Source organism: Leucopleurus acutus (assembly GCF_964270905.1).
Source record: "Leucopleurus acutus genome assembly, chromosome: 6".
Classification (NCBI taxonomy): Eukaryota; Metazoa; Chordata; class Mammalia; order Artiodactyla; family Delphinidae; genus Leucopleurus; species Leucopleurus acutus.
The window spans coordinates 7652972-7794109 of NC_139149.1; the positions used below are offsets into that span (position 1 = coordinate 7652972).

At 54.2% G+C, this 141138-nt stretch overlaps 3 protein-coding genes across 5 annotated transcripts; 1 reads left to right on the top strand and 2 right to left on the bottom strand.

The window, feature by feature from the left end:
- The first annotated feature begins 7300 nt into the window (after positions 1-7300).
- Positions 7301-43266, top strand: LIMS2 (LIM zinc finger domain containing 2). Of its 3 annotated transcripts, none has more exons than XM_082841453.1 (10): positions 7301-7427; positions 25971-26130; positions 28370-28436; positions 28600-28720; positions 38980-39129; positions 39779-39929; positions 40815-40907; positions 41488-41536; positions 41702-41777; positions 42428-43266. In XM_082841453.1, exons 1-10 carry the CDS (start codon positions 7417-7419, stop codon positions 42573-42575), a joined length of 1026 nt encoding a protein of 341 aa, XP_082697579.1. In that variant the 5' UTR covers positions 7301-7416; the 3' UTR covers positions 42576-43266. The 3 variants fall into 3 exon arrangements, with proteins under 3 accessions (XP_082697579.1, XP_082697580.1, XP_082697578.1); XM_082841454.1 differs by lacking the exon at positions 7301-7427 and adding an exon at positions 19564-20055; XM_082841452.1 differs by lacking the exon at positions 7301-7427 and adding an exon at positions 20069-20883.
- GPR17 (G protein-coupled receptor 17) lies at positions 30138-34269 on the bottom strand. The gene has a single exon (XM_082841268.1). It carries the CDS (start codon positions 33042-33044, stop codon positions 31521-31523), a length of 1524 nt encoding a protein of 507 aa, XP_082697394.1. The 5' UTR covers positions 33045-34269; the 3' UTR covers positions 30138-31520.
- A 116-nt stretch (positions 43267-43382) lies between the features above and the next one.
- MYO7B (myosin VIIB) lies at positions 43383-119216 on the bottom strand (the record flags this gene model as incomplete). The annotated part of the gene is made up of 48 exons (XM_082841077.1): positions 43383-43616; positions 44204-44293; positions 44705-44824; positions 45009-45092; positions 45310-45426; positions 45653-45838; positions 46318-46424; positions 47516-47603; positions 47831-47944; positions 48729-48834; positions 49677-49832; positions 50352-50495; positions 50651-50821; positions 51138-51268; positions 52089-52270; positions 53259-53425; positions 54494-54620; positions 54708-54825; positions 57867-58034; positions 59308-59535; positions 60123-60296; positions 60679-60798; positions 62866-62992; positions 67055-67182; positions 67331-67408; positions 70399-70566; positions 70701-70910; positions 71780-71950; positions 72783-73001; positions 74604-74688; positions 77527-77621; positions 79303-79401; positions 79978-80130; positions 81907-82044; positions 85109-85272; positions 88400-88535; positions 89163-89373; positions 93276-93418; positions 93719-93838; positions 94920-94996; positions 97438-97591; positions 100166-100279; positions 102418-102560; positions 103577-103698; positions 110024-110208; positions 112111-112263; positions 113290-113403; positions 119199-119216. The coding sequence occupies 48 exons, from the start codon at positions 119214-119216 to the stop codon at positions 43383-43385; spliced, it is 6657 nt and encodes a 2218-aa protein (XP_082697203.1).
- Positions 119217-141138: the final 21922 nt, after the last annotated feature.

The following is a 141138-nucleotide window of genomic DNA, read 5'->3' on the forward strand; positions in this document are numbered from 1 at the left end:
ACCACGATGCCACACTGCCCTTCAGAGCGTGGGTTTTTCCACTTGATACAGTGTTTCTAAGCCTCAGAGTAACCATTAGATGCCGGCCCAGCCCCTTTTTGTCCCAGGCGTCTGCACCCTTCTTGCCCAGCAGAATCCTTGGGCTCCAAGTGTCTTCATGTAGACAACTCTGGGGGTGGCCCCAGGGGAAAAGATGTACAGCTGATTTCTGCTTTGCGTTCATGCTTGGACCCCACCCTTACGGACTCGGTCCTAATCGACAGACACGCGGGTGGAATTACAGCTTCTCTGGGCGGCACCGGTCAGAGGCCTTGGGCCTCCCTGTAGCTGGTCAGTTAATGGAGTAGCATTAGTGCTGGTCAAAGTTACTGTGCCTTGGCGGGGCTGGGGGTGTTCCCAGACCGGCTTCTCCCGGGGCAAATCTCAGACTAGTGAACAGCTATGAAAGTCCGGCATATGTAAGATGACTTTGAGCATTAATTGCATTTCCAAACAGATTCCGTTTTTCAAAGAATACTTTCCATCAAGATTTCCTCGGATGATAGATTCCCTTGGGTGTAAACTCTTTCAGTTCTACAAATTCAGTTCAGGAACTGATGTGTTGAGTAAAATGATATTTGAGATGCTTTCAGCAACAGGAGTATGATATGTACTCTACAATTAGGCAGCTCATCATACGTGTATAAAACTGACCAAGAATGTTTAAAACAATGTTCATTTAACAAATATTTACTGACAGCTTCTCTGAGTAGAGAGAGCCCTGTCCTTGGTCCAGGGGGCAGAGCAGTGAACAGGGCAGGAGCCTGTTCCGGGAGAGTTTACATTCTGGTGTCTAGCGTATTTATAGCGTGACGGCAAGTCATTTTAAACAACATGTCAATACAGTATAACATCACCGGTTCCGGCAAACGGCTGAGCGCCTGCTCTAGATCTAGCTGGCCCTCTTGGGTGCTATGTTGTGTAAAAGTTCAACAGTTCCAACCCCCAGGGGTGTAACGTTTGATTGAGAAACGAAGACCAGTCATCCTCATGAAAGCTGTGCACACGCATGCCGGCCCACCCCTAGCCAGCAGCGCAAATCCAGGGAGATCCCGGAGCAGCGTTTAGGTACTACGCAGTGTGACTGATGCCCAGAGCTGGACGACTGGGGCTGCCCTGCTGAGTGCCCATCAGTGCGGCCATCTGCCGTGAAGAAACAGAGCATGGAATTGCAAACACAAAAGGAGCACAAGATAACTCTGCAAGCAGATCACCAAATAACTCTGCCCAAGTGAGACTGGAACAAAGGTGTCGTCTGCACCCATCTTGGATGGTGCGGCTCAATTTTTCTTCTTTCAACTTTCTTTCTACTTCTGGGCATTTCCCAATACAATGAAAGTTTTATAGCAGAAGATTATAACTGATTTGACATGAATCATCTTGAGACTTTCCTTCTCGGGGAAACAGTAACTGGCAGGGAGGTGTCTTAGTATGCGGTCTTGGGTTATTCCATGTGGTTGCAGGTTCTCTCTTCTTGTGCCCTTGTCGCGGGGTGGCTTTGGCCTGCGTACCTGTTCTAAGCATCAGGCTTCCCAGGGGCTCATGAAGCCAGTTTAGTGAATGCTCAGTTTAGCAGGGGCGGCTGCGCCTCTGCTGGCCCCTCTGAATTCAGAGGACAGCTGTCGCTCCATTTGTTCTGCAGCCCTGGCTCCCCGCCGGCAGGGAATAGGCTTTCAATGGCCCACCCAGCAGGCACCTCCCCAGGGAGGCCGGCCCTTCCTTCCTCGGCTTCCTCCATCTTCTCCCCAACCCAGAAGGGCCTCCTGCCCCAGCGCCAGCTCCAGCCCAGCCTCCTGTCCAGGGAGAGATGGGGCTGAAATGCCTGGGTACCCCGTGGTGACTGGACACTCCCAGGGGCTGCCCAGGCCTTCTCCACGTGGCCACGCCAGGAGGGCCAGGCAGCTGCTGTTCCCCAGAGAAGTGGCGGGCGGTGCTCGGCGATGGAAGCAGCAGGACGAGGCCGGGTGGCGACTCAGCCCTCTGAGGTAGAGACGCTGCGTGGTGCCCAGCGAGTGGTGCTTTTTGCTCTGGAGATGTGCGTGGGGCCCTGTTCCTGGTTCTCCCTGCCATTCCCTTGATGCCTTCTAAGTGGTCACGCCAATGTCGCTACGGGGGAAAGGAAGCAGCCCTGGGGGGGAATGCCCGGCTTACCTCGGCCGGATGCTGGGCCTCCTGCTGGGCAGGCCCAGGATGGACAGGCTGCGGGTGGGCGTGGGCACAGCCGATCTTTATTCTGCACACGGGATGGAGATGCTCCCATGGGGAGGTTGGCGGTTGGTCGTCCTCGTGGAAAAGGGAAGGTGAAACAGACCTCGGCGCATGGAAGAAAGGTGGTTTTAGAAGCAGGGAGAGGCTGGGGACCCTGCAGGTGAAGAACTCTGTGGTCACCGTGCACAGGTGGTTTCTTGTCGGGTGACGGAGGCCATGATGTTTGAGGTGCAAAAATGTGGCATTGCTGAATGCCTGCTGGGGGCTGTTCTCTGGCCCCTCTTGTTCCAAACTCGGGAGTCAAGTCCGTCCCAGAGCCAAGGTAAGAGTGACATGCATTTTTCTCTTCAAAGTTCAAGGCAGGCAGTCTCTGGAAAGGCCGCCGAGCCATGAGTGGTGAAGCTCCTTGGCTCAAAAACACCCCTGAGTAAACCAGACTCTGAAGAAGGGTCCTGTGTTCTCCTTACCCTGAAGAAGGGCTCTGGGTCTCTCTGTTCTACAAGTGTTACAAGAATTAGTGGGTTACGATTCCACCGGCTTATTTCATGGAGCGCTGCGTGGTCCAAGAAGAAGTAAGGACATTTTGTGCTGGTCAGACGGTGTGTTCTGAGGGCACGCTCACATTTTAAAATGGAAAAATGTATTTGTCAAAATGACAAATGTTCTGGTGTCTGTGGGTGTGCTGCCCGCTATTCATGTCTCAGCCTGGGAAGCCTGGGCTGGGGAGAGGCTCCGGCTGGAACAGTCCAGGTGCTTCCCTGGCCCTCCCCAGGGATTCTCTCAGGCCACTTCTGGAACAAACTTTACACTCGAAAGAGCTGGCTAATTTGAGTAATGTATTCCTACCCTACGAGGACCAGTGCTTGACCACCCCCAACACCCTGAGAGGGAAATGCCCAGACCAGACGCAGGGGGAGAGACCCCTGGGGCCCTCACATCACATGGGCCGTGACACCCGTCCTGCCTGCTGGGAAGGCCCATGGCAGGAGAGACCCTGAGACCTCCTTCTCCGTCCCATTGCCACATGGGGGAAGGGCCCTGGCCTAGAGAGGCCACTCGAGGCGCCTGGAGACCCCCAGTTCCCACTGGCCTCAGCCTTTGGCCCCCCTGACCCCCAGCCCCCCACCATGGGACCCCTGGGCACAGGGCTAGCTCAGGTGTGGTGCTGGGCTGGAGTGGGGAGTGAGAGGGTGGATGGGCGGGGCAGCCAGGGAAACCCCTGGGAAGGGGGTGCTCACAGATGCCCAGAAGGTGTGGAGCCTGCGCCCGGGGGGGGGGGGACCCCACGCCTCCCTTCTAGGACAGCTCCCGTGTCGCTCCACTGCTTGCTTTGTGGCTCAGCCTTGCCTGTCTCAAAGCCTCATCTGTCATGCTCTGAATCATCACATTAAGTGGGTGATTCACGCCTCACTTCTGAGTGTCATCAGGGGCTCCCTCCCTGTCAAACCCCAGCCTCCGAACTGCACCCTTTCCCCCTCCCTCCCTCCCACGTCTCTGCTCCCCTAGAGCAGGATTTCTCCAAGCAGCTATAACGTTCTCTGTCACCTCCATTCTCCCCCTAGGGTGCTGCATGCCCCACTGCAGGGGAGCACCGCCTGCATGGCCACAGTGAGGAGTGCTCCTAGGAGTGGGGCACTGCAGGGTCCCACCGCACCCCTCCAGCTGGACTCAGGTCCCCTCACACGCACGGGCCTGCTCTTGACACCAAACCCAGGTCCCTCCCTGTCCTGCAACCAGAGCAGCTTGCACATGGGAGCAGTCATACCCTCCGGGCTTCTGTGATACCTCACCCCTCTCCTCCTCACTCCCTGGTCCTCTGACCTCTCACCCTTGGAGGGCTCCTGGCTCAGCACAGACACCTTCAGTGACCTCATGAGCCCCAGGGTTGAAACTCCATCTGCACCAAACCTTCCACATCTTTGCAGAGATGGGACCTCTCTGAGCTCCAGGTTCACAGTGCCCACTCCCCCACTACCTTCCCTGGGATGTGCAACCGTGTGTTTATGGTTTCCTTTGCTGTGCAAAAACTTTTAAGTTTCATTAGGTCCCATTTGTTTATTTTTGTTTTTATTTCCATTTCTCTAGGAGGTGGGTCAAAAAGGATCTTGCTGTGATTTATGTCACAGAGTGTTCTTCCTATGTTTTCCTCTAAGAGTTTGATAGTTTCTGGCCTTACATTTAGGTCTTTAATCCATTTTGAGTTTATTTTTGTGTATGGTGTTAGGGAGTGTTCTAATTTCACTCTTTTACATGTAGCTGTCCAGTTTTCCCAGCACCACTTATTGAAGAGGCTGTCCTTTCTCCACTGTATATTCTTGCCTCCTTTATCAAAGATAAGGTGACCGTATGTGCGTGGGTTTATCTCTGGGCTTACTATCCTGTTCCATTGCTCTATGTTTCTGTTTTTGTGCCAGTAACATACTGTCTTCATTACTGTAGCTTTGTAGTATAGTCTGAAGTCAGGGAGCCTGATTCCTCCAGCTCTGTTTTTCTTTCTCAAGATTAAATGCACAAATCTTAACTGTACATTTCATGATTTTTGACAAAAGCATACACTTGTGTGACCCAAGCCCCTATTAAGATATAGAACATTATCATCACCCCCAAAAGTTTCTTCATGTCTTTTTCCAGCCAACCCTTGCCCCCCACGCACACCCTGAGGCAGCCACCATCCTGACTTTTTTCCACCACTGGCTAGTTTTTGTGCTGTAGAGCTTGATATAAATGGAGCAGGAGCTCTTCTGCGTAAGGCTTCTTTCACTCAGAGTCACGTGCGGAGATTCATCCACATTGGTGTCAGTGTTTTGTCCGTCCTTGCTTAGACTCCGCCCCTGCACTCTGGCCCTACCCTCTCCCTTATTCCCCATGCCCCGCCCTCCCGCTCTCCAGACCACCTTCTTTCTGACCTCAGGGCAGCAAAAAACAAAAGCAAAAACAAACAAAAAAACCCAGCACTTGCTGTTTTTTCCGCCAACTCTTCCTCATTCAAGCGTCACCTCCACTCGCCCGTCCACTCTAAAGCAGCCCGCACGCTGCCTTTTCTCGGCAGCACTTGTCCCTGTCTAAAATCATGTTTGTTCACAGTCTCTCCCCACCCCCAGCTAAACTCAGTGAGAGCTTGGCCCAGGTCCTCTTGTTCACAGCTGTACCCCTGGTGCTGATACACCATGAACAGTCTTGAATGAAGGGGTGATGAGTGAGTGAACATCTGAATAACCACTGCCAGGCAACTGCCTGCTCTTTCTTGCAAATCTGACCTGTAGGTGCACTGTAGGAGGCTGGCCCATGACTCCTGGAGGCTCCACGTCTCCAGTGGGGCTGAACGGTGCCACAGTCGTCACCCAGCTCTTGCTGAGTTTGCCCCTGGCACAGGGAAGAGGCACTCTGGACGATGGGTGAGCAGCAGAGGGCTCTGGTCTGGCCACAGGCAGATAGCCTCCTGCTCAGCAACAGTACAAAGGGAGGCTGGAAGGCTGGAGGGCAGGCATGGGATCCCCAAAGGTAGGGAGCAGGTCCCTTTGGTGTTTTGCCGTCTACTTTTCATCCCCTTTGGTTCCCACAGGACCCCAGTATTCGCTTAAGCATCCAGTCCATTTCTGGTGCACAGCCCCCAGCGCACTTGCTTCTCTGTGTTCGCAGTTATGGAAAGCATTTGTCTCTCAACAGGCAGACGACCCAAGAAATCATCCACGTTTTACACTTAACCATCAAATTACAGTGAATCAGCTAAGACACGTTCGCAAAAAGAACAACTGCAAACCACACTAGTTTCAAGATATCAGCTACTTAGGAACAGGTGCCTTTTCCAAGCTTATTCTGCAGATATAAGGCTGCACGGTAGTATCAATTCGTCTTTCTGAATTCCCCTGTTTATTCATAGGTTGCTATTTTGCATGGCCATTTCTAGATAGTCTTTGTTGCCAAGAAGTAATGCGCGACGTTCAGTCGGGTTAATAGACCAGGCTGCTCAGTTCTGCCCACCCCCCCCCACGCCCCCCCGACGGTGTCATTTGGGCCGTCTCCAATTATGAGCTACACTCCACAGCCCCGCTAGAAATATCTGCCTTTAGGCAGAGTGAGGTTTTTGTTTTGTTTGTTTGTTTAATACTTTTCTCAGAATAGATTCCCTAAATGGTTTTATATCGCCAGGTCACTTTAATGGCTCTTCAGCTTACCAATAGCGAGCGCTTCATCACAGGCAGGAGGAGTAGTACCTGGCCCTCCTCCCCAACTTCGGCGTTTGGTCTGTCTTTACAAAGTACCTTCTGCTGGGTTAGGGGGCTGCTCACAGACTTGGATGAGATGGTAATTTCCTGGGGAGGGCACTAGGTAATCTCCTGGCCTGGCATCTAAGTATGCAGAACCTGGCTCCTGACTCCGAGGGGCGCCTCTCGACCTTGACCTCCCTGGAGGCGAGACTGCGTGGACTGGGAGTCCCCAGTGCCCCGGGAGGGAGTCGGTGCCCAGAAACATCCGTCTGCGGAATTAAAGCGCGAAGGTGACCCCCTTTCCTGCCCGGGGCCGCAGCGGGGACTCCGGGCTTGGGGGCCAGCGGGGAGGGAGGTGGTCTCAGCACCGCCGCTCTCTCCACCGTCCTCCCACCCCCTGCGTGTGTTCGCGTTCCAGGGCGGCCTGGGACAGCGGAGGGGGAGCGCCGGGTGGGGCGCCCCGGCGGGGCGAGGGGGCTCGTTCGCGTTTATTATAACTTCCCTCCCTTTTAAAGGAAAGCTATGCCCGGAATCCGGGAGGTGGCGGGCGAAGCCGGCGGGGAGGACGTGACCCGCGCCCGCCGCAGGCCGAGCTCGCGTGTCCCCCGAGACAAGGCGGCGCGGGTGGCGCGGCGCCCCCCCTCCCAGCGCTCCAGCGTTGGGCTCCCAGCGCCTCGCCCGCCCCCGCCCACACCTCGTGGGCGGGGCGCCTCCCCCCCCCCCGCCCAGCTCTCCGGCCGCGGCCCCCACCTCCCGCTCGGGTGGCTGGGCCGGGCTGGGCCGGGCTGGGCCGGGCTGGGCCGGGCTGGGCTGGGCGGCGGGCGGAGCGGCTCCCGGCCTTTTTTGGGCGTCTCCTCGCTCCGCGCGGACCTGCGGGAGGGCGCTCGGCGGGCGGCGGCGGCGGCGGCGGCGGCGGCTCTGGGGGTCCCGAGGCGGTCCCGGTTCGGCGCGCTCGGCCACCATGACGGGAAGGTAACTGCCCCCGGGCGGAGGGCGCCGCTGGCCAGGGAGGGGGGCTGCGCGACAGGACCCCCCGCACGCCCGGAGCCCTTCCCGCACGCCGGCCTCGCGCGTCCCCTCCACCTCGGCCGCTCCCGGGCGGCAGCGCCGGTCCGGTCAGCGGCCCCTGCCCCGCGCGTCCCGCCCTCCCGCCGGCCCCTGGCAGCGACAGGTGAAGGGCCTGTTCCGTCCCCCGAACCGCCTGCCCGCACGACGGGGCCGTGAGCCCCGCCCCCTCCGGAGAACCGGGGCTCAGGGTTCAGAGGGGCGGGGACTTGCTCAAGGTCACAAGCAACTAAAGGGCAAGGCGTCAAAACCCAGGCTGTCGGCTTCTACCAGCTTCCCTGTGTGATCCTGTGAGGCCTCAGCTCTGGAGCCTTCTGTAAGCCAGGAATGGTGAAAATGGTAAAAGGTCTGTCTGGGGGCCTGGCCAGAGCTGCCCGCAAACATAGGCTGCGCGGGGATAGGCTGGGGGCAGGAAACTCCTCCAGGCCTGGCCCAGGTTCTGCTCTCATACCCCTTGTGGCCATTGCACAGATGGGGTGACTGAGGCCACAGAGCCCGAGTGACTCACCAGGCCAGTCACATGTCCACCAGTTCCCGGCCAGTGTTGGCCTCTGCGGCCCTTTCTGGAACGTGGCTGGGTACAAGTGCGTGACTCACGGCTGCGTGGGAGGGGCTGGTCTCTGAGGTCCGGGCGCCCCCTTCCAGCCAATCCCTGGGAGGAGGATGCTCTTCTTCACCACCCCTTGACTTCGGCGGAAGGGTGGAGGGCACCCTGTGGCTTTGCTGGGGAAAGGGGCTTGGAGAGGCAGTGCCCAGGAATGGGGAGCGGCCACTCGGGACAGGGTGGTGGACCCAAACCTAGGTGATGTGCAGGGCGGTCACCCAGCCTGCAGGGGCACATTGATCGCTATTAAGGCTGTGGCCCCGAGTCTTAGGGCAGCCCCAGGAACCAGCACGGATCCTGTCACCTGGGGAGTCCTGTGCTTCATATGCGATTTGCTGCCCACTTCCCAGACCTCCTGTCCCGACCCAAGTCTGTGGACAAAGCCAGCGCTCACCCCTCCTAGTGCTCTCGTGTCCTCCGGTCCCTCGCAGGGCGCCCCTGCGGCTGCCTCGCTCCACACCCTCAGAGCTTCCGGGGAAAAGAAGGGAGAGAGAAGGACAGGGACGGAATCAGGAGCAGCGACAGATGGGTGGTGGGGTGGGGGTGGGATGCGTGGCAGGTGGTTCTCCAGGCGCAGAAGAGATCGTAGGGCAGAGCCGCAGGGTGCCAGCTTCTGTAGCAGCTTCTGCCCAGATTCCCCGGGTGGGCGTTGAGGCAGAAACCCTGACGCACCGCTGTTCCCTCAGCAGGAGTCCTCTCAACCCTGAGTCCCAGGGGTCTTCCAGGGAGAGGGGGCCGTCGGGTCAGCCAGACGCAGCCCGGCAGGAGAAGCTGGGAAGGCAGGCGGGGGGTGGGGGTGGGGGAGCAGAGGCCAGCCTGCCCCAGCTGCTGCCTGGCTCCAGTGGGCTCCCTGAGCCTGAAAGATGCTGGTCGTCAAGTGACACAGGGGCCAGAGTGAGCCTTGGAAAACACTGAGTCGGGTTCTTCCTTGTGAAAGTAAAACTGCTCATCTTAGAGAGTTTGGAAAAACCCAGAAACAAAAAAGGTGACAGAAACATTAGAAGAAAGAAAGGAAACACCAGCAGTTCCACTCCTCAGAAATGCCCTCAGGAACATTTTGGTGGCTTTCTTCTTTTCTTGTGGTGTATTCTCGTGCTCATTTGTTTTTCACAAGCTGTGAGTGGTCTGTGAGCACAGTGTTCCACCCTCCTCTGAAGTTTGCCTACCACATGCGGCGTCCATGCCAGGGCTGGCTAGCCTCCCCTCCCCACACAGGCATAGGGGCCAGGCTGGCAGAGCAATGGACATTCAGTCTTTGGGGTGGGCGAGGTTTTTCCTGTCCCAGAAGCTGTGAAGTTTCATTTTCACACCACCATGCCCTCCACACGTCCACTGCCCCCACGAGATGCCAGGGCAGTTCTCACACCTGGATGCTGGTTCTCCACACATCATCCCTTGCTGCCCAGACCAGGCTGACCTTTGGAAACGACCCCGTCCTTGTACGCCTCATGCACCTTCTGGGGCTGTCCCTGCCAACGGCGTAAAGTCCCAGCCCTCCGTGGGACTGGAGCAGATGAGACCAGAGGGAGGGCAGTGGGGAGCCACTGAAGTGACCTGGGGTGACATGCATGACCAGGCATGTCACCCCATGCCTGGGGCTGCTGAGGAAGAGAAGGGGAAGGAGACTGGCCAGGAGGCAAGAAACGGGAGAGCCTCTGCTTGGCAGCCATGGGGCTGGAGACGAATAGACGGACTCAGGGGACCTGGGGGGTGGAGTCTGGACCCAGGACGGATCCAGGAAGGTGATGCCCAGTTTGTGGTGGCAGGTGTGGGAGTGGACACAGAGCTAGTTTGGGCCATGAAGCATTCGAAGAGCTGTGGTGAGTCTAGGGGCAAACCCTGAGACTGGACATGAGGGCCTGCAGCCCAGGAGAGGGCTGAGCTAGGGCGGAAGAGTGAATGAGGCCTGGAACGTGGGCGTGGTTGCCTAGGGAGCAGCTGTGCTGTGGGAAGAGGCTCAGCCCCAGCTGCAGCCCTGGGGACTCCGGACCTTAAAAACACCGCATCTTTGTTCCAGCTGAAGGGGCCTTTGGCGTCACCGGTTTTCAAGCCCGAGTGGGTTATGTCCCCTACCCAGGGACCTGGCCTGGCAGCAGCTGTCTTCCAGAGGGAGCCTGGGACCTGGTGCTCGCAGCAGTGTGACTCAGTGGCTTGGCCTACCCACCAAGTCCCACCCACCGCATGACCGGCATCCGCAGAGACTGCCAGATGGCAGCTGGGTCCCACGCTCGGTGTGGTGCAGAGTGGGGCTGCTAGAGCCCTCTCCTCACACCTACCAGCCTCCCCCGACCCCGATGTGCTCCCAGCTGCTCCCCACCCTCCTCAGGAATACGGCCAGTGACCCCCTCAGCAGAGGAACCTGCCGAGGTGCAGCTAGGGTGGCAGCCAGAGCCCTCAGGACAGCACATGGGGCTGTGATGGAGTCAAGGGTTTAAGCACAGTGGGAAGCAGGTGACACGGGATGTGCAGCTGAGGCCTGAGCCCCAGGCTGGGCCCCGCCCATGGCCCCTCACCGCCTCCCTTTTCCTCTGCTTCTAGTGTAGACTCCCCTCTCTGGCTGGCCTGACCTGTAGTGTGTGCCCAGTTCCGTGCTATAACAACACCTCTACCTGGGCTCACTTCAAGCTACCCACGTGATGTGAAGCAGTTCACGAAATTCCTGAAAACTGAGCAGTCAGCAGTGTGATCTGGCCCAGGGTGGCCCGGGCACACCTGTGGAGAGGCACCAGGCGTTCCCTGCACGGCGGCTGGCCCGCCTCTCCGGCGACACTGCTGCTCCCCGCTCCCACCTACCACACGCAGATTCTCACTTAAACCTTCCTGGGGGCTTCATTTCTAGGTGGGGAGCCGGGCAGAGGGAGGTCCCTGAACTGTGCTCCTTGCTCTGTTTATTCCGATCTTCTGAATTTCTGATGATGTCTATTTACTCGAATTTCCCGTGAGGCAAGAAGGTTGGAATACACCACTCATCATCTCAGGCAAAGGATCTGGGCGAGTCGTCTTCGGCCCCCCAGTGAGGTTGACTCTGGCGGAGAGGCTGTTTGTGGTGGTGTCGCTGGCTCCCCTGGGGGTGGCACTAACCACCCAGCCGGAGAGGCAGCGCCATCTCATGCCTTGCTGGTGGCTGCCCTGGCCCTTGTCTCTGCCCTAGTGAGTGACATAGTTGCATTCATCGCTACGTGTGTGCTGCTTAAACATTTGAGATAGGAATCCCATGCCATGAAATTCACTGTTTCAGAGTGTACAGTTCAGTGGCTTTTAGTACATTCACCACATTATGCAACCATCACTACTAATTCTAGAACAGTTTCACACTCCCAAAAGAAACCCATTTGCAGTCAATTTCCCCCCCCCCCCCCCCCCCAGCCCTTGGCAATTCCTAGTCTGCTTTCCGTCTCTACAGATTTGCCTGTTCTGGGCGTTTCACATAGATGGAACCGTACATTAGGTCACTTTTTTTTTTTTTTGCCTGGCTTCTTTCATTTAGCATCATGTTTTCAAGGTTCATTTATGTTGTCATATGAATCAGTACTTTGTTCCATTTTTTTAGCCAAATATTCCCTTATATGGATATACCACGTTTTGTCTATATGTTCACCTGTGGTGGACACTTGAATTGTTTCCAGTTTTGGCTCTTATGAATAATGCTGCTGTGAACATCCCTATATATATTTTCTACTTTCTGGAGCAAACACCTAGGAGTGGAATTGCTGAGTCACATAGTAACTGTGTGTTAAATTTTTTGAGGAATTGCCAAGCTGTTTTCCAAGTAACAGCACAATTTTTACATTCCCACCAGGAACGTGTGAGGGTTCCAGTTCTCCACGTCCTAATTAATACATCATTATCTGCATTAGTAGGTGTAAAGTGGTATCACATTATAGTTTTGACTTTTATATCCCTAGTGACTTGTGATGTTGGACACTTTTTCAGGTGCTTATTGGCCACTTGTATATCTTCTTTGGAGAAATGTCTACTCAAATTCTGTACCCATTTGAAAATTGGATATTAGACACTCGTCAGATATATGGTTTGCAAATACTTTCTGCTGTGGATTGTCTTTTAACTTGCCTGATAGTGTCCTTCAATGCACAAAAGTTTAAATTTTGACGAAGTCCTATTTGCCTATTTATTTTTGATGGCTTGAGTTTTTGGTTTCATATCTAGGAAACTGTTACCTAATCAATGGAGATTTATACCTATGTTTTTTTCTAGGAGTTCTTTAGTGTTAACTCTAATATTTCAGTTTTCAATCCATTATGAGTCAGTTTTTATTTATTTTTTATTTTTTATGAGTCAGTTTGTATATATGACCTGAAGTAGAGGTTTAAAATCATTCTTTTTCATGTGGTTATTAAGTGGTTCTAGCATCATTTGTTGACAAGACTATTCTTTCCTCAATGAATTGTCTTGGCAGGCTTGTCAAAAATCAATTGACCCTGGATGTATGGGATTATTTCTGAATTCTCAATCCAATTCCACTGATGTACGTGCTTATCCTTATGCCAGTACCATACTGTTTTGATTACTGTAACTCTGTAGTAAGTTATGAAATTGGGAAATGTGAGTCCTCTGACTTTGTTCTTTTTCAAGTTGTTTTGAACAACTATTCTGAGTCCCTTGCATTTATTTCCATATGAATTTTAGGATTAGTCTGCCCATTTCTGTAAAAAAGGCAGTTGGAATTTTGATACGGATTGTGTTGAATCCATAGGTCATTTGAGGGGGAAGGTATTGCTATCTTAACAATGTTACGTTTTCTAATCCATGAACATGGGATGCCTTTCCACTTATTTAGGTCTTCTTTTATTTCTTTCAACAATGTTGCATAGTTATCAGTGTATAAGGCTTACACTTCTTTGGTTAAATTTATTTCTAAGTATTTTTTCTTATTTATTTATTTTTGGCTGTGTTGGGCCTTTGTTGCTGTGCACAGGCTTTCTCTAGTTGCAGCAAGCAGGGGCTACTCTTCGTTGCAGTGCGTGGGCTTCTCATTGTGGTGGCTTCTCTTGTTGCAGAGCACGGGCTCTAGGCACACAGGCTTCAGTAGTTGTGGTTTGCGGGCTCTAGAGCACAGGCTCAGTAGTTGTGGTGCATGGGCTTAGTTGTTCCACGCATGTGGGATCTTCCTGGCCCAGGGGTGGAACCTGTGTCCCCTGCATTGGCAGGCGGATTCTTAACCACTGTGCCACCAGGGAAGCCCCGTATTTTTTTCTTTTTGATGCTATTAAAAATGGAATTGTTTTATTAATTTTATATTCAGATTGCTCATTGCTAGTGACTTTTTGTATATTGTTTTTTATCCTGCAACCTTGCTGAATTAATTTACTAGCTGTAATAGGTGTGTGTGTGTGTGTGTGTGTGTGTGTGTGTGTGTGTGTCAGGGGGGAGTTCTTTCGGGTTTCCTATATATAAGAAAATGTGATGCACAATTAGAGATAGTTTTACTCCTTCTTTCCAATCTGGATGCCTTTCATTTTCTTTTCCTGCCTAGTTGTCTTTGCTAGAACCTCCAGTGCAATGTTGAAAATAAATGAGAAGGCTGGATATCTTGTCTTGTTCTTGACCTTAGAGGGAAACCTTTCAGTCTTTTACAATTAAGTATGATGTTAGCTGTGGTTTTTTTGCAGTTTGAAGAAATTCCCTTCTATTCCTAGATCCTTGAGTTTTGTTTTGTTTTCTTTTGTTTTAATCATGAAAGGTGTTGGATTTTGTCAAGTGTGTTTTCTGCATTCACTGAGATGATCATGTGGTGTTTTCCCTTTATTCTACTGATATGATGTATTGTATCAATTTTCTAATGTTAAAACAACCTTATCTTCCTGAGATAAATCCCATTTGGTCATGTTGTATAATACTTGTTATAGGCTTCTAGATTCAGTTTTGTTGAGGACACCTGTATTCATAAGGGATATCGATCTGTAGTTTTCTTGTGATGTCATTCTCTGGTGTTGGTATTAGGGCAATACTGGCCTCACTGAGTTAGGGTGTTCCCTCTTGGTTGATTTTTGGGAAGATTTTTGTGAAGGACTGGTGTTAATTCTACTTAAACATTTGATAAAATTCGCTAATAAAACCATCTGGTCCTGGGGTCCTCTTTGTGGGAAGTTTCTTTTCTTTTTCTTTTTTTTTAAATTACTAACCTATCCCCTGTACTTGTTACTGGTCTATTTGGATTTTCTGTTTCTTCTTGAGTCAGTTTGGGTAATTTATATCTTTCTAGGAATTTGTCCATTTCAACTAGGTTATTTAATTTGTTGGCATATGATTGTGCATAGTATTTCCTTACAATCCTTTAAATTTCTCTAAGTTCAGTCCCTTGTTTCATTCTGAATTTTAGTCATTTGAATGTTCTCTTTTTTTCTTGGTCAGACTAGGTAAAGATTTGTTAAGTTTTGATGATCTTACCAATGAACCAACTTTTGGTTTCATAGATTTTCTCTATTTTTTTCTAGTTTCTATCTGATTTATTTCTGCTCTGATCCTTATTATTTCCTCCTTTTGCTTACTTTGAGTTTAGTTTACTAATCTGTTTGTAGTTCCTTAAAATGGGAGGTTAACTTATTGATTTGAGATTTTTTTTTTTATTAATTTATTTATTTATTATTATTTAGGGCTGTGTTGGGTCTTCGTTTCTGTGCGAGGGCTTTCTCTAGTTGTGGCAAGCGGGGGCCACTCTTCATCGCGGTGCGCGGGCCTCTCACTATCGGGGCCTCTCTTGTTGCGGAGCACAGGCTCCAGGCGCGCAGGCTCAGTAGTTGTGGCTCACGGGCCCAGTTGCTCCACGGCATGTGAGATCTTCCCAGACCAGGGCTCGAACCCGTGTCCCCTGCATTGGCAGGCAGATTCTCAACCACTGCGCCACCAGGGAAGCCCTGATTTGAGATTTTTTTACTGTAGATATTTACGGTTATAAATTGAGCACCACTTGAGCTTCATCCAATAAATTTTGGTCTGTTGTGTTTTCATTTCATTCATTCCAAAGTATTTCCTAAATTCCCTTGTGTTTTCTTCTTTGGTTCATTGGTTCTTTAGGAGTATGTTGTGTAATTTCCATATACTTGTGAATTTACTAACTTTCCTTTTATGATTGATTTTAATTTTATTCTGCTGTGGCCTGAGAATATGCTTCTTATGATCTCAATCATTTTAAATTTATTGAGGCTTGTTTTTTTTTTTTTTTTTTGCGGTACGCAGGCCTCTCACTGTTGTGGCCTCTCCCATTGCGGAGCACAGGCTCCGGATGCGCAGGTTCAGCGGCCATGGCTCATGGGCCCAGCCGTTCCGCGGCATGTGGGATCTTCCCGGACCGGGGACGAACCCGTGTCCCCTGCATCAGCAGGCGGACTCTCAACCACTGCACCACCAGGGAAGCCCTGAGGCTTGTTTTATGTCCTAATATATGGTCTGTCCTGGAGAATATTCCATGTGTCCTTAAGAAGAATGTATATTCTGCTATTGTTGGGTGGAGTGTTCTATAGATGTCTTTTAGGCCTAATTGGCTTATAGTGTTGTTTATGTCTTCTATATCCTTGCTTAGCTTCTATATAATGGTCTATCCATTATTGACAGTGGAGTATTGAAGTCTCTAGCTATTATTTTTAAATTATCTATTTTTCTCTCAATTCTGTCAATTTTTGCTTCAGGTATTTTGGGGCTTTGTTGTTAGGTGCATATGTTTATACTTGTTATTTCTTCTTTATGGATTAACTCTTTTATCATCATAAAATCTCCTTCTTTGCTCTTGTAACAATTTTTGCCTTGAAGTCTATTTTGTCTGATAGTATAGCCACTCCAGTTCTCTTTTGTTTGCTGTTTGAATGGTATATCTTTTCCATTCTTTTATTTTCAGCTTTTTGTGTTTTTGAATCTAAAGTGAACCTCTTGTAGAAAGCATATAGTTGGATCACGTTTAAAATATCCATTTAAAAAAATTCAAAAAACTTTTAATTGGAAAGTTTAATCCATTTATATTAATGTAATTACTGATAACTGGGGTTTACATCTGCCACTTTCCTATTTTTTTCTATTTGTCTTACATCTTTTTTGTTTCTTAATTCCTACACCATTGCCTTCTTTTGTGTTAAATTATTTCATTATGTAGTCATCTTTAAACCAGATGGGAAAAAAAGGTTTACAAACAAAAAATACATTTATACTGTCTTTTATATTTATCTTATGGTTACCTTTACTGCTCTTAATTTCTTTTTTGTTTTTAAATAATTTAACAGGTTCTTCTCTTTTTTCCCTATTTATTTTTTCCTGCATTCGGTCTTCGTTGCTCCGTGCGGGCTTTCTCTAGTTGCGGTGAGCAGGGGCTACTCTTCGTTGCAGTGCTCAGGCTTCTCATTGCAGGAGCTTCTCTTGTTGTGGAGCACGGGCTCTAGGCACGCAGGCTTCAGTAGTTGTGGCCCACGGGCTCAGTAGTTGTGGCTCACAGGCTCTAGAGCACAGGCTCAGTTGTTGTGGAGGACAGGGTTAGTTGCTCCAAGGCATGTGGGATCTTCCCGGATGAGGGATTGAATTTGTGTCCCCACCATGCTGGCAGGCGGATTCCTAACTGCCACTGCACCACCAGGGAAGTCCCTGCTCTTAATTTCTTCATGTGGATTTGAATTATTGTCTCGTGTCCTTTCGTTTCATCCTGAAGGACTCTCTTTAGTATTTCTTTTCAACTCTAGGATTTGTTTTTGGTCCCATTTTATAATTTCTCTCTCTTTATTGATATTCTCCATTTGGTGAGAGATTTTCATACTTTTCTTTAGTTTTTTAGATCTGGCTTCCTTTAGTTCTTTGAACGTATTTGTATCAGATGATTTGAGGTCTGTCTAGTAAGTCTAACATCTGGGCTTCCTCAGGGACAGTTTCTGTTGATCGCTCTTTTCTTTATGTGTCTAGGTCATTTTTTTTGTTGTTTCTTTGCGTGTATCATAATTTTTGCTGAGAACAGAACTTTTCAAATAAAATAACGTGGCAGCTCTGGAAACCAGATTCTCCCTACTCCCCAGGGTTTGTTGTTGCTGCTTATTGTTTGTTTAGTGAGTTTTCTGAACAGATTCTGTAAAGTCTGTATCTCTGTCATTTGTGGCCACTGAAGTCTCTGCCTGGTTAGTTTAGTAGTCAGCTAATGATTGGACAGAGATTTTCTTGAATATCTGAAACCAGTAAGTCTCCCAGCCTTTACTGAAGGCTCTGAGTGTATGTTGGGGCACAGTTTCAACATCCAACCAGGCATTTTACAACTCCGCCTTAGTCTTCACTTCCTGATTGTACAGAGCCCAAAAGGTCCATCAGAAGTGAGAGCTTAGGACCCTCTAAGGACTTTCCTGAGCATGCACGTAGCCCTGGGCATTCGCATGGCCTTCTAGATTCCCAGGAATATGTCGGTTCTTTTTGAAGCCCCTAAGGACATCTCATTCCTTGGTTTTTCCTTTTAAGCTTTTTGATTAGTCAGTTGCCCAACTGTCCCCTTTGCCTGTGACAATGGCAGCTATGATAGTAATACATAGGTAGCTGTGATAGTAATACATTTGAAAAACTCACCCCAGGAGAGGCTCTGAGCACTGGGTAAGTGTGAGTGAGGTCACATAAAAACCAGCCTTTCAAGTGGGATCTTCCAGGGAAGACCAGGTCTTTCTCCTTTGGGAATGAAGCTTTGAAAGAGTTTCCACCCTGTTCTGCTCCCTCATTACTGGGAATGCAGCCAGTTACTTTTCCAGGCAGCTATGGAGTTAGGAAGTGGGGATTAAGGACTAGGATAAATGAAAACACCAAAGAGGTGTTCTTACCAAGATTCAGCTTTTATAACCCCCTCCCAGTTGGTTGTTTTTTAAATTTCTCTATTGTTACTGAGGTATAATTGACATACAACATTATGTTAGTTTTAGCTGTACAACATAATGATTTGATATTTGTATATATTGAGAAATGATCACCACAATAAGTCTAGTTAACATCTAGTTAACTAGACACCATAGTTATAAAAAATTTTTTTCCTTGTGATGAGGACTTTTTAGATTTATTCTCTTAGCAACTTTCAAGTATGAAATACAGTATTATTAACTATAGTCACCATGCTGTACGTTACATCCCCATGATGTATTTGTCTTATAAAAAGAAGTTTGTATCCTTTGACCCCCTTCACCCATTTCACCCATCCCCCCCACCCCCACCTCTGGCAACCATCAATCTGTTCTCTGTATCTGACCTGGGCTTTTTGTTTTGTTTTGTTTTTAAAATTCCAAGTACAAATGTGACCACACAGTATGTGTCTTTCTCTGTCTGACTTATTTCACTTAGCGTAATATCCTCAAGTTTCATCCACATTTTCTCAAATGGCAAGATTTCATTCTTTTTTATGGCTGCATAGTATTCCACTGCATTTATATACCGCATCTTCTTTATCCATTCCTCCATTGACGGACACTTAGGTTGTTTCCATATTTTGGCTATTGTAAATAATGCTGCAATGAACATAGAGGTGTGTATATCTTTTCAAATTAGTGTTTTTGTTTTCTTCAGATAAATACCCAGAAGTGGGATTGCTGGATCATATGGTAGTTCTATTTTTAATTTTTTGAGGAACCTCTATAGTGTTTTTCATGGTGGCTGCACCAATTTACATTCCCACCACCAGTGCAAGAGGGTTCCCTTTTCTCCACACCCTCACCAATACTTGTTATTTCTTGTCTTTTTGACAATAGCCTTTCTTTTTTTTTTTTTTTTTTTTTTTTGCGGTACGCGGGCCTCTCACTGCTGCGGCCTCTCCCGTTGCGGAGCACAGGCTCCGGACGCGCAGGCCCAGCGGCCATGGCTCACGGGCCCAGCCGCTCCGCGGCACGTGGGATCCTCCCGGACCGGGGCACGAACCCGTGTCTCCTGCACCGGCAGGCGGACTCCCAACCACTGCGCCACCAGGGAAGCCCTTCGATAATAGCCTTTCTGACAGGTGTGATATCTCCTTGAGGTTTTGACTTGCATTTCCCTGATGATTAGTGACGTTGAGCGTATTTTCATGTACCTGTTGGTCATCTGTATGTCTTCTCAGCAGTTCTTCTTGCTCTCTGGGTTACTGTAAGTCTTTGGTTAATTTACAGGGTTCTGAAAGAGGTGATGCTGGCATTCCTTGCTAGTTTTTTCATTGCTTTTATGGAAAGACAAACTTTCAGAGGTCCTTATTCTGCCATTTTTGCTGACATCATTCTGACTGTGTTTTTGCAACTGTGTTCTCTGGAGCCAGAATGCTGGCTGGGGATCCCAGTGTGACTGGTACCTCCACCCCCACTGGTAAGAGGGGCCTAGGCCCCAGGCCATCGACTTGAAGCTGCTCTAAGAAAACTCTCTACACTAGCTTTCTTAAGCATTCATCTCTCTACATCAGCAGGTGGGAGGTGATCCTTCTACTTGTTGGCTCCAGGCTCAGCTTCTCTCTGCCCTTTAGACCCTGGGGCCACCTTTAAGAAAATATTTGTTGAATTGATCAGTGCTTGGTACCTTTGGAATTGAGCTGCTTTGACAAACTATATACTGCACCCAATGTTCGTAGTCATCTGGCTGTGTTTGGGGGTTGACCCCCAGGGTAGTTAATGAGTACTCACTTCCTCGTGTTTGGATTTACTAGATGACGTGTGTTCCTCGGTGTCCGGGACTGGCCTCTGAGTCTCGATGGACCCCCTCAGTTTCCTCCTGCCCCCGTGTTGGAGGCCCAGCGCCCTGGAACAATGGAAGGCAGAGGAAGATCCTGCTCACGCTTCCTTGACCCGCTGGCAAGGTTTTCCAGGGAAATGGAATCTAGGTTATAGATTTCTGCGAGGCCTCTGGATCCTTATTTAACGCTGCGCGTGGTGCCTGCCCGGCCAGCAGTGGCCACAGTTGAGATGCTGGCCGTGGGTGTTTGCACTTAGATCACAGTAACCCCGCCAGTCCCTTTAGGTAAGAAGGCATGGAAACGCTGCCTTTCTGGTGGTCTTCCATCGGAGGCTGCTGCTTCTGCTTTCCGTGGTGAGCTGGGGGGCTACCTGCCCTCTAGCTTTTGACAGTGTGGACCCCTTTTGGGGTGGATGGTTATTTGTGGGCCAGATCCAGGGACCGGGCTGCCCTGGTCTGGGTCTCCCAGGTGGCTGCAGGTTCTCAGGGAAGGGAACAAGGCAAACGTGGGCATGTGTGGGAATCCCTCATCGGCTTCTTGACTGCAGGATTCCTAAGCTGGCTCAGTCCCATACTGCCCTCCTCAGATGACTGTACCATCGTCAGCATGTCCAGGGGGCTTAGGGCTTCCTCGGAGGCTCCTGGCAACCCGGGGTCTCCAGGCATCCTGTCCTGCCACTGTGGACTAGACCTCTCACCTCGGTGCACCTTGGGATCTTCCCAGCGTGTTCCCTCCCCAGCCTGGACCCAACCCTGCCAGCCTCAGCTTTCACTGTGCTGCCCCCGCGGCGGGAACAATATCCTTTCTATTCGGAGTTGACTCTGCTGCCCTTTGGAGATCGCAGTGCGTAACGTGAGCTCCTGTGCAGAGGGGTGGGGGCCGAGGCGCCCCCCGCACGCCGGGAGTCCGGCGGCCCAGCCCGGCCGTTGGTGGCTGCCCGCCGCCGCACCTGCCCTCCGAGGCTGGGGTCCGACGGCCGGTCGGAGCAGGCGGCCCGCGACGCGCCGGCAGGAGGAGGCCCGCGCCATGGCCGCCCGGCTGGGCGCGCTCGCCGCGTCGGGGCTTTACCGGCGGCGCCAGCACCGGCAGAGCTCGCCGCCCGCCGCGCCCGGGTAGGTGGCCGGGGGCAGGGCGGGGGTGCGGGAGACAATGGCCGGAAAGCTGCCGCCGCGGGCCTTTCCTCGGACACCCGCCTGGCCCTTCCGACGGCGGCGGCGGCGGCGGCGGCCCGGCTGCCCCGGGCGTGAGTTCGGCGCCGGGCGTGGCGGCCATGGGGGGCAGGGCGCGGCTTAATCCAGCCGGGTTTGCTGTCCTGGGATCAGCACTCTTGGGCAGGGCGCTGAGGATGGGGCGCTCAGATAAGTTGCCCGAGGTAACCTCCACGACCGCTTTCAGACTCGGATCGCTTTCTGGCCGCTTTCTAGATGAGCACCCTGGGTGGTCAGGGAACGCGCTGGACATCACCCATCCAAAAAATGGCTAAGCTGTGACTTGAAGCCAGGGTGGACTGACTCTGAAGCCTGAACTGCTTTATCCCGGGGAGAACTGCCAGTGAGGCAATGAGGAGAGCTTCCTTTGGGACTGGGAGGGGGAACCTGTGGGTACGGGATGGACCTCAGGGCATCTCGAGGATGAGTTAGCCTGGGGTGGGGAGGGCCTGAGGGGGCACTTAGATAGTGGAGCCCCCGGAGTGAGGGTGGGGCTGGAGGAGGGGCTCCTGGACATGTCGAAGTTGCAGGGGGTGAGGGCGGTGAGGGCCGTGGGCTTGGGGTCTTTGGCATCAAAATAGCAGGTGGGACCCCCGGAGGCGTGGGGGAGGAGCTGCGGGAAGGACATGGGGTTTGCGAGGAGGGGGTGGGGATTCAGGGAGGAGACAGAGCAGCAGTCACAGAGGTGGGCAGCCTGGAGGCTGCGGGAGGAGAGCGAACCCAGAGGCTGATGCACCGCGGTAAACGTGCGCCCCACTGTGTGCTCATGGTGTGCGCATGGCCAGGGCAGCCTTCCGGAGCCGGGCTGAGGGTTGAGCCCTCAAAGGTGTCTGGGAGGCCGTCAGGTGGGGGGCAGGGAGCAGAGGCTGCAGAGGGCCACCCGCGGGATACCTGTTGTAGCCGGGCTTGCACCTGCATCCGTGTCTCAGGCCCCTCACCAGGGGCCACACCAGGATGGGCACTGGACAAGCCCACTGCTCCGGTGGGGAATCCAGAGCGCGGGAGGCCAAGTGACTTACCTGAGTGAACGGGGACCCTCACCGGTTGGCCTCTGGATGACCGTGGACATCTGTGGAGTGAGCCCGGAGTGGACGACCAGAGCCCTGATGGGCCAGAGGCCAAGCTGGAGGCTGGTGTCACTGTATGGATGCAGCACAAGAGCTTGAGCCAGATGAAAGGAGGGCAGGGCTGATAGTGAAGATCAGGCCTCAGGAGAGTCCCGTGTACACACGCACGCACAGACGTTCATGTGCTAACCTCAGCTTGGTATTTCTTTGAGCTTCTGGCTTGTGACTGACTGCGGGATCACCTGGCCTCAGCGACACGGACTCACCCTCGAGTGCGCAAAGGCCCCCTGTGGCCAGCCCCTGCCTATTCCTGGGCCCTCACGCTGGCTTTCTAGGCTCTGGTGGGTGGGACACTGGAGTGGGGGATGGTCTGGGGCTGTTGAAAAAGCCGTCGTGAACGGTCATGCCTGTGTGATGCCACCAGGAGCTGAGGGGACGAGAGAGCACGGGTCCAATCCGTGTGACCTCAGCAGGCTTCTGACCCTCTCTGCACGTCAGTTTCCTTATCTGGAACCAGCAACCTCCCCTCCCGAGGACCTGGCTCGGAGAGGACTCCCTCCAGCCCACCCCAGGCTAGAGCTCAGTGACGTCTTGCAACAAATAGGCTTGCGTTGGCTGTCAAGACTGAGAGCCTTTGGGGTGCCGCGGAGGGTTGGAGTAGGGTACAGGGTAGGTGGGGGTGACCACCTCCCTCCTGCCCCAGCCCGTCTCAGGGAGCGGGCACTTCTGTGACGGCATCCCCATGGCCCCTGCTCGGGAGCACAGGTGTGCCCCCCGCCCCCCAGCTCTGGGGTTTGGCCTCTAGGTGGTGGCCGTGCCCTCGGCAGTGTTTGTGTGCTGTCCAGCCGGGGCGGGGCGGCGGTGTCTCCCTGCAGGTAACCGGGCAGACTGTGCTCCCGGCTCTCGGGCGGAATGTGTGAAGGAGGATGTAGCATGCGCGTCTCCCTCCTTTGTCCTTGCAGGGAGCGCTGCTGGGCCGGGGCGGCGGGGGGTGGGGGGTGGGGTGGTGGTGGTGGGGTCCCTGAGCTGCCGGCAACAACCGCTCTGTATCCAGCGCTTGGCCTGCCCGGCCCTGTGCTCCACGCGCTGTACCTATGCTGCAGGCAGCGAGTTCTTTGCTTCAGCTCTGCGGGGCAGGTCCTGCTCCTCTGGGGACCTCTTTGCAGATGAGGAAATGAGGCCCCGAGGAGCTGGCGCCTTCTTCCAGGTGCACAGCTGGGGGCTAGGGCTGTCAGGGTTTAACCTCGCGGGGTGGAGCCCAGAGCGGCCTCCTCCTGCAGGGGACAGCTGGCATCTTCTCTGATGGGCCTGTGGTCCGGCTGTCCGGCACATGAGCACGTCGGCCCATCCGTCTGCCTTCGGCCAGTGAGCTGGGGTGTTCTCTGCGGTCCGGAGCAGGGGCCGTGGGGACGCAGCCACAGAAGTGATGCCGGGGGTGCACCTGGCTGAGACCTGGGCTGGGGCAGCTGGTGGGGCAGGGGGGAGGTGGTCACCCCCGCACCCCACCTGTCTGTGCCGGGGCTTATTGCGAGGTGTGTCGGGGACAGACGGCAGAATCCTTGACCTGAGACTCCCAGGGACCCAGCCAGGGAACTAGACCCAGACCAGTGAAGGGCCAGCTGCTCTTTTGGGGGCCGGCTGCTGTGGTGACAGCGTGGAGACGCAGTCCCCGAACGTCTGCCTTGCGGGGAGGCCGGAGTTCTGGAGAGGCAAACTGAAGATGGGCCTGCTGTGCACTCGCTTGGTTAGGGTCCAGAGGTCTGGAACAGTCTGGAAGCCTGGGGCTGCGCTTGAATTCTTGTTTTGGCTTCATTTTCTGGGTCCTTTCAGTGGGGAATTCCAGGCTCAAGAGTCACAGGATTTCCTGTTGACTTCTGACTCCTCCAAGACCTGCCAAGGTCTTGTTCGTGGCCAGGCACTGGAACTTCCTCCCAGCCACCTTGGGTATGTGTGTTTGGGGAGAACAAGGCCTCCAGGTTCACAGTGTTCTTGGGACAGGAAACCATGCCTGTGCTGACAGAGTCCAGCCCAGCCCATGGCGACTGGTACCGATCGCCTCGTGGCGATCCGCAGGGAGCTGGAAAGGAGGGTTGTGGCCACTGTGCACAGAGCCTCCCTGTCATCTTGGGCTCTGCCCATCCCTCCTGCCACTGTCCTGCCTCATGGCCCCTTTGGCTTAAGTATGGATGCAGGAGACGGCTTTGGTCCCCCGAGTAACCTGGGGGCAGGCAGAGGCATGCAGAGGTGCACTTGCCTGGCAAGGCTTGCCAAGGAGCCTACCGGCCCTGCCCTTGCCGCGAGGGCTCCTCCAACAGAGCAGAGAGTGCCCCAGCCCGGTTTCCAGACCGCGTCCACGTGGCAGCGGCCCTCCGCTAGACCCACTGTCCACACCTAGACCCCTGACAGGCAGAGCCCTCTCCCACCTCCTGGGCTCATCGCGCCTAGGGACCCCAGCACGAGCATTGCTCACTTGAGAATTCTCCTCGCTGTGCTGTGGCGAGGGAGGGGTGGGCTTCTGCATCCCGGGAGGCGGAACAGGCTGAAGAGATGTTCTCAGGAGACGTGCCGCGTGCCACCGCACGCGTCTACGCGACGTTGCCAACTGGTTACATCTCTCCTCACTGAGCCTGACCTTCTGTGCCCACCCAGTCGACACGAGACAAAATCTCTTTGCCGCCCTTGTAGCCAAAGGCACAGGCATCAGGGTGCTGGGCGTTTGTAGAGACTGTCGGGGCTGACAGCCAGGCTCCTCCGGCCTGAGCCTTGGGGCCCCAGCCTGGAGCCAGCACACATCTGTCTGTGTGGCCATTCCCCCTGTAGTTTAGCTCGGATTCCACGCCTCCCGGCGGGATGTCTGCCGCTTCCCCGGGGACAGCAGTTGCCCTTCTGTGGATGAGGAGGTCCGCTCCCCACTCTGCTCCCATCCCCAATATTCACAATCTCACCTTCCCCATGGTAGGGTGGTTATATGTTTTGGGGGTGCAGGTGATTTAAAACTAAGTCGTGGTGCAGGGGAAAGAGCCATTGAAGTCGGACCAATCTGTGTTCAAATCTGGACGCTGTCATCTGCTCTGTGACTTTGGGCAAGTTACTTAACCCCTCTGAGCCTTAGGAAAGCAGGGTGGCCTCGGGGATTAAATAAGTGTGTAAACCCCGAGCCACTCCCCTGTGTCTGCCGAGTGTCCCTGACACCTCGAGAGACGGCCCAGCGCCATGACTGAGCAGCCTGGGGGCCCGGTCAGTGACACGGACAAGCACAGCGCCGTCCGCTGCGGGCTTACAGTGGGCCGGGCACCCCGCTGAAAGCTTGTGTGTCCGTCATCTAACAGCCTGTAACCCGTGGCCACGGCCGTGATTAGGGTCCTTCCACGGCTGGGCGTCTGGGCCTGGAGAGCGAGGGCCAGCCCCGGCCGCCCTGTGAGTGAGAGCAACGGACTTGAGCCGTGACTGCTGTGGCCGGCGTGAGCCCGGCGACGGCCGGGCCTGCGCCTGAGCCCCTGTGTAGGGCACCGGGGGCTGCAGGGTGTGGGGGAAGGTCGGGGCCCCAGAGTCAGGCGGGGGACCGGTTCTGATGTAGGCTTTGCCCCCGCCCACTGTGGCCCTGGTGGTGGGCGGGTCACTCTCTCCAGGCCTCCGCTTGTCCATCTGGGAGATGGAGGCGCTGCGCTGGCCGCGCAGGGTTGTCACCTGGGAAGGCCACCATGGCCTGGCATGCGCTGGCACCCAATGTGCCCGAGGCACAAGGTAGCTGCAGGGATGGGTGACCCAAGCCAGTGCCGGGCAGCGTGGCCCCGCCTGTGTGGCTCAGTCCCTGCGGTGCCAAGGCCGACCCGGGGTGAGCACAGCGCTGTCTTCACCCCAGAAAGCGTGTCCCTCGAGTGCGGCCCTCAGGCCCTGACCTGCCCGTTCCTTCTTCCCGCCCAGTAACATGTCCAATGCCTTGGCCAATGCCGTGTGCCAGCGCTGCCAGGCCCGCTTCACCCCCGCCGAGAGGATTGTCAACAGCAACGGCGAGCTGTACCACGAGCACTGCTTCGTGTGCGCGCAGTGCTTCCGGCCCTTCCCCGACGGGCTCTTCTACGAGGTGAGCGTGCTCCGCGGACCCCGCTCAGGCTCTGCCCTCTGGCAGCCTGTGGGCCGTGCCTGGCCATGGTCCTCTTGTTGAGGCAGACACGCCAGCCCTCGAGCCGAGCGGTGCTCCTTGAGGACCTTGCCGGCCACCTCGGGGCCCATCCCTTACCTGTGAGATGTGAACGGTGTTCTCCTAGTGGCCACGGGTGCTGAAGGAGAGTCGCCGTTCATCCTGTCACCTCTGGGCAGAGCTGGGGGGCCCTGGGGTGCAAACGCCCTGCCGTGGTGGCACTTAACCCTCCCTGGGGTCATGCAGTAAACGTAACCCACGTGTACCAGATGGTGCTAAGTGCTCTGGTTGTAAGGCATCTGGGGGGGGGGGGGTGGTGATCAGGGAAGGGAATGTCTGAGCAGACCTGAAGGAGGTGAGAGAGCAGCGTGTACCTGCAGGAAGAGCTCTCGGCAGAGGGCACAGCAAGGGCAAAGAGGCCCTGAGGTTGGAGCACGCAGGTATTTGGGGAGCAGTGGGGGGCCGGTGTGATGGAAGCAGAGCAAAGGAGAGGGAACAGAAGAAGACGAGAGTGGGGAGGCAGATTTGCTTGGCCCCGTGGGCCTTCGTGGGGCCTCAGGCTTTCCTCCTGGGAGGGGCAGCAGCCACTGCAGGGTCTGGAGGGGAGGGGTCACATCGTCTGTCTGACCTTAGAGAAGGACCTCTGGTTGCTATGCTGAGGAGAGACTGTGTGCGGCGGGGACAGAAGCTAGGAGAACAGGTGGGACCAGAAGCTGATTATTTCGGTAATCCAGATGGAAGCGAAGGGGCCTACACTGGGCTGCACTGGGTCACAAGAGCAGATCGTTAAATTTTCAGCAGCCTTGCAAGCCAGTTGTTAAACACAGCCATTACTAAAAGTTAAATGATATAGACGTACAATGAGATAAAACTGTATTAAAAACAAAGGTAACATTCGTTTTGCTGTACAGTAGAAACACAACATGGTAAAGCAACTATACTCCAATAAAAATTAATTTAAAAAAACGACAAAGGTAACAGATACTCAAAACTCACCACTTCCTAATTACTTCATTACATTTCACGATCAGCTATGCCTTTGAGGTTCTGATTTGTTATTATGCCTGTGTGCTGGAAACACCGTACAGTGGTGGCTACTGACGTCTCTTCTCAGCTCCATGCGGAGGTCTGTTGGTAGCTTGAAATTGACCACGGGTGGGAATATTTATACCATAGAAATCGGCAAACGCTACAAGGCAGCCTCAGAGCCAGTTGTGAAATGTTTGCCAGCACACCAGGGCAGTGCTCAGAGGCTGGATAGATTTCCAAGCTGATGGGACGGGCTGGTAGATGGCTGTGGGGTGTGTGATCTGCCTGGCAGAGTAGGAGTTGCTGTTGCCTGTGGTGCCTCCTGGGAAATGCTGGCCGATGATGGAGGCGGGGGTGGGGGGAGGGGGGATGTGGGCAGGGCGCTGTGGATGTGCCTGCGACAGTTTAAATTCCTGCCGCCTCTGAAGGTCACTGGCTAGGGCTCTAGCCAGGTGCAGCTTAATAAGACACTCATTTTAGAGAACAGGGGAAAACCAAATACAATTATCAAGGGAGAAGAAAGCAGGGGCTTTCTTGGGGCTACACTTGGGGCCAGTGTGAGGGCCCTCCTTGCCCAGACAGATGGGGACAGCGGCTGCAGGACTCCCTTGCCCCCCTTCCTGTGTCCCTCCTTCTGTGTCCCTTCCCTGGGTCCTTTGTGGCCGCTGGGGGAATGGACTTCTCACACAGGAAACAGGGCCAAGGGCCAGCTCAATGGCCCTTCATTGAGGGCCTCAATGGACTTCTCACACAGAACTCAAACTCGATCCCCGCCCTCCCTAGCCTGACGTTCCGCCCCCAGCCCTCAGCTCGTTCCTGAGACCAGCAGGGCCGAGATCTTCTGCAAGCAGCCGTGGCCCTTTGCGGGGCTGGCCTTGCTGAGTTGCCGGCTTCTTCGAGGCCCCGCGCTTTGCACTCTCCCCAAGTCGAACAGGCCAGTCCCGTTCCATCTCCAGGCCTTGCACGGCAGCTCACTGTCTGGAATTCCTCCCCGCACCGCCCCCCCCCCAGCTTCCTGTGGTGGTAGCAGGTGCACAAAGTGGGGTGTTTGTCCAGCGTCCCCGAGGGCAGGTCCTCACCCAGCAGACGGGCCAGCGCAGCTCGGGGGATGACAGTGCCTTCCTTGTCCTCTGTCTGCTGGCCCCGTTTGCAGCTCGAGGGGCGGAAGTACTGCGAACACGACTTCCAGATGCTGTTCGCTCCGTGCTGCAGGACCTGCGGTAAGGGCCCCACAGGCCTCGGCGCTGCCTGGGAGGCGGGTGGGCAGAGAGCTCTGCCCCTCAGAGCATCGGCCCTGGGCTCCCGCGGGCGCCACCCTCCCGGCTCTGGGAGGGGCCCGCGGAGGGGCAGGGCACGAGGCGAGCAGGAACCTCTCTCCTCCAGGCGAGTTCATCATCGGCCGCGTCATCAAGGCCATGAACAACAACTGGCACCCCGGGTGCTTCCGCTGCGAGCTGTGCGACGTGGAGCTGGCCGACCTGGGCTTTGTGAAGAACGCCGGCAGGTGAGCTGGGCCCCTCATCACGGGTCCAGGCCCGGTCCAGGCGCTGCAGGCTGCGGATGGGGCTGCCGTGCGGCCCTGTCCCTGCGAGGTGGACGGGAGAGCCCTGTCCAGTGTACGGGTGAGGACGGAGCCTGGAGAGAGTGAGGGATGGTGAGTCGGGGGCCACCCCAGGCTCGAGGCTGTTCCAGGGAGCAGGCTGACAGCATACAGCAAGGAGGAAGGCGGCCCAAGCGGGTGCCCAAGAGGCCCAAGTTGGTGCAGCGGAAGGATGAGGAGCTTTGAGTCAAGTTCCTGCCTGCCCGGCCACCCCCGGTGCTGGCCCCGGCCGCCCACCGCCGTCCTCACGCCCCACGAGCACTGCTGGAGGGACAGCGCTCAGCTGGGGCCCAGGTTTCCTCAGCAGGCTAAGCTGTCACCTTCCACGAAGACTTGCTCTTTTCTCCCCCTCCTACCCGACCCCCCACTGTCCCTGCACCATCACACCCACAGCCAGGACCTTCCCTCCCCCTCCCCAACGGATGGGCACCCTGCCGCCTGGCGTCTGTGCTGCCCCCTGCCTTGTCAGAGTGGGGGCTGTGTCCCTGCACCCCAAAGCCCTGCTCACCCCACACACCCTCTCCAGCAGGGGCTCATGGCTCTGGTCCGCTCTCTCTCCCTTTCTAAGGGCTCAGGCTTGGTGGCCTCCAGGGTTCAAAGCACCCTCTGAGCCTTCTTTCCACAGCGATTGCCTGCAGCCCTCCCCAGCCCACCAGCCGCGTCCTCCCGTCTGCTCCCCATCGCCCAGGCTGGTCGGTGTCTCCGCGGCCTTCACGGCAGCCCCCGCTCCTCTCTGGGCACCCAGGCCCCCGTGTTCTGGGAGTTTCCCCCTACTTCACGGCTGCGCTGCCCCTCTCCTCTCCTGGCTCACTTTCCTCCACCCATCTCTCCACGTTGGGCTCCTCTGGGGTTCTGCACCGGGCCCAAAGTCCCGGGGCCTCACATGGTGAGTGTGTGCTGGGCAGTCCAGATGTCCGCCTCCACCCCAGACCTCTCCCAGAGTACCCCACTGCCCACGTGCCAGCTCCACTTGGTGCCCAGAGGGCACCCCAAATGCCACGGAGCCCAACCAACCAACCGACTCCGAGTGTCCCCTCTGCCGACAGCCAGGCCTCAGGGAAGAGCAGGCCTGCCTCATCAGCAGCGCCCTAGCTGTCCATCTCCCATGCCCTCCCATCTGGGCACTTGTCACATTCTCTGGTGCCTGTCGAGCACCCCTTCCTGACGCTGCCGTCGTGGTCTCGCCCATCTGCCTGCCCCACCAGAGACGCGTGTTGTCCGTCTTGGTGTCTGCAGAGCACTCAGTAGCAGCCTGGGTATTGGGTGCGGATCTGAGAGACCATCGGGGGGTAGACAGTGCAGCGGGGCGGGGGGGGGCGTCCCATGCTGGTCCGTGGGGTCACCTGCCGGGTGTGGGCCTGAGCCGCAGCTCACGCTGGGACCCCTACTCCGGTGCTCTGCTGGAAAAATCCGGAAGAGTCTGGACGTGCTCAGGAAAGTAAAGTATCACTGTGATGAAAGGAGTGCGGGGGCCCTACGCACACCCTCCAGCCCAGGTCGGCACTCTGAAGCCCACGGGGCAGAACTTCAGAGTCTGCGCGGGGCAGGCCCACCGTAGGGCCACCAGAACCACAGTCCACACTGCTGCCTTTGCCTCCGCTTTGCCATTCTTGGGTCAGAGGGAAGAAAAGTTCTGGGGAGGGAGTTGTGTTAACCAAACAGAATAACCTTCAGTTATTCAAGTACAGTTATGTTTATGGTCAGTACAATCAAGTACAAGAAAGGACCGGTGAGGGCGATCAGGCCACCCTGTAAGCAAAACGGCTCAAAGCTTGGCCCGCCGGGACTGGTGGAAGCCTCTTGGGAAGGAGTGGGGCTCTGCCCCTGCTGGGTCTGGGTTAGTGGGAGCCGGGTTCGCAGGTTGGGCCTTGCCCTCCCCGCCCCCCGGCGGCGACAAGGCTCAGTTCCCTGTGCCCGTCCACCCGTAGCGTGTGTTCCACGGGGACTCGGGAGGGACCGGGCAGCTGCTGAGAAGCCCTGGGGTTGTCGGGCACGTGCAGGTCTGTGTGTGGGTTTCTGGCGGGAGGGATGGAGAGCTGATGTGCCTCACGGGCCCCGCCGTGTTGCTGGCTGTCACCTGGTGACCACCCTGAAATGTGCTTACAGTGTTGGGTTCTAATTTATAGCTTGTGTCCCCTAAATGCAGAGTCCTTTGGCAAAGGTGCCACAAAGGGACCTCAAAGCACCTTGCACTTGAGAGAAAACCTTTAGACTCCCCCCCACCGCCCCCGCCCAGCTTCCAGTGCCCCCTCTTCCCTTGGGCCGTTTGCAGCTGTCTCCGGCATCCTCTCTGCAAAGCTTCACCGCTGCGCGTTTCTGTCGGGGGAAGGAGGCTGGGAACCTCGCAGGCGGCCCTTGGGAGAGAAAGACGCTCATTGTTCAGGGAATGTTTCTGGCCTCCTTGCCCCCTCAGCAGGGGGTGACGTTGCTGAGTGTCTTGTAGCTGTGAGTGAGCAGGGCCAGTCTCCGCAGGGGGGTGGCCGTCTGGTCCCTTCTGTGCTCCCTGTTCAGGGATTTGCGTGGCAGAGAAGACAGGACTCAGCGCCGGGTGATGAGTTCGGGCCTCGGAGCAGGTGGTGGCGGCCCGCTGAGCCCGCAGTTTGTTTTCTCGGGGCCGCTGGGGCGGAGGCGGGCTCCTCCTTGGTGGTGAATCTGAGGGCTGGTCCTTGTGGACGAGGCGGTGCTCAGGGCGGTGGCCCCCGGCTCACAGCTCCGACCTGGCGCTCAGCGAGCTCTCGTTGGTCTTCCCGTCGGCGCTGGGGGGCGGCCCCGGGAGCCTCTTGCCACACAGCAGGCTGCACAGGGCGTCGCGGAACTTCTCGGCCACGAAGAAGTACATGATGGGGTCGAGAGCGCCGTTGAGGCTGCTGAGGCAGGACGTGATGCGGTTGCCGAGCGCCAGCGCGCGCTGGGCGGCGCACGAGGCGCGGTGGCCGCGGTACCGCAGCACGTAGACGGAGCGGTGGACGTGGTAGGGCACGAAGCAGACGAGGAAGATGGCCAGCACGGCGGCGATCATGCGCACCGCCTTGTTCTTGAGGCGCCGCTCCACGCGCGGGCCCTGCCGCAGGCTGCGGATGATGAGCAGGTAGCAGGTGACCGTGGTGACGAACGGGAAGGTGAAGGCCACGGCCAGAGACGCAAAGGCGTGCTGGGAGGCCTTCTCCCTGTACAGCTGCAGGCAGACCACCGTGCGGTTGGTCCGCACCGTCTGTGGGCTCACCAGCAGCGGGGCCATGGCCACGGCCACCATCACCCAGAGGAAGGCGCAGGCCAGGTGGGCGTGGAGGGGCCTGCGGAGCTTGAGAGACTTGACGGGGTGCACGATGGCCAGGAAGCGGTCAGCGCTGATGCAGGTGAGAAAGTAGATGCTGGCGTACATGTTGAGGTAGAAGAGGAAGCCGGTGAGCCGGCACGGGATCTCCCCAAACGGCCAGTGGCTCCCTGAGAAGTGGTAGACGAGGCGGGTGGGCAGGACCAGCACGCAGGACAGGTCGGCCACGGCCAGGTGCATCAGGAACACGTTGGCAGGGGTGCCGGACTTGTGGTCCCGGACGAAGAGCCACAGGGCCAGGGAGTTGCCAACAAAAGCCAGGATGAAATCCAGGAGGTAGAAGGAGGCAAAGAGGACGTTCTCCAGTGGCGTCTCTTGGCCACATTGCTCCGTGGGGGCCAGGGAGGAGTTGGCCATCAGGCCTGGGGAAGCCACCTCGAGGCCATTCATGCTTTGGCTGGAGGTAGAGCCCGGGGCTGAGCCTGGAGGGAACAAGCAGACAGGCCCCGGAGAGCCTGCGACCGGCGGGGCGTCACCCTCTGCAGACGTGAGCCCTCGGAAGCCTGCGGTGCCTGCCGACCCCGACCCTGTTCCACGCTCGGCATTGCCTCGGGGGCCACTGAGGACACCTCCTGGGTCCATCTGGGGGTGGGCAGGCATCACAGGCTCTCTGAACTTCAGCAGGAAGCAAAACCAAAACCAGGGACTGGGTGCTAAGCTGCTGCTGGGGCCAGCTCCCCACTGTGCAGCCACGTCCCTACAGGGCATGTGAAGGCCCTGGTTGGACCCTGGTGATCCGGAAGGCCACCTCTCAGGCCTGGGGGATGGAGTCAGCACCACAGGGAGAGCGTGGTGACCTGTCTGTCTGAGGCTCTGGGGGGTGCGAGGGCGGGGGGCGGAGCCCCACGTTTTCTGTCCCTTTCCCCTGTGTGCTGTCTGAGGGGCGGGGTGCATGGGGCCCCTGAGCCCCACTTCTCATGGGTGGATGGGCGGGTCACCTATTCCTGAGGGCCCAGTGTGTAGAGCTCGGCCATCTTCTCTTCAGCCTCGGGAGAACCCTGCGCACCCCTCCCTGACCCGCCTGCCCACCGGCTTCCCCAGTTCTCCCGGCACCCGCCACCCGCCACAGGAGGGCCTGGCTGGGAATGCAGTGTCAGAGTGTCAGGGAGGGCAGAGGCCTGCTCTGTCTGCCGGCACCTGAAGGCCATCCGGGCCTGGATCCCAAGGTCTCTTGAACTTTCTGGACTTAGCCCACCGGCCCCACGGTAGGCATCTTAGCGAGTGGAGACCTGTGTTTTAGAAAGCCCTTGGGCCCCAGGCCTGCAGCGGGTATTTGACCACCCAGGGTAGTTGAACTACCAAGAGGCGGATTCTTTCCCAGGAGAGGAAGAGCCATTTCTCCCAGAGGTAGAGAGACCTGCCAGGGTTTTCTGGCCAAGATCTGCAGCCCCGGAGAGGCCCGGGGCCCAGGGAGGCGGCCTGTCTCCGCCTGGCCTCGCCCGCCTGGTTTACCTACACCTGAGGGGCCGCGCAGCTCGGAGCCCTACTGGCCTTGCTAACAAGCCATTTCTGTCTGCCGACCCCAGGTCTGAGTGGGTGACCCTTGCTGCCGCCCCAGCAGACAGAGTCACAGGTTCCTATTTTGATTTTGGTCAACTCGGGAGATCCACAAAGGAGAGGGAAGGTCCCTAACAGCCCGCCTGCCTCGCCAGGCCTGGGACCCGGGGGTGTGGGCAGGAGAAGGCAGGACAGCCGGGCCAGAGCGCCCTCTGTCCACACCCCACACAGTCCACAGTCCGGAGCTGGGGTCGGTTTCAGCCTCGCGCGCCCCTGCCTGCAGCGCAGCTTCTGGGGCTCCCCTGAAGCCCCGCCCCCCCACACCTCCACTCCCTGCCTGTGCGGTTGGGCTGCAGGGGGGAAGGAGAGGCGGGAAGAAGCAGGAAGCGGGGCAGCCTGCGCGGCGTCGCGTCCCGGCCGAGCCACAGGACCCGGAGCAGGTTGCCTGCAAGCTTCTCCTGGCTCTTAGCCCTCCCCTTTCATGCCCTGGCAGGGCTGACAGGTGCCCCGTGGGCATGGGCACGTCAGCCCTGAGGAGGAGGCTGGGTGCCGTCCCCAGGCACGGGTTCCCACGGTAGAGGGAGGGAGGGTGGTCCAGACGGCGGGGACGAGGGGCTGTCGGGCCGGCAGCAGCTTCGTGCCTCGTGAACCACCACAGATGGCCGCGGGTGAGTGGCAGAGAGCATCTGGCCCGTCGTCCTCAAGCCGAGGGCGGGCGCTTGCCCGATCGTGTCACATTTTAATTATTGAAGGGGTCCAGGGCAGTTCCCCTGCCCAGATGATGTCTCCTGGCTCCAGAGTGGTTCAGGCTGCCTGAAATTCTACTACAGGGGTTATTGCCTGTTGGTCCAGGTGTGTGTGACTTGAGGGGGTTGGTCTGGAGGCCAAGTGAGGGAGGGGTCCTGTTGCAAACCTGGGGCTGGGGAGGGGCTGAGCTGGGTGCCCTCCGCTCTGGGCTGACCTCGGGCTGTGCCCCGCGGCGGTGCAGTCGTCACCCGGCCCCTCCGTCAGGGCCACTTCCAGGTACTGACCACCTCCTCTGGCCGGCATGAGGCGGCGGGCCTGCCCGGACACCGCACACCAGTCCTGAGGGGCAGGCGTCAGTTGCCTCATTTTACAGATGAGGAAACGGAGGCTTAGCATCAGCTAACTTGCCCAGGGTCACTTGGCCGGGCGACGGCCTTGGAGTAGGAAGTCAGGTCAGGAAGACCCGGCGGGGACAGCCAACACCTCCACCTGCCTTTCTCGTGGAGGCTGACAGCTCCCGGCTGCTAGAGCTCGTGCTGGAGTTTCCTCCCTGGCTCAGCGGCTCCCACGGGGGCCTGGCCCGAGGACCATCGATACAGTTGGCGCCACCCTTTGTTCAAAAAGCAGCACAATGGTGACGGCAGAGCAGCGAACCGAGCGTGGGCCCCGCGTGCCTGCACAGGTGGCACCTGGCGGGCGGGCCAGCGCCTGGCTTTCTGCTCCCGCCCCGTGCCCTCCGCCTCCCAGCCCTGAAGGCTGCGTGCGCCGTGCTCTCTCCGGGGGCGCAGACTTGGTTTCAGAATTCTTTCAGGCTCGCTTCTGCTTTGCCGGGGTTCCTCTCCCCTCCCCCACGTTAGGAGTTTCGGTGCTGGTCCTGCCGTGCGGTCCGCAGGGGCTCCGCGGGTCCGCAGAAACGCCCGCACTCGCTGCCCCTCGGCGTGTCGCTCAGCTCGGGCAGGGCGACTGCGCTGCGTGCAGTTTGGCCCGGGCCTGGGCGGGCCTGGGGCCCCGGCCGGCCGTGGGTCAGGCGCAGGGCTTGGCCTCCGCAGAGGGGACGTGGGCGGGCCTGGTGGCGGGGGGTGGCCGTCTCCCGGGCATCGGCCGCCAGCACCTCTCCCTCCCGACTCCTCCTCTGGCCCCTCCCGGAGCCGCCTGGCTCGAGGTGAGGGGCACGGGGGCTGTCACTGCAGCCGTGGGACCGCAGGCCGGGCGCTCACTCTTCCTTTAAAAGCCCCGACAGGGAGACAGGAACACTGCCTGTGCGCTGCTCTCATTCAGACCGGGGCGGCCTGGATAAGTAGGTCGGAGCCCGACCACAGAGAGGCGTCTCGGGGCTGGGGCTGGGCTCGCGTCACTGCCCTGCTCTGCCTCCGCCTCTGCTGGGCCTGAGCTCCCCGCCCGCCCCGCCAGGCCCTGCCCTTACCTCTGTCGGCGGTTCTGGGGCGGCAGGTGGGCTGCAGCCTGTGGGTGGGTGGTGGGCTCCGCGCAGCTGTGGTGGAGGCCGGCTGGCTATTTAAGGAGGGGAGGCGAGGCTGCAGCCCCTCGGGCCCTGAAAGGCCGCTTCATTCCTGAGGGGTCCCCTGTGTGGTGGGCCACTCCTCTGGCTGCCTCTGCTGCCGCTGGGCCGTGAATATTCCAGTGTGTCCCAGCCGTCCCCCCACCCCCCGCCCCCAGCTGGGCCACCGAGCGGCACAGAGGCCGAGTGTGCGACTGTCTTCGAAGCCGCAGAGTGGGCGCCGGCCGGGTGGGAGGCCTGGCTGGGACCGACAGACACAACAGGACGTTTCAGATCAGAGTCATTTCCTGGGAGGCAGGCGGGGAGGGGGCCAGGGAGGGGCTGGCCGCCATGGCAACGGGCCTGGGCGCCCAAGCCCGCACTGGCCATCGGCAGAGGGGGTCTTGTGAATGGGGAGGGTGGGAGGCCAAGGAGTCTTGTTCGGTCCGATGAGAGGGGACTCTTTCAGGACACTTGCTTAGGGTCCTTGTGTCCTGCCCCGTATAATGGGGCCCCGTTTGGGTGTGCGGAATAAATCGCGGCCTTTATCTCGAGCGGGGCGCAGCTGCAGGCTGCCTCATAATGGGGCGCTGTCTGTGCCTGTGGGGACCCGGAGGCCTGGGCCTCGCCTGTGTGGGCTCCTCCTCTGGACGGGAAGCCTGGGAAGAGGGTCGCTGCGGCCCGCCGCCCACCTGCCCCACAGCTCCTCCTGGGGGTCTGGGAGTCTGCGGGGCGTTTGGATGTTGACAGTGGCTGTTCCTGTGACGGCTGCAGCAGTGCTTGGTTCTCCCCGTCTTTCCCAAAGTGATGCCTCCGGTAACTCCGGGAGCCGAATCACCATTCCTAATTTCAAAAGACTTCAGAAGACGTTTCAGTTACAACGTTGAAAGATGTACACAGCCATCCCTGGGAAGTACCTGCCACAAGTACTGTCTGAAATTCTTTCGCACAAACCCGTGCACTTGGGATCACTGCCCATTTTACAGACGGGGAAACTGGGACTCAGAGAGGTGAGGTAACTGGCCCACGACAAACCAGTGGGGTGGCCGAGCCCACATTTGGACTCAAGCGTGTGTCACTCTAAAACTCAGGCTGTATGCGTGTGTGTTTTGTTCTCTTCTGTTGCAGCTCAGTGGTAAAATTCTTAGGTTCCATCTTCATTCTACCTGGGAAAAAATTCTGCAGGTTGCCTTTAGATCTGGCGCCGGGATCAGGTCTGTTGAAAAGACGTTTCCCGTCTGGGGTTCCGTCAAGAGAGCGGGACTGCTCAGTTCTGTCATGCCTGGGAGCCGGTGGGGTGTGCGGCCCCCCTCCCCGCTGTGGCCCGGGGTGGCTGTCTGGGAGAACTGGCTCACGGTGACTTGAAATGTGGGAGTCTGGCTGGCTTCTGTCGGGTGACTGATGGTAGTGGTTTTAAGGGCACTGACGGTTGCAACAGAATTTTGAGGAGTTGCGCTAATTTCTATATCTTTGGAACAAAAACCGTTCCGTATGGGTTGCATGTTGTCCTACTGCTAAAGACGAGTCACCAGGATTGGAGTGGGGTTGTAGGGAATAAATGCCCTGTCTGTGGCAGAGACGCAGCAGGCGGCAGGCGTGGGAGTGGCCCCGCCGTGGCAGGAGGCCTGGGATGGGGCTGGGGCACGGGGTGACTGGGGGAGAGTGGGGCGGGGAGAGCCCGCTGGGCTTCAGGGATCTGGGGACGGAAGGGAGATGGGGACTGTAGCCACAGGCCACGTCTGTGGCCCCTGGGCCGGTAGAGTGAGCTGGGGGTCCCAGGCCAGGAGACGACCTTCCAGTCTCGGTGGCCACGTCGTCGTGGGAGATGACGCCCGCCGTCCTTCCCTTCTTGTCTTTTACAATCATTCACCCACTTACGCATCAGAAGACCTGTCCTGAGCCACTGCCCTGCGTGGGGCACACGGGGTCCATAAGAGCACGGCTGGGAGCTGGTCAGCAGCTTAGCAGGTGGCTGCTGGGCACTCCCTCGGGCCCCTTGCCCTTCACCCCGGGGAGCTAGGACACACTCAGGGCAAGCACAGGGCAGTCCAGACCCGAACGCGGTAGGAGGCACTGCGGTCAAGGCCATGGAGTTGGCTGCCTTGGCACCTAGGGTCTGCCCACCACACCTGCTTGGGGGTTCCTGAGTCTGAGAGTTACTCTCTTAAGTGGACTCCCTGACCTGCCTCTAAAAGAGGCCCGCACTGGTATCAGGTGGCCGGGAGGCTGGTGAGAGTGGGTTGGGGACCTGGAAAGGGAGGGAAGGAGGGCCCGGATGCTGAGAGCACTTGCAGACGGGGTGGCAGGTGGGGGATGGGAGCAGTGCACTGGGGCCTTTGTGCAACTTCGCCCGGGGACCCTGAATCTAAATTCCTGCTGCCTTTGAGGCCCAAGGAAACAGAAACCATGTTGATTTCTCTCTCTTGGTAGAGACCGCAGCTGTGGCCCAATGGAGGGAGTAACATCAGAAATTACTCTGAGGTCTTTAGAAAAAAGACTCTGTAATGACAGTTCCTGGGTCTGGGGGCCTCCATCTGACACAGCTGCACTTGTCTTTGGAGACAGAGAGAGCCTGTAGACGTCCGGGTTCCTCTTTGTCGGGCTGACCCCCGAGGAAGCAGGCGTGCAGGCCCAACGGGCCTGGCACTCCTTGGCCCCTGGGCTGGGCACGAAAGTCACTATACGGTCACTCGTGTGTGTTAAAAGACATTTGAAAAATAAAATGAAATTTTCAGCAAATGCCCATGAAGTGTCTGCACACGTCCACACACGATGTCCTAGGCTCAGAAAAAGCATAAAGAAGAAAAACACCACATTTGCCGTACTGTCCAAACACGGCATGCTGCCGTGTTTCCTCCTGGTCTTTGCCCCGTGCAGAGGCTCCTTTTACAGGGTGCACCCGTGGCCTTCCCGGCCGCAGGACTGTTAGCTTGCTTTTCTGGACCACTGAGCTGAGCCCCCCGAGGCTTCCCGGCAGGCGTTCGTTCAAGCTGCGGGCGGGGGCCCGGGGGCGTCTTCTCCAGGGGGTGGCCCAGGCTGCCCGGGCAGGAAGAGTGGCTCTAACCCTGACCCCCACCTCACTTCTCACAGGCACCTGTGCCGACCCTGCCACAACCGTGAGAAGGCCAAGGGCCTGGGCAAGTACGTCTGTCAGCGCTGCCACCTGGTCATCGACGAGCAGCCCCTCATGTTCAGGAACGACGCCTACCACCCAGACCACTTCAGCTGCACCCACTGCGGGTAGGTGCACAGCCGGGCCCGGCTGGCCGGGAAGGGGGAGAGCCGGGTGGAGGTGGGCCGGCCGCCCAGGGGCAGTGATGGGGCGGGAGGGGAACACCAGCGGGGCAGAGAGGGGCGTCCGGAGAGTGGGGTGCAGGGGCAGGTCGAATGGGTCCGGGAGGGCACTGCTGCAGGAAACACCTCTCAGGCGAGGCTGACAGGAGGACTCATGGGTGAGGGAGGGCTGCCCCCCACCCCCGCCGCCGGTGAAGCCGAGAGGAGGGAATCCCAGGTGCGGAGGGTGAGCGTGAGGTGGAGCGGATGAGGGAGGAAGGAGAGGCCACGGAGCCATGCCCTTGTGCTGGTCTGGAGGGCGGGGGCCCGGGAAACAGATCTGTGCCGGACACAGGCCGCCTTCTGCAAGGCCCGGGCGGGAATCCTGTGCCCTGGGGCCCGTCTGGGGCACAGGAAGTCTCCAAAGAGAGCAGAGATGAAAGCCACGCCTGCCCCGGGCGGGTGCTCTGCTGGGACCGAGCCGGTGGGGGGTGGAGGTGGCGGTGTGTCTCAGGAAGCTGCTTCCCTGGCGCTGGAGGGGCTGGGGTGACCCTCCCAGCACGACAGGCCACGGAAGGGCAGGGTGGTCACCTGGGGGCTTCACGCTGTCTTCCAGGAAGGAGCTGACTGCAGAGGCCCGCGAGCTGAAGGGCGAGCTCTACTGCCTGCCGTGCCATGACAAGATGGGTGTCCCCATCTGTGGGGCCTGCCGCCGGCCCATCGAGGGCCGTGTGGTCAACGCGCTGGGCAAGCAGTGGCACGTGGAGGTGAGCGAGGCCAGCCCGGACAGCAGGTGGGCGCCCCGGCTCCCGTCCCCAGCCAGCCTGGCCCCGAAGCCCCTCCACACGCCCTCCAGCCCCCAGGCCATGTGGCCAGCTCCCAGCGGGGACCTTCCTCACAGGTGCTATCCCTCCTCACCCATGGTCTGGGACAGGTCTGTCCACGGGACCCAGCAGACTTGAGCCCACAGGCCATGGCTGGGCAGGCACACCCCCTCCCTCCCTCCCCATCCTGGCCTTCTAGAGGATTCCAAAGTCATGAGAACACCTCGGGGACACTGGCCCGGGGTGCCCTGTGGGATTGCGGTTGGCGGACGTGGCTGCGTGTCCGGCCCACCTGCAGGCGAGGTGCTCAGGTGTGTCCGACTGGCTGTCCGGGAACACTCACCCCTGCGCCGGGGGCTCTGATGGCCTTAGGGACACCACCTGGCAGGGAGGCGTGCAAGCCTGTGACCGGGCCAGCTCTGTGTCCCACAGTCTCTGCCCTGGGCGGCCTCTTGGCGAGGGTCCTGGCACGGCCCCCGGCCCCCCGGGGGAGGGTGAATCCTCACACGCCACGGCCTCCACGGGCGGAAGGTGTGCCCGGTGACTCTGGGCCTGTAGAGGTGTGCACCAGAGGCAGGCAGTGCAACCCGCCACGGCCCGGGCACCTCGCCGGCCCCGACACGGGGGCCGAGGGTGCCCCGTGGGCCCGGGGAGGATGCAGCGCCACCGGGCATCAGGGAGGGAGTGGGGTCTGCTGACCAGGAGCAGTCCGTGGAGGTGTCAGCCGAGCGAGGCCCCCCACCCAGCAGCCTCCGCTTCCTGGCTGTGTGCTGGGAGGTCGCTCCAGGCCTGACGCTGCCCTCCCTGCACCCCTACCCCCCACCCCAGCACTTTGTCTGCGCCAAGTGTGAGAAGCCGTTCCTGGGGCACCGGCACTATGAGAAGAAGGGCCTGGCCTACTGTGAGACCCACTACAACCAGGTAGGGCCCGGGACAGGGGAGGCAGGAGCTGCGGGGAGCCGGCAGGGCGCGGGCTGGGAAGGCGGCTGTGTGCATGGCAGGAGAGGACACGGGGCGGCCCCCGGGGCCCCGCCGTGGGTGCTGAGGCCAGGCCTGTGAGCTCAGGGTCTCGGGACCGGGGCAGCGCTCTGGGCCTCAGCGTCCCCATTTGAGAAACGTGCCTTGTGGCCCAGGCCTGCCCCGGGCACTGAATGAGATGGCAGTGTTAAGTCCTGGGCTCTTGGGGTGACATATACTACCATCCCCTCCCCCCTGCCAGGCTTGGCGAAGCTGCCCAGCCTTTCTGGCACAGAGGACAGGGTGACTGCCTTGCCCACACTTCTCAGGACACGGGCGGGAGCAGAGGGGCCTTAGGGGGAGCAGTGCCTCCACCTGCTGTCTTTCCCAGAGGGGAGTTCTGATGGGCCCTCAGGCCTGAGGCTGTACCCTGGCAGGTGGCTGCTGAGAGCTGCCCTTTGGGGGGTGGGTGGGGACCACACTCCTGGCTCTGAGCTTGGGGCACGAATGCCTGCAGCATGTTTAACACCCGCTCTGTCCACAGCTCTTTGGAGATGTCTGCTACACCTGCAGCCACGTGATCGAGGGCGATGGTAAGGCCCCTGTCCCTGTGCCCCCTTCCTGCCCCAGGCCCCGTTCCCCCGCGCTCTCTGGGCTGTGGGTCCTGCAGCTGCGTGCCCAGCTGGCCCTCCGTGTGCACAGCTGGGCCTCTGGCTGGCCTGGGGGGCGGCCGCTAAGCCCCCATCTGCCCCTCACAGTGGTGTCGGCCCTCAACAAGGCCTGGTGTGTGCACTGCTTCTCCTGTTCTACCTGCAACAGCCGGCTCACCCTGAAGTAAGTCGTGCTGGCTCCCAGGGGTCGGGGGCCGAGGAGGGCAGAGACCTGCAGGGCGTCCCCCCCCCCCCCCCCGCCCTGGAGCGCGTCAGGGGCTCACGTTGGAGTCGGCTTGCCACGGGCTCTACCCTTCGTCGGACCCTCCCTGAACGACCACTGTTATCAGGCCCTGGGGGTGCAGTGGGAGCAGGGGCAGCCCCAGCCCCGAGAAGGCAGGTCCAGGGACCCCCCCGGGGCATGGTGGGAGGAAGAGTCACACTAGCCTCCGCACTCGGAAGGGCGCCGGCCTCTGGGGAGGGAAGGACACTCTGGCTCAGGGAGCAGGAAACACGCTCAGAGCCAAAGGAGCCAGACCTCACCTAGGAGGCTGAGAGGGGAAGGACAGCTGGAGCAGTGAGGTGAGGTGAGGTGCGGCCCGGCGTCTGAGGACAAGAGGGAAGGTTCTGGAGTTTCAGCATTCCAGAGAAGTCTCTAGGCAGAAAGGGAGGCTTGGAGGCCCGTCTCCTCATCTCCCGTGGCGTCCGGCCAGAAGGTGCCCCCCGGACCTGGCCGGCTGGCGGGGGGACAGGCTGGGGTAGGGGAGGTGGTGGGCTCTGGGCCGGGGGTCCGAGGAGACCCCGGCTCTCCTGGCCGCTGCCCCTCCTGTGCAGGAACAAGTTTGTGGAGTTCGACATGAAGCCCGTGTGTAAGAGGTGCTACGAGAAGTTCCCGCTGGAGCTGAAGAAGCGGCTGAAGAAGCTGTCGGAGCTGGTAGCCCGCAGGGCGCAGCCCAAGTCCGCGGGCCTCCAACCCGCCTGAGAGGCCCGCCCGCCGCCCGCCATCGTCCTCCTGCTCCCCCCGGCTTCGCTGCCCGCCCCCGCTGCCCGAACCTGCGGCTTCTCCCTGCCTGCCTCTCCGCTCAGCATCCCCCCCCCAAGGCGTCCCGTCCCTCCCCTCCCTCCTTCCACGAGGCCAGAGGCCACGGGGCAGGGGCCTGGGCGTGGCAAGCCTGTGACACGTCCTCGTCCACAGCTTCGGCCCGAGGTCTTCCAGGGACAGAAGCAAGTAGGGCCAGGGTCACCTGGGCCGGCCTGTCCTGACCTGTCCCATCCCCGCAGGAGGCCTCGTGGCTCGCATTCTGTGGCAGCTTGGCCAGCCTCCGCCCCCCGTGGCACAGGTGCAGCCCACGGCCAGGCGGCCGCCCGGACCCCAGGGCCATGTGGGTGGGCGCCCCCGGGGAGCCACCCTGCAGTCCCCCGACCACGCACGCGCTCAGCCAAGCAGGAGCCTCGTGCCCAGGCCAGGCCGGCGAGTCCTGCTTCCTCAGCCCACGCAGCAGCGGGAGGGCCCCCGCTCGCCCCGCCGCCAGGGCACCCGCTGACTACCCGGTGCAGCCTGGGGCCAGGAGGTGGTGGGCTCTGGTGGGCGGCTCATTCCTGCCTTCCGGGGAGGACAGCGTGGGACCCTGGGGTTGGGACTCACACTTGCACAACGAATGAAGGCTTTTCTACACGACCCCAGCGCTTGCGTGGTTTGTGACATTGCGGTGGATATGCTGCCGCAGGGTTAGGGAAACAGACGCCAGACCGGACAGGCATCCCAGGGCCAGGCTGCCGACAGAGACCCTCAGTCCTTGAAGGCTGGCCCGGTGGGTGGAGCCGGGGGACAGGTTCCGACAAGGCTGGCGGCGGCCGTGGGCGCCCAGCCCAGGCTCCGAGGCCCCGCGTGCGGCTCCGCCCTCGGGGCAGCGAAGCCAGCAGCCACCTCCAGCAGACCCTCCTGGCGGCAGCCCGTGTCCGGTGCCGGGCGGGGGAAGGAGGAAAGGTGTGCAGAGGGGCCTGTAGCAAGCGTCTCTGCAGTCTGAGGCGGAGGAAGGGAAGGGGCGGGGGTGGAAGGAAAGGGAGGAGGGAGACACGAAGGAAGTCACACCATGAGGACGGAGCTGTCCTCTGCTGGGCCTGGACGGGCCGCAGTGCCTTTTGCTTTCTCTGGAAGGAAGCCTCTGCTGGACCTGCTGCCCACCCGAGCCCCAACCCGACCCTCGTCTCTCGCTGACACACTCCCCACTGTTCTGCGGAACTTTTATTGAACATTCCTGGGGGGGAGTCCTCCCCGCCATCCGTCCGTCGGCCTGGAGGCCTGCCAGTCCCGGCCCTGCCCTTCGGCCCTCAGAGTCAGCACCCGGTGGGGGGAGCCCTGGGGTGCCGCAGGGTGGTGGTGCTAGGGGTTCTGGGGAGAGGGTGACTTGAAAGGCTGCCACCAGAGAGCAGGCCTTGGGCCCAGAGAAGGGTCCTCGGGAAGTGCCGCCAGGACCCCCCGATTGCGGAGGGTGGCTGAATGGGCACGAGGCCCCCCCCGATTGCAGAGGGTGGCTGCATGGGCACGAGGCCCCCCCCGATTGCAGAGGGAGGCTGAATGGGCACGAGGCCCCGCTGCTAGGGACTGGCCGGGACTGAGGTCCGGGGCTCCCGCTGCTTGTTCACGGTGCTCAGCAGCTGCTGCACGTACGAGGTCAGCAGGTCGTCCATCTTGTAGCCCTGGACGGGGGGAAGGGTGGGGTCGGAGTCTGAGGGGTACAGCTAAGCGGGGCTTGGGCCAGAGCTTGCGGGGCCCAACCTCTGCCTCAGTGACACACCGGGCAGGGCGTGAAGAGAGAAACAGGGCTCCTGCGGCTGGGCCCCGAGTCCCCTTCCCTCCCTGGGACCACAGGCCCCCCTGCCAGGCCTTGTTGCCCCCCTGGGTGACACGCCCAGCCCTTCCTGAGCTGCACCTCCTTCCTCTGCCGGCCCAGCCTGGCCTGCCCACCCCAGGCATGGGGGCCACGTCCTCCCAGGGAGCAACTCGCCTGGTGGCCAGGGGGTTGGGTCAGGGTCGGGGAAACCCAGTGTCAGGAGCCTCTGGGTCCCTCGTGTCTGGGCTGGGAGAAGGCCCCCGGGCCTCGGGCTCACCAGAGAGGTCTCACACAGCAGGCGGCTGCCCCGGCCCAGGCTCCCCAGCACCATGTGGAAGTAAGTACTGCCGCTGCTCCAGCTGGCAATCTTGGTGAAGGGGTAGGTGGTGAGCAGGTCCTGGGGGCACAGTGGGCGGTGGGTAGAAGCCAATCAAAGCCCAGACGGCCCAGGGGCCCTGAGTCTGAGCTGCTGCCCGGGGTCCTCCAGAGCCCATGGGGCCATGTGTGGGAGCCCAGGAGGGCAGCCCCAGCTGCGCAGGGGTCCAAGGACCCTGGCGCAGTCCCCGGGGTCCTGCCACTACCTTGGTCTTGGGGTGGATGAGCAGAACCCCGTGCCGGTTGATGGCGATGAGGATGATGTCCGGGTAGGAGGGCTCCGAGGTTTGCTGGGGAGGGAGGGGGGTCACAGTGATCACAGCCCAGCCTGGGAGGCCAGGCGGCCCCTCCCCGAGACGCACGCACGCACACACGTGCACACTTGCTCCCCCAGACCTGGCCGCTGGCCCTGCCCGTGGCGTGTTTTGGGGAGAAGCTCAGGCTGCTGGGGCCAGAGCCGGGCGGGGCCTGCGTGGCCAGGATGGCCGGGCTTGGGGCGCGGCCTACCTTCACCTCGAAGAAGGCAGACCCGAAGGTGGGCCACCGGCAGATCCACTTCAGGAAGGCCACCTTGGCCTCCTCCACTGTCATGTCCCTGCGCTTGTCACAGGCCAGGAGGATGCGCTGGGGGAAGCAAGGGCCAGTGAGGGCCTGAGTGGAGGCCACTGCCCGACCGGGCTGCCACACAAGGCCCCGAGGTCCTGGCCCAGAGCGGCAGCTACTGCCTGAGGCTGTGGACAGCGCGGGGAAGGTGCTACAGCGGACCCAGGCCACCCCCCACGGTGGCACCTGGGCGGGGTCCCTGTGGGGACAGCAGCCGAGGGGCCCCTCCCCAGCCCCTGCCAAAGACCTTCTTCCATTCCTCTGAGGACATCAGACGTGTGAGGTTCTCAGGCACGAGTTCCCTCAGGACCTTGGGCATGCTAGCTAGCTGGGACCGGTCATTGCCAAACTGGGCCTTGTAGATGAGGCCTGCCAGGTGGACGGCATCCTCCTGTGAGCACTTGTGGAACCCACGCAGGTACTTGGGCAGCTCCTGGGTGAAGGACAAGCTGGACTTCAGGCTGCAGCCACGCCCGGCTTCATGCTCATGTGGTAGCCCGCCCCCATCCAGGAAACCGAGGCTGCAAAAAGCTAAGGTCATCAGGGTAAGGTGTCCAGCAGAGGGAAGGCCACTGAGTGGAGGCAGGGCTCCCTGCCATCTCGCCGTGGAGGCCGAGGCCTGCTCTACCCCTTCAAGGCAAGGGCCAGTGCTCCACGGGCTGCAGGACCCTCTGCGCGCCTCCCCGCCCCGGCAGGCAGGCATGCTGCAGGTGATGGTGCGGCCGCTGTCTCCAGACGCCGCTGTCCTTCTGCTCCTGGCTCCAGAACCCTCAGGGGCGCGGCGGGCCCACCGTGAGGCCCTGGGCGGGAGCTGGGTGCCCAGGGGCGAGGCGGCTGAGCTCCACTCTCAGGGCAGGTGTGGGCTGGAGCGAGGGTGGCCCCAACGCCCACCAGGAGGGGCGGCCCGGGTACCTGATGGTAATGGAGTATGGTGTCTGCCTTCACATCTCTCCCTGGGGCCACGCTGAGCCACAGTTTCCGCATGAAGTACACCTGGTAGGAGAGCGTCACAGCGGCCCCTGGATAGAGGCGGCAGTGAGCACCAAGCCTGTCCCTGGCCCAGCAGGCCCGGGGCGCTGCCCGCCCACCCCCGCACCCTGCCCCTTGGCCCCTCGCATCGCCGCTGTGTTTGTTACTGCGGCCTCCCCAGCTGGACAGCCTCCATGCCTCTTCCTCCCTGGGCCCCAGCTCTTCCTCATCCCTCAAGATGAGTGTGGAAGCCCCCTCTTCCAGCAGCATTCGCGGATCTCCCCGTGGGGTCAGGCCCCGTTCCGCCCTCTCTGCCCCCATGCACCCTCCATCACCCCGCAGTCCCGCCATGTGTTCTAGGCCTGCCGCATGCCCGGCCCCTGCCGGAGTTGGGAGAGCTCCAGGGGCAGGGCCCGACCACCTGGCCCCAGGCCTGGCCTACCCATGACCCAGGGAACATGAAGGGGAATGAGAATAAATGAATAAATGAATGGGCATAGCCATGCAGGAGTGGCCCGGGGAGCCCCCTGACCCTGGCCCAGGAGGCAGACAAGCCCTGCCCCGCCTCACATCCCTGCAACGCCCCTTCCCCGCCCCACCTCTCCTTCCCGGCCTCCCGGCCCCTCCCCTTCCCGGCCCCTCCCCTCCTTCCCGGCCCCACCCCTCCTTCCCGGCCCCACCCCTCCTTCCCCGCCCCTCCCTTCCTTCCCCGCCCCACTCCTCCTTCCCGGCCCCTCCCCTCCTTGCCGGCCCCACCCCTCCTTCCCCGCCCCTCCCTTCCTTCCCCGCCCCTCCCTTCCTTCCCCGCCGCACTCCTCCTTCCCGGCCCCTCCCCTCCTTCCCGGCCCCACCCCTCCTTCCCCGCCCCTCCCCTCCTTCCCGGCCCCGCCCCCTCCTTCCCCGCCCCTCCCTTCCTTCCCCGTCCCACTCCTCCTTCCCGTCCCCACCCCTCCTTGCCGGCCCCTCCCCTCCTTCCCCACCCTTCCCCTCCTTGCCTGCCCCACTCCTCCTTCCCCGCCCCTCCCCTCCTCCGCCCCACTCCTCCTTCTCGGCCCCTCCCCTCCTTCCCCGCCCCTCCCCTCCTTGCCGGCCCCTCCCCTCCTTCCTGGCCCCAGCCTGCCCCACAGAGCCCTCCCCTCACCTTCCTTCTGGGGCTTGTTCTTCTTCACCCAGTCGGCCACCTGCCTCAAGGAGTCAAAGAAGAAGTCTCCCTCCTTCTGGCTGATGACCTGGGGCGGGTGGAGAGGAGGGCACACAGGGAGGCATGCAGGTGTGCGGCATCCAGGGACCCATCTCTGGCCTGGGAGGCTAGGTGCCGCACTGGGGCTCCGACCCCTCCTGCCTACGTCCCTTCACCCTGTGTGCCGCGGGGGGCCTGGCCCAGCGCACGTGGGAGACCTCCGCCCGCCCGCCCTCCCTCCCTCCCTCCAGGCCCTTGGCCTGCTGGGCCGCGCACCTTGTCCGCGATCTTGATGAACAGGCTGCAGCCCTCCCAGGAGGCGAGCTGTAGCCGGGCGGCGATGCTGTCGCACACCTCCCGCACCCGGATGTTGGTGCCCACCTGCACCATCTGGGCAGAGAGGGGGCAGGGGAACGTCTCAGGACGCGGCTCGGCCCGGGGTGACCCTCAACGGCCTGCTGACTGGGGCTGGGGTCGTGCCTGCCCTGTCCTGAGAAGGGCAAGACTCCCCCTCTGGAAACCTGGCCGGATGTATGCGCTGTTTGGTCACAGGGCGCGCTGTCTTGGGGTCCCAAGAGTCCCAGCCTTTTGAACTTGCTCTGAGAGCCTGCAGCCAGACCGCGGGAACTTTGTCAAGGCCACAGTCCGCTTGGGGAGGGCTGTGAGGGCGCCCTCGCTCCACTGCTGCCCCTTGGCCGAGGGTCTCCCGCCTCCCACCTGTCCCCTCCGCCGTCCCCAGAGGCCGACTGGGCTCTGTCCGCAGGCACCCCATGGCGGCCCTTGCTCACCACGTCCCGGGGCCGGGTCGGAAGCCTGAGGGGCCCCCAGCCCTGTGGCCTCTTCTCCCTTGTGCCCAGCCTGGAATGCCCCCCACACCTTTGGGACGTCCAGACTCCCGACTGCACTCCAGCCTCCCCGGGGCCCATCCCTCCCCTGTGTGGCCCGGAGCACCTGAGGGCGCCCAGCACTCAGTTCATGCTCATGGGGACTGGGGTGGGGCGAAGCGGTAGTTTCGGGGGAGACGGGTCAGGGCTAGGAGAGCGCTGAAGGGGAGACCATCCACTCTATATTGGAAACAGCCGTGTCGGGCGGTGTCTCCCGGCTCTCCTCGGGTGACCCCCGTGGGGAGGGACCTTGCTCCAGCTGCGGGTCCCCGGGGGGCGCAGGGCCTCACCTCGCTCGTGTTGTTGGGCAAGCAGATCTTGTGGCACATGCGGGAGACGTTCTGCTCCATGGCCTCCACCTCCACCTGGTGCGGGGGCTGCTTCCGGGGCCCCGTCCTGGAGCAGACAGTGCACGCGCTGCACATGCCACCCGACACCCTCACCTGGGCCCAGCCTCTAAGCTAAGCTCTGTGCCAGGTACAAAACAAAAGCCAACCCCGAGACCACCACCGTTCTGGGGGGCTGCCCTGCCTGCGGTGCTGGGCACATGGCCTAGAGGAGGCAGCAGTGGCCAGCCTGGCCTCACTCCCAGGTGCCCACATGGGGAGGGGACCCAGGCTGGCCAGGGGTCCTGGGCCCGGCACCAGTAGGCAGGGTGAGTCGTGTTCTCATTCCCACACAGCTGGGCAGGGGGTTGGGGATGGGGACACCCACCTTCCCCACTGCGACCCAGGCTGCCACTCACTGTCACGTCTGCTCACCAGGTCACCCCACCCTCTTGCACAGACACAGGAGACCAAGCCAGGGCTGGAGGGCAGGCAGAGCCAGGGAGGAACTGCAGGACGGGCTGGCAGGGATGGGTCTGAGCTCAACTACTGTGGGCTGGGCTAGGGGGACACACAGGTGGCTGGGGACATCAAGGTCATCCTCTGGCCTCAGGGTAGTTCCTTCTCTGCCCTGGACAGGCAGCCACAGGGGCAGGAGGAGCTCATGGCCAGAAACCTCCACTGACCAGCCTGGCCGCCCTGCAACCCTCTGGGGCCTCACTCTCCATCTTCCTCCCCGGCTGCTGGGACCTGGTCCCGCCTCCACAAACTGACACCAGCTTCTAGAAAGGAAGCCGAGTCTGGCTCCACTGGCAGGTGTCCGCACTGGACCATGAGCTCCTGGAGGACCTGCGGGGCCCCCCGGCATCCCCAGGCCGACATTCCCGGGGGCCTAGGAGCTGTCAGGCTCACCTCAGGACCCTCTGGATGCGGCGGCTGCAGTCGGGGGCCAGCACCTTCCTTCTCCGCGTGTCTATGAATTTCTGGGCGTGGGGCAGCAGCGCCTTGCCAGGCGGGAAGAGGCCGGTGCAGAGCCACAGCAGCTGCCAGCCCCGCTCCTCGCTGTGCCTGCAGATGGAAGTGCTGGTCAGCCCGGGAGGGGCCCCCTCCCGGAAGCCCAGGCCAGCCAGGCACCTCGGGGAGATGGGGCTTTGTAGGATTTATGCTATGAGCTGAGGCCTGCCTGAAGCCCTGGGCAAGGCAGCCACTGCCCTGCTGCCAATGCCACCGGCTTCCCTGCCCACGAGAAGGGGAGGGGATGCTATCGTGCCCATTTTGTGGAGGAGGGCGCTGAGGTTTAGAGAGGCTAGGGCCTGCCCAGGAGACAAAGGAGAGAGGGGGAGAGGCAGGGCCCAGGGCAGGTCTGCCTCCCCCCACCCCCACCCCCGGCTCTGGCCAGCCCAGGAAGTCAGGGACATACCGGGTCCCAAGCTTCCCACCGTTACTGCGAGGGTCGCCCTTATGAGGGGCCGCCTCCCCCTCTGAACAGTGGACACAGCCTCGGGGGCTGGGGCGAGGCCTGAGCGGGCCCTGGGCATGGCAACCCGCGCATGCGGTGCCCTCTGCCCCTCCCTGGTCCCCGCAGACCTGTTGGTGTTGTGCGTCAGCTGCTTCAGGATCTGGCAGTAAACCTCGTCCTGCAGGGCTGCCTCCTGCAGGGCCGCCGAGAAGATCTGGTCGGTGAGCTCCAGGGAGGTCCAGGCCTTCCGAGAGGGGTAGTCGCCCATGTACCTGAGGATGGGTACAGCCGTCAAGGAGAACGCGCAGGCGGGGCTGCCTGTCACTGCTGACCCCCGAGCCCAGGCCCGCGCGGACCCCGGGGCAGCGCCGTGCCCTGGGAGATCCGGCCCCCTGGCGGGCGGGCTGCGGGGCTGGGGCAGGCTGGCCGGGAAAGGATATCGATGAAGATCCGACAGGCGACATCCCGCAGCTCGGCGTCGGCGTGGACGCGCCGGAGCAGAGGCTGCCGCAGCGGCTCGGCTGAGTGGGCCCACAGGCGGCCCCGGGGCCGGGCCAGGGGCAGCACGGCTCTGCTCACCGTCTCCTTCTCCGGGACCCTGTCAGGGATCGAGGCGGGGGTGAGGGCCCTCCTCACGCCTCCTCTGCCCGTGCCCCTCTCTGTCCCCTCCCCACCGTGAGCCCCACGCACAAAGTGGCAAGAGAGCCCCGGGCTCCGGTGCAGGTCTCCACGGGGATGCCCTCTGTGCCCACAGCTCTCAGCTCAGAAACGGGGTGGTGGGGGGAGGGTCAGAGGGTCCCCTCCCTGCCCAGAGAGGCCAGGCGGGCAGTGCACCTGCTTTCATGGCCTCCAGTCCCCGGGGAGCGCGAGCGAGGCTGCTTGGGGTGGGTCCTGGGGGTGGGCAGGGCAGTCACCTAAAACACTCATAGGAGAATTCCTCCAAGGTGTGCAGCTTCCCCTCAGGCTGCTCCTCGGGGGCCGGCTCTGCGGGCCGCCCCTCCTGGGCTGCCAGCTTCCGCTTCTCTGGTGGCATGGCCAGCAAGCTCTGTGAGGGCACGGGTCTGTGGGTGTCCAGGAGCCCCTGCCCACTAGCTCCTCCTAGCCTAGTTGCCTCAGAGACTCGGGAGAGGCCGGACCACGGGGCTGGATAGGCCTGGGTCTACCCTTCTTGTGTCACCTGCTGTGTGACCCAGGATCAGTGACTCAGTGTCTCTGAGCCTGTTTCCCTTCCCTTAGGTGGGCTCTCAGGCCCACTGCTTCCGGCCTCAGCACAAGTGCCAGTGCCTCAGGGATGGCTTCCCAGACAGGGCAGGCCCCCGCCCTAGGATTTGCCCCCATAACAACAGGTACTCCTCCTTGGTGGCACTCCGTTCGCTTGCCATCAAGTCGTCATTCGTCCCAGTGCTCCTTGAGGGCGGGGACACTACTGTGTTCAATCCTGTACTGCAGGCGCGGGGCACGCAGTTGGCGCTCAGTACATGCACGCTGGAAGGCCTGTCTGTCCTGTCTCTCTGGGGGGCTGGTCTTGGGCGCTGGGGTGGGGTGGCCCCCCGGGTCAGGGTTTCAATGTGGCTGAGACAAGGACGGATGCATCCCCAGGATACTCCCTGGTGGGAGGGGTGGAAGGAATGCCCACCGATTGAGCACCTACTAAATGCCGAGCGCTGCACCAGGCACTCACTGCACAAGCACTTCCTGCCTCTCCGTCACCCCAGAAGGACGATGGGGCCGGCAGAGCTGACGTGATTGCCCAGGATCCGTGAGGTGGGTCCCGGGCCCCTCAGCTAGGACCCCAGGCCGGGCATCTCGGCCACTTCCCCAGGTGCCCACGGGTACCCAGCTGAGGGCAGGGGAGCATGAGTTACCAGCAGCTCTGCCGAGGGCTTGGTGACCGTTGGGATGGTGTAGACGCAGGCCGTGGGCACCAGCCCTGTCTTCTTGGTCCTGTCATTCTGGGCCAGGGTCCAGTTCTCAGAGGTCAGCAGCCCCTGCTTCTCTGTCAGGATCAGCAAGTCCCCCTTCTTGAAGGGCAGGAGGGTGGCATCCTCTACAAATCCAGGTCACACGGACACACACACGGGGCAGAGAAGATGCCGTTTCCCAAGGGCTCAGCGGAGGCCACAGGCTGGGCTGGCATCCTGTGGGCCATCTCCTTTGACCGGTGGGGAAACGGAGATGCAGAGCAGTGGGCCCAAGGCCACCCTGACAGTGAGCTGGTGGTGGGATTCCCAGAGCTCTGGCCCTCAGGGGGCCTGGACAGGCACAGAGCCTGGGGTGGCAGGAGCTGGGGAGACCTGCTCAGGTGCCTGACAAGGAGATGGCTGGCAAGCCGGGAGGCAGGTGGACCAAGGGAACAGAATACCAGCTGGCAGTCACCAAGCCTGCCCGGGAGCTGGGTGACCTCTCTGAGCCTGTTTCCTCAACTGTAAAATGAAGAAAGTCATCCCTCCCTCCTGGGGCTGTTGTGAGGATGGAATGGGCCCCAGGGGCAAAGCTTCCGCTGACGTTTCTTACTGCACTTAAGACTCTGTGCACAGCCCTCCCCTGCTACCTCCCTCCTGAAGCCTGATTTCCAGCCGTGCTCAGGGAAGCCGTGGCCGAGGACTCGACTGCCCGGGCTCACCCCGCCCCCAACCCCCCTCCTGAGCTGTGTGGCCCTGGACAAGTTGTGTCCCTTCTCTGAGCCTCCAGTCCTTGCCTGTAAAATGGGACAACAGGGCAGCTGTGGGGATGGTGTGCAAGGCACGGGCGGGTGGCCCAGCTGTTCTCTGCAGGTGAGGGCACTGGCCCTCCCCATGCTTCCAGCACGAGGACAGCCTTCAGCGCACTTCACTTTGGAGAGTTTGAGACCCCTCCTGGAGTCTCCTCATCTTGCACATGGGAAGGCCTTGCCTACCGCTGCCCCCCGAGGGCTTGGTGGCCTCTCTCCCTCTCTCTGCTTGAGTCCTTGTGCCCCGCCTGCCACGTCACCACCGGGACCTGGCACGAGCAAGCCACCCACCTTCACTGGGTCCCCTCCCCACCTGGCTGGGTACCTGTGGCCTTCCTGTCCTGCAGGGCCATGGCGAACACAGACCTCTCCTTCAAGCCCTCCAGAAACATGGCCACCAGCTCGGCGATGGCCACGCTGCTGGGGGACCTGAACTTGAACTCCTCTTCGTGCAGCGTCACGAGCACCAGCCTCTGCCCACCCTGGGCCTCCCTGAGGGGGAAAGGGGGCAATGTGACCAGAGGTCTACTCCACCCTCCCCCTGGGTCAGCCCCTCGACAGCCTGGGCGGGGTCACCCGCCTGAGTTACAGAGGAAGAAACCGAGCAGCGAGTCCAGAGCCATGGCAGGGCCAGGGGCTGAGAGCAGGTCTGCCCCGGTCCCAGGCCCCGCTGTGTGTGTGGGCAGGTGAGCCAGAGCTTAGGCTCCCGTGGGCTCCAAACGCAGTGGTGGTATTGAGCCCCAGTCTGTGGGGTCAGCTCCGGGCAGGCAAGGTGGTGGCCAGCGTGGAGGGCCACCATGGGGCCACCGCGAAGAACGGTGGCGCTGAGATGGAGCGCCAGCCTGGGTGAGCTTGGGCGAGCTGCCCAGCCTCTATGTGGTTCCGTTTATTTATCTGCAGACTGGGGGTGCTGGGGGGACTTACTGGCATAGCAGAGAGCACCCAGCACGGTCAGCCTCAGTAAGTGGTGGCCAGCCTGCGCCCTGCACACACTGGTATTGACCACAGTGGCCACACCGGGCTGTGCTTTAACCAAACAGGGGCTCTGGCAGGGCACAAGCAGGCCTTCCCGAAGGGCATGGAGGCCTTCTCAGAAGGTGAGAGCCGTGGGGAGCACAGGGACAGGGCGTCTGAGGTCCCACCAGGCGTGCAAGGCCGCCCTCCTGCTGCTCTGTGCCCTGCACACGCAGCCCTGTCCCTCGCTCCCTCTCCCAGATGGCTGGTACCTCCGAGTGAGTGCTTCCCCCCGTGAGAAGGGAAGGAGCCTGTAAGTGAACGTACAGCCTGGAGGCTGCAAGCTTATGTGCCCCTTTCCAGGGGGTTAGGTTCTAAAGGAAGCCTGAGAAGGTAACGCGTGATGTGCAGACACAGTGCTGGCCCTGGGACAGTGGAAGGTGGGTCCCGATCCAGCGGCCATCACACCACGCGTGTGACGTGGTATGAGCCAGCCGGGCTCCCAGGGACGATGTCCCTCCTCCTCTCCCTGTCTCTCCTGGAGCCCCCAAGGGCTGAGGTTGTGGGGAGAGAGAGATTTGGGGCCTCTTCCCTCAGGGCACCCACCTGTTGGTGATCAGGCTTATGACCTCCAGGAAAGCGAGTTCTAGGAGCACCTTCTCCTTCTGGTCCAGGAAGTACAGCCCCTTCCAGTTAACAGCCAAGATCAGCTGAGTCTTGGGCAGTCGGGGGCCTGGCGGAAGGAGACGGAAGTGTGAAGCCTGGGCTGGCCCGAGGTGTGGGCCCAGCGGCACCCTCGTACCCGGTCAGACACCGTTACCTGAGAGTGTGGTGACTTCAAATAGCCGGGAGAAGAGCAGCGGCCACTTCAGGCAGGCGGTGTTCACCACCTGCTCTTGCACGGCCAGCGGCGTGGTCTGCTTCTGGGTGTATGGGGCCTGCTCGGAGGACACGGTGACGTGTCACCTCCATCGCTCATCATCCCCACCTAACTGCTCACCCAGCGCCCAGGGTGCTCATTTGCTCGATCATTCTGGGAGGCCTCTGCCTAAAGGCAGGCCAGTGCCGGCGAGGGCTGGGTGGGAGGCTCTGGGGGGCGGTCTTGAGAAGGAAGGGAGGCTTTCCCCTCCTTGGCATCAGAGCTCCAGAGGCTGTAGGGCCAGGCTCCTGCCTCAGCCTGGAAGCCTGTGAGGGTCACGTGCAGGTGTCTGCGGGCCCCTGTCTGCAGGCCCCCGTCTCTCGCCAACACTGGCCTCAAGGGGCTGCATGTTGCCCCGTGCCCAAGGCCAGCCATGGTGTGTGTGTCTGTGTGTTGCTGGTGCCCCTCTCTGCCTCTCTTCTGCGGAGCTCTTCGTCTGCACATTCGGGAGGCGTCTTTCAGGGTCCTCGGCTCTTCCCCACCTTCACCCTTTCCTCTCCCCATCTCACTGCTCTCTGCTCATTGCTGGCTGTAACATCCAACTGAGCTTTCTTGTTAGTTTATTGAATAAAATGTTATTTCTCTGGTTCCTACTTTAAAAGGTGGTTGGGTAACTTTCAGATACTGGATTGGGGGATGTCAGTTGATACATCCGACCTGAGACCTGGCAGTATGCAACGGGTGGCAGGGATTTTAGAGGAGTCACACGCTCTGAAATCCCTTTTCTAGAAATTGATCCTGATGAAATAACTGGCAAACGTAGAAAAGCTGTATCTACAAAGAGGTTCACCTTGCTGTTTTAACAGTGAAACATGGGGCATGACCTTACCATTCATCAGTAGGAATCAGTAAAGTGAATTATAACTCATGAATACAGTACTATGCAGCCCTTAAAAACAGAGATCGGTATTGAGTGACACAGAAGTAGGGCCGCAAACTATTAAGTGAAGTAAAGAAGCATGTTTTAAAGTTATCTAACGATAATCCTATTTTTATTTTTTAAAAAGGTATGTTTTGGGCTTCCCTAGGGGTGCAGTGGTTAAGAATCCGCCTGTCAATGCAGGGAACACGGCTTCGAGCCCTGGTCCAGGAAGATCCCACATGCCGCGGAGCAACTAAGCCCGTGTGCCGCAACTACGGAGCCTGCGCTCTAGAGCCCGTGAGCCACAGCTACTGAAGCCTGCGTGCCTAGAGCCCGTGCTCCACAACAAGAGAAGCCACTGCAATGAGAAGCCTGCACACTGCAAGGAAGAGTAGCCCCCGCTCGCCGTAACTAGAGAAAGCCCATGTGCAGCAACGAAGACCCAACACAGCCAAAAAAAAAAAGGCGTGTTTCTCTCACTCCAATCATATGCATGTCTCCGTTGTGTACATGTGAATAAGGCAGTCTAGAAGGACACAAGCTTAAGAGGGATGAGCTCTTTGATGTGACATTATTGGTGATTTCCCTGTTGTTTTTGTATTTGTCTGTATTTTCTGGTTTATTTGGTAATGCCCAGGTTTTAAGTGTTTAATGGAAAAAAATCAGTGAAACTATGTCCACTTTGGAAAACGTGTGGTGTGAATTTCCTAATTCTTTACTCTCACCCCAACTGCCCCTTCCCAAATTACGAAGCCACTTCTCACTCATGTTCATCTGGGGTTGTGTGCATCTCTTGTTCCCCTCCGTCTCGTACTAGCCCTGAAATGTCCGTGGTCTCTCCCCTGTAAACACATCCACTCAGGCTGGGAAACAACAGGAACTAAGCGACAGGGCTTGCTTCCCCAAATTCCCGTTCAAGCATTGTCCCCACGGGACACTAGCCACTGCCTGTGGAACAGAACGCATGTGGTCAAGCTTGTGTGGGGAACATTGGGCAGGACAATCTGGCTTCTGTCCTGCAGGACTTCTTAGAGCCTTTCCTAAGGGCTGTGCACTGTGACACCGAAGAGCAGGAAAGACCAAGCTGCATCCCCTGCCGCAGGCGTACAGGACCCTTGTCTACGGACCCACTTTGAGCACCTCCTCCTGTGTTGCCAGAATGGAAAGCGTGTTGCTTGGTCATCCTCCCTGCCCTTCTCCGCACTTGGATGGTCCCTGCTGCCACTCCCCCGGGGCTTATCCCCCTGCCACTGGGCTCTCAACCCCTGACAAACAAGCGCCATGTTGCCTTCGTATTTCCCACTGCCTATCGTGTTCTTTTTTGGCCCCCAGTGCAAGTTAATGCAGGGGAGGCATTAACCAAAGGCTTGTATCCTCAGTAACCCCCCGTGCACAGCTCTCCTGCAGCAGCTGCACCAGCCAGCCAAGTCCTCAGAGATGCCTTTGCACCCTCAGGCCACGCTGCAGAGCAAAGCACCCTATGAGGAAGGAGGCTCTGACAGAGGGCCGGGTTTGGGACAGCCCTGTGGGGAGGGGAAGAGAGACAGGGGGACTGACTCAGACAGGCTGTCTTTGTCCCTTCTTGGGGTGGAAGTTTAGGAGCAGCAGAAACCTCCGCTGGTGCAGGTGATCCCGAGAACATGAGTGGGTGTTGGGAGATGCAGGTAGAGGCTAGGGGATGAGGCTGTGAGCCTCCGGGAGCCACCTTCACTTGGTGCGGGCTGACCAAGCAGGGGTAGAAGAGGGGCAGCCCTCCCTGCTGTTCAGAGCCAGCCCCAGGCACACAGGGCCCAGCAAGGGGACACCGTAAGGCTTGGGGCCAGGATGGGGCCTCACACGGCGGGACTGGTGCCGAGGCAAGGGCGCGCTCGCGGTCAGCAGCTGGGGATGCCCTCCCGCGCCGGAAGGCCAGGGCCCAGCCCGACACTGCAGTGGAGACCAGTGCAGGGCTGAGCTGCCCTGACCTATGGCAGGATGCAACCGTGGAAGGAGGAGGGAAGACGGAACGGGCCTGTCAGAGGGAGTGGACCTGAGCGAGACTCTTTAAACCTGAAGAGACAGGGCTCTGCTGAGCGGCAAGTTAGTCTCCCAACCCCCCATGAGTGGGGACTCGTCACGGGGTCTCCATCCGCTCTACACGCCCCAGGGCCCCCATAAAGAGCTGCACAGCCCGAGTGCACAGGCTCTGGGGAGCTGACCTCGGCGAGGGCGGCGGTGACCAGGCTGGCCCACTTCTCTGGGGGCTTGGTCCTGTAGAGCTTCGCGGGGACACAGCTGGGCAGCAGCTCCTGGACGGCCTGGCTCCTCACCGAGGCGCCGAGCTGCACGGCGCAGCACTGGGCCAGCAGTTGCACCAGCTCTTTCTCCTGCACAGCCCGGGGGACACACAGCGGGGGGAGGGGGGCGTTGAGAGCCCACCCTCCCCCAGGACGCTCTCGCCCCGGCGCAGCAGAGGTGACCAGCCACCTCCGCCCCTCCCCCAACACGGCAGAACCTCCGCGGGCCCCGACTGGGCCCCGACGCGGGCTGGGCTCCGGCTGGCTGGGCTCCCAGCAGCCTTGGCCTGAGCCCTGCGGGGCCTCTGCCTGAGGACAAGGGGGGATCCCCTGTGCCCCTCTCTCAGTCCTCCGGAGCCAGAGAATGTGTGGGAGGGAGCTCTGAGGCCTGGGTGGAGCCCCAAACACTGCTGTCTGAGTGGGGTGAGTGTGGGCGAGGCCTTCACCCTGTCTCCCCCAGTCCTCACTGAGCAAAGGTGACCAGTGGCCACCCCTGTATGGCCTCTGCAGGGCTCATGTGGGTGGAAGCCTGTGTAAGGCCCCAGCATGCACAGCACAGAGCAGGGTTCCTGCTCCAAGCAGCCCAGGGCTTCCCGGGAGACCAGAACCTTGCCCGGCCACCCAGCTGCCTGCCCTCCGGACCCCCTTTTCCCCTCACCCCTGCCTCTCCCTGCCCATTGCCCCATTCCAGGCAGGCCTCCAGGGCTGCCATGGCTGCCTCCGACCGCCCAGGGCAGCACCCTCCGATTCAGGCCCGGGAGGTCTGCACCCACTGAACAGGTGCAGTGCTGCCCTAGGGCTTCCGGTGCACAAGCTCCCTTCCCTCGAGTCTCACAAACATACAGAAAGCTCAGATAACTCTGCACTTTCCAGATGAGGGCCAGAGGCTCAGAGAGGTGACCTAAAGTTCCAAGGTCACACTGCCAGGAAGAGGCACAGGTGGGACCTGAACTCAAGTGCTGGGGCTCCAAGGCCATGTTCTTGACCCCCAGGCCCTGCTGCCCCATAAGCAGCTGCGTGGTGAGGCCAGGTGGGCTCGGGGCTGATGGGAGGGCTTCCCCACCTGCTGCAGGTGCCCCAAACCCCAGCGGCTTGAGCAAACCTATGGCTGAGGGACGAGATGGAGGCGGCCGGGCAGGGACAGCTGCGCCCAGAGGGGCCCAGGGACCTGCACTGGCGGACGCACCCCCGGGCCCGCTCCTCTCCCCTGGCCGTCTGCCCTCCAGCTCCCCACTGCCATCCCTGGTGGCCGCAGCCCAGCTGCCCTTGCTCTGTCCCCGCCGCCCCTGCGCTGGAACAGGGCGCTTCCTCAGGCTGTCTGATGGGTGGGTCTTCAGGGCCCTGACGGCCACGGTCCCCTCACCTTCTCGAAGCTGTACTCGCCGGACCGGACTCCGTGGAGGACTTGGTGGTAAATGAGGCGGGTGCTGACCGGGTCCTCCCGGGAGTCATGCCACGGGGTGAAGAACTCCTTCCGGAAGTAGAGGCGCCAGGGCGCCTGGCGCTCGCTCTCGCCCCTCTCCCGGGCCAGCTGCTCACACTGGGCCACGGCATCCATCACGTGGTCGCGCCCGCTGCCCAGGGACCAGAACTGAGGCCAGAATCGGGGCGGCAGGGGTGAGTGACTGCTGCATGTCAGGCTGCCCCACCTGCCCTTGGCACACGGAGGACAAGAGCCCGCTGGACGCCCGAGGGACTCCTCCCCATGTGGCGTGGACTGTCAATCACCCCCCCAACACTGTCCCCCCCGCCCACAGGCGGCACATGCCCACGTGACGGGGTCGGAACACTCTGATTGGTTGGTTGGCGTGAGCACGTCTCGGTCTGAGGCTGTGAGCATGGGCGTCAGGGCATCTGGGGGGCGCGACGATGTGGGGTTCAGGTGGGGCAGTGCTGGTGTGACCTCCGCATTGCTACATGGGAGTCTGAGCTCCCAGCGTGGGGGGCTTGGAGCAGGATGTGGGGGGGGGGACCTACCAGTGTGCCTGTGACACCGTCTGGGGCCGAGGTACAGCCACTGGGCTGAGCGCATGAGTGTTGGGGCAGGAGGGCAGGTTGCCTGGTTAGGAGGCATGTCTGTGAGCGGGAGTTTGTGTTCGTATCTGTGTTTGGCAGCCGGCAAGGCGAGCGGTGGCTAGGCTGATAGGCGGGTGGTGGATGGGACCCCCTGGCCAGTACCTTGTCGTACACGGCAACCTGCAGGGAAAAGCCCACGTGGTCGCTGAGGCCCTGCTTGTGGGCGATGTGCAGGCAGACTTCCCGAGACGTCGAGGCTGAGTCCACCGAGACGGTCAGGCTCTCTCCAGTCGCCAAGGTCACATGGATTGGGACGCGCTTCTTGGACTTGACAGCCTGGGGACAGACGAAGACTCAGGTCCTCTACCCGGGAGGCTCCTGGACTCAGCTGCCGGCGCTGGTGCTCCCGGAACCCTGGCATGGGAGGCCGGTCCACCATCCCCTCTTCTCAACACGCTGCCCCTGCTGGCTCATCCCCGTGGGTTCCAGGGGGAGGAGCCTTCTGAAGCCCCACCCGGTTCGGCAGGGAGTTAACAGAAGTCCTGGCCAACGGACATCTGCTACTGAACTGACAGACTGGGCCAGGGCCGCGCCCAGGGACCACAGGCACAGAAGGCGGTGGACGGGCCCGGAGTGCACACTTCCTGCCGGCAGCCCCATGAGCTGGAAGAGCCATGACGGCTGGCACCACCCCACATGGACGGTCTCACGCCCCTACCTGCAGCTCCAGCCAGGAGGGCGGCTCCGTGCGCACCCCGTTGGCACAGGTGCGTCTCAGGCGCTCAGCACAGAAGGGCCCGTAGCCGACTGGCCCTTGACCAATGAAGTTCAGCAGATACTGGTGGGCGAGGAAGGGAAGGGGACGAAGACACTTAGAATAGAGGACACTTTCTACTTACTGTCCAGATTCTAGAAACTGTGATACTAATTGTAACTACGGATGTTGGATGTGTTAACTGACCTTACTTGGCAATCATTCTGCAATACACACCTATGTAAAATCATTACACTGTACACCCTACACTTGAACAATGTTATATGTCAATTATATTTCAGTAAAACTGGAAAAAAATTTTAAATGAAAATAAAAATGATAATAGTGTTGGCAAAGGTGCATTGACACGGGGCTCTCACACTGTGAGAAGAAATATCAATCGCACGGCATTTCTGAGGAGTCATTTGTCAATATGTTTTAAATAGTACATAGTTTAAAAATGTACATACTCTTCAACTTAATAATTCAAACCTGATATGATAAAGGGAGATATATAGGTTTTTTTGCTTTTCATTTTTTAAATTTATTTAGTCTTTTGGCTGCATTGGGTCTTCGTTGCTGTACATGGGCTTTCTCTAGTTGCGGCGAGCAGAGGCTACACTTCGTTGCGATGCGTGGGCTTCTCATTGCGGTGGCTTCTCTTGTTGCAGAGCACGGGATCTAGGCACGTGGGCTTCAGTAGTTGCAGCACGTGGGCTCAGTAGTCATGGCACACAGGCCCTAGTGCATGCGGGCTGCAGGAGTTGTGGCATGGAGGCTCAGTAGTTGTGGTGCATGGGCTCTAGGGCGCATGGGCTTCAGTAGTTTGGTGTGTGGGCTCAGTAGTTGTGGTTTGCTGTCTCTAGAGCACAGGCTCAGTAGTTGTGGTGCAGGGGCTTAGCTGCTCCGTGGCATGTGGGATCTTCCCAGACCAGTGCTCGAACCCATGTCCCCTGCATTGGCAGGCGGATTCTTAACCACTGTGCCACCAGGGAAGTCCCTATAGTTTTTAATCATAGTGTTATGGTGATGGTGTTTATGGTGATGGGCAATCGGAAGATGGATCTTAAGTGTCCATCAATGAGTGAAATACGTGCTGGGACAGCACTAACAGATGGCATTAGCACTGCCATTTGGGAACAGGTTATGACATGAGAAGACACATAAGATAAGTGAAAGCTGCAGGAGAGCCGATGTTCAAAATATGTTTGATAAGATGCTGAAACAAAGCATTGAAAACTTTTTTGTCTCTCAGAGAGATTCTTTGAGGAGATGCAGCCTGGAAGGGTTTACTGGTGTCAAGGGTGGCCCAGGGCCTAGGGCAGATGGCCAGGGTGACCACACTTCCTGCTGTCCCTGAAGGGACAAGAGGTAGTGATATTGTTTTCTATGTGATTCCAAGTATGACCCTATCACACCACAAAAGGCCAGGAATTGTAATGGAAGTTACCTCTGGGTGTGGGGATGACTTTTATTTTCTTTCTAGATTTTCTTCATATCCTACATATTACTTTTTTTTATTTGCGGTACGCGGGCCTCTCACTGTTGTGGCCTCTGCCATTGCAGAGCACAGGCTCTGGACGCGCAGACTCAGCGGCCATGGCTCACGGGCCCAGCCGCTCCGCGGCATGTGGGATCTTCCCGGACCGGGGCACGAACCGTGTCCCCTGCATTGGCAGGTGGACTCTTAACCACTGCGCAACCAGGGAAGCCCCCTACATATTACTTTTATCATCAGAACCAAAAGGTATATTAGAGTAGCAAAGGCTGGGGCCTCCAACACTTGAAAGCACCTCCCTTGTTAGTTCTAAGGCCTAGAGAGAGATGCTGCAGCCAATCTCTGGTTGGTGCTCACTCCTCAGACCCCTTTGCCTTTTCAGTGCCCACTGCACCCATTGATTGTCTCATTGTCTCCTGGTGACTGAGCCCAGGTAAGATGACTCTGCAGATCCTGATTAGAGGTTGGAAGGAGCATCCTTTTTTGCAGACGGGAAACTGAGGCTCAAAGAAGCCCAGGCACTGATACCCATCCTGGCCTGCAGTAGCAGGAGAACTGGGCCATGCATGCGTCAGGATGTCTGGACCTGCTCCAGGGCCCCGGGCCCACCCGTGCTGCCCCCGCCTTCAGCCCCTGCCCCCGACCCTTCCCACCTTCATGAACCTTTCGGAGGGCGGGAAGCAGCCCAGGCACAGGCCAAGCAGGATCCAGCCCCGGGCCAGGCTGCTTGTTTTGTAGTTCTCCGAGAGCTGCTTGCAGATCTGGCAGTAAATCTCGTCCCTAAAAGACACGGAGCGCTGGGAGGCCAAGCAGGGGGCTGGCTCTGGGGGAGAAGAGGAGACCGGGGCACAGGGGCACACAGCTCCTTCTGCACCCCTAGGGGCAGACATGTCTGCAGGGGGACCTCCAGCCTCCTCGCCTCCAATTGCTTTTGCTGCACACCCTCACCTCCTCACATCCAGGCCCACTGTGGACCCTGTCATCTCCCAGGACTGTGCTCCCTCCAATGTCTCCCCAGTGGGCTCTGTAGCCCCACTCCTTTTTTTTCCCCCTTAATATTTATGCATTTATTTGGCTGTGCTGCGTCTTAGTTGCGGCACACGGAACTAGTTCCTGAGCAGGGATCGAACCAGGGCCCCTGCATTGGGAGCGTGGAGTCTTAACCACTGGACCGCCAGGGAAGTCCCTCTGCACTCCCGCTCCTGATAGCCCTTGTTTCCTGTCTTCCCAAGGCCTCAGCCCTCCGCCCTCCCAGTCAGTCATCTCGGCCCCTTGGGCCTTTGCTCCCGCCCTCACCCACTCTGCTCACAGCACCTTGACTCTCCAGCTGTGGGTCACAGCTACAGGGAGGGCCGAGGGGTCTCCAGCCAAAGCCCTGCTCCTAGTAGATCAGCCCAATCTGATCTGTTCCTTTCCCCAACCTCACAGTTATTTCAAACCTTTCCCTCTGCCTAGAGGTCCTCCCCCTTCCCCTGAATGCAGCACCCCCCACCCCGCCACTGCAGGGAGGAGAGTGGGGACTTCGAGGGAGAACCCCTCAACTCCTCACCTCCTGATCAGTTCCCATTCCCACAGGCTCATGAGCCTCTCTTCTCTGTGTCCTCTTGGGGAAGGGGCTTTCCTCCACTCTTCCCTGCTGACTCAAGCCTCTATCAACTTATAAAAGTGTCACATTAGCCTCTCCAACCTCACACATCCAGAGACCAGCATCTTTCCCCTAATTACACAGCGGTATGCTCCTAAATGTTTAACAACCAACTCTTCTGGGGGAAAAAGCCCTGAAATTCATTGCATTTGCCAATTTCTGTGGTGTAAATATTCCCACCAGTGCTGATTTCAAGCTACCAATGTCACGTTGCTGACCACAGAGTTCAGAGGAGATGTGCACGGCCAGCTTTCCTGGGCCAGTACAGTCAGTCCCAGCAGACCTCCTCCTTCTGTAGCCTCTGCAGGCACTGCCATCAACCACTCTCCCAGATGGGAAATCTGGGGGCCACCCCAGACTCCACCCATCAGCCACCACATCCTACTATCTGTCTCCTGGAAAATTTCTCTGTCCCCTGCTCTCCACTTCTGCTCCCTGGGCTCCCTCATCAGCTCTGCAGCAGCCCTCTCCTGGCCTCCCACCCCCAGGCTCCATCCCTCCATGTCATTGCCAGGAAGATCTTTCTGGAAGTCATCTATGATCACGGTCTTCTCCTAAAGCTTTTCCCTGTGCTCTAAGGATTGAATTCAAACTCCGGGCCCCAGCTGGGACAAATCATCCGGAATTCCAGACCCTCAGGCTGTTTCAGAACTCTGTGACCCTGATCACCCTCTCCCTCTGTCTAGCGAACACCCCTCCTCCTTCCCACCCCACCTGGCCCTACTCTTTTTCGGTGCCCCCACTGGATCACCACCTTAGCACAGGCAGTTATTGTGGGTCTCCGGGTCCTCCCATGCTCCCCCACTAAAGGATGGGCTCCTTGAGGACAGAGACACGTTGCCTTCATCTCTACATCCCCAGCCCACAGGCCAAGGCCTGGCCCTGAGCAGGTACTTAATAAACATTTATCAAACGTGTGGTTGGATGTGAAGTGGGGCATTTGCTTTGTCTTGGAATTTGGCTAAGACTCCAAAGCCAAGGATAAACAGGTGATAATACTCAATATTCTAAAGAGATACACTCTTGTAGGATTTACGAAAAGATGGCAGAACCAGTCCAGCCAGCACGCCATCTCCAGCCTGCATAAAGGAAGGTGAGAAATTTGAAAGGTGATTCCTGGAAGCGACTTCATGGGAGTAGAGAGATCTCTGGCTCATCTTCACTACATCTAAGCGAGGGGGAGTGAGGGGGGACCCAGGAGAACTGCTAATGGAGATGGGGACTGTCTGCTAGAGAAGGGACCCATCTCACTCCCCATCTGAGGCATGATGAGCCCCAGCAGCCCATTGGACCACCCCAGGGTATTGGAATGGGGCATGATGACAGAGCTCTTGAGAGTGCTTTGTTTGTGTCCCCTGGAGATACAAGTTGGGGGTCTCCATGAACAAGAGACTAGTGTCTGCTTCCTGCTAGAGAAGTCTAAGCCACCCTTGATGGGCAAGATGGAGAAAGAACAGTCAAGAGCTGAGAACTGCACTTGTACAGTTTGGTGGGGCAAGCGTGGATGGGTGTCGGTTGACCAAGAGGAGGCCATGGAAGGAGCTGGGCTTCAGGCATCTTGCTGGGATCCACACAAGCAGGCCAACCATCATTCCAGAGGGTCCCAGTGGTTAAGAGGCTGTGGTATGTTCCATTAGGGTCTAGAGATGACAGAGAACCTCAAGGGATCCCTGAGACAGTGTTGGCCCCAGCTGGGGTCAGGACTGTGCGGAAGTGCCTACAGGGTATCTGAAGAACCCACAATCATCTTATATGGGTCTGCCATGTTGGAGGGTGTGGTGGCCAGTGAGGACTAACCATGAGAGAATTACCAGTAGAACCAACTAAGTTGGAAGAGTTGCCATGTTAGTGTCATGCAGGCAGCTAAAACGCTAGTCCTACTGGCTTGAAGAACCAGAAGACAGAGTTTGGGTACCCACAGAAGTTGAAAGTGAAAAGAGAAATCCTGTAATGAAGACAGCCAAAGAAGAGGAGTCCTACATTTTGCATATAAAATCTTCCTGAATCTCTGGCTCTCCCTTGATCTACACATGTGTGGGGAAGACTCCAGGTAGTCCAGCAAAGGCTAAAATAACTGAACAGGGTTTCCAGGTGCTGCTCACCAAAGGGAGGCAGAGTTTGAATCCACCCAAGTTAATTGTCTGCCAAAATGAAAAGTCAACACTCTCTGAAGGAATACAACAGATTCCAGAGTCTCTAAACATATCATCCCCAAATGTCTAGGATACAACCCCAAAGTACTAGATTTCTGAGAAAATAACAGTCAGGTACTGGACATATGAGGAAACAGGAAAACATGACCATTCTCAAGAGAAAAGGCAATCAGTGGAAACTGGCCCCAAGATGAACCAGATATTGGATTTATCAGAAAAGGTTTAAAAACTACCATAACTGTGCTCAAAGATGTAAAGGACACTATGCTCATAGTGAATGAACAAACAGGATATCTTGGCAGAGAAACAGAAACTATAAAAAAGAACCAATTGCAAACTCTAGAATTGAAAAATATAACATCTGAAATTTAAAAAAAAATGTTGGATGGGTATAATAGCAGACTGGGGAACACCAAAGAAAAATCACTGAATGTGAAGATAGATTAATAGAAACTATCCAATCTAAAGAACAGCGGAGAAAAAAAGAAAGCAGGGATGAACAGACCCTCAGGGATGTGAGGGATAATATAAAAGTCTTCCATAGGTTTAATTAGAGTTCAAAGGAAAAGAGAGAGAGAATGAAGTAGAAAAAAATATTTGAAGAAATAATGCCCCAAATTCCCCCAATTTGGTTAAAAATAATAACTTAAAATATGTGAACCCTTGAGATACAGTAGTCTGTCCCTGAAAGCAGTATACATGGTTCTTTAAATTTCTATAAAAACACAATGCCTGTAAAGCAAATTGTACATAAAGTAAAATATATATAACATAAATGAGGGACTTGCCCATTTAAACGGACTTGCATTAAAGCTGGTTATCAAATGAATCACCAGCCCATGATGAATTTGTCTTCCTAAAACTGGGTTTCACCCAGGGGTTTTAACCCAGAGCAAATAGAGAACCCTTGATGATAACGTCTGCTGTCCTGAGACCCAGGCTGCAGGCCCCAAGGTAGGGAGCAGGACAGGGCTGCAGCCATGGGCTGAGAGCCAGTGAGGGGTCCCATGTTCTGAATGGGGTGCTACGGGGGTGGGGACTGACCTGAGGCTGGGCCGCAGGATGGCATAACCCACAATGAACTGCACCTTCTCCAGATTGGACATGGGTCGGTCTGAGATGGGTTCGTCAGGATCAAATGCCTCTTCCCTGATATTCAGCTGGCTGGCCTCCTTGAAACCCAAAGGCGGCAGTCAGGACAGCTGAGATTCTTCCCATTTGCAAAGGAGGAAACCGGGTGAAAGCCTGGAATGCTGCCGCAGGCCAGCCAGCGGGTGGCAGAGCTGGGAACAGGCCCAGGTCCCCTGTCCCTGGGCTCACCTGGCCCGTGACCCTGGAGGACTGCTTCAGCTTCATGGAGGAGATGTCCTTGGTCTCTCTGTCCCTGCGGTTGGGCCTCTGTGGATGGAGACAGTTCTTGAGGGATGGTGAGCTGGGGTAGCACCTCCCAATCTGACCTAACAGTGCCTAGGGTGGGGCTAGTCTCCAGATCCCCCAGCCATTTCCCAGCCGATTGACAAAGCGCCGAGCAGCCCCTCATCTTGACCGAGCTGTGCAACACTGACAGGTGTGCATTGCCATCCTCACAGCTGAGTGAGGAAACAGAGGCGAGGGAAAGTGAGAAACTGGACAAAAGCTGCTCGGCCAGTCACCCGCCCTCTGGGAGGGCTCAGGACTGTCCTGATTCCAAAGCTTGGACCTCTCGCCAGCCAAGTGGGCTGGGTCTGAGCCCAGGTGCCCAAGACAGCCCCAGGCTATGGTCATTCTCTGTGACAGTTTGGTGGATGAATTGGAACACACTCCACCCACTGCAAGGTAGGGCTTTCCCAGAGATGAGAAGATTCTAAGCTGCGGGGCCTGGTCTGGGTGGGGAGGGGTCTGCCCCCAGCCATCGTGATCTGCTGGTCTCCTTAGGCAGGGGTCACACCCTGTCCTGATGGTGTCATGAGAAGTTGCTGCCAAAATTAGAGCTCAGTGTGGGACCGGGTCCAGGGCTGGGCACCAGCTTCTGGCTGGGCTAAAACTGGTTTGCCACACAGGGGACAAACATAAAACATGGTAGGCTGGCGGGCGAGGGTGGGCAAGGCTCACTCAGCCCACTGCTCCTCCTCGGGGGGCACATGGTGGGTGCTTAATAAGTGTGCAGGAAGGAACATTTGAGATCTGACCTCTGGGAAGCCAGTCCTCCCTGTGCTCACCTTCCAGAGGTGCCAGTGGCTGGACCGCCTCCCAGCATCCCCTCCCTGAGAGGTGGCCAGCCTCCAAGGTGGCCCCCAGTGGCCCTTGCCTCCTGACATTCTCACCCACCGTGGCATGTAGGCATTGAAGCTTCCTTCCTGCTGTCTCTCTGAGGTCACTCATTGTGGAGGAAGCATATGTGAGAACACTCGGGCAGCACCACGGAGAGGCCCAGGTGGCCAGAGCTGAGGTCTCCTGCCAGCAGCTATGTGAGGGAGCCATTTGGAAGCAGATCCCATAGCCCCAGTCGAGCTTGGAGATGACAGCTTGACTGCAACCTCACCAGAGACCTTGAGCCCGAACTAACCAGCTAAAAACTGTCTGAGATAATGAATGTGGGCTGTTTCAAGCTGTCAAATTTAGGGGTAATTTGTTACACAGCAATGAATGACTATTACACTCTGCAGAGCCCACATCACTAGAGGTCAGGGAGTCAGGGCTTGAGTTTGGGCAACTTCCATGTAACCCCTGGACCAGATCTGGCCACGTGATGCCAGGCTGCAGACTCCCTTAGATGTCTATGCAGTTGGTCTGCACACAGGACCTCACGGCTATCTGAGCTGAGGTATGGGGCACTGTGATATTGTGATTTCTAATAAGAAATATATATTTGGTCTTTGTCCCCATTACTGGCACAGAGCTCCTAAAACCCTTGGAATTTCCTATGATAAAGGTGTCTTTTTATGTTAATGAGGTGACTTTTGGAAAGCACCTAAGGGTGGGTCTGGTTGCCAGGGGACAAGGGGAGGGGGGAGGGGCGGGAGATTGAGTTCAGCTGGCTCAGCGGCCAATGATTTCATCCATCGTATCTATGTAATGAGGCCTGCGGAAAACCCCAAAAGAACAGGGTTCAGAGAGCTTCCAGGTTGGTGACCACTTGGAGATTTAGCGAGAGTGGTGCCTGGAGAAGACATGGAAGCTTCTTTTTTTTTTTCCTATTATTTATTATTTATTTTTTGGCTGCACCATGTGGCTTGTGGGATCTTAGTTTCCCAACCAGCGATTGAACCCAGGCCCTCAGCAGTGAAAGTATGGAGTCCTAACCACTGGACCACCTGGGAATTCTCCACAGAAGCGTCTTAATCTTTCCCCACACCATGCCCTATGCCTCTCTCCCATCTGGCTGTTCTGAGTTGTATCCTTTTATAATAAACCAGTAATGTAGTAAGTAAAATGTTGCTCCGAATTCTCTGAGCCACTCTCGCAAATTAAACCCAAGGAGGGTGTCGTGGGAACCTCTGATTATAGCCAGCAAATGGGGAACAATCTGGACTTGTGCTGAAGCAGCCAGCAAATGGGGAACAATCTGGACTTGTGCTGAAGCAGGGGTCATCTTGAAGGATGCAGCCCTTCATCTGTGGAATCAGACGCTATCTCCAGACAGATAGTGTCGGGATTGAGTTGAATTGTAGGACACCCAGCTGGTACTGCGAAGTCTTGGTGTGGGGAAAAATCCACATACATTGGAATTGGTGTCAGAATCAGAGGCAATCGTGGGACTCCTAATGCTGGTGGGCCCGAGTGCTATCACTGCTGTGTCATTCCTTTGGACTATTTTGGTTAATTCCACTAAGATGACATCATGAAACCAGGGCTTTAGGAAGGACTTCTGACCAAAAATGGATGTGAATTAACCTTCCATCAGAGGACAGGGCAGAACATGGGTAAGGAATTTGGTCTCTGAATTCAGCAGAATGGATTCAAAGCCCAGCTGTGTCACACATATTCACTGTGATCTGGGAACAAGTCACTTCACTTCTCAGTTCCTCTAGCTACAATAAACTTAATGATCCCTACCTTGTAAGGATGGCTCCACTGGAAATTAACTGAAGACAAGCAACTGGCACATAGCACGTCGCCAGTCAGTCATAACATCTGTTGTTAGTATTACTGTCCAATGTTCAGGTCAAGCCCAGTGTTCAGAACCTGGGAGATCCTCTCCTATGATGACTGTATGAATTCACAAAGTCCTGGGTGTGATGCCTGGCTCATGAGTCCCTGAGCGCCATTCAAGACTGAAAAGCCTCGGGGGCTGCTGGGTCCAGCAGGTGATGCTCGCTCCACGTCTTGCCTCCCCCTTCCAGTCCAGCTTCCGGGGCCTGGGGACCCCGGAAGGGAGTACGCCCTTTGTGCCCCCGCCCACTGCGCACCTGTGTGGGTCCGCCGTGTGCCGGAGGCTGGGCGCCGCTCTCCCTGCCCGGGGTGTCATGGGTCTGCCGCATCACCGAGCCACCACGCAGGGTGTTCCTGGCAAAGAGCACGGGCTCCGGGATGTCACCCATGAACCTCAGGATGATGTTCCACACAGCCAGGGCGGCCTGGGGAGATGGGGACAGAGTGCCCAGCTGGAAGCCAGCTCCACGCAGCGGGGAGCCCACAGAACCCCGTCCGTGCCTGGTTCCCGCTGAACCAGGGGGAGGCCTGAGCCACTAGAAACAAGAGAACCAGGTACCGAGCAGTCGGCATCCTCCTCGTGGTAAAGCAGAGGGTATCGGAGGGGCCGCCGGATGTGGGTGTGGCTGGCTGATTTCTGAAAGTAGGTCACGGCGAACTTGGGGAAGGTGTACTCGGCCAGGCCGTCTGCGTCCTCCTCGGGCTCCTCCATCATGGGGACCGTGTCCAGGTCAACCTCGGGTAGCTGCTGGGTCCTCTCTTCCAGATCCTGGGTGCCAGTGAGAGAGAGGGACAAGGGTCTGCTGTCCTTTCAGATGTGACCTGGCAGCGTGTGCATCTTTGGGGGCCAGGGAGCCCCAAGAAGGGTCTGTCTGGTTATTGACGGGGTGCAGAATTATCCACTGCCTCTTGTGTTGGGGACCTCCCCGACCCTCACCCTCGGTGGGCCCCTGGTGGGCTGCCGGGTGCTGGGCAGGCCTCGGTGTGAAAGCCCCAGGTACCTGGCACCCTCTGCCTGCAGACCTGGGCTCTCCAGACACCCCCCACTCCCTACCCGCTTCCTGCTTGCTTCTGTCAAATGCTCCTCCAGTGGAGGGGGGCCGGGCTGGCCGCACTGCACAGATGATTTGTGTTGGTGGGGGGGGGAGCCTGGGCGGGGGGAGGGGGAGGCATGAGCACCTTGGGGGGCCCCTAGGTCACTGGCCCAGAGCAGGATGCGGTGCGAGTCAATGGGACAGCTCCGGAGCTGCCCCCAAATCAGACACGCCCTCCTCCTGCCGTGCGCTTTCTACCTCGGGTCCCCAGGTCACATACTGCAGAGCGGCAGCCACCGAGGTGCTCTGTGACGGGGGCCAAACGCACGCGGGAAACGCTGCCCGATTGAAAGCCCAATGACATTCGCGCAGTAAGGGCTCTAGGAAGTCTTGCAGGTAAGAAACCTGCTCAACTTGAAAGGGTTTGACCACAGAGACCCTCGCTCCTGTTTCCCCTGCCTCTTCACCCAGGACCGCAGAACTCACTTCAACACCTACCTGCTCCATCGGCTCCCCGAGCTGAGTCTTGGCTTTTCAGGAAAGCCTAGAGGTTGGCCCCTAGACACAGCCCCCTTCGCCGCTGGGCCGGCAGGGCCTATCTTACCTCGATGTGCGGTGTGGCCTGGTCTTCCTGCCCGCCCATCAGGGAAGGCAGGAAGCCGAACACCTGTTCCACCATCTCCGTGTCGGTGACAGTGTCGTAGATGGACTTACGCTTCCTGCTGGGGACAGCGCTTGGGCTTTTCTGCTCTGCAGCAGGGATGACCAGCGGCTCCTGCACAGACACCCCGGGGGGGCCACGGTTACCACAGGCCCGGCTGGGGCAAGCCCCGCCCGGGAGCCAAATAAACCTCCTCCCGCCATATTCGTCCAAATCAATACATTTCCCTCTAAAATCCTAGGTTTTAAAAGCGACAGGGACTGGAGATCCACCAGCCTGGGCTTCTCCTTTCCCAGCGGATAATTAGAGGTCCAGAGAGGGGAGGTGCTTGCTTGTCCACACAGGGTACCACGCCAAAGCCCGAACACCCCCAGAACCTAGCTGCAAAACCCACTCAGGCCCACCTGGTCCCTTCACAAAGAGTACCAAGGCTCCCCTGGGAGGGGGCCCTGGGCCTGCCCGGGTCTGTGGCCCGTCCGGGGCCATGTGGGGGCAGGAACACGCTGCTGACATGTCTGGGGCTCTGCACTCTTTCTTGCTCTGGCCACTGTACTAGCACTGTGCCCCGTGGACCCATTTTCATCTACGGAGCGGGGGAAGACTTCATCCTAGGCCCTCTTTCCTTATCACCACTGCCAAACGAGCGAGTTCTGAGGAGTGAGGCTGTCTCAGGTGCTCTCCGAATGGAGGAACTGGGATCACGCAAGGGTGAAATTTCAAAACGCAGGGATACGCATCTCGGCGCCGCTCCCCTGTTCCCTGCCCTCCCACCTCTCTTGCCAGGACTCTCTTGAAGGCTCCTCTTGGTATTTCTTGGTATTTTGGGACCTGGAGGGGGCAGGAGTGTCTGACGAGAGCCCTATGTTGCTGCCCATTCCTTCCGCCTACCCTCCCTCACCTGGGCCCAGCCACCTCCCACCTGCCCGAGAGGGCAGTGACCACCTACATTGGCTTTCTGCCGCCGGAAGTTCCGCCGGACAGCTGCGCCCCTGGCGTACGCCTGGATGACCACCACTGCCCTCCTCTTGGCCTGGACCTGCTGGCGCACCAGGTAGCCCCTGCAGAGGGCTTGCAGCTGGACCATCCTCTGCCGCATGTCCTGGTACTGCTTTGCCAGCAGGTGGCTCCGGGCAATGGCCTGCAGACGTTGAAAACCCAGGAGGATCTGCGGAGGCAAGAAGGACGGGCACTCACAGAGAGGCCTGGGCCCAGCAGGGCACAGAGCAGAGAAAGGCCTTCCCGAGGGGACAGAGAGCAAGGGACAAGGTGTCCTCACAAATGAGCTTTACAGTTACCTGCTTTACGGCATAAGCGCTAGTGCTAAAATGTTATGTGCCTGTGAGTACAAGCATATTAAATGAGTTAGTTACACTTGTAAAGCAGTTAGAACAGAGCCTGGCATCAAATTAGTGCTAACGAAGTCTTTTTAAATGGCGTCAATAATAAAGTAGTTTCCTGGCAGTTCTACCAGTAACAGAGAACTGGCTTGTGTGTCACATGCGTGATACGATTCCAGAGGCCTTGCTTTTCACACCTGCAGCCAAGTGCAGCCAGCTTGTGTGGAGCTGGAGTACCTGTGTGGAGGCCTATGGCCGGCTCCATCAAGCTAATCCCTCAGGGATCTTGAAAATAAAGAGGAAATAATAAACTATGAGTACCTGCTTCTGTGCTGCAAACACACCCTAGGCCACAGCAGTCCCTAAGCCTCTGGGATGGCTCCTGTTGGCTTCTGAAAGACCAGCCTAACAGCTGCCAGGTGTGAGGGGTCATGCTTCATCTTACAGGTTTGGAAGTCACACAGACACACCTCCCAACTCCAGCTCTGCTGCTTACTGACTGCGTGCTCTTGGGGAAATGACTTAATTTCTCCATGCCTCGGTTCCTCGGCATACAGCGTTGGCTTAATAATAAATAAAATGGGGACTTCCCTGGTGGCGCAGTGGTTAAGAATCCGCCTGCCGATGCAGGGGACACGGGTTCGAGCCCCGGTCCGGGAAGATCCCACATGCCGCGGAGCAGCTAAGCCCGTGCGCCACAACTACTGAGCCGGCGCTCTAGAGCCCGCGAGCCACGGCTGGAGAAAGCCCGTGCGCAGCAACGAAGACCCAACCCAGCCAAAAATAAATAAATAAAATAAATAAATGTATTAAAAAAAAACTACACATAAGAAATTTAGGAAAAAAAAAAATAAATAAAATGCACACAGAGCAACAGGCCCCAAGGAGCCTTTCCATCCACGTCAGCTGCCAACGTGCCCTTGTGAGCACGGAATGAGGACAGGTGTGGGTCAGTTTTGCCGACGTGACCACGGCATGTCCCAACCACAGTCGCAGCCGTGACCAAGGCAAGCAGTCAAACAGGCCCCACAGGACACGGTTCAAGGTTGCTCTGGTTTGCTTGTTGCGCAGACACTCGTTAGCAGTGCCTGTGGTCAAGGAAAAAATGCTTGAAACAGAAAATAATCAATCCATTAACTTATCTGTTGCCTGGAAATTGGGAAAAAAAGCCACCATCTAATTTCAGAGCAGGACATCTCATTCTAGCCCTGGAGATGCCCCCAATTCTGCAGGAGAACGCTTTGAAACCTGCAAACTGTGTGACCGGACGCTATGCTAAGAAGAGTGTGTGGGGTGCTGAGGTCTGGATCCTGCCTGTGGCTGATGGGATGCTTCCTGCCCCAGCTCTCACAGTCATAAACAAACGTCAACATTCGTTTCTAATTGGACGGCTGCTCCCGCAGGCTCCGCCTCCCACGTGAGTGTCTTACCAGCTTGAAGTTCCTCCGGCTGTAGTTGCCTCTCCACCAGGCCTGGAGGGTCACAGCTGCCCGCCTCTGCCTCAGGAACTCCTTCCTAGAAGCGGAAATGCAAGTCAGTGGTAACAACCACAGACATTTTAAAGCCTTTGGGGGGAAAAACTGATTTTGAAGGAAGAGAGGAAATGAATGCCTACAATATTTCTTTTCCAGAAGCCTTTATAGGCTGAAAGACAGACAGGTTAGGAACTTAAAATCTACGGCCAACAACTAAATTTGTGAATGAGGACAGTTCAGTTCTCATTTATTTATTTAAATTGATCTTTTTTCTTTTTCTTTTCTTTATTTTTTTTGGCCACGCCACACAGCTTGCGGGATCTTAGTTCCCCAACCAGGGATTGAATCTGTGTCCCCTGAAGTGGAAGCGAGGAGTCCTAACCACTGGACCTCCAGGGAATTCCCGAGGACAGTCCAGTTTTTAGAGCGAGGAGAGTAAACTTCCTCATTTCCCCCAAAGATCTCTGAAGGGATAAAACCCATTTCCAACTTTTTCTTCGTTGTCAGGCTCTGCCCCCTCCTCTGGCCACCAGCCCAGGGGTTTACCAGAAATCAGGTCAGAAGTCTCAGGACCAGAGCTCCTCTCTGGGGGCAGGTCAAAGCAGAGGGCTGCCCCCAGACCCAGGCAGCCTGGCAAGCTCCAGCAGACTGCTCCCTCCACACGGAGGAAGGAGGGCTGAAAACTGGAGGAGGTAACCTGAAACCTCGCCTCTGGGGAGTCAGAGGTGCATAGGGATGTACCTTTTCTCCCACACTTAACTGAGTTTTCTTAACACTTCTAATAATTTTTCAGGGTATTTTCTTAGGTTTAGGACAGTAGATCTCAATCACATTAAAAATCATCTTCGGGGAGTTGGGGGAGGGGGAATTGGATGAAGGTGGTCAAAATGTGCAAACTTCCAGTTATAAGATTAAGTACTAGGGATGTAATGTACAACGTGATGACTATAGTTAGCACTGCTCTATGGTATATATAAAAGTTATTAAAAGAGTAAACCCTAAGAAGGATTTCCATCACAAGGAAAAAAAAATTGTTTTCTTTTGTTTCTGCATCTGTATGAGATGGTGGATGTTCACTAAACTTATTGTGGTAACCGTTTCATGATATGTATAAGTCAAATCATTATGTGGTACACCTTAAACTTGTACAGTACCGTAAGTCAATTATATCTCAATAAAACTGGGGGACAAAAACCAAAACAAACAAACAAAAAAGAACAAGAAAAAAATCATCTGGAGAACTTCAATATTTATTGATGCCTGGGTGCCGTCCAGTCTAATTAAGTCAGAATCTTTGTTGATGGGTGGACAGTATATATCTAGCTATTCAATATTTTTTGGTGCATGTACACACACACACTCACATGATGATTCTAATATAAGGCCAAAGTAAACAACTGAGTTACCTAAAAATAAAGAGAATTTGTCTCCTTTCTAATATTTATACCAGTGGTTCTCAACTGGCGGTGATTCTGCCCCCCAGGCACATTTGGCAATGTCTAGACACATTTTTGGTTGCCATGACCGGGGTTGGGGAGGAGGATGCTACTGGCATCTAGGGAGTAGAGTTCAGATGTTGCTAAACATCCTGCCCAGGGGCCCAGGACAGCCCCCTATAACAAAAAGTTATCCAAGCAAAATGTCAATAATGTTGGAGTTGAAAAACCCTGATTTCTATATTTTCTTTAAATTTCTTGTCAAATTGCATTGGCCAGAACAGCAAGAACACCATTAATTACCAATGGTGATCACTTCTGGGAAGACGGAGTAGACATACTTTCCCTTACTCCTCCTGTTAACTACAACTAAAAACCCCTAGACATTATATAAAAGAAACATTAAGAAGACTCTGAAAGACGGAGAGAAGAAGGAAGACCAGCTAAGGATCTCAGACACAGTGGTAACTTCTCTGGATTTCTTTTTTGCCTCACATACCCCAGACTAGGAGTTGAAGAAGTAGGCAATCCAGAAATGACAATGGGCACAGACCAGAAAGACCCCAAGAAAAGGCATCTCTCTATACCAAAAGGATCAAGAAAGGGGCAGTTTAGCAAGGCAGAAAACTTTTAGATAATAACCAAGTCTACTCCAGTGAAACATCATGTAAACAACTGTGCTTCCCCCACCTACACCAGAAGATGCCCAGTGGAAAGCCTAGACATCCACCCTCACCTGGGTTGTGTAGGAAGTCATCCTTGAGGGGTAGTAATGAGCTCACCCCCAACAATGGCAGTGGAGACCACTGGGGAATCCTGAACCTGTATGGCCTTCTAAGCCACACCTCCCCGCCTCATGACCCTGCTTGCTGGTGCCCATGGCCACTATTCCCGTGGCTCAGCCACTTTCTCGCATTTTGTCCTATCTGGGTTTCCAGGCCTTCCTATGGTTGCCAACAGGCCGAAAGGACAGCAGGGAATGGCACCATGGGACCTGCCGAGCCCCCTGGACGTGGTGAGGGGGAGGGAGGCGGTAATATGGCTGATTTACTGAACCTGCACTGAAATTCAAGCGTTATCTTCTTATTGACCAGGGAACTGAGTCAAAGACAGTTCTTTCCTTCCCTCCAAAACCAGCCACCTCATAAAACCAAACCCATACGTTCTCTAAGACAACTGAAGGAGAACGCCGAGATATAGTCGAAACCAGAGCTGACGCTTCATTGGGCTCTTGCTTCTGTGGTGGAGTTTGCCCTCCACCCCAAAGATTCAAATAATGTATTAGAATTCTCTGGCCAACACAGGCTGCAGCGTCCCTGGTCAGGAGGTCCCTACAGTGTTTCTGCCTCGGTTACCCCGAGAGGGGGACCAGCGGGAACATGTGGCCCTTGGGGGGTACATGGCGGGTGGGTGTATGGGCTGGCAGGGGGCAGGGCAGGCACCTGTATCTGTAGCCCCGCAGGACTCTCTGGATGCTGACTGCAGCCTTGTCCAGGGCCTGGCTCCTCTGTACCGCCAGCAGGGTTTCCTGGTTTTCCTGGGATGGGAGAGATCTCATCATGCAGCTGCCCTGCCTCACCCCTACTCGCCCACCTGCAGCCAGAAGTCAGGGTGTCTCAGACTCTTCCCACACGGCTCCTAGGAGGGCGGGCAGGGGACGGGGCCCTCATGCTGCCACCGATGTCGCTCAGAGAAGAGAACCGCAGCTACATCCCCAGCCCCAATCCAAGAACTTCCCATTTTAGTTCTTTCTTCTTGTTAATTCGATCTGGGAAATTTCACTTCTGCTCTGGAGAACCCAAGAGGGGGGCAAAACATTTCCCCAAAGCTGTATTTTATTTCCCAAAATTCATGTGCAACGCTCATTCAGCTGTAATACAGATGCATGCTTGTTTCCATATAAACATGAATTCCAGCCTTTGCATAGAATTCAGAGTGTTGAGGTCATGAGCCGTATTCATCCCTGAGCGGTGACTTTCCCTGGCCCACCTCCCTGCTCCCCCTGGATCCCGGGCCCGGAAGGAAGGGACTGTCTTTGCAGAGTAGAGCGCAGCACAGCCCTTTGGTAAGTGATGAGCAGAGGCTAGGGGCTTGGTGGCCCTTCCTGCCCCCATCAGTCTTGCACCAAGCAAGCACTGGGTCTCTTCGTGTGCCTGGGTGGGCCCTGGGGACACAGAGATGGACTAGACCCCCGACTGTGGCCTCAGGGAGCAGCCAGGGAGGGGGAGGGATGGAGGGGCGGGCACTCACCTCTCCTCCTTGGCCATCCATCCACGCTGACCCCCCTCTCCATACCGCACCCTCCTGGGCAGCGGCCCTGGGACTCTCCAGACCTCTTCCCTCTGCCAGTCTCACCTCCCCAGTGGGGTCTGAAGCCCCTCTGCTTCTTCCTTCCTGTCAAGCCCCAGAGTCCCAGCACAGGCAGACCTGACTAACGCATGGACAGACGGACAGACCCACTGGAGAGCTGGGGCTGGGAGGACAGACAAGGACGTTTGGGCAGGCTCTACGGGGGAGGAGGAGAGAGTGGAGGCCTCAGGAAGGGCAGTGGGGACGAGGTGGGGTGCGGGGCCGGCTGGCAGAGCCCTGATTCTAGCCCTGATCTTCTCTTTCTCCCCCTGCTGACCTGCCCAAGGCGTGTGAGGCTAGGAGACACAGAGGTTCTCTCCCTGTGGCTCTCTGACCCAGTTCGCAATCTTGGAGGGCCCGAAGGCCAGCCTCAAGGGCGGGAGGCTGCCTCTGTGTGACCTTGAGCCTCCCCGTGAGTTGATGCAGAGGGAGGTGGGAGGTGGGAGATGGTGCTGCTGGTACTGGCCGGCCAAGGAGCTGTCATGGGGGGAGGGGGCACACTGCCTCCTGCCTGAAGCCCCGCCTCTCCAGGGAGGCAGGGGCGGGGCTTCCCCAGGTCTGATTGCAGACTGTGGCCCCGGGCCTGAAGGGCTGTTCTCCGGGACAGTGGGAGACCTCCCTCAGCTCCTTCTTGCTCTCCCGCGGTGGCTTGGAAGCAGTCCCTCCTTCTCCTCAGGCCTTGCCCTAAATGTCCTCCTCTGAGAAGCCCCCGGGCTTTCACGGCCGTGCTCTCCCCGTGACGCCCCCTCCCTTCCTCCCTAGCGTGGCTTTCTTGAGGGCAGGGGCCACGCACGGCGCAGGCGCCCACGGCCACCAGACCAGCCACACAGGCTTCCGGAGGCTGAGGACCAGCACGTTCAGGGTCTCACCTTCAGGAAAATTTTGGTCTTTCCCATTTTCCAGTCTTTGTCTGTGCCCAGCCTGCTTTCGGCGATGCGCAGGGTCATCTGGCGAAACTTGCCTCGAAGCTGCCGAAGAGAAACAGGACTGGCTCTGTGGAGTCACGCCGGAGCCTGCGGTTCCTCCTCGGGGGCTTCCTAGGGAGCGGGGTCCTTCTGCTCCCACAGGGGTCGCCGTCAGGGGCTCCTGGGCAGGGGCACAGGCACTGGGCACCCTGGATCAAGGGTGGGGCCCAGGGACCCAAGAGGCCACCACACCTTGCAGGGCCTGGGGCCTCAGTGTGGCCGTTGGACACAGGCAGCCCAAACTTCAGGATGGCTGAGTGTTCGGGGAAGGCTAGGAAGCAGGAAGTGTCCTGCTCCCGGGCCACTTATCATCTCTGTGACATTCTGCCACGTAAAAGAGAGTGTTTGCTTTTAACTGCGGACGCTCCTAGAAGGAACATATTCAGCCGCTAGCCTCGTCTAGAGAAGGGAAGCAGGAACGGGGGTCATTTCAAAGCTTGGAGTCCAGGGAGGGGCCCTGGGCATCAGGTGGGCAGCCCGCTTGGAACGGCGGCCGTGTGGGCGCCCAGAGGCGGCTGGGCTCTGTGGATGCGCATGCCGCCTCTCAGGGCCCGTGTGCCGGGCTGCGGGGACACACACCTCCCTGCGCACGGCGCTGGGCAGCAGGACGCGGAACCTCTGCGAGAACTCCTCGAACGAGTAGCGGATGGGGAATCCGGACTTGCGGATGTGCACCGTCTCCATCATGCCTGAGTAGCGCAGCTGCCAGATGCATAGCTCCCGGTTGAAGAGCTGCAGGCGCAGAGGAGAGGGGCTGATGGCGCGGGCCTCCCCCTTCCGGACCTCCCTGCCACCAACCCTTCGGCTGTCCACCAGATGCAGGAGAACCAGGCAAACGCTTGGTTTCATGAACGTTCTGTTTTGAAGGGAGATATTTGGTTGAAGTCGCTGCAAAGTCCTGGAAGTGTTTTCCAAGGAGCTCAACAGTCGATAACATACGAATTGGGACATCCACAAGAACACCAGATGCTTCCCGCATTTTCAGAATATGCAAAGTATGAGGAGTATCGAAGTGTTTTTGCACATATGCCACATTTAACATTTTTTGACGCGCCCCCAAGCAATGGTGCCAAAGAACACGGCTTCCTTCTGGCTTTGCCTGTGTCGGGGTGACCGGTGCCCCTGCAGTCCTTCGGGCTGGGCCTCCATCGTGCCTCTCACACTCTAGTGGAAGGAATAAGTACCTTTCCTACTTTGAGTCAGAAAATATTCTAAACTTAGTCTGTCCCTCCTCCAGAGATGGGTATTTGGAGAGGAGCTTGGCCACGATGCTTTGCACAGGGGTATGGGGTCTCAGCCATGGCCCCAAGACTGCATGCCTGGGACCCTCGAGAGCCCCCCTCCACCTCCAACCAGGAGTGTCTGGGGACTAGGGGCAAGCCCTCCAATCTGGCAAGCCCACCAGCACCTGGAAACACGGAGGGCCACAGAGGCAACTGCCTGTGGCATCTAGGGCCGCACAGTAGTTAGTTCTGGGCAACTCCTTAGCTCCCATGTATTATTTCCGGAGGGCCTGTGCTTTTCCTTTAATCTTTACAACAGCCCTACCTGGTGGTACTTAGCTCCAACTTAGAGACCAGCTGCCTGAGGCTCAGGGCCATGCTCCTGAGTGGCTGAGCCAGGGTTCCTACCTTGAGCCTTCCTGGCCCCTCAGCCTGGGTTCCCCTACACCCGCACAGCAGCTACCAACCCCCAGAAATGTCTCAGCCAGGGGCAGCCACAAGACCTGAGAATGATCCTCAGGCCCCCACCTGTGGGCGTGGGTAGAGGACCTCTGGGAGCACAGTTACTCTCTAACATCTGTGCATTGTGCCTTTAAGGAAGACACACTTTGGATCTCCTGGGCCAGCCTGATTTTATACTTTTCAAAAAGGCACTTCATTTAATGTAATATTATTTCTTTTCTTAAGTTTTTTTTTTTTAATCATGTTATCTCCTCTCAGATGGCATCTCCGAGTTTCTGGAATCCTGTATTTGCAGCCTCTGGGTGGGATTCCCAAGCCCACGTGTCAGGGGCTGGGCAGGCAGCAGGCTCCCACCCCGCCCCACACATAAGCAGATAAAGCCGCCTTCCAAGGGCTGCATGGCCTCAGGTCTCGGTGACCAGCAGTTGGTGTCAGTCTCTAAAATCACAGTACTGGTTGCTGCCCCTTATGGAGTGTGGTTTACGTATGCAGATGTGGCAAAAACGTCATGTGCAATCCTTGCTGCCCCCTGCAGGTAGGCAGGTCCTGAATTTAAGGAAGAGAAAACTGAGGCTCAGAGAAGCAACACACCTGGCCAATGGCAGGTGAATGGCAGGGCTGAGACAGTTGAGGTCCGGGTGATCCAAAGCCCTGAAGGTCACAGACCTTCAAGTGGCCTAGACTGGTCACCTTGCCTCAGTACCCACATCTGTAAAATGGGGGCAGATAGCTCTAAAGCTGCCCAGACACTCGTGCGGGGAGTGACATGACCCCAGATGCCACCAGACTCATCCAGTAGAGGCCTTCTCCCTCCCCGCATTACCAGTGGCTTCTTGAACTCATTGGGTTTGATGCAGCGGATGAAGTAGGGCTGGCGGTTGGTCAGGATTTTCATCAGCTGGTCCAGGGACTGCTTGAACTGGCCCGCCAAGGTGGAGGGCCGCTTGCTGGAGTCTGCAGGCTGCAGGCAAAAGCACAGGGCACAAGTGGGGGGCTGGGGAGCTTGGCCTGGGGCACAGCTGACCCATGGCACAGTGAGGGCTTCTGCCGAGGTCCCGCAGGTGGGCAGGGCTACATTCATCCAATCGCTCATTCATTCATCTAGCACAGGTTCCCCAAGTGCCTACGTGTGCAGGTGCCCAGCTAGACACTGGGGACCCAGAGCCAAGTAAGACAGGGCAAGCCTCCTGTCTAGGGGTGGGGCCCCCAAGTGGGGCGCACAAGATGATGCACCAGGGTGAGGAGCGAATGTTTTACCTCACCATTCTACACTTCCAGTTTTTGTATCGGTTTTATATGCTTTTTTGAATGTTTTATACTGTACATTGTAAGCGTTATAGTAAATGTATACAGTTTTAAAATACATGTATTAAAATGATGGATGCAAGAGAAAACAAGAGCCTAAGCCCCGGGCCAAGAGTAGTGTGTGTTTCTGTGCAATGCTGGCCTTGGACAATGCTCCTTGATCACACCTTTCCAAGGTCGAATGTTCTCGAGTGTGTACTGCCCAATTGCGTCAGTCTGGAGACACGAGCTCACCATTTGACACCTCTGAAAGCAGGATGCGATCACTGGCGGGCCTAATGACAATGGGTAGCATTTTCCTGTTGTCCTGGCTTATAAAATAATGTGCATTTCCCTCCACTGTCATTCTGTTCCCTGAAACCTGTGGGACATGCTCTGGTGTCCCCACAGGGCCAGGAGTAGGCTGTGCTCCGGCCTCAGCTGTGACGTCCAGGCTGGCTCTGTGAATGCAGAGGGTCTGGCCCAGCTCCGCCTGGTTCCAGACCTGGGCAATTCCTGCACAGCCTCACAGCTCCTTGGTGTCCCCCTGGGCTGGCTCTGCACGTGGCTGTGCTGCGGGCCCTGGGCGCTAAAGCCTCAGGAGTAGAGGTGGGGATTGGGATGATGAGAGGCCAAGGGCACCTCAGTGTGGCCAGAGCTGACTGTGCAGCATGCGGGGGAGAGGACAGGGGGTGTCCTCTGCTGCACCCACAGTTCCTGAGCCCCTGAGCCGGCCTCACCTCCCTGCCTGGGCATGGGGGAGCTCCTCGCCAGGTGACTCACAGGGGTTTTCTGGAACAGTCACTGTTAAGGGGTGAAGGCATGGCTGCTGGGGGTGTGCAGACCCGCACCCTGCTGGGGCGTCCTAGGCTGCTCTGAGGAGCACCTGGGGCTCTCTGCTGCCCACCTCCCTGGCCAGGAGCCTCAGTGCTGCTGCCACCACACCACACACACACACACACAGACACACACCACACACACCACACACACACCACATACCACACACACACACCACATACCACACACACACACCACATACCACACACACACATACACCACATACAACACACACACCACACACACACACCACATACCACACACACACACCACATACCACACACACACCACACACACACCACACACACACAGACACCACATAGTACACACACATCAGATACCACATACCACACACACACACCACACACACACACCACACACCACACACACACCACACACACACACCACATACCACACACACATACCACATACCACATACCACACATACACCACATACCACACACACCACACACACACACCACATACCACACACACACAGACACACACCACACACACCATACATACACACCACACACACACACCACACACCACATACCCCCCCCACACACACACCACATACCACACACACACCACACACGCTACACACCACATACCACACACACACACCACATACCACACACACACACATACACCACACACGCTACACACCACATACCACACACACACACCACATACCACACACACACACCACATACCACATACCACACACACACCACACACACACACACCACACACCACACATACCACACATACCACACGCACACACACAACACACGTGCACCAGATACCACACACACACACACCACACACACAGCAGATACCACACACACACCACATACCACTTACCACACACACACCACACCCCACACACCCCACACATATACCACACACACACACACCACACACCACATACCACACACACACACACACCACATACCACACACACACACACACACCAGATACCACACACACACCACATACCACACACACACACCACATACCACATATCACACACACATGCCACATACCACACACACACCACACATACCACACACACCACATACCACACGCACACACACATACCACACACGTGCACCAGATACCACACACACACACACCACACACACAGCAGATACCACACACACACCACATACCACTTACCACACACACACCACACCCCACACACCCCACACATATACCACACACACACACACACCACACACCACATACCACACACACACACACACACCACATACCACACACACACCACATACCACACACACACACCACATACCACATATCACACACACATGCCACATACCACACACACACGCCACATACCACACACACACCACACACACTCACACACACCACACACCACACATACCATACACACCACATACCACACGCACACACACATACCACACACGTGCACCAGATACCACACACACACACTACACACACAGCAGATACTACACACACACCACATACCACTTACCACACACACACACACACACACACACACCCCACACACCACACACCCCACACATATACCACACACACACACACAACACACCACATACCACACACACACACCATATACCACACACACACACCACATACCACACACACACGCACCACATGACACACACCACACAAAACACACACAGAGACAGATATAGAAAGAAACAAGAGAAGCCAAAGCAGGTGGGCCGTCTAGAGTCCACTGCTCACTGGGAAGCAGGTGGAGTCCCGATCCCCCGACCCCGCCCGCCCGCTGCCCCTGAAGCCCCTCTCCCCGTTTTCAGTCACCTCTGCCCCCCGCCTGAGGATTCCCGACCCGAGAACCCAGGCCCCCGGCTGGGCAGGGCCACCAAGCCCACCTTGAAGAGCTGGCTGCCTGCCGTCACCTGAACGATGGTCCCTCGGCCCCGCTTGTGCTCCGAGGACTGCAGCCCGAATATCTCCCGCAGGAACTCGTTCCGGGAGGAGTGGACCAGGGCGAGGATGTCCGTGCTCAGCACGTCCCGATTCTTCTCCAGGAAGCCTGCAGGGTGTTGTAGTTTCTTATGTCAGGGTTGAAAGTAAGCTCACCACACGAGATGAATTGTGCAGAAACACAACAGTAGAGGGCTGCTGCTCTCTCAGGCAATACAGCGCCGTCTTGTCCTGCTGTGGTGACTTTTATTTAAGCTTTACCTATGTTTACATCTTAAGACTTGTTTTCTCAACATTCCAGAAATACCGAAGCAGCCAGATATGCTTTTACTGATTATACAATAAACGGTGGGCTTTCTTAAGAACGTGCCCTGCTTCGTCCTCGAACGCAAAAGCAACGCAAGGACATTTCCTTGTGTTCCCATTATTCTGATTGTACTGAGGACATTTCATGGATCAGCGCCCAAAGCACTCAGGACTGCTTGCAGTTCTGGCTTTTTCGCACGCACCCAGCTTGCCGGGGGGACTCATGGGGCACGTCTCCTTCCATGTCCTCAGTTATTTCTCTACACGGGGAAGCAGAGTCCCCCACCCAGCTCGGGCGCGGTGCGACAGGAGTCCCGCAGGCCACCCCTCCAGGCCTGCCTCCATCACCGGGGACCGGCGCCGGGCGGTGTCACGGCCACAGCCACATCCCACGGCCGGCACTAGCCCCCATCCCCACTGCCGCCCCCATCCAAGCCGCCACCAGTCCTTCCGCCTGATTAGCCTGCCCGCCCCCTGCCCCTCCCTGCCTGCCTGGCCCCTCTGCCCCCAGGGACCTTCCTGAGAGGGCACATCGCCCGTCACCCCTCTTACCTTTCCTCTGCTCCTCTGCTGCCAGTGACTGCCTTCTCCCTCCTCTCTCCCCTGGGGCCTGCACCCCACCCCAGGGAGACCTCATCTCTCCCCCAGGCCCTGTGTCCCCCCCCCAGGGGGTTTCATCTCTTCCAGGGGGGCCTGCAGCCTCCACGAGCTCCCTGGGGCCCTCTACCCTCCCGTCCCACTCAGGCCAACTCTGGTTTGTGCTTCAGGCCAGCTCAACCGTCATCTACTCCAGGAGGCTCTCCTGTGCCACAAGTGGGACGAGGGGCCCTCCTTGGGGCTCCCTTCCGCCCTGTCACCTGGCTCAGGGGTGGCCTGAGGACTTCCCATCTGCTCCACCAGCCACAGCTCCCCGGGTGGACCACGGGCAAGACCGAGTCCATGCCCCTCAACATCCCAGCAATCCCAGCCACCGCTGTCACTGCCACATACACCCAGGAACCCACTAGCAGCACAGCAGACGGAGTGTCCGTTCCATGTGCAGTTTAGACCTCCCCGAGGGCAGTGCCTGCAGGCTCTCATCAGGGCTCTGAATTTCTGGGGACCCTGGGCAAGTATGATCGAGGCAACTGCGTGTTTACATAAAGGAGCCAAAAGAAGAAGAGAAGGAAAAGGAGAAAGTACAGAAACCTCCCCACCCCTCACAATCCCTGAAAATCTGGCAACCTGGCCACGTCCAGGCAGCTTGCAGTCTGGAGAGGAAGACCTGGGCACTCCCACCTGGAGGCCCACCCTTCCCAGCTGGCCGGTCTGTGCAGGAACGGCCACTTCAAAACGCCCCTGCGGAAGCAGCGTGGGGACAGAAGCTGCTTTGCTCTTCCTGGAAGCCCAAAACGGGGAAACGAAAGAAATTAAACACCATTTGGCTTCCTGGCTTCAAGGATGGGGCGGGGGGAACTTACTGGTTATGAGGTCCTGAGACATATTTCCCTCTTCATCATAAGTTTAAACTGCACTGGTCTTGGAAATGAATGTGTGCCCATAGGCATTGTGTGCACATGCGTGTGAGCATATGTGTGTGCTTGGACAGAGTAGGTTTAAGAACGAAGCATGTCTGTCACTCACTAAGGAGACCCTGAGGGCCTGGGAACCCCAGGGCCCCTCTACCAGCCCTGCTCTGGGGCCTTGGAAGGACTTTCTAGGGCCAGAGGGCCCTCCAGCCTAAGGACTGAGCCTCCAGAAATCAGGGAGGGCAATGTATGGGCTGAGCTGTTTGCCCCCAAAATCCATATGTTGAAGCCCTAACCTCCAGTACCTCAGAATGTGACTATATGTGGAGAGAAGGGCCTTTAAAGAGATAATTAAGATAAAATGAGGCTGTTAGAGTGGGCCCTAATCCAGTCTAACTGGTGTCGTATAAGAAGAGGAGATAAGGGACTTCCCTGGTGGCACAGTGGTTAAGAATCCGCCTGCCAATGCAGGGGACACGGGTTCAAGCCCTGGGCTGGGAAGATCCCAAATGCGGCAGAGCAACTAAGCCCTTGTGCCACAACTACTGAGCCTGTGCGCCACAACTACTGAAGACTGTGCGTGGAGAGCCCGTGCTTCACAACGAGAAGCCACGGCAATGAGAAGCCCGCGCGCCGCAACGAAGAGCAGTTCCTGCTCGCTGCAACTAGAGAAAGTCTGCATGCAGCAACGAAGACCCCACACAGCCAAAAATAAAAATAAATAAATTTATTAAAAAAAAAAAAAGAAGAAGAAGAGATTAGGACCCAGAGACAATAAAGATGCCAGAAGAGAGACATCAGAAGGAACCAGTCCTGCCGACATCTTTGTCTTGGACAAAGGCAAAACCATGCCTGACCTTATCTCAGCATATACACTTTCACTACCAAGAGGGTGAAAAGATATCCCACAGAATAGGAGAAAATATTTGCACACATACGGACACATGCTACAACGTGGAAGAACCATGAAAACATTATGACAAGTGAAAGAAGCCAGTCACAAAGGCCACATGGTGTATGATTCTGTTTATGTGAAACGTCCAAAACAGGCAAGTCCATAGAGACAGAAATCAGTGGTTGCCTAGGACTGGGGTGAAATGAGGAATGACCGCTAATGGGAGTTTCTTCTGGGGTGATGGAAAAGTTAAAAAATTGTGGCAACAGCTGCATAATTCTGTGAATATACTAAAAACCATTGAGTTGTAGACTTCAAATGGCTGAATTCTACGGTATGTGAATTCTCTCTCAATAGAACTATTACCCACAAAACAAAACACAAACAAACATGCCTGGTCCATTCCATTCCCTCTGTCCCATTGCTGGTTCTGCAAAATGACCTAGTCCCCTCAGCCTTCTTTCCTTGGCCTCCCTGGAGTGCTCGGGATTTAGAAGAAAGGGGCTGTGGAGAGGAGCTGCACCCACCTTCTGCCTGGTAGTACACCTCGCCGGCAAAGTGGGCGATGCCAAATCGGGCATCGTGGATGTTCTTGGGCTGCAGGAAGACCTTGTTGTTGGCATGGATGTTCTTCAGTTTTTGCAGCAAGGTGATGTCTGTCCCCTGGAAGAACGAACACCCTATGGGCTGAGGTCCCAGAGTCCAGCCACTGGGAGGTCAGCTGGCACAGTCCCAGGTCTCAGGGGCTCCCTCAAGGGGGCAACACGACTGAATGACCGAGGGCCTTTCTACAGACAGCAAACGGATGCCCAGGTGGCGGCAGCTTGTTGCGGTGAGCGAGGACAGAGGCGGGAGTAGAGACTGGGTCGGGCGATCCTCACTGCCAGCTTCCCGCTCTACCCTTCCCTACAACTGCCCAGGGACCAGAGCTTCTCCCTTCTGTAGATCACAGCTCTTCCTGACTACCTTTGAGAATCCATCTCCCCAAGGACAGGCAGAGTCCCCCAAAGTGAGAATGAAAGTGTTTCCTTGTCCTGAACGCTCTGCAGCCCTTGACCTACAAGGCTGAACAAGCCCCCTCCTGGGGTGTGTTCTTGAATCTAAATAATGCATTCTGGGGAGTGGGAGTGAGGGTAGAGTCAGGTGCCTCCCTGCAGGAGGCAGGCCTTGAAGGAGAGGAAGGCTGGAAGGCTGGGGCTTGTCTGCTGGCTCCCGGCAGAGGTTCCAGCAGCCCTGGAGTTTCCCACGTGTGGGGTCTCCACCCGGGGGGCGGCGGGCCCAGGGGCGCACCTGTGGGAAGCGGCTCTCTTCGTCCAGGAGGGAGATGATGTTCAAGGGCTTGAGGGCCAGCAGGTCCAGCGTGGGCAGGTTGTCGTTGTAGTGGATGTAGTCCCAGGGGATGCACTCGGTGCGGTACTCTTCCTGCTCCATGGTGAACACGTGCTGCACGAAGAGCTGCTGCAGGTGCTCGTTAGCCAGGTTGATGCAGAGCTGCTCGAAGCTGTGGGGACAGGGCCACCCCGGGCGGGAAAGGGTTGGCTCGATCGCTGCTGCAGCCGGCCACTGGCACACAGCTGCATATCCCCAAACACATGCACACGCTGACACACAGCCTCCCTCTTCTTCTACCTCCGCCTCCATCACCTCCTCCACCCCACAGCAAACAGACTCAGAGAAATGAGGGGGCCCCTGCCTTTGTCTCCCTCCGGTCCCCTGTGGTCCTCTGCCAGGCCTGCCTATCCTGACACGGAGACAATCCCTGGGGGACCAAGTGTCCTGTAGCCACCCGAGCAGCCTTGGGCAGTGGCTTTGGTATTAAGATGAGCTTCTGGATGGGCTCCTTTGCATCAACCAGACACACTCCCTACCCCCACCCCAATCCTCCCAACCTGTTCTCCCTCCCAGGTTCCCCACCTTGGGAAATGGGTCCGCCACTTACCGCCCCTAGCTCAGGTCAGAAACCAGCCCGTCATGCCTGACACCCCTCTCTCCCTCCTCCCCGGTTCCAGTCAGTTGCCAAAGTCTGGTCCACGCTTCCTCCAACACAGACCTGTTTACTTCTTTTCACCGCCACTGCTGCTACCTTAATCCAGGCCACCCTTCTTCCTCCCCTGGAGCACAGCGACAGCATCCTCATGGCTCTCCCTGCCTCCAGCCTCACCCCCCCAGTCACCCTCCACAGCCACCAGAGGGAGCACATCTGATCCCGCTCTCCCCCTGCTTCGAATCCTCGTGGACCTGGGCGCCCACTGTTGGGATCCAGACAGACAGTGACACAGGAGAAAGCCTGCCCGTCTCTGCCAGGGAGCGGCTGAGGGGCACCCTGGACACCTCACAGTGCTGGGAAGGCACCTGGCCCCTCCTTACCTCCGAGTCTTCTTCACACGTGTGAGCCCCTCCCCTCCTTCCTCTGACCTGCTTGGTCTGCTCACCCTCTGGGTCTCACTTAGGCATTTCTTTTTCAGGATGGGTTGCCCGTTTACGCAAAGCCGCATGGTACCCGGGACTCGTTGTTCAAGGTCTGTTAACCCAAGAGAGTTAACACACTGCCTGCTGAGTGTGGACTAAGAATGCTGCCTGTCATATCAGTAAACAAAGGGTGTCACAGCTACGAGCCCTGAGGGAACTCAGGATGGAGACAAGGAATGACTACCATTTAGCAGTCATCAGACTGCAGCCACCCGCAACGATGCACCCGGAGGAGACTCAGGATGGGAAAGCACAGGATGCTGGCCCCAGAGAGCTGAGGTGCGTATCAAAGGAATGATTTCAATGAGCCCGGACTCTTGCATCTTCCCATACATAGAAAAGCACTAAATGCCTTAACTTGGGATGTCCGATTTTCTTTAATTAACGCTAATCTTTTGATGTTCCAACTACCTGCCTTTTGTTGCAAAACTTTTATATGCCTTGGGACCCCCCTCACCTCCTCGGAGCAGTTTTCTCAGAGTTATTTGAGACGCTGTCTCCTGGGCTTCAAGTCCTAAGAATGTCCACTGAATAAAACATGACTCTCAACTTTGAGGTTGTGCACTTTTTTTCAGTCGACAAGAGTGCTCGGTGGACCCCGGTCGGGCCAGTGACTGGGTGCTGCGAGTGACATGGCCCTGCTCCTCCACGTGGTCCCCGGACTGCAGCCCTGTCGCAAACCCAGCTCGTGGCCCAGATCCCCTACAACCAACTACTCATCCACCTCCACAGGGTCCAAAAGTGTGCTTCCTCTGCTCAACGGCCCCTCTCAGGGCCAGAAACCAATGATCAGAATCACTTTTTAGTTTACTTAGAGTTTGCATCGCATTGGGCTGAGTTCTGCCAGCCCTACCCCATCCCACCTGCCTGCAGAGAGCTGGTCCTGGGAGGCTGTCACCCCCGTGTGCTTGCACTCGGAATGGCTTGTATCTTGACAATCCTGGCCAAGTTGTTAGGGAAACCACTGACCGAAACTGCCCGCCCTGGCCAGGCCCGATAGTAACCACTTGCATGAGTTATCTTAAACAGGAGGTCCTGGTAAGGAATGTGGAACTAACAAGCTACCACCAACCGGAAGAATTCGGGAAAGGTCAAAAGAGACAGGAGACGCCAGTCCATATGTCCTACCAACCTCCCAGAATCCTTCTCGCTGGAATCCATCTTGGCTGAGCGATGTGTGCGCCACCAGGAAGGACCCTGAGTCACAGTGATTGGCCAGAGACAACCCGGAAACTAACCCCAACACCATAAAACCTGAGACTGCGAGCCATGTGGCAAAGCAGCTCTCCTGGGTTCCCTTAGCCTCCTGCTCTCCACCCGGGCACCTCTTCCCAATAAAGTCTCTTTCTTTGTCAGCACATGTGTCTCCTTGGACAATTCATTTCCAAGTGTTAGACAAGGGCCCACTCTTGGGCCCTGGAAGCGGTCCCCCTTCCTGCAACAAAGGGACCTTCTCAGACTTCAGCTGGAGTTAGGGCCTCAGGCAGGGGCATGCCAAGGTCAGGACAGCCCCTTGGCTCCTCTAATAGTGCCCAGAGGCCTCCACTTGGAACTGAAACCAAGCAGGACCCCGAGGGACCCTCCTGGGTACAAAAGCCCCCCTGCGTCCCCCGTTTCTTGTTTGTAGAGAAAGGCTTTAGTCTCCTAGGCCACCCCTGAGTTCCAAAGAGCAGACTCAAGCAGTTACTAATTAGGGAAGTGAGGAAATGCAGTCAAGAAACAATAATGCAATGATAAAACAGAGTCCTAGTTCTTCCTCAAGGGGTACACATAACAATCTGACGCATCTCTTTGAGTTCTTCTACGGAAACTAAGACCCCTGCCCAGGTGGAGGATGGTGACTACACGCTGACCACAAGTATGTAGACCCCAGACTGGTTGGAACCAGAAGGTTGATGATTAAGCTACCTGAAACTTCACCCCATTACCTCACCACCAACCAATCAGAAGAAAGTCCACAAGCTGACCACATACCCTGTGATCCTCACCCCTAAAGTTGCCTTTAAAAAACTTTCCCTGAAAGTCATCAAGGAGTTTGTGTTTTGAGCATGAGCTGCCCGTTCTCCTTGCCTGACCCTGCAATAAACGCTGTGTTTTCCTTCACTATAGCCCAGTGTCAGTAGATTGGCTTTGCTGCACACTGGGTGAGCAGACCTGAATTCAGTTCGGTAAGAGGACCAACTCTAGGCTCCATCCAGCCCATCCCTTTAAATGAACCAGGCTCACCTGGGTAAGCTAGGTCACGCATGTAGGACGCTTCCTGCTTGCTTGTTCCCAGTCCTCATTTCCTCGTCCTCCAGCCCCCAGATAATGCCCCAGAGCAACACCTGTCCTCATCTGGCCCCACTGCCTGGCTCCCCTCACCACCCCTCTCTACCCCCACCCCCAGCCTTCATCACAGTCTCAGCTGGGAATTACTTCTCTGAACTGCCTCCTGCCTCCAGATCTTCAGCCTCCAGACTGGGACACTGGATCAGAAGTGTCCTGCCTCACCTTACCCCTGCCAAACTGAAGAGTTGGCGATGGGCCACAAACCCCATTACCTAGTATGATATCCCACCTAGATGCAGTTGCATCAGTGTTATTGATTTCCATTTTCACCCTAACCACATGTGATGATTCACTCTAGTTCATGAGGAGAGTGGATGGCTCAAGAGGGGTGATGAATGCTGAGGTGCTTTTAGCCTGACTCTCAGGGATGCTTTTAGTTATGTGGCTTTTTCTAGACATGTTGTGGATGCCAGGGGATGCGCATGGACCACCTCACTGAGGAAAGCCATAGTCTTGCTGAGGGACTCACCCTGGTGTCTGTGAGCGGAGGTGAGAGGTCCTGCTCCTAGCCCAGAGGGGGAGGAGTGGCTACCCTCCAGCTGGCTCAGAGAAGAGCTAAGCTTATCTTCCATTTTCCAAAAGCAGGTGCACTGATCTCCATACCTATTTTTCTGGAAATTTTCAAAACCAAATATGTCCAGGAGGCCGATGGTCCTTCGCACATTTTTGGGGTCCTGGGCAGGTGGGGTGAAAATTGCAGTGTTGATTTTCTTGAGAATCCACAGGAAGAGGTGCCCATAGATGCCCTGTGGAGACATGGGGTAGAGCCCACAGGCTATGATGTACAAGAGGAAGGCTGCCCCTTTCCAGTTCACCTGGAAAGGCTGCAGGCACACTGGATCTCATGGACCTACTCAAGGAGATCATCCCTACTTTAAGGTAAGAAACAACCCTAGAGAGACTAGGCAGCCCACAGTCACCAGGCAGGTGACCGGCAGAGTTGGGACTTGCCCAGCTATCTCCGCCCTTTCCTGCTGTCCACCCACAAGGCAAGGAGCCATGCTCAACAGATTGACATGTGGGCTCCTTTTCCCGCAGCTCTGCACCTTGACGAAGGCATCCCTCCGGTCTGCAGCCTGGGAGATGTTCAGGGGCCTGGTGACAAACTCCCCACGGATGATGATGGAGTGTTTGATCAGACAGTCTCGGAGTTCCTGGTCCTTCACCTGGAAGGCGGGTGGGGGCTGGCATCACAGCTGACTGAGCAGGGCCTGGTGCCAACATCTTGTCTCATGACCAAATACCCTATGCCCAAGGCCTGAGGGTAGGAGATGCCTGTGACTAGGGCCAGAGTCGGGATGCTGGGCAGGGCCCGGTCCAGGGACAGTCTGAGCACTGGGGTATCAGTGTTGGGGAAGGATGCACAAGCTGGGTGGGCCCCGAGCATGCTGGCTGCTTGGTTGACCAGTCTTGTGCTGGTCTCCTGCGGCTGGGCCCACCATTGGGTGGACCCTGGGAAACAGTGGGAAGGAAGGGCTCTGAGGCCCGGCCATTGACATCTGGATACGCCCCAGCTGACGCCACTCCTGCCTGGAGGCTGAAGACCCAAGGGAGCAAGACGAGTCTGGATGGAGTCCCTCCCACCATGCGGGGAAGACTGAACAGCAAAAATGGAAGGTTTCTGAGAACCCTGAACCACATGAAGAACATTAGGAGCAAAACGTGCCCACCTAATGTGATTGCTTCCCCCACCCCTTCTGATTCTAGTAATTTTCCACTGGACCTGCCAGCCGGGTGTGATGTGGAGGACATTACAATTCCCCATCGCTCATTCTCCAAGTCAACGCTCTATTTGGCCTCCTTAATAACCTGTAGGGTGAACGGTCTGAGCACATTCCGCTGGCCCAGAATAGCACAACTCATGGAGAAGCCCCGGGGACCAGGACACGGGGCAGGGACCTTTTGATGTAAGGACATCAGATTGTGTGAGTGGGGAGAGCCTGGGGTCTGGGTGGGGTGGAAAGTTGAGTAAAGGCCACAGAAGAGCAGGAGGGTCAGGGAAAAGGGAAGAAACACACATTCAAGTCAAACTGATCATTTCCGGGACTTGGTTAATGGTTAGCTCCACAGGCCCACCCTGATTCCCACCCCCAGGGCCTGCAACGCTCCACCAGGGAGCTCAGGGGGTGAGCGGAGAGCCTGGAAGAGGGGTAGGAGGAAGGAACTAGAGCCTGGGAAGGGCTGTCAGCCCAGACCCCCGGGGCTCCTCACGAAAATGGAAGCTGGTGGACATAACAGCCCAGTCACCTCCAGTAACTTCATCACGGTGGGAAAGGCGGGCGTCTCCATCACATCAGAGGAGTCCAGGTTCTCGAAGACCGTAGCTGCAGAGAGAAGCAATGACCCTGAGAGGCAAATTGGCCTGAAGTGATGGGACAGAGGCCTCAGGAAGGCAGCCCCAGATCCACACTTAGAGACAACCGTCCCCAGGAGGGAAGCACTGCCTCTCCCAGTACCCCCTCTGAGAGCCGAGGCCTCCCTGGGGACCTATCAACACCTTAGCTGTAACTACTGTTAACAGGGTATGTCCCCCTCTGCTGAGATCGGGACCCTGACGCAAAGCGGAGTTTGAAGTTATTGGAGGGAGAAGGTGCTGGTGGGGCATGTGGGGTCTATTGAGGGAGAAAATCAGCCATCAGTCCCCTTCCATCCACTCTGCTGTCCATAGAAACCTAGGCGTGTTCATTCGTTTGGTCAAGCAAGCACGGAGCTGAGAGGAGGAGTGGTTGGAAGCCGGGCCCAGCTCTGTTGCAAGTCTCCTGACCCACCTCCTAGTTCAAGTCCCCCCCTTTGGGTCCCTCCACCTTAGGGCTGCTGAGCTGGGGGGAGGAAGGAATGCTGTTTCTGTATTTTTTTTCTTTTTTAAACTTTAAAAAACTGTAAAATAAAGCATACAGATTTTTTAAAATGCATAAAATCCAAGGGCATGTTATAACGGATAATTATTAAGTCAACATTGTGTAACGACCACTGAAGCCAAAACCCAGAGCCTCGCTAACACCCGGAGCCTCCTACATCCTTTCCTGCTCAGACCGGTTCCTCCACAAGAGGCAGTATTCTCCTGACCTCCATGGAAACCAGTTCCCTATTTTCTGTTTATCTTTTTACTACCTACATATGAATCCCTAAACAGCATTTAATTTTACCTGTTTACCTGTGTGTCATCTAACTACCTGCATTCCTTTGTAGCATTTAATTTTACCTGTTTTTAAATTTTGTGTAAGTGTGATCTATAATTGTCTGTATTCTTTCACTTGGCTTCATTTCTTTAATACCACATTTGATTCTCTTCCATGACCTGAAGCCCCCTGCTTGTCAGCACCCATGTCTGGTTCATTACATGGTCACCTAGCTACAACTTGCCTGGAGTAGATTTCCTCATATCCTGTGAGACAGTGGTTCAAGTTCATGTTTTCTATATGAATACCCAATCGCTCTAGAATAGTTTATTGAAAAGTCCATCTTTTCCTCACTGCTCTATGAATTGGTGTTTTTCATTAGATCTAAAGCCAGCCACAATCTCTTCAAATGTTGTGTATGACCCATCCTTCTCTTTTCCTTTAGAACTCGAATCAAATGTATACTACATCTTCTCACTGTATCTTCTAGATCTCCTACCCTCTCTTTTATATTTTCCATCTTTTTATCTCTCCATGCTGTACACACAGTTTCTTCTGACATTTCCTCCTTTTTCACATTATAAAACTGGCCGTTAGGGACTTCCCTGGTGGTGCAGTGGTTAAGAATCCACCTGCCAATGCAGGGGACACAGGTTCGAGCCCTGGTCTGGGAAAATCCCACATGCTGTGGAGCAACTAAGCCCGTGCGCCACAACTACTGAGCCCACGTGCCACAACTACTGAAGCCTGCATGCCTAGAGCCTGTGCTGTGCAACAAGAGAAGACACCGCAGTGAGAAGCCCGTGTACCACAATGAAGACCCAATGCAGCCAAAAATAAATAAATAAATAATTTAAAAAATATATATTAAAAAAACCTGGCCGTTAAACTCATCCATTGAGTTCATTTTGGTTTTTTTTGGTTTTTTTTTTTTTTTTACTTTAGAATTTCTATGTGGTTCCTTTTAAAATCTGTAATGTCACTTTTTTATAGTTTCCAGTTCCCTGTCTAAATTTTCAAGCTTGGTTTTTTCTTTTCTTGAACAAAGCAAGCATAGCTGCTTCGTGGTCTGTGCTCAGTAATTCCACTCTCTGAAATCTACGTGGCTCTGTTTCTATTGTCTATCATATCTGCTGATTCTCGCTCATGGTATCTCATTTCCTTGTTCTTGTTTATTTTGGGAGGCACGCTGGATGTTGTGTTTGAAACTGTTTAAAGGAATAATTTGGGATCTAGGTTGATGCTATTTTCTTCCACAGAGGCTTGTCAGCAACTCTGTCACTCAGGCGCTTGGAGGCACTAGCAAGCCAGGACACCTTAATCCGCAGACCAACTGGACGCCTACAAACTGGTCTGTAAGTTCACGCAGGGCTTTGCTTACTCTGGTTCACCCTTTGGGTTCCCAGCCAAAAGCGGGGGGTGACTGATCAGAGTCTTCACCTTTGGAGGGCCCTAAGCTTTGGCATCTTCCCCCTAACCCCACAAGGCCTCCAAAATCATAGCTAAAATTTTCAATGTACTTCTCCAAGATGCCGTGACTTTGGTGGGTCCTTTGGGTGAGGACCTGCAGGGATTTTTTCCTCCTCTGTCCCAGTCTCCCCATTCTTCCTCCCCAGGGGGTGTACTCTGGGTGGAAACAGCATTACCCATGAACTCCACATTCCCCAGGTGGAGAATGGCGGCCAGCAGCTTGCTGAGGTCCCAGTTCTCGGAGTCGGAGAACATGAGGATCTTCATGGCCGAGCGGACGTGGGCATAGTCCTTGGCGTCATTGAGCCCCTCACAGGAGGTACAGTTCCCCTGCAAGATCGGGCCCATCAGGTTTCTGAGGCCACCCCACACCCTACCTCTTCCACTGTAGGGCCAGCAGGGCAGGGGTGCATCAGGGATTCAGCCAAAGGGCCCTGGTAAGTGATACTGCACTGGCTCTGGGTGGATCCCAAGGGGCCACCTGGAGGCCCAAGCTCAAAAAATACACAGAAGGGCTTCCCTGGTGGCGCAGTGGTTAGGAATCCACCTGCCAATGCAGGGGGACATGGGTTCGCGCCCTGCTCGGGGAAGATCCCACGTGCCGCAGAGCAGCTAAGCCCGGGTGCCACAACTACCGAGCTTGCAAGCCACAACTACTGAAGCCCGCGCGCCTAGAGCCTGTGCTCTGCAACAAGAGAAGCCACCACAATGAGAAGCCCGCGCACCGCAATGAAGAGTAGCCCCCGCTCGCCACAACTAGAGAAAGCCCGCGCGCAGCAACAAAGACCCAACACAGCCCAAAATAAATAAATACATAAACATTTTTAAAAAAGAAAAAGAAAATACACAGAGGCGGAACGGTGGTGACACAGACGCAGCGTGCTATGGTAGCCTGACAGTTGTGTGGCCACGGCCAAGTCATTAGGCTTCTCTGAGCCTCTATTTGTCAGCCATCCATGGTAAAGCCTGCCTCACCCTCTGGTGGTGGGGGGGGCCGGAACATCACGGGTTCGTTCCTTTAACAAACACCTTCCAAGGCTCACTGTGTGCCAGCCCCTGGGCTATTTGTTGGGAATTCAGAAATGGAGAGACCAGGCCCTGCCCTGGGTGCTGCTGCACCCAGGAGGGGAGGCACAAAGTGAATGGCGGGGTCATAGGCTGTTACAGGCGCTGAGACCAAAGGGGCTGGACCGGCCTCCTGGGAGCTGGGGAAAGGCTTCCTGGAGGAGGCATCTGAGCGGTCCCTCAGGCTGAGCTGCACAGCAGCACAGGGGAGAAACGGCCAGAGCTGGGCAGTGAGGTGGGAGGCACGGGTGGAAACTGCAAGGAGCCTGGCGTCGCTGTTGAGGGGGAGAGGTTGGTGGATGGTGGGATCTGGAGGGACTTGGAAACCTTGCCAAGGAGACACAAGGAGCCCCTGAAGAGCTGTAATGAGAGACGTGGTCTGTCAGATTTGCTCTGTGGGAGGTCTCGGGCTGGATGATAGATTGGGGTCAAGTCTGGAGGCAGGGGGGGACCCAGGAGGAAGCTAGCACCATGGTCTAGGCAAGAGATGATGAAGGCCTCCAGGCAGAGACCCAGGAGAGAGGGCTTAGGCAGGACACAGGGTCAAGACGTGGGTTTCATTCATTCCCTCAGCAGCAAGGTGAGCCTGATGGCTGCTTGTGCTACACTGTTCGTGCATGGGGACGCGGCGAGCAAGGCCCCTGCTCTCCTGGAGCTCAAGTTCTAGCAGCACCTACGAGGACGGTGAGTGGAATGAAACGAGGGTTTCAGAGCCTTCTGTCCACAGGGCCCAAAGAAAGTTGAGGCTTGTGGGGCGGGACCATGGGTTCAGTAGGAAACAAGGAAGCACACGGACAAGGGTAAGCCTCTGATGGCCGTAAAGTGGATGCCAAACACAGGAAGGCTGGAGTGGAGAGTGGAAAAGGGGAGTCCTCAGTCCCTGCCCAGGGGCCCGACCACAGTTTGGGCTTTTATGAGGCTGTAAACCAAGCGTTGAGCAGGAGCCAGCCCTTCTTCCGTCTTCCTCACTGTTACTGAGAGGCGGGGTGGGGAGAGGAAGGGAAGGGAGAGGCGGGGAGGGGAGAGGAGAGGCAGGGAGAGGAGGGAAGGGGCAGGAAGGGGAGGGGGGAGGGGAAGGGAGAGGCGGGGATAGGAAGGGGAGGGGCAGGGAGAGGAGGGAAGGGGCAGGAAGGGGAGGGGCAGGAAGGGGAGGGGGAAGGGGAAGGGAGAGGTGGGGAGGGGAGAGGAGAGGCAGGGAGAGGAGGGAAGGGGCAGGAAGGGGAGGGGGGAGGGGAAGGGAGAGGTGGGGAGGGGAGAGGAGGGGCAGGGAGAGGAGGGAAGGGGTAGGAGGGAAGCGGTAGGAAGGGGAGGGGGAAGGGGAAGGGAGAGGCGGGGGTAGGAAGGGGAGGGGCAGGAAGGGGAGGGGGAAGGGGAAGGGAGAGGCGGGGAGGGGAGAGGAGAGGCAGGGGTAGGAAGGGGAGGGGCAGGGAGGGGCAGGAAGGGGAGCGGGAAAGGGAAGGGAGAGGCGGGGAGGGGAGAGGAGGGGCAGGGAGAGGAGGGAAGGGGTAGGAGGGAAGCGGTAGGAAGGGGAGGGGGAAGGGGAAGGGAGAGGCGGGGAGGGGAGAGGAGGGGCAGGGGTAGGAAGGGGAGGGGCAGGGAGGGGAGGGAAGAGGCAGGAAGGGGAGGGGGGAGGGGAAGGGAGAGGCGGGGAGGGGAGAGGAGGGAAGGGGTAGGAGGGAAGGGGTAGGAAGGGGAGAGGAGGGGCAGGGAGAGGCAGGGCAGGGAGAGGAGGGAAGGGGTAGGAAGGGGAGGGGGGGAAGGGGAAGGGAGAGGCGGGGCAGGGCGGGGGCAAGGTGGGAAGGGGAGGGGGGAGGAGGGAAGGCGCAGCGCGGGCCTCACCATGGTCAGGTAGTGGTACTCGGAGGGCGCGCCCAGGCACAGCAGGTCCTTCTCCTCTGCGCTCATGCCCATGAGCATGCAGTAGAAGATGTGGTAGTTCCGCTCCTCCGGGGCCTGGTGGGGAGGGAGTTCCAGGGAGCTTGTAAGCATCTCGCCTGAGGCTACGGGGCCTCAGGACTGTCTCCTGCCCCCACCGCTGTCCCAGCTTCCTTCTTCCTCAGCGGGTAGCGCTCCGGCATTGACCTGAGGGATGGCCATGCCTGGACGCTGTCCTCCTCCAAGGCCAGCTCATCCTGACTGTTCTGCGCGGAAAGGCCACCTTGCCCTTGGAACTCGTCACTCCCCGGGGCTTCCCTGCATCCTGACCGCTCCTTGCAGCCCGGAGTCACAGGTGAGGCAGTGAGTCCAGATTCAGACACGGGCCCTCTGACTCAGAACCCCGGACTCTTGACAGTCTACGGCGAAGCCTTCCTATTCACCTTGTGACCCCCAGGACCTGGCATCCACAGGTTTACCTAGCTGGGCCTCCGCATTTTTAAACATTATTATTTTTTTTTTTTTGCGGTACGCGGGCCTCTCACTGCTGTGGCCTCTCCCGTTGCGGAGCACAGGCTCCGGACACGCAGGCTCAGCGGCCATGGCCCACAGGCCCAGCCGCTCCACGGCATGTGGGATCTTCCCGGACCGGGGCACGAACCCGTGTCCCCTGCATCGGCAGGCAGACTCTCAACCACTGTGCCACCAGCGAAGCCCTAAACATTATTTTTAAACTTTATTTCACATCCCCGTTGTGAAATTCAAACAATTCCAAGTATAGAGCGTTAAAGGGTGAGTTTCTTTCTGCCCCAACTTGCCACTCCTCAAATGACCTTCTCAGAACAGTTTGATGGTCTGTGTTCCTTTGTAGACATCACTAATGTATTTACTTAGAGTATATCTATAAAAAGTTTATTTTTTAGGCAAGCACATACTTATTGTTCTTCAGCTTCCTCTTTTTTTCATCTAAACGGGTCTCTTAGCCGTCTGTCTACACTGACACAGACACACCCCCTCAGCCTTTGAACTGACCCAGCATTCCACAGTATAGATATGCCAGAATTTTTTATCTTCTCATGGACAGGACTTGTCTCTGATCTGCTTTAGAAATCTCCTGTCCATTCTGGGGTACCTCTTTGAGGAACAAATTCTCTGAATTCACCAACCACCGTGCGAAGAATTACAAGCTTCTGGAAAGGGCAAACTTTGGAGTCAGAGAGACTACCTTCTACTAGTTCTGTGACCCTGGGTAAGTGACTTAACTTACCTGGACTCAGTTTCTTCATCTCTACAATGGGGAGAAAGAGACCCGTCCCTCATGGTTGTTGTGAAGGTCTAATGAGATAATGCAGGGGAAACACCTGGCACCAGATGGGGGTCACTAAAGGTGAGCTTCCTTCTTCAGCTTGCCCAGGTGTCTGTCTGTCCTAACACACAGCGCCAGTCCCTTTGGTGGCATATCCCCAATCTGAAACATCGTGTGTGTGTGGTACATGTGCGCTCATGCACACACGTGTTAGGGGTTATACCATCATATGAGAGAGCACCTTACCCCCAACAAAGCCGTGTTAACTCAGCCGATGTGGCTGCCACACTTTGGGTTCCTTGTTACCCAGGACTGTCTACTTGATTTGTGGGGCGCAGTGCGAAATGAAAGCATGGGGCTTCTTGCTAAAGAGTTATTAAGAATTTCAAGATGGCAATGACAGAGCATCAAACCGAGACCGGGCCCCTGCGAGTACAAGGCCCTGTGTTGACGACACAGACCACATGCCACCTCATTTCCTGCAGGTGGTCTTTTGGACAGTGTCATCTAGGTCCTCCTGCCAGGGGCCCCAGCACACCTGATGATACATGCACCCCCAGATGGGGACTGGCCTGGCCTCAGAATTAATTCTAGTAGAGGTGAAGAGTAGTAAGCACCAAAGGATGAGGCCAACTATACAGGTGGAAAATTCGAAAGAGAAAATCCTTGAATAAATCATTTCCTTGAATATTGGGGAAGGACCATCATTATCCAATTCTAAGGGCCCTTGGCCCATCTCGGACCAGGGTTCAAGGACAGCAAGCTAAGGCCTATGGGAGTCTGGGGCGGAGGAAAGGACGGGTGAGAGTGATGGAAGGGACCCCTCTTGGAAGCCTCCCCAATCCCCTGACTCCCATCCTGGGGTGGGAGGAGGTTCCCCCAGGACCAGTGCGGCAGGCGGAGGCCTTACCTGCCGGCAGACCCGGGATTTCTCCAGGAGAAATTGCTCGATGCACGCCCCCTCAATCACCCCACTGGAGTTGAAGTAGATGTCGATGTACTTCCCAAAGCGGCTTGAGTTGTCGTTTCGGATCGTCTTGGCATTTCCGAAGGCTGAGGGCCGACGGATGATGCCCATGACGGGAGCAGAGAAGAGAAAATTTACTTTTACTGGGATCCTCTGGGAAGGCTTCTCAGAGGAGGTGGCCAAGCCCAGACTCGAAGGATGGGTAGGATTACACTGGACAGCGGTGGCAGCCGAGGGTTTGCTAAGAGGAAGGCAAAGTGCAGCTAAAGGTTCGGAGGTCAGAAAGCATGGGGTGTGCTTCCAGGGAGGGAAATTCGGCTGGACCATAGGATACAGGAGGAAAGCAGTGGAAGATGGATGGAACCGTTAGCAGGCGGAGCCAAGTAGCGCAGAGCCTTGAATGCCAAGCTAAGAAGTTTGGCATTAGTCCCACAGGTGATGGGGGAAGGGGGAAACCTTCTGAGGGAGTGTGGAGGCTGATTTACATTTTAGAAAGATTGCTCAGGCTGTAGGGTGGAGGCTGGGTTAGAGAGGGCAAGCTCGCAGAGAGAGTGGCAAGAGCTGGCACGGGTCAGAGCGCAGATAAGGAGCTTAGACCAGATGGCATTTGGGCTGCAGCACGATCCGAAGTACATTCCATACAGCTGTTTCTGCAGGGTTTTATGATGTGACTGCATTAAGAGAGGTCCTTTGCACACACATCCTCTCCTGCACACATAATTGAAAAGAATAGAGGATCTGTCTACTCTTATCCGTAGAATGCCTTTGGGATCCTTCCATGTATCAATAATCCCTTCCCAGCATTTCACAAATTGATTTCATGTCGGAGCCCTTTGCATTTTATTTTTTAGTTTTTGGCTGCATTGCGCGACATGTGGGATCTTAGTTCCCTGACCAGGGATCGAACCTGCTTCCCCTGCAGTACGAGCGCAGAGTCCTAACCACTGGACAGCCAGGGAAGTCCCTTGGAGCCCTTTTTAAATCCTGAGAAGTCGCTAAAAGAGTATGGCTTATCCTGCCCTTCCCCACAGGCACCTCCTGGCAGGAAGGTGCCAGCCCACAGGTCCTGGAAAGGAGGCTGGTCCCGTGGGTGACTGCATACCTTCCAGGATGGGGTTGGCCTCCAGGACCTGCTGCTCAATCCACGAATGCTGGCTGCTGATGGTGGCCAGGAACTGCAGGATGAGCTTGGTGGTCTCTGTTTTCCCTGCTCCAGACTCGCCACTGCAAAGAGGGCATGCAGGAACGTCAGTAGAACAACTAGTTTTCAACACCTGTCAGCTCTCCTGCAGACCCATCATATGCCCGCTTTCTGGGCCGGTCTGAACAAGGATGTTCTCTCCCTGTGCAGAAATCCCACTGCGTTCTCCCTGACGTCCCCTGCCTACTCTGTGTTAGTTTATTAGTGTGTTCATCTTTCCTGCTCGACTATGCAGGTATGGTTGTATGTGGTTCATTCCAGGGTCACTGGCACAGTGTTCAGTAACTCCATGAATGAATAAGACCGGGTGATGCAATGCCCTGATAATAACGTTCTCTCTGTGAGCGGTGAGGTCATGCTGCCCAGAGGGGGAACTGCATGAGCCTTTCGGGAAAGCAGTCTGGCATAGGTATCAAAACGCTTCAAAATTATTCCGCCATCAGTCTAAGGAAAGACTCCTAAAATCAGAAAAAGCCTTCTCCACAAAGCTTCCTGCTCATTGAAGTGTTATTTATTTATCATTGCGATTACATGGGAAGCAACAAAAATGGGGGAAATTAGTTACAGTCCATCCAGTCAGAGAACATTGTGCAGCCGCTTAATCCAGGTCTGCACAGAGCCTGCAGTCACACGAGCAACGCTTACTAGTTAAGTGAAGTGGTAAATGTAGGCAGTATTCAGTCACATTTTAACCAAGTGGGTAGAGGAAGCTTTTTCTTCCAAAAATGTCTGGCAATATTTTTGCTGAGAATATTTTTCTGAAATTTTCTAAAATTTTCATAGTGAATATATAATAATTTCATAATGGTAAAATATGAAAACCAGTTGTTTTCATATTTTAGGGCAGTGCAGTGGTCAAGATAGTGCTAGAGAAGGACCTTGAGGACCCTGAGCTTGCCTCCTGCCATGAGCCCCCCAAAATTACAACTGTTTATTTGTTTAAAAGATTTATTCATTATTTATTTATTTATTTTATTTTTGGCTGTGTCAGGTCTTAGCTGCGGCACGCGGGATCTTCGTTGAGGCATGTGGGATCTTTCTTTGTGGCTCACGGGCTTCTCTCTAGTTGTGGTGGGCAGATTTTCTCTCTCTAGTTGTGGTGCTTGAGCTCCAGGGCGCGTGGGCTCTGTAGTGTGTGGCACACAGCCTCTCTAGTTGAGGCGCGTGAACTCAGTAGTTGTGGCGCGCGGGCTTAGTTGCTCCGCGGCACGTGGGATCTTAGTTCCCTGACCAGAGATCGAACCCACGTCCCCTGCATTGTAAGGTGGATTCTTTACCACTGGACCACCAGGGAAGTCCCCCCAAATTACAACTATTTACAGAGAAATTATTGATGACAAAAACTGGACAACTAGAGGAAAAGAAATTCTTTAACTAAATACATAAAGAAGGAATCACAGCACAGGGAACTGGACTCAATATTCTGTGATAACCTACATGAGAAAAGACTCTGAAAAAGAATGTATATATGTGTATGTATAACTAAATCACTTTGCTGTATACCTGAAACTAACACAACATTGTAAATCAACTCTACTCTAATAAAATTAAAAAGACAAAAACCCCAAAACAGCAACAACAACAAAACAAAACAAACAAAAATATTTGCTTAATTGTCTTGGGACCAAATGTTAAATGGCATTATGTTTAAAGAATAAAATACATTTAGTTCACAGTTAAATTACATCAACTCAAAAACAAAAAAACAACTAAACCAACAACAACAAAGAAGGAACCACAATGAGATGGTAGGAGGGGCAGAGATGCAGTACAGTCAAGCCCCACACCCCCGGGGAGGTGACCCACAAGTGGAAGGATAATTACAATTATAGAGGTTCTCCCCAAGGAGAGAGGGGTCTGAGCCCCGCACTGGGCTCCTGAGCCAGGAAGACAAACCCTCACGATGTTTGCCTTTGAAGGCCCATGGGACCTACTTTAAGAAGAGCCAGAGAGCTGTGGGGGATAGAGACTCCACTCCTGAAGGGCGCACACAAAACCTCACACTGCTTGCCTGGGGCAGAAGCAGTGATTTGAAAGGAGGCTGGGTCAGACCTGCTGACCTCGGAGAGTCTCCTGAAGGCAAGGGGTAACTGCAGCTCCCCCTGGGGACACGGACACTGGTGGCAGCCATTTGGGGAGCTTGCTGAGCAAGTGGACACTGGGGCTGGGGGGTGCCATTGTGGAATCCTCCCTCGAGCTCTTTAGTGCCAAGACGTCAACAGCCTGTTGCTGCCAGTGCTGGGACATCTCAGGCCAAGCAACTGCTAGGTGGGGACACAGCCCCACCCACCAGCAGGAGGCTGCCTTAAGACCCCCCAGACAGCTGCCCTAGGACCTGGCTCTGTCCACCAGAGGACTTGGAACCCAGCCTCACCCACCAGTGAGCCGGCACTAACCTCAGGACCCCTGGGACCAGCTCACACCCACCAACAGGCCAACACCAACCTTGGAAATCCCCGGGCCCTGCCTACCAGCAGGTTGACACCAACTCTGAGACACCTTGGGAACCCAGTTCTGTCCACAGTGAGCCAGCAATAGCCCCAGGACACCCTGAGATCCAGCCCCCCTCACCAACAGGCCGAAGCCAGGTTTGGGACACCCCAGACCCTGCAGCTAGCCATGGCGGGAACTGGCCCACCCATCAGCTAGATACACCAGAAGGAACAGCAGTAGATCAGATGATACAGAGACATGGATCAGGAAGCTGGAAGACAGAGTAGTGGATCCAGGAAGCTGGAACAGCAGTAGATCAGATGATACAGAGACATGGATCAGGAAGCTGGAAGACAGAGTAGTGGATCCAGGAAGCTGGAACAGCAGTAGATCAGATGATACAGAGACATGGATCAGGAAGCTGGAAGACAGAGTAGTGGATCCAGGAAGCTGGAACAGCAGTAGATCAGATGATACAGAGACATGGATCAGGAAGCTGGAAGACAGAGTAGTGGATCCAGGAAGCTGGAACAGCAGTAGATCAGATGATACAGAGACATGGATCAGGAAGCTGGAAGACAGAGTAGTGGATCCAGGAAGCTGGAACAGCAGTAGATCAGATGATACAGAGACATGGATCAGGAAGCTGGAAGACAGAGTAGTGGATCCAGGAAGCTGGAACAGCAGTAGATCAGATGATACAGAGACATGGATCAGGAAGCTGGAAGACAGAGTAGTGGATCCAGGAAGCTGGAACAGCAGTAGATCAGATAATACAGAGACATGGATCAGGAAGCTGGAAGACAGCATCAGTAGCCACTGATGCTCGACAGGAAAAAGAATGAAAAGAAATGAGGGCAGTTTAATCTGGGACCACATCAAGCATATTAACGTTCACATTACAAGGGTCCCAGAAGGGGAAGAGAGAAAGGGGCAGAAAACATATTTGAAGGCATGATAGCTGAAAATTTCCCTCATCTGGGAAAGGAAACACACATCCAGGTCCAAGAAGCACTGAGAGACCCAAGCAGGATCAACCAGTGAGGGCCACACCAAGACACATTGTCATTAAAATGATAATGGGATGAGAAGATATTAAAAGCAGCAAGGGAAAAGCAACAAGTAATATACAAGGGAATCCCATACGGCTGTCAGCTGACTTTCCAGCAGAAACTCTGCAGGCCAGAGGGGGTGGCACAGTATATTTGAAGTGAGGAAAGGGAAAACATACGACCGAGAATACTCTACCCAGCAAGGCTCTCGTTCAGATCTGACGGAGAGATCAAAAGCTTTACAGACAAGCAAAAGCTGAAGGAATCCTGCACCACCAAACCAGCTTTACAAAAAATGTTAAAGGGAGTTCTCTAAGCAAAAAAGGAAAGGGCACTACTAGACACTGAAAATTATGACAGGAAGAACGCTCATGGTTAAAGGTAAATGTACAGTAAAGGTAGTAAGTCAACCACATACAAAGCTAGTAGGAGGGTTAAAAGACAAAAGGGGTTAAATCCACAATAAGTAGTCAAGGGATATACAAAACAAAAGGATATAAAATATGATGTGGAAAATAGTAAATGGGCGGGGGTAGTAAAAATGCAGTGTTATTAAAATATGTTTTAGCTTATGAGATCAGCAACTTAAAGTAATCATGTATATATGTATGATTATGTATGATATATCATGTATACGTATGATTATATACATGATTATATGTATGATATATGACATACATATCTACATAGCAATATATAAACCTCACAGAAACCACAAACCAAAAATCAATAATAGATACACACAGAGAAAAATAAAGGAATCCAAACATAATGCTAAAGATAGTCCTCAAATCACAAGGGAAGAGAACAAAAGAAGAAGAAAGGAACAAAAAGAACTACAAAACAACCCGAAGACAATTAGCAAAATGACAATAAGGACATACCTATTAACAATTACTTTAAATGTAACGGGACTAAATGATATATATACGATGGAATATTACTCAGCCATAAAAAAAGAATGAAATTTTGCCATTTGCTACAACATGAATGGACCTAGAGGGTATTATGCTAAGTGAAATAAGTCAGACAGAGAAAGACAGATACTGTGTGATTTCCGGTGGAATCTAAAAAACACAACAAATGAACAAACAGAACAAAACATCAACAAAGTTATAGATACAGAGGACAAGCAGGTGGTTGCCTGAGGGTCAGGGGTGTGGGGAGGAAAGACATAGGTGAGAGAGATTAAGAGGTACAAACTTCCCGTCACAAAATCAATGAGTCACGGATATGAAATGCAACTCCTGACCAGTTTTGTTTCCCTTCCTGTACTGTTTTGAAGCAAACCTCAGACAAATACGGTTTCCTCTGAAAATGTTAATTTTTTAAAAAAGTTTTGATCCAAATGTCCCCGATCACTATGCCAGGGGAGCCAGTCAGGAGAACACCCCTGCATGTAGAGATGACTCTGAAGGAAGAGGGCTCAGGTGCCTCTCTCGCGCCCCGGGGAGGCAGTTGGACTCAAGTGATGCTTGTCATGCAAACAGCCACCCGGGTGCTCTGTGCTTTTCCACAGGCACTGCTGTCCTGGCGGTGAGGCTTCCTGGCAAGACATCGCTCTGTCTTCTTTTCCCAGAGCCCTGGGTTTAAATTCCCTGTTTAACAGCTGTGCGTCTCTAGAAAAGAATGTCAACCGGTGGGAGGTTTCCCCAGCAGTAAAACAGGAATAGGAGTATCTACTACAGAGAGTTGCTGACAGCGTGAAACATGATAACCTAAGCTGTAGGACTTCGTTCCAGTCTCTGTTCCAAGGTCCCCTCCTCAGAGAGGCCAGCCCGATCTGCCCTTTTACCTAAAGCAGCGGCCCCATCACTCCCTTTCTCCTCTTTCCCTGCAGTGTTTTCCTTCAAAGTTCTTATTACCCGCGGAAACAATTTGCTTGCTTATTGCCTGTCTCCTCTTCTAGAATGTAAGGTCCACAAGGCAGCGATTTTAGTCCCTTTCCTTTGCTGCTGTCTCCTCATGTTAGGACAGGACAGGAGACAGAATTGGAGCACAAAAGAACCTCGAATGAATGAATGAATGAGTGAATGAATGGGTGAATGGATGGATGAGTGGATGAATGAACAAATGCATGAGTGACTGAGTGAATGGATGACTCTACTAGAGAACTAAGCAAGGTGTCCTGGAGCCAAATTCCCTCTCCCCGCTTTCTTTCCCGCTCTGCCTCCCTTCCATGGGTACCAGGAGGGCAGAAGGCAGAGAAGTCAGGCCAGGCCCGAGTCTCTGAAGCAGCAGCATCACCTGGACTGGAGAGGGACACATCCCTTCTGGGCCCAAGTACCTGAGATCTGTCCTCCCTGAGACTTGCCCTGAGGGTTTTTTTTTTTTTAAGATATTTTGATGTGAACCATTTTTAAAGTCCTTATTGAACTTTCTACAATATTGCTTCTGTGTAATGTTTTGTTTTTTTGGCCCTGAGGCATGTGGGATCTTAGCTTCCAAACCAGGGATCGAACCCATGTCCCCTGCATTGGAAGGCGAAGTCCTAACCACTGGACTGCCAGGGAAGTCTCCCTGAGGTTGTTTTTGAGGGGCCTCACCTGTTGGATCCTTGCACCCCAAGTGCCTATCTTGGGTCCCATTTGTAAACCAACCCATCCCCACACTTCCTTCCTTGTCTCAGGAAATATTCACAGAAGGCTGGGGTGGTCCAGGCCCTGATGATACAGTGGAAGAGCAGGTTCTGACGGAAGGCAGCCTCAGAAGGACTTTGTGGCCGTGAAGGGGGGTGTTTGCCGTTGAACGGGAGCCCCTAAATCACACACTACTCTGGAGAGGTTTTGGGAGAGGAGATGCGCCCTCCTTTATGAGATGCTCAGAGGCAGTGTCTGGCCCACCTGCCCGCCCAGGACCTCACCTGATAATGCAGCACTGGTCCATCTTGTGCTGCTTCATGTTGAAGTAGCAGTTGTTTGCGATGGCGAAGATGTGCGGTGGCAGCTCGCCCACGTGGCGCTTGTAGTACAGCTGCACCTGCTCCACGGTGTAGAGGGGCAGCGCCTGGTACGGGTTCACGGCCACAAGGATGGAGCCTGTGTACGTCTGGGGAAGGGAGAAGGTGGTTAGTGACCCCTACTCTGAGGATCAGCGCTGCCTGGCCCTGATCTTGGCCTTGGATGCCACCCTCCGAGGGCCACCAGGGCTGGCTGACTGTGGCGGGGAGGCGGGGTCTGATTCTGGACCGAGAGACGAGACCCTCAGCAGCTCAGATCCTTCACCAGGAAAGAGAGCTCCCAGGCAGGCGTGCATTCACAGGGACGTTAAATGAGGTGGTCGTGCTTAATGTTTGGCACTCTGTCTGGTATTCAGAAGAGGCTTGATAAAAATGGACTGAATGGGGCTTCCCTGGTGGCACAGTGGTTGAGAGTCCGCCTGCCGATGCAGGGGACACGGGTTCGTGCCCCGGTCCGGGAAGATCCCACGTGCCGTGGAGTGGCTGCGCCCGTGAGCCGTGGCCGCTGAGCCTGCGCGTCCGGAGCCTGTGCTCCGCAACGGGAGAGGCCACAACAGTGAGAGGCCTGCGTACCGCAAAAAAAAAAGCAGTGGTTAAGAATCTGCCTGCCAATGCAGGGGACACGGGTTCGATCCCTGGTCTGGGAAGATCCCACATGCCACGGAGCAAGTAAGCCCGTGTATCACAACTACTGAGCTCAGCGTGCTGCAACTCCTGAAGCCCGTGCGCCTAGAGCCCGTGCTCTGCAACAAGAGAAGCCACCGCAATGAGAAGGCTGCGCACCGCAATGAAGAGTAGCCCTGGCTCGCTGCAGGTAGAGAAAGCCCACGTGCAGCAACGAAGACACAGCGCAGCCAAAAAAAAAAAAAAAAATGGAGTGAATGTATGAAGCAAGTCTTCACCTGCCTTTCACAGGGGCCTCCGTGAGGCTGGGCCACCACAGTAGCCCTCCTGGACCCCTCCTGGACCCTCCCACTCATCTGGAGCCTCCACTGGGCCTGCCTGCCCCTCTGGGTTGGGACGGGGACGGCCACCTCAACAGTCATGTCTTCATGACTTGTCATGAAGTCGTGTCTTCGTTTTCATTTTAGGAAGGGAGAGGATAATCTCTCTGGCTCAGGACTATGACAACCACCAGATAAAAGAATGCAAGCATAAGCTCTTTGGAAAAGATAAGCTGCCGTTCAACTTGGATAATTGCTGTTTTTGTCCCAGCAGCTGAGGCTCACTCATCCAAAGTGGACTCAGAGTGCCCCATCCCCATCTCCTTCCCGAGGGTCTCCTCCTTCTCCTCTCCCAGCCCAGCCCTCTATTCGGGGGCCCCTGCTCACTCTCCCACTCCTCTGAGCATCCCAGCATCGGGGCTGGTCAGAGGTCAATGAGCCACCTCCCTCTGAGAAGCCCAGGCAGGTGGTGACTTCCCCAGGTCACACCCACTCACGGCAGGGCTGGTGTCAGTGTTGGAATACCACCTCCCCTGGGAGGTCTGCATTAGAACAGGGATGAGACCCTCCCATCCACCGCTAGGCTTTGGGAGAAGGACCCGCATTTACCTACGCGGCCCTCCTGGTCATCACGCAACTTACTTCATAGGAGGGCAGAGGTCTTCTGCCTGGTGACCCTGTCTCTGCCACATACCTAGGAAGGAACCAGGCAGAAGACTACGCCCCATGGCCTTCGGTCCACTCGGCCATCAGAGCAGGCCTTCCGCTCAGCCACAGAGGAGCGAAGAGGCAGCAGTAACTGAGTGCCTCCTACGTGCCGGGTACTGAGCTGGCATGCTGCATGTCAGCTTTCTGTACGCTCGAAGGCTTTACCCCCCTGCTTCTTTCAGACTGGGGAGCAGAGATCGATGAGCATCCTCATGCTATGAGGGCGTGGGGAGTAGGGACTGAGCCAGGTGTGCCCGGGGCATAGTTTGCTTCCCCAGCCAAGTCAGCACGTGTGGCCCCAGCACACCAGGGGGCCCCATGTGGCCAGGAGGGACTCACGTAGATCTTGTGCTGCCGGTAGCGGATCAGGAGGTTGTGCACCATGCCCGCCTCGTTCAGGTCCCCCAGGAGGATCATGTCATCCACGCCCTGAGCAGAGTTGGGGTGCATGGGGCTGAGGGTGCCAAGGTCCTCTGCTCGGATCCAGTGTTCCTGGAACAAAGGGCACGGGCTTTCCTGAGCGGGGGTTGTCCTGGGCCAACCTGTCCCCCACGTCCTCAATGGATCAGACGATCTAGTGGCCGGCACCTGGCCAGCTTTGGTCTGTGGTGAAGGTCAAGGGATTGGCTCAATCCGAGGCTGGAGTCAGCACACGTCTAGGGCCGAGGGTCAGTGTGCACTGAGGGTCAGTGATTGGGGTCAGGGGCCGTTTGCAGCTGGGGAGCCTCACAGATGGTTGGAATAAAAGTGTGCAAGTGAAAGTGTTCTTTAAATGGCATGACATCATTTTGCAAATAGAAGGTATTATTGTTAACATTTGACTGGCTTCCAATCTGTGGGGCTCACAGGTCACAGTCTAGAATTTTCTCCTTGGAGGCGAAGTCTCCACATGCTTCACTTTGAAGCACCTCAGCAAAGAGGGTTGCCCAAGGAGGACTTAAATGACCAGCTGGACCCCTCACTCTGCACGCCCTTCTCCACTGTCGCTCCCCTGCTGCTCCCCAGCCCCCCAGGGGACGGAGCTCGCTTCCCAGCAGGTCACCCTGAGCTTCCTACTCTCTCTTCTGGGCTGTTTTGTTCAGCGTGAGCTGGGCTTCCTCCATCTCCTCACATTCCAGGGCCTCCCCTCCAGGCATCCTTCTCACCTTTCCCTCCCTCCTCCTGTCCTTCCTGCTCAGCTTCCTTTACTTTGCAAACAGTCTTCCTGCCCTCCCCCTCTCTCTGTCACAGCCCGTTTCCCACTTCACGCTTTCCTGGTCCCCTAATTGTCCTAATTTTCCATCTGCCAACACACTCCCTGCTTCTTCCCTATAGCAGCAGTTCCCAAGACAGACACACAACGTTCACCACGACGGGACTTCCCTGTAGCCTGTCCTGCCACATGGGTCCCTGACTTGGGCTCTGGAATCCCTGGTGCTGGGGGCAGCACCAGAGAAGGGAGGGGGCTCGGGGCCCAGGAGGGGTGGGGGGATGGGGCTGAGAAGGCTGAGCCCCTCAGGAGAGCGAGGCCATACTGACCTTGTAGTCATCATCTTCAACCAAGATCTTGCCAGGCTTTGTCTCTTTGATGATGCCCCCAATGGGCACGCTGGTCTTGTCAGCAGAGGTGAAGTTCAGCCACACGTGGTCACCCTGGAGAGCAGAGAGGAGTCGGTGGTCAGACGCTTGATCCACCTTCCCCTTCCTGCTCAAGACTTACCTCCCCGGGGGGTGTCCCTTCCAACCAAGAGATCCCACGGTGGCTGAGGCATGCTCTCTCCCCCTTCCCCTCCTCCTCCTTTTTCTTTTTCTTCTTCCCTCTCTCCTACCCTGCTCCCAGCCCTTTCTCACTCTTGCCAGGAAGTTAATGGGAGGTGGCAGGGGAAGCTTCCCTGGCCCAGCTTTTTGCAGGAAAGTATCTCTCTGTGAGGTGCAAAAAGAGAGTCTTTGCCCTGCGAATAGCCCTGTAGCACCCAAACCCGTTGGCTGGGGAAAGACAAAGACTAAAATCTCACTAGGTTTGTGCCTGGCCTGCAGCATGGCATTGACCCACATGAACCTCTTTCTAATCCAGGAAAGTTCACGCTGCTCAAAGAGGAGGAATCCCAAAGGAACAAGCAGAGACCCACATGCAAATATACTGACATTCAAAAGGAGGAAATGAGCAGGTGAATAACACTCACCAGGGGGAAACGAACTGCCACAGAGCAGTGGAAAGTTGTGACCAAGTATCTTACCATGATTTCCAAAAAACTTATTGAGGTGTAGAGCTGAGGCACGAGAGCTCAGAAATTAGACGCCGAGACAACTGAAAAGGATGGGACGTGAACTGGCAGAGCTCAAGAAAGAAAGGGAGGAAAAGAAGTAAACATGGGCCAGAGATGAAAGCAAAACTGGAAGCAGCAACAGGGGAATAAGCACTTGCTAAAATCGTAGTAAAGATCATAGAAGACAGGAGGAGACAAGTGAGCAAAATGACAGAGAAAGTTTCAAAGTTAGGATTAGGAAAAAAAGGATAGATATGGAAGGCGGACAAAAGTACTAATAATTGAAGTGCACAAAGAAGAAAATCGGGGGAAAAACCAGAAAAATTACTTAAATATAAAATTCAAGACAACTTTCAAGAAATTAATGAAGCCTTGAATCTATGGATTGAAGACACACCATTGTTTCTTTGAAATAATGACAAAGAAAAATCAACTCTAGGACATAAAGGTATTGGACTAAAAAATTAAGAAATAATTTTTTGAGGGGTAGGCAGACAAAAAGACAAGTTCACTTATAAGGAGATAATTCAGGACAAATTCAAATCATATACGAGGGCCGAACATCTCCTACAAAGATCTCAGGAAGAGAGCAATCCAGCTGTTAGGATGGCCATTATAAAAAAGTACAGAAAACAACAAGTGTTTTTGAGGATGTGGAGAAATTGGAACCCTTGTACACTGTTGGTGGGAATGGAAAATGGTGCAGCCACTGGGGAAAACAGTATGAAGGTTCCTCAATAAATTAAAAATAGAATTACCATATGATCCAGCAATCCCACTTCTGGGTAAATATCCAAAGAAATTCAAAGCAGGATATCAAAGACATATTTGCATTCCCATGTTCATTGCAGCGTTATTCAAAATAGCCAAGCAGTAAAAGCAACCCAAATGTCCATTGGCAGATGAACAAATAAACAAAAATGTAGTATATTCAGTCATCCCTAAAAGTACTTGGGGGATGGATTCCAGGAGCCCCTGCAGATACCAAAATCCATGGATACTCAAGTGCCTTATATAAAATGATATAGCACAATGAATACTACACACCATGGAATATTATGCAGCCTTAAAAAAGAAGGAAATCCTGTTATGTGCTACAGTGTGGATGGACCTCAAGGACATTATGCTGAGCACGAGAAGCCAGTCACAGAAGGACTCATGCTGTATGATTCCACTCATGGAAAGTATCTAAAGTAGTCAAAATCATAGAAACAGAAAGTAGAAAGGTGGTTGTCAGGGGCTGGAGGAGGACAGAAGGAAAATAGTGTTTAATGAGTATAGAGTTTCAAGTGTGCAAGATGAAAACGTTCTCTGTTGCACAACAACGTGAATATACGTAACAATACTGAAATGTACACTTAAAAATGCTTAAGATGGTAAATTGAATGTTATATTTTTTACCACAATAAAAAAAACCAGAAAAAAAATCCAATAATTTTTTTACCCAGCCAAATTGTCTTTCCAGTATAAAGATAACAAACATTATTGAAGATACAATATTTTCCCATAAGCCTTTTGGAAAAAAACGATTAGGGGACAAACTTCAGTCAACAGTGCAAAGAATGAATATAGGTCCACACCAACACACACATCAAGAAATTTCAAAATACTTGGGACAAAGAAAAGATCATAAAAGCTTTCAGAGAGAAAAATAAGTTTTATACAAAAGCTCAAGAATTAAAATGTTGTCCACCTTCTCCATAGCAAGGCTGGAAACCAGAAGGAGTACATGTCTTCACAGTTCTCAGGGAAAATTACATCTATTATGGAATCCTATGCCCAGCTGACATTCAAATGTGAATAAACATATTTTCAGACATGCAAGTTGTTAAAAATACTTCATATGTACCCTTTCTCAGGAAGCTATTACAGGTTGTGTTTGTTCAAAACAAGGGAGTAAACCAAGAGAGAGAAGAACCTTGGGTCCAAGAAAAGGGATTCAGTGCAAAGGAGAGGTGAAAGAAATCTTCAGGATGGTTGTGAAGGAGACCCCAGGACGATTCTGAGATGTGTGCCTCAGAAGTAGAAGATGCCGGTTTAGATATGGCCTCAGCAACGCTGGGAGAAACTTCTTCCTGAGGATGAAACTGATTGAACTCCCAGATGAATCATTTTGAAAGGGCATTGACATATCTGGGAGAAAGCTGGGTGGCGGGGGTCGGGGGAAGGTTATGTCGTCATAAGTACAGAGAAAACAAAGCAGATAGGGCAGAAGGACAATTACAAAGTCTAGCAAAGGGAAGCACAGCACTTCTACAATACATTGCAGGGCTCAGTCGAGAGGAACATTTTCGTTCTTTCTTTTTTTAAACTTTTTATTTTATATTGGAGTATAGCTGATTAACAATGTTGTGTTAGGGACTTCCCTGGTGGTACAGTGGTGAAGAATTCACCTTCCAATGCAGGGGACGTGGGTTCGATCCTTGGTCAGGGAACTAAGATCCCACATGCCATGGGGCATCTAACCCCGTATGCCACAACTACTGAGCTGTAGTGCCTCAACTAGAGTGCACATGCCACAAACTACAGAGCCCACGTGCTCTGGAACCCATGAGCAACAACTACAGAGCCCACGCACCCTGGAGCCTGTGCACCACAACTAGAGAAGAGAAAACCCACAGGCCACAATTAGAGAGAAGCCCACACACCACAGCGAAGAGCCCACGTGCTACAAAGAAAGATCCTGCGTGCCTCAACGAAGACCCTGCGTGCTGCAACTAAGACCCGACGCAGCCAAAAATAACAAAAACAACAACAAAAAAATAATGTGGTGTTAGTTTCAGGTGTACAGCAAAGTGATTCAGTTACGTATATGCATGCATCTCTTCTTTTTCAAATTCTTTCCCCATTTAGGTTGTTATATAATATGGAGCAGAGTTCCCTGTGCTCTACAGTAGGTCCTTGTTGGTTATCTGTTTTAAATATAGCAGTATGTACATGTCAGTCCCAAACTCCCTAACTATCCTTCCCCACCCCTGTCACTTCCCCCCTGGAAACCGTAATTTCGTGTGAGAGGAACATTTTCTTAGATAAAACAGGCAAACTCTGTATGTAGATCTAATGAAAGCTAGGATTTAACAATTTCGGGAGGAAGGAGAGACAGTATGAGTGCTGTGGGCGGGCGTTAGGGGCAAGGAGCTAAGGCCCTTCTCACCTAGTGGGAAGTCAGTAATAGGTGATGCCTGGAACCGAAAACTCAAACAGCCCTGTACACACGTTCTTTAGAGACACAGAGGGAAGTATCAATGAATCGACTAGAAGGTCGAGGTGGTCACCTCTCTGGAAGAGGAAGTGGGGGACTGATTCTTCAAACTGTGTGCCCAAAACAACTTAATAAAACTAAAAGCGAAATGAAAAAGAACAGTAAGGAACAGCTGCCACAAGATGCAGAAGACCAACCTGAGAAGCGTACTAGATTCAGTGAACTAATTGAATCACATCAGGAACCTCAGAGACCTAGAAAAGCTTTCTTACAACAAGGATAAAATTCCAGTGTGAAAATTGCGGCATGCAGCTGAAACAGCGGGCAGATTACCAAAGAGAGAAGATTATCAGTCAAAGACAGATGATGGGAACTTCCCTCGTGGTCCAGTGGTAAAGAATCCACCTTCCAATGCTGGGGATACAGGTTTGATCCTTGGTCAGGGAACTAAGATCCCACATGCCGCGGGGCAGCTAAGCCCAAGTGCCACAACTACTGAGCTTGCGCACCTCAACTAGAGAGCCCACGTGCCGAAGACTACAGAGCCCACACGCTCTGGAACCCGCGCACCATAACTACAGAGCCCACGTTCCCTGGAGCCTGTGTACCACAACTAGAGAAGAGAAAACCCACACGCCACAACTAGAGAGAAGCCTGCACGCCACGGTGGAAGATCCCGCATGCCTCAACGAAGATCCCGCATGCGTCGAAGACCCGACGCAGCCAATAAATAAATGAATACATAAATAAATAAATAAAAAGACAGGTGATGGGTATCTCACAGTGAACTTGATATTAACCAGAGATGAAAAAGAGAAAGACCATTTCCAGTCCACACTTAATGATAAGGTGTCAGGCCAACATGAGCTGGAAAAATAAGCAAAAGAGCTAGAACATGACTTTGGTTCACTCCATTTGGCCAAAGCTCTCCTAGGAAATAAATGAGAAGCCGAGCGCGGAAAATAGAGCTGCTTCATGAACTCTATTGGAAGAAAAAGATGACTGTGCAGAAACAGCTGAATCAGGAGAAGAGTGAGTGAGAAGAGATAAAGCAGACGCTATCAGCTGCAAAGAAAGTCAAGTCTATGTTGAGATTCAAGAAACAGAGGAGGAATTACAGAAAGCAGAGAGATCTACGTGACCTTCCTTGTTCTTTGTGATAAGAAATACCTGACAACCGGCTGCTACCCATGATGCAGGAAGTTCCTTCCCCAGCCTGAGACAGAAATTGCGACAAGGAAACTCAAAGACCCAAGGCCATGGAGAATCCACTTCCGGGAGACCGGATCCTCAGTCTTCCGAGGTGGGCCGGCTCTTCTGGACATTGGCTGAAATGGGCGCTGTGCCCTGATCCCATGTGCCGACCTGCCATGTCTTCTCTTCCCATAGAAAAGATGTGCCTAGAGATGCCTCTGTGCTGCCTTTACTTAGATAAATGAAGGATCCAACCAATGAGAAATACCCTGTCGAGACATTTTTTTTCTGTTCTTTTATTTTTCATATTATTCTATTTTTAAAATTTTTATTGAAATATAGTTGATTTACAATGTTGTGTTAGTTTCAGGTGTATAGCAAAGTGATTCAGTTATACATATATATATATATATATATATTCTTTTTTTACATTCTCTTCCATTATAGGTTACTACAAGATACTGAGTATAGTTCCCTGTGCTATACAGTAGGTCCTTGTTGGTTACCTATTTTATATATTGTAGTGTGTTTTGTCAGGACATTTTAAGCCCTGAATATAAGTGAGGGATTACTGTGCAAGTGTGGTCCCCCTGCCAAAGCCCAAAGGTTGGCCAAGGTCATTTTCTTTAGGTAATACAGTCTGTCTCTTTCCTCCAAACTCCCTGTCTCCGGTATTCTCCTTATAGGGTCTCATTGCCTCTCTTCTTCTTTCCTTGGGAGTGATTTGACTCAGCCTGTGGCAACTCCCACGAACAACCCCTCGATGGAAGAGATGCCATTCTTACCAGTCTCAAGCCCGACATCCTGAGGCAGCCACTCCTGACAACCTGTGTGCGGAGAGAAAGCAGAATGTCAGTCCTTGTGGCCCTGAGTTGGAGCCCTGGACGGCAGGAGCCACATGTGTTCATCAGCGTGGCTCTGAGCGCCTGGCATGGGGCCGAGAAATGACTCTTCAATGAATGGACGGATGAGTCATGGTCCCACCGCAAGTGTGAGAGGAGACGCCCTCAGCTTCATCCATCCTATCTCATCTTTACTGAACGTCTATTTTGCACTTGGCACTGGGCTCAACTGGGAGTGCGGTGGTTCTGAACATCCCTAGGACACCATCCCTGCCGTCCAGAAGCTCAAGCTGTGTCTGGTCAGACATCTGTGAATACCAGTCATCACCCTACACCACACGGAGTGCTGAGGGAAGCAGCCAGCAGAACTAGAGACACAACACACTTGATCTAAACCTCACGGACAGGGGCTTCCCCGGTGGCGCAGTGGTTAAGAATCCACCTGTCAATGAAGGGGACACGGGTTCGAGCCCTGGTCCGGGAAGATCCCACATGCCGCGGAGCAACTGAGCCCGTGCGCCACAACTACTGAGCCTGCGCTCTAGAGCCTTCGAGCCACAGCTACTGAAGCCCGTGCACCTAGAGCCCGTGCTCCGCAACAAGAGAAGCCACCACGATGAGAAGCCACGCACCGCAACGAAGAGTAGCTCCTGCTCACCGCAACTAGAGAAAGCCCACATGCAGCAACAAAGACCCAACGCAGCCAAGAATAAATAAATAAACCTCACGGACACCCCCAAAACACAGATATCCCCCATTTCACTCATGGGACTCAACAAAGGAAAGGTGACCCGTTGATCAGTAGCACAGCTGGGGATTCAACCTGGACCTGCCTCCTTTCAAACCTGTCCGCAGCACCTGGCGGCCTCCCTGGTGCCCTGGGAGCACACAGGCAGGCCTGTGTAGCTGCCAGCAGGTGGGGGAGGGAGGAGAGGGAGGGGAGGGGGGAGGGGGGAGGGGGGAGGGGGGAGGAGGCCCTGATCTCAAGGAGGAGCCCCACCCATCCCCAGCCTTGCCCCACTGAGCAGCGGGAGGCAGGTACTGGCTTTTTTGTTCATCATATGCTCCCTGCTTCTAACACAGACTTGCTCCAAGGAGGGACCCAGGAAATAGTTGTTCAGTGAAACAGAGAACGAAGCCCTTGGAGAGGATGTCCTTTGACAATGGTTTTGCCAGATTTGTAAGAATTCACAGTGGAAGGAAAGAGGGGCCTTCTCGGGAGTTCCCTGGTCGCCTAGTGGTTAGGATTCAGGGCTTTCACTGTCGTGGCCCGGGTCCAATCCCTGGTCAGGGAACTGAGATCTTGCAAGCCGCGAGACCAAAATAAAAGGGAGGGGGGAGCGATTCTCTAGGGATGCTGCAACTTTAGCAAAGGCAGAGGGAAAAGTGCAAAGGATGTGAGGGGTCAGCACATTTGGGTTGAGCAGACCAAGCTGGGAGGTGTAGGTAGTGGGTGAATGTGACAGAGAAGCTTTGCCACTCTGTTCTGCTGGACAAAGAATTTTCTTATTCCAATTTTTCTTTCGTGTATGAGCATTTATATGTTTATGGCAATCTACTCCTCCTAGCATTTGTTGAGTGCCTGCAATGTAAAAGGCGGTAGTAATCAGATTGAGATTCCTTTTTAAGGGTCTGAGGCTACTGCTCTTTCAAGGGGAGGCTGGTCCATCTCTGCGCCTCACATACTGCAATGAGGTGGTGGGTGGGAAAGACGCAGAGGGCATTGCCTGCCTCTCACTCCCCACTGTGGCTCTGTCCCCTCACTCCTCCACCCCAGGTAGGAATCTGAGGCTCACCCACGTTCTTTAGCTCTGTCACCCTCTACCCCCTCACCCATGGCACTGACCTCCATGGACATAATCCCTCTCCAGACACCAGGATATGTCCCATAGGTGCCCCCCACCAGTCCTGTCATCCCTGGGGGAGGAACCTGCCAAGTGTTCTGGACTCCCACTCCTCTGGTCCCCAGACTCCACTGACCTCCACTCCCCCACGACTGGCCCTGGTCTTCCTGTGTCCCAGAACTTCTCCACTTCAGCAGCCATGTCCTCCAGCTGCCACCCTCCAGCCACACCCCAGGCCAGCACCAGGCCCTCCGCCCATGGCCAACTGTTCCCTCATTTCATCACGACCCCTCAGCCCTTGCTTTTCTCTCCATTCTATCAACCAGGCATCCGAGCTTCATTTCTATCCCAACCTGCCTGGAAACTGACTTACATCTTTTCTGGAACAAAGTGGTTTTATAAGTACCCATAAACGGAATACAAAAATAAAGTACAGTAAGCTGCACTCTATGTGGCCCCCTCTGGTCCACCCTTGTCTTGTGAACGTTGTTGACTCCTCCTTGTACCTTGCAAAGTCCCGGCACCAAGCTGAGCCCACCAAGGATGGGTCACACCATCTTGATGACAGGGACCAGCACCTCCCCTACGACCTTAGAAATGTTCAGGGACACTTGAGTGGGCCCTGGTCAGCTCTTTCTGGAAAAAAAAACCCAACAACACTCTTATTTCAAATCTCCCTCCCACTACTCACTCTGCAGAACACCTTGATCTGTGTCATTGAAAAAAGAGAGAAAAATCACCCTCAGCTTCCAGCTCTGCCCTCTCCCTGCCTTTCCCTATATCTGAGAACATTTAAGGGACTGCCCAGGGGAAGGGGCCCCCTGACAGCCCCACACTAACCCATCCAACCTTGCCCTCTCTGGCCTCCTCCATCAGGGCTTTTGCTTTATCAATTACTCTGGTGGTTAAAATACTCCCACAAGTTCTTTGACACTGCTCCCTTCCAAATACGGAGACTCATTCTCCCTACTGTGGATGTGGATTTAGTGACTCCCTTCTAACAACTAGAATGAGGTTGGAGTGATGGAGTATAGCTTCTGAGACTAGTCCATAAAAGGCTCTGTGTCCTCCTCCTTGCTCTGTCTGAGATCACTCGGCCTGGGGGAACTTGCTGCCGTGTCATGAGGATACTCAAGCAGCCCCAAGGAGGACCCATGTGGTGAGGAACTCAGATCTCCAGTCAACAGCCAGTGATCTTGAAAGCAGATCTTCCAGCCGTGGTCAAGGCTTCAGATGACCAGAGCTACAGCCAACGTCTTGACTGCAACCTTGTTATGGGTTGAATTGTGAACCCCTCTCCAAGTTCATATGTTGAAAGTCCTAACCCTCAGTACCTCACAATGGAACTGTATTTGAGGATAAAGCCCCTTTTTTTTTTTTTTTTTTTTGCGGTACGCGGGCCTCTCACTGTTGTGGCCTCTCCCGTTGCGGAGCACAGGCTCCGGAAGCACAGGCTCAGCGGCCATGGCTCACGGGCCCAGCCGCTCTGCGGCACGTGGGATCCTCCCGGACCGGGGCATGAACCCGTGTCCCCTGCATCGGCAGGCGGACTCTCAACCACTGCACCACTAGGGAAGCCCCAGGATAAAGCCCTTTTGAAGAGGTGGTGAAGTTAAACTGAAGCTGTGAGGGTGGGACGTAATCCAACATGACTGATATCCTTGTAAGAAGAGGAAGAAATACCAGAGCTGTACATGCAGAGGGATGGTCATACGAGGACAAAGCAGCAAGAGGGTAACTGTCTGCAAGCCAAGGAGAGGGGCCTTAGGAAGAACCACCCCTGCCAACATCTTTGGTCTGAGACTTCCAGCTCCAGAAGCTGAATATAAATGAACCCTAGAAAATGAATATAAACCATGTGAGTGTTCCTGGCCCAGAACCACCCAGATAAGCTGTTCTTGGATTTCAGAAATTGGGTGAGGAAATAAATATTTGTCCTTTTAAGCTGCAAAATCTTGGAGTAATTTGTTATGCAGCAGTAGATAACTAATACAATTACCCCTCCCTCTCACATCTTCATTCTTTCTTACTCTTCTGGTTTTCCTCCCTGTATAGAGATCCAAGTTTTGTCTATCTTAAAATGAATTTTCTTGGCCTCATGACCGCCTCCAGCTATTGCCCTCCTCTTGTTTCTATTCCACAGCTGAACTGCCTGAAAGAGTTGCCCCATGATGCTGCCTCCACTATCTCACCCTTCATGCCTTCCCGAGCCTTGGGTCACACACACGTACCCACAAACGCTGCAGCGACCCCTCCAGGGCTAACATTGCCCAAGTCCATGACAGGACTTTCTCAGCCATGTCCTGTTCCCTGAGCATGCCCCCTTGGCTTCTGCAGGACTACACTTCCCTGTCATTCCTTTGCTTTAGGGGGTCCCCTCAATCTCCTCCCAGGGCCCTTTCCCTCACCTTGATCTTTTGGTGTCTGAGGGAGATGCTGGTTGTTTTTGTCTGCCTGATGTGCCGTCCCCTATTTTCTTTTGGGGGAAATTCTCCTCCCTTTGTCCAAAATGTTTCTGATAGGAACCATGAATCATGGTACCTCAAAGATGGCATGCAATCCAAGAAAGGGCTTTCCCTGAGATGTTCTGAATTGAAGCTGGGGATTAGTTTTCTTCTCTAGTTGCAAAGTTCTGAAATGTGATTCCAGAACTGCCAGGGGCTACGGTCCTAGTGTCCTGAAAATAGCTGATATGAGAGAAGAAATTTGGAAGGACAGGAGGGAATGAAACAAAAGACAGAAATCCTGTCTTTGACTTTTTGCACTTTGTTATTTGAGCTAAGCCATCTGTACTCTGTCATTGAAACCAAAGAATTCTCATTGATATGGTGGTCCTCATTCTATTCTCCTTCAGTCTGCCCACTCCCCTTGCACATTTCCACCCTCTCCCAGGGCCACTGACAAAATCAAAGCACTTCTGAGTCTGAAGTCAATGTCTCAAACCCTCATCTCTATCCGGAACTCCAGCTCCACCAAGGCCCTAGTCTCTGGATATCTCCAGGAGATAGGCCATGGGCACAACAAACTCAACATGACCACACATCTTCTCTGTCTCTAAATCTGCTCTTTCCCCTTCATTCTTTATCTCAGTGAATGGAACTAGCAATTGTTGAAGAAAACACTTGAGTCATCCTATGATCCTCATATCTAAATGATCACCAGGATCTGAAGATTTCATATTTTAAAAGCTTGAGGCTCCCAACTATATGTTGTCTGCAAGAAACTCACTTTAAATATAAAGACACAGATAGATTAAAGATAAAGAGATAGAGAAAAATATACCATGTTGATATTAATCAAAAGAAAGCTGGGGACTTCCCTGGTGGTGAAGTAGATAAGACTCTGCACTCCTAATGCAGGGGGCCTGGATTCGATCCCTGGTTGGGGAACTAGATCTCACATGCATGCCACAACTAAGAGTTTGCGTGCCACAATTAAGGAGTCCGTGTGCCACAACTAAAGAACCAGTGAGCCGCAACTAAGGAGATCAGGAGCTGCAACTAAGGAGCGCGCGAACCACAACTAAGGAGCTCCCCTGCCACAACTAAGACCCAGCACAACCAAATAAATAAATAAGTATTAAAAAAAAAGAAAGCTGGAGTAGCTATACTAATTTTAGGTAGTGCTGACTTCAGGGCAAGGAAAATTATGAGGAATATAAAGGGGAATTACATAATAATAAAGGGGCCAATTTCCAAAGAAGACATAACTTTACTTAACATGTATGTGTGTAACAACAGAGCATCAAAATACATGTGGTAAACTGGTAAACCTACAAGGAGAAAAAGATAAATCCACTATTATAGTTGGAGGCTTTAACACCCCTTTATCAGTAATTGACATATTTGGCAGGCATAAAAGCAATAAGTACATAGTTGAAATGCATAGCATCTTTAGTCAACTGGATCTAATTGACACTTGTAGAATACTTCATCTAACAACAGCAGAATATACCTTCTTCTCAAGTTCACATGGACCATTCACCAAGATAGTCCACCTTCTGGGCCATAACACCCCTGAGGAAATTAAAAAAAAATAAAAATCATACAATGTCTGTTGTTGTCAGACCACAAAGAAATTAAACTAGAAATCAAAATAACTAGAAAATCCCCAAATATTTGGAGATTAAGAAACATACTTATAAATAACACGAGTCAAAGTCTCAAGAAAATTCTTAAAGTGTTTTCAACTAATTGAAAATGAAGCTACAACTTACTAAAAGTTGTGGAATGCAGTGAAAGCAGTGCTTAGAAGGAAATTTATAATACCGAAAGACTATATTTAAAAAGATGAGGATCCGGGCTTCCCTGGTGGCGCAGTGTTTGGGAGTTCACCTGCCAATGCAGGGAACACGGGTTCGTAGCCCTCGTCTGGGAAGATCCCACATGCCGTGGGGCAACTAAGCCCGTGCACCACAACGACTGAGTCTGCACTCTAGAGCCCGCGAGCCACAACTACTGAAGCCGGCGTGCCTAGAGCCCGCGCACCGCAATGAAGAGTAGCCCCCGCTCTCTGCAACTAGAGAAAGCCCGCGCACAGCAACAAAGACCCAACTTACCCATAAATAAATAAATAAATCTATTTTAAAAAAAAAAAAAAGAAAAAAGATGAGGATCCAAATCAAGATGGTGGAGTAGGAAGACACAGAACTCACCTCCCCCCATGAACATATCAAAAATACATCTACATGTGGAAAAATTCTTGTGGAAAACTAACTGGAGACTGACAGAAAGACTCCTGTACAACCAAGGCTCTAAGAAAGATACACACAAAATTTTGTAGGAAGGGAAGAGAAGCAGTCAGGTGGGGTTCTGTGCCCCTGGGAGGGGACTCAGAAGAAAAGAGAGATTACATGGGCAGAGACCCTCCCTGGAGAGGGAGCAGTTTGAGCCACATATTGGGTGCTCTAACCCTGGGGTCTGACAAAGGGAAGACAAGCCCCCTTGGCTCATTGGAGGGCAAGTGGGACTAACAGGAAGGAGGTGGAAATCCTGTACCTTGCTTGTGAGGAGCACATGAACAGTTGCCTACTCCCAGAGCAGGGTGGAGAGGGCAGATTGAAACCACACAGCTGGCTGACTTGTTTCCCAGGACCACCCCAGAGCATGCCCTAACCCAAGCTGAGCAAATGCTCCAGCACTGTTTGCCCCATGTCACAGCTCCACACTGGAGTGAGGGCTGCCATGGCCAAGGAAAAAGCTTTGCTGTGAGACTCTGTGGCAGCTCAAACACTAAGGAGCTTCTGAGCAGGGAGGGGGCTGTCATTACTGGTGATTGCACAAGTGATACATCAGAGGCACTCCAGATCTTTGACAGTGGCCATATCAACATACTCTGTGCCCAACATTCATTGAATACCCAGCCCATTGCCTCTTGCTCCAGCTCTGCTCCCCTCTGGGGCTGAAGGTGCTGGTGCTGGGAGGGGGAAGAGCACACACTTAAAGGGAATGTAGCCAGCTCACACCCGACACTCAGGGTTTCTGTTCCAGCAACTTGAGACCTAACCCCACCCTTGATAAGGCAAAGTTTGCCACTGAACAAAGGGTAAGCCCCACTTCACACCTGGCTCTAGCCCTAGACCCTCCTTCTCCAGCCCCACCTACTACCAAGAAGACAGCTGCCAACACACCCTGAGGAAAGACATCACTTGTGTTCACATCAAATCCATCTCTCCCAGCAAAGCCACTGAGCACAAACAAAATGTATAGGGATGCTCCCACATAAGGACACACTTTCAAGACCACCACAGGTAACAATTTAACTAAAATTCGTAGAGAAAGAGAAAGATAATTAAAATGAGAAGAGAGAAGAATTTGTCTCAATTGAAAGAACAAGAGAAAACCCCTAAAAAAAAACAGCTAATGAAACAGAAATAATTTACTAGATAAAGAATTCAATGCAGTAGTAATAAGAATGCTAACTGAATTAGGGAAAAGAATAGATGCACACAGGGAGAATTTTAACAAGGAACTGGAAAATATAAAAAAGAACGAGTCAGGGCTTCCCTGGTGGCGCAGTGGTTGGGAGTCTGCCTGCCGAGGCAGGGGACGTGAGTTCGTGTCCCGGTCCGGGAAGGTCCCATGTGCCGCGGAGCGGCTGGGCCCGTGAGCCATGGCCACTGAGCCTGCGCGTCCGGAGCCTGTGCTCCGCAACGGGAGAGGCCACAGCAGTGAGAGGCCCGCGTACCACAAAAAAAAAAAAAAAAGAACCAGTCAGAACTGAAGAATACAATAACTCAAATGAAAAGTGTTCTAGAAGGAATGAACAACAGACTAGGTGATACAGAACGATGCATAAGTGATCTGGAGGTAGAATAGAGGAAATCACCCAAACAAAACAGTAAAAAGAAAAACAAATTTTTAAAAATGAAAACAGTTTAAGGTATCTTTGAGACAACATCAAGTGTACAAATATTTACAGCGTAGGAGTCCCAGAAGAAGAAGAGATAGAGAAGAAAGTAAAAATGTATTTAATGAAATTATGGCTGAAAACTTCCCAAGCCTGAAGAAGGAAACATATATCTGGGTACAGGAAGCACAGAGAGTCCCAAACAAGATGAACACAAACAGACCCACACCAAGACATATCATAATTAAAATGGCAAAAGTCAAAGAAAAAAGAGAATTCTAGAGGCTGCAAGAGAAAACCAAAGAGTTATATACAAGGGAACCCCCATAAGACTCTCAGCTGATTTTTCTGCAGAAGCTTTACAGACCAAAAGGAAGTGACATGATATATTTAAAATGTTGAAAGGGAAAAACCTGAAATCTAGGATACTCTACCCAGCAAAATTATCATTTAGAATTCAAGGATAAACAACTTTTCAAACCAGCAAAACCTGAAGGAGTTCATCAGTACTAAAATAACCCTAAAAGAAATGTTAAAGGATCTTCACAAGGTGGAAGAGAAAAATCTATAAGAAGAAGTAAGTATCTATAGGAAAGAAAAAAATCCCACTAGTAAAGGCACACATATAGTAAAGGCTGAGGATCAGCAACTTAAAAAAGTTAGTATGAAGGTTAAAAGACAAAAAATTATAAAATTAAGTATAACTACAATAATCAGTAAAGGTATAAACATGAAGATATAAAATATGGCACCAAAAACACAAAGTATGGGGGAAACGAATAAAAAATGTATCTCTTGTAGCATGTATTTGAAATTAACACATTTAATTTTAATTTTGATTTTAATTTAATTTTAAGCTCAGGAACAGATGGCTTCACAGGTGAATTCTATCCAACATTTAGAGAAGAGCTAACACCTATCCTCAAACTCTTCCAAAATATAGCAGAGGGGAGAACACTCCCAAACTCATTCTACAAGGCCACCATCACCCTGATACCAAAACCAGACAAAGATGCCACAAAAAAAGAAAACTACAGGCCAATATCACTGATGAACATAAATGCAAAAATCCTCGAGAAAATACTAGCAAGCAGAATCCAACAGCACATTAAAAGGATCATACACCATGATCAAGTGGGGTTTATCCCAGGAATGCAAGGATTCCTCAATATATGCAAATCAATCAATGTGATACACCATATTAACAAATTGAAGGAGAAAACCCACATGATCATCTCAATAGATGCAGAAAAAGCTTTTGACAAAATTAAAGACCGATTTATGATAAAAACTCTCCAGAAAGTAGGCATAGAGGGAACTTACCTCAACATAATAAAGGCCATATATGACAAACCCACAGCCAACATCGTTCTCAATGGTGAAAACCTTAAACCATTTTCACTAAGATCAGGAACAAGACAAGGTTGCCCACTATCACCACTATTATTCAACATAGTTTTGGAAGTTTTAGCCATAGCAATCAGAGAAGAAAAAGAAATACAAGGAATCCAAATTGGAAAAGAAGAAGTAAAACTGTCACTGTTTGCAGGTGACATGATACTATACATAGAGAATCCTAAAGATGCTACCAGAAAACTACTAGAGCTAATCAATGAATTTGGTAAGGTAGCAGGATACAAAATTAATGCACAGAAATCTCTTGCATTCCTATACACTAATGATGAAAAATCTGAAAGAGAAATTAAGGAAACACTCCCATTTACCATTGCAACAAAAAGAATAAAATATCTAGGAATAAACCTACCTAAGGAGACAAAAGACCTGTATGCAGAAAATTATAAGACACTGATGAAAGAAATTAAAGGTCCAAACGGATGGAGAGATACACCACATTCTTGGATTGGAAGAATCAACATTGTGAAAATGACTATACTACCAAAAGCAAACTACAGATTCAATGCAATCCCTATCAAACTACCAATGGCATTTTTCACAGAACTAGAACAAAAAAATTCACAATTTGTATGGAAACACCAAAGACCCTGAAGAGCAAAAGCAATCTTGAGAAAGAAAAACGGAGCTGGAGGAATCAGGCTCCCTGACTTCAGACTATACTACAGAGCTACAGTTATCAAGACAATATGGTACTAGCACAAAAACAGAAATATAGATCAGTGGAACAGTATAGAAAGCCCAGAGATAAACCCACACACATATGGTCACCTTATCTTTGATAAAGGAGGTAAGAATATACAATGGAGAAAAGACGGCCTTTTCAATAAGTGGTGCTGGGAAAACTGGACAGCTACATGTAAAAGAATGAAATTAGAACACTCCCTAACACCATTCACAAAAATAAACTCAAAATGGATTAAAGACCTAAATGTAAGGCCAGACACTATAAAACTCTTAGAGGAAAACATAGGAAGAACACTCCATGACATAAATCACAGCAAGATCCTTTTTGACCCACCTCCTAGAGAAATGGAAATAAAAACAAAAATAAACAAATGGGACCTAATGAAACTTAAAAGCTTTTTCACAACCATAAACAAGATGAAAAGACAACCCTCAGAATGGGAGAAAATATTTGCAAATGAAGCAACTGAACAAGGATTAATCTCCAAAATATACAAGCAGCTCATGCAGCTCAATATCAAAAAATCAAACAACCCAATCCAAAAACAGGCAGAAGACCTAAATAGACATTCTCCAAAGAAGATACACAGATTGGCAACAAACACATGAAAGGATGCTCAACATCACTAATCATTAGAGAAATGCAAATCAAAACCACAATGAGGTATCAATTCACACTGGTCAGAATGGCCACCATCAAAAAATCTACAAATAATAAATGCTGGAGAGGGTGAGGAGAAAAGGGAGCCGTCTTGCACTGTTGGTGAGAATGTAAATTGATACAGCCACTATGGAGAACAGTATGGAGGTTCCTTAAAAAACTAAAAATAGAACTACCATACGACCCAGCATCCCACTACTGGGCATATACCCTGAGAAAACCATAATTCAAAAAGAATCACGTACCACAATGTTCATTGCAGCTCTATTTACAATATCCAGGACATGGAAGCAACCTAAGTGCCCACTGACAGATGAATGGATAAAGAAGATGTGGCAAATATATACAATGGACTATTATTCAGTCATAAAAAGAAATGAAATTGAGTTATTTGTAGCGAGGTGGATGGACCTAGGGACTGTCATACAGAGTGAAGTAAGTCAGAAAGAGAAAAACAAATACCATATGCTAACACATATATATATGGAATCTAAAAAAAAAAAAAAAGGTTCTGAAGAACCTAGGGGCAGGACAGGAATAAAGATGCAGACATAGAGAATGGACTTGAGGACACGGGAGGGGGAAGGGTAAGCTGGGATGAAGTGAGAGAGTGGCATGGACATATATACACTACCAGATGTAAAATAGATAGCTAGTGGGAAGCAGCCGCATAGCACAGGGAGATCAGCTCAGTGTTTGTGTCCACCTAGGGGATGGGATAGGGAGAGTGGGAGGGAGATGCAAGACGGAGGAGATATGGGGATATATGTATACATATAGCTGATTCACTTTGTTATACAGCAGAAACTAACACACTATGGTAAAGCAATAGTACTCCAATAAAGATGTTACAAAAGAGAAAAAAATAGTAGGGGACTTTATACCCCATTTACATCAATAGACAGATCATACAGACAGAAAATCAGTAAGGGAACAGTGGTCTTAAATGACACAATAGACCAGTTGGACTGAATACGTATCACAGGACATTCCATCCAAAACCAGCAGAATATACACTCTTTTCAAATGCACATGGTACATTCTCCAGGATAGATCACATGCTAGGCCACAAAACAAGTCTCAACAAATTTAGGAAGAAAGAAATTATATCAAGCAATTTTTTTCCACAATGGTATGAAAGTAAAAATTCATTGCAGGAAGAAAAATGGCAAAAATATTTGGAAACTAAACAACATGCTACTAAAAACCAATGAGTCAATGAAGAAATCAAAGAGGAAATTAGAAGATACCTTAAGACAAATGAAAATGTGAACAGAACTTTCCAAAATCTTTGAGATGCTGCATAGCAGTTCTAAGAGGGATACACAGCAATACAGGCCTATCTCAAGAAACAAGAAAAATCTCAAATAAACAACTTAACATTCCATCTAAAGGAAAAAAAAGGACAAGCAAAGCCTAAAGTCAGCCGAAGAAGGAAATAATAAAAATCAGAAAGGAAATAAATAAAATAGAGACCAAAAAACAATGGAAAAGATCAATGAAACCAAGAGCATGTTCATTAAAAAGATAAACACAATTGATAAACCTTTAGCCAGCCTCATCAAGAAGAAAAGAGACACCCAAATAAACCGAATAAGATACAAATAAACAAAATAATAAATGAAAGAGGAGAAATAACAACCAATACAACAGAGATGCAAAAATTTGTAAGAGACTAATACAGACAGTTATATGTCAACAAACTGAATAACTTAGAAGAAATGGACAATATTTTTAGAAACATACAACCTTCCAATAGTATGTCAGGAAGAATTATACAACGTGAACAAACCAATCACTAGTAGTGAAGCTGATTTGTAATTAAAAAAGAAAAACAAAAACACTTTCTGGCAAGCAAAAGCCCAGGACTAGACAGATTCACAGGGAAATCTTACCAAACATACAAAGAAGAGCTAATACCTATCCTTCTCAAACTATTCCAAAAATATCAAAGAGGATGTAACACTCCCCACGTCATTCTGTGAAGCCACCACCATTCTCCTGACACCAAAACTAGACAAAGACACTACAAAAAAAAAAAAAAGTAGCTTACAGACCAATATTTCTGATGCATATAGATACAAAAGTCCTCAAAAAAAATAGCAAATTTAATTCAACAATATATAAAAAGAATCATACACCATGATCAAGTGGGATTTATTCCAGGGGTGCAAGGATGGTTCAATATTTACAAATTGATCAATGTTATATGCCACATTAACAAAAGGAAGGATAAAAAAGCACATGATCATCTCAATAGATGCAGAAAAAGCATTTCACAAAATTCAACACCCATCCATGATAAAAACTTTCATCAAAATTGTTTTAGAGGGAATATCTCAACATAATAAAGTCCATTTATGACAACCCCACAACTAATATCTATTCAACAGTGAAGACCTGAAAGCTTTTCCTCTAAAATCAGGAACAAGACAAGGATGCCCACTCTTGCCACTTCTATTTAACACAGAATTGGAAGTCCTAGACTCAGCAATCACACAAGAAAAAGAATAAAAGGCATTCAAATTGGAAGGGAAGAGGTAAAACTGCCATTATTTGCAGGTGAGATGATACTATATATAGAAAACCCTAGACTCTCCACCAAAATACCATTAGAACTAATAGGTGAATTCAGTAAAGTTGCAGGATACAGTATTAATATACAGAAATCTATTGGTTTTCCATACAATAATAATGAACTATAAGAAAGAGAAATTAAGGAAAAAATTTTATTTACAAACACATCAAAAAGAATAAAATAACTAGGAGTAGACTTAACCAAGAAGGTGAAAAACCTGTACTCTGAAAACAATGAAACATTGAAGAAGGAATTTGAAAATGATACAAAGAAGTGGGAAGATAGCCTGTGTTCTTGGATTGGAAGAATAATATTGTTAAAATGTCCATACTACCAAAAGCAATATACAGACTTAATGTAATCCCTGTGAAAATACCCATGACATTTTTCACAGAACTAGGACAAATAATTCTAAATTTTTTATAGAATTGCTAAAACTATCTTGAGAAAGAACAAAGCTAGAGGCATCATGCTCCCTAACTTCAGATTATATTACAAAGCTACAGTAATCAAAACAGCATGATATTGGCACAAAAACAGACATATCAATCAATGGAACAGAATAGAGAGCCCAGAAATAAACCCATGTATTTATGGTCCATTAATATATCACAAAGGAGGCAAGAATATATAATGGAGAAAATACAGTCTCTTCAATAAGTTCTGCTGGAAAAACTGGACAGCTGCATGTAAAAGAAAGATTCAAACATTTCCTCACACCATATACAAAATAAACTCAAAATGGTTTAAAGACCAAATGTGAGACCTGAAACTTCAAAACTCCTACAAGAGAAAATAGGCAGAACACTCTGACATAAATTGTAGCAATAATTTTTGGAGCTGTCTCCTAAGGCAAATGAAATGAAATCAAAAATAAACAAATGGGTCTTAATTAAGCCTAAAACTTTTTCACAGCATGGAAAGCATCAACAAAATGAAAAGACAACCTACTAAATGGGAGAATATACTTGCAAATTATATGACTGATAAGGGGTTAATATCCAAAATGTATAAACAGTTCATACAACTCAGCATCAAAAACAAAATGAAAACCAAAGAACCCAATTTAAAAATGAGCAGAAAACCTGAATATACATTTTTCCAGAGAAGATATACAGATGGCCAACAGGCATATGAATAAATGCTGGGGACTTCCCTGGTGGCGAAGTGGATAAGACTCCACACTCCCAATGTAGGGGGCCTGGGTTTGATACCTGGTCAGCAAACTAGATCCCACATGCATGCCACAACTATGAGTTTGCATGCCACAGCTAAGAAGCCTGTAAGCCACAACTAAGGAGCCCATGTGATGCAGCTAAGGAGCCAGCACAACCAAATAAATAAATATTAACAAAAAGAAAAAATGCTCAACATTACTAATTATCAGAGAAATGCAAATCAAAAACACAATGAGAAACTTCACACCTGTCAAAATGGCTATCATCATCCTCAAAAAACCTAAAAATAGAACTACCATATGATCCAGCATTTGCACTCCTGGGTATATATCCAGAAAAAACCAGAAACACTAATTTGAAAAGATACATGTGCCTCAGTGCTCAGAGCAGCACTGTTTACAATAGCCAAGATATGGAAGTTACCCAAGTGTCCATCAACAGACAAATGGATAAAGAAGATGTGGTATATAGATATATAATGGACTATTACTTGGCCATAAAATGAGAGTGAAATTCTGCCCTTTGCAGCAATGTGGATGGTCCTAGAGAATATTATGCCTAGTGAAATAAGTCACATAGAGAAAGACAAATACTGTATGATATCACTTATACGTGGAATCTAAAAAATAATACAAATGAGGGGCTTCCTTGGCGGTCCAGTGGTTAAGACTCTGAGCTTCCACTGCAGGGGGCATGGGTTCGATCCCTGGTTGGGGAACCGAGATCCCACATGCTACATGGTGCAGCCAAAATATATATATATATATATATATATATATATATACAAATGAATGTATATAGCAAAACATGAACAGACTCACAGATATAGAAAACTAATGGTTTCCAAGAGGGCAAGGGAAGAGGGAGGGGCAAGTTAGGGATATAGGGTTAAGAGACACAAACTAAGCAACACAGATATATTGTATAGCACAGGGAAATATAGCCATTATCTTGTAATAACTTTTAATGGAGTATAATCTGTAAAAATACTGAGTCACTACGCTGTACAACTGAGACGAATATAATATGTAAATCCACTATATTTCAGTAACATTTTTAAATTCAAAAATAAAAGAAAAAAGATATAAAATTAATGATCTAAGCTTCCACCTTAGAGAAAGAGGAGCAATATAATCCTAAAGCAATAAGAAAAATAAATGAATATTAAAAATTAGAGCAGAAATCATGAAATTGAAAACAGGAAATCAACAGAGAAGATCAATGAAACCAAAATCTGGTTCTTAGGAAACAACAATTAGACTGATAAACCTCTAGCCAGGCTAGCCAAGAAAAAAAGAGAGAAGACACAATTTCTAATATGGAAATGAAAGAGGGACACCCCATTGATAACTGATCTGATCCCAGGCACATTAAAAGGATAATAAAGCAATATTATGAACAACTCTATCCCTACGAATTTGGTAACTTAGATGAAGTGGACCAATTCCCAGAAAGATGCAATATACTGAAACTCTCATAAAAAGAAATAGACTATCTACATAGGTCTATACCTATCAGAAAAATTGAATTAATAATTAACAACTTTTCAAAAAAGAGTGTGCCAGGCTCAGATGGTTTCATTGATAAAGTCTACCAAACATTTAAGGAAAAAAATGATACCAATTCTCTACAATATCTTCCGAGAAATAAAAGCAGAGAGACCACTTCCTAACTCAGTCAACGAGGCCAGCATTACCCTAATACCAAAAGCAGATAACAGACATTAAAAGAAAGGAAAAACTTGAGGGTTTCTCCCCCCTGCCCATCCCTTAGTCCCCATCATCCTTCACTTGGTAGAATGGGAGCCTCCCAGGTGGACTTGCTTCTTCCGTTCTCTCCAAAAATCATTCTTCATTTAACCAACCAAGTAATCTTTAAAAGATGGAAAAAATCAATCATGTCACGCCTCTCCATAGCTAAGAGTGTGCTGTGTCTTTATAGCATTCAAGGTCCTTCAGGATCCTAACCTGCCTACCTTTTCAGCTTGCCCTGTATCTCACCTCTTCTCCCAGGATGTGCTGAATTTCATGTGGTTCCTGAAATACCCCATATTCTCTCTCACCTCAGTGTCTCTGAACTTGATCAGAAATGAGTTAGGAACACATACGCATGCACACGTGTACTCACACACAGGCCCATACATCTCACACGCAGCAGCTCTTGCTACATCATCCCTTACTTCTGTTTTTCTCTTATATCACTTACTTCTGTTTCTCCCACATTTGTGAGAAACTTAGGAGCAGAACTGTGCCTTACTCATCCCAGAAGGAGTTCACGATATCATTGCTGAATGAATGGATGGATGGGTGGGTGGATAGGTGGATGGATGAATGGTTCCTGGGGGATGGAAGCAGCCCTGCCCACATCCCAGGATGGCAGGTAAAGGGTTGTTCCTGAGGGGAAGCCCAGGGGTATTTGCAAGTTCCTGCCCCCTGGAGGTGAGATGCTTCTTCTTAGCTCAGACCCTCTTGTCCAGCTCTGAGGCAGGTCACTGTGGCTGAGCCCATGGTGGTCAGTATCCTGCATTGGCCCCAGGGTCTACCTAATCTTAAGAATCAGAATGCGGATGACTACCACCCGAGGGGAGAAGGGTAAGCTGCTGGTTCCCAAAGACGTCCTCAGAGCTGCTGGAGGTCTAAAACCACACCACAATATGCCTTTCTGGGTCATCATTGAACAGCAGTGTGGGGGGTGTAGGTAAGAAAATGCTGAAAGGTGAATGAGAAAGTGGACCTGGGGAGAAAATCAAAGGTTGCAGGGACCAGGAGGGACCAGAGTGGGCAGGGTGCTGTGTGCCAGGTGGTGGGTGGGGCACAGATCAGGTGACTGGGGTCTAAGAGGCAAAACTAAATTGAGACTCTAGTCTACGGGCTGCCAGGCCAAAAGGAGCCCCTGTCCTAGAGGGCCGACAAAGCATTGCCCAAGTCGGAGATGCGAGCATCTTTGGGTCGAAAGGGTGTCTGGGGTTGGGTGAGAGATTGAGAGGCTTGGAAGGTACCTACGCTATGCCACCAGCTAACTGGCTGTTCCCCACCCTCCCAGAGCTCAAGGTCCCTAGTGTAGAATCCGTCACTGCAAGGAAAACAAAACCTGCATGGGCTGGCAAAGGTGGCAAGGGCCAATGCTCTGTGGAAATCAGCATCGTCCAGCAGGTGATAGGGATCCGGGCTGGACCACCCACTCCAGACAGTCAAGAAAAGTCAAATATTGGCAGTTTCACGTGGTCCCGTCTAATACGTGTTGATGTATGAGTACGTAATCCACACAAGCTATAAGATGTATTTTTTGGGGATACATCTTTTTTAGAGGTAATTATATTAAACCATCGACAGTGGTTTCTTCTGGAGAAGGGAATGGGGAGGGGGAGCAGAGGGAGATGAGCTTTTCCACAGCCAGAGATTGCTTTTATTATTTATTTTACAGCTCACAGGATTGTCCAGGGGCCTGAAATCCCACCTCGTCCCCACAGTGACGACTACCTGCCACGATCAGCCACTAGGCTCAGTGACAGGGCAGTGTGGAAGAGCTCACGGCAGTAGCAGCCCCACTGAGCTGGGAGCTCTCAGTGTGGCAGGGTTCAGCTGCGCATACAGGAAAGTGCCTGGGTATCCAGATTCTAAGCCCCTCTGTGGGCCCTGATCCACCCAGGGACAGCTCAGCCCCTCTCTGCAGCCCAGGACCCCAGAGGGCCTGAAGAAGGACACACCCTCTGTTGAAAGCAAGTCCCACCCCACCCAGGACTGCCCGGCATTCGGGATGATGTCCAGGGGTGGCACTCCCAGGAATACACGTGACTGGCCGCCCAGAAGGTGTAGAGGGGTGCCCCCGGCCCAGAGATGTGATGCCCCTGGGTCCCTGCTAGGGCTCCTTCCCTTCTGCCCAGGTCACCCAGGGTGAGGATGTGAAGGTATAGTCCTGGGTCCCGTCTTCTCTTAGAGGGCAAGGGGCCTGGCCACCCTCACTGCCAAAAACCTTGCAGTGTGAGACAATGAGAGATCCCGTTCCCCCGGAGCCAGGCTCCTGGCCCCTGCAGGGGAAGTCAGAGATGGCAGGGTGGCCCCGGTGAAGGGACCCTCACAGGGGACTCTCTCCTCCTAGCAGGGCTCTACTCCCACTCTTGAGACGCAGTGCACTTGTGGGGAACTCAGCAAGCAAGCTGTTGGTCCTCCGCAAAGTCATACAGTGAGTGAATAAAACTAGGTTTATCCAGTCCCCTCTCACACCTGGGTTCAAGTACTTTCTGGCTCCCTGCAGGTATAGGTGAAGTCCCTGCCTCTCCAAACTCATCTCCAGGCCACTCTTCCAGACCTGGCTTAAGAGTCCCCTTGCAGCCTCCTTGACGCTGTCCTCAGCCACCCTAGCTAATATCTGTCTCTCTCATGTCCCAGAAGACCCTAGCCAGCCCTTGGGAAGGATGTTCACCACCCTGCACTGAAACCCATGGTTTACACCTGTCCAGAGAACATTTTTTTTTCCTCAAGCTTTGCTTTGGTGGGGTGCTGTCAGCCTGCCTGGAGAGAGCTTGGCAGGGACGGCCCTTGAGAAGCCCTCCTGAAATTACCATTTATGTCAATAGCATTTCCTCTTTGGTACCCCCTTCATGGTATCCCATCAGGAAAGATGGGCTTCTTCTCAGAAACGGGCTTGTTCTTAACTCAAGGACATTATTAATCTAGTCGTTATTTTATTTTTGCATTATCCGCCAGGAAGCTCAGAATACATTTGGTAGCTCTGTCTAGCAAATAGACTGGAGCTTCGTTTGCAAACCTTTCTCCAGATGCATTGTATTTACCTTAATTTTCCTTCATCTTGGTTTCTCATTTATTTTATTCATGTTTCTGATTCTGTTGTATTGCACGTATCTCTGTAAGCTGTCTCAAGTGACTCTCTTCTGTTTACTTTTGAATAAGGCAGGTGATGAATGAAAGAGAGGTTGATAGATACATCCACATGTGCATGCCGGTCTCCCACTGTGCTATGGCCCCTTTCTGTACCCTCAGCGCTCCGTCCCTAGCCCCCAAAACAGAGTAGGGGCTCATACTGCGCTGTGCTGAAAGTTTTCCAATGGTAGTCCATTCATTTAATCTGTACAATAATGCTGCAACGTAAGTGATGTGGTTACATTTGACCGATGAAGAAACCGAGGCTTCAGGTCCCATACTTGGTAGGCGGTTGAGTCAGGATTTGAACCCACGCTTGTCTGGCTCTGCTCGCTGATTCCACTTTACCTCTTTCCTGAGTCTGACATGCTCCACTCTCTAGGGCTGCACTGTCTATTGTGGTACCCACTAGCCACAGGTGGCTATTGAAATTTAAATTAATCTTAGTTAAAATTAAAAATTCAGTCCCTCAGGTACACTGGCCACACTCCCTGGGCTCCATGGCCACATGTGGCCAGTGGCTGCTGTATTAGACAGTGCAGGAGAGAACGCTGCTCTCAGCATGGAAAGAGCATTTTCCATGGGTGTAGCCTCCCTACACCTATGCTGGGTTCCTGCCAGGAGCCAGCAGTGCCCGAGCTGGACTTGTACTTTCTTTCCTCTGCATCTTTACTTTTTTTTTTTTCGGCCGTGCTGCACAGCTTGTGGGATTTTAGTTCCCCGACCAGGGATCGAACACGCGCCCCCTGCACTGGAAGCGCGGAGTCTTCACCACTGGACTGCCAGGAAAGTCCCTGAGCTGAGTGCTTCTGAAAAAAACATTCCTTGGTTGGGGGCGGGGGTTGTCCTCCACACGCAGAGCTTTGGTTTTCTTCAAAATAAAATACTGTATGGCGTTCAGGGGTTTTATGGGTTGGAACAAAATTCAAGTGCAGAGTTACAGAGTGGAGGCTGAAGGGGAGGCCTGGTTGTAGGGTCAGGAGGCTTAGGATGGGGTCGCCCCCTGCCCGCTGCCAGCCCCTCCCCAGAGAGAGTCCATGTCAGATTCCCTCCTCTGGGAGGAGGGGACGGGTGCCCACCGCGCTGACTGCTCGAGGGAGGGGCCCAGGGTGGTGGCCCTCCTCTCAGCTCTCCATTCCCCACAGCCCAGCGCCCCTCCCAGGGAAGACCTTGAGGCCTGGCAGGCAGGATCCTGCCTTACCCGGGGGCCCAGGCCATTCAGAGGCGACTAACACACGTGTCCACAATTGTCCAAGAAGGTAGGTGGTGGCTCAGAGGAGCCCGGGCCTTGGAGTCGAGTCCCCCTCTGCTTCTTCGCGTGGGCACTTTGACTCCCATGGTCCTCAGTCTCCTTGTCGGTAAAACACCAGCATGCAGTGACATGGCACTTATGGCACGGCTGACGTTGCCAGGCGCCCGGTCCTTGGCGCCTAGGCTGTCCTTCATGCCCCATGAGCCCTCCTCCCCCCCGACCCCACCGAGGCCCTCCTGCTGGAAAAAGGCAGCCCTGGCCCCTGTCTCTCCCCTCCGCTCCTGAGTCTGCCTTCCTAGAGCAGAAGCCTGGGCCGCCTCCTGTCCATCCTCCTGCTTAGCCCCCCAGGGGCCCTGCAGCTGCCGGGATGGATCTCTGCACTGGGGCTCTGCTTTCCAGCCTGCCGCAGGGGCTCTCCAGCTCTCTCCTGGTCATGTGGACGAGGTTTTTTCTACCTTGTTCCCTACAGGGCTTCCCCAGGTCTGTGTCTCCCAACCCACCTGCTGCCCAGAGACCCTCCTCCCGGGAGGCGCTTCCCCTCCCATGCCCCCAGCTGGCAGAACGCAGGCCCGGGGCACCTGGCACACAGAGAGGGCCCCAAGAGCGCTCTTACCTTGTCAGGGTGGGGCTCCTGTTGACCACCTTCCCCTCTGCCCTCAGCACTCTGAAAGAGCTGGGCAAGGAGACAGTGCCAGGGCTCTGGGCGCGTCGGAGAGCACGGCGGAAGGGCCCCAAGAGGAAACGGCAGAGTCCTCTGGGCCCACGTAATTTATTACAGGACTTTGTCCTTGGGCTCCAGGCGCACCCACTCCCACATGGCTCCTGCAGCCCCAGCTAGCAGAGCTTCCCAGCGGTCCGATCTTTAACCCCAGCGTCTTCAGCAGAGAGTCTCCATGGGCCGTTGGAGCCCAATTCCACACACCTGTTGCTGGCCACCAGCCAAATCCCATGGTGACCATCCATCCAGGGAGCTGGGCATCTTTCCGGGCACCAAGGGGACTCCAAGGCAGCCCACACGGGGGCTGTGCTCCCAAACACCCCA

Excerpts from the sequence above, each read along its gene's own strand:
- LIMS2 (XM_082841452.1), top strand. The coding sequence starts at position 20,798 with ATGGCCGCCCGGCTGGGCGCGCTCGCCGCGTCGGGGCTTTACCGGCGG. Across the intron at positions 26,131-28,369 it reads CCGACGGGCTCTTCTACGAG|CTCGAGGGGCGGAAGTACTG; the intron begins GTGAGCGTGCTC and ends CCCCGTTTGCAG. Across the intron at positions 28,721-38,979 it reads TTTGTGAAGAACGCCGGCAG|GCACCTGTGCCGACCCTGCC; the intron begins GTGAGCTGGGCC and ends CACTTCTCACAG.
- GPR17 (XM_082841268.1), bottom strand. The coding sequence starts at position 33,044 with ATGCACCCCGCCCCTCAGACAGCACACAGGGGAAAGGGACAGAAAACG.